The sequence below is a fragment of the Lemur catta genome, chromosome 1 (assembly GCF_020740605.2).
Source record: "Lemur catta isolate mLemCat1 chromosome 1, mLemCat1.pri, whole genome shotgun sequence".
NCBI lineage: Eukaryota > Metazoa > Chordata > Mammalia > Primates > Lemuridae > Lemur > Lemur catta.
This window is the reverse complement of record NC_059128.1, coordinates 36285073-36406968: the sequence shown is the minus strand read 5'-3', so window position 1 is coordinate 36406968 and position 121896 is coordinate 36285073. Positions and strand designations below refer to the sequence as shown.

The following is a 121896-nucleotide window of genomic DNA, read 5'->3' as shown; positions in this document are numbered from 1 at the left end:
ATTACTTTTACAGTGATAGTTAATTGGTAGTAGTTATGTAAAATTTAGCTACACTCTTCAAGTAAGGATAACTACAAAGTGGTATTAGTGCCTTTTGAGTGAGCACACAATTTTCCTAAACTATTTTCCAAGAGAGATAATAATTAAGCATATTTATCTAATAAAAATTAAATAAAATTTAGATTATAAAATACTTATATAATTTAGATAATACAAAATATATTTAGGTGAAAGATCTCTACAAAGAGAACTACAAATCACTGAGGAAGGAAATTGCAGATGATGTAAACAAATGGAAAAACATGCTCATGGATCAGCAGAATCAACATTGTTAAAATGTCCATACTACCCAAGGTGATTTACAGATTCAATGCAATCCCCATCAAAATACCAAAGTCATTTTTAGGAGATCTGGAAAAAATAATTCTACATTTTGTTTGGAACCAGAAAAGAGCCTAAATAGCTAAAGCAACCTTAAGCAAAAGGAACAAATCTAGAGGCATCAGTTTACCAGATTTTAAGCTATACTATAAGGCTATCCCCAAAACAGCATGGTACTGACATAAAAATAGAGACATAGACCAGTGGAACAGAACAGAGAACACAGATATAAAACCATCCACATATTGCCATCCGATCTTTGACAAAGTAGACAGCAATATACACCGGGGAAAAGAATCCCTATTCAATAAATGGTGCTGGGAAAACTGGATAACTACATGTAGAAGATTGAAACAGGATCCACATCTCTCACCACTTATAAAAATTAGTTCAAGATGGATAAAAAATTTAAATTTAAGTCATGAAACCGTAAGAATTCTAGAAGAAAATATTGGAAAAACTCTTCTGGATATCGGCCTAGGCAAAGAATTTATGAAGATACCAACGGCAGTCACAGCAACAACAAAAATAAATAAATGGGATTAAGTTAAAAAGCTTCTGCACAGCCAAGGAATCAACCAACAGGCAAAAAGACAACATACAGAATGGGAGAAAACATTCGCATGCTATACATCTGATAAAGGGCTAATAACCAGAATCTACAAAGAACTCAAACAAATCAGCAAGAAAAAAAATCAAACCGCCCCATTAAAAAGTGGGCAAAAGACATGAATAGAAGCTTTTCAAAAGAAGATAGACTAATGCTCAACCTCACTAATAATCAGAGAAATGCAAATCAAAACCACGAGATATCACCTAACCCCAGTAAGAATGGCTTTTATCAAAAAGTCCCAAAACAATAGATGATGGCATGGATGCAAACAGAAAGGAAAACTTATACACTGTTGGTATACAACAAACAGTCCAACTTCTGTGGAAAGCAGTATGGAGATTCCTCAAAGAACTAAAAGTAGACCTACCATTGGATCCAGCAATCCCCCTACTGGGTATTTACCCAAAGGAAAAAAAAAGTCATTTTATCAAAAAGACACTGGCACTAGAATGTTTACCGCAGCACAGTTCACAGTCACAAAGATGTGGAGTCAACCCAAGTGCCTATCCATTCATGAGTGGATTAATCAAATGTGGCATATGTACACCATGGAGTACTACTCAGCCACAAAAAAATGAATTAATACTTTTTGCAACAATCTGGATGGAACTGGAGACCATCCTCCTAAGTGAAGTATGGCAAGAATGGAAAAACAAACACAACATATACTCACTATCATACTGTTACTAACCAGTCAGCACTTGTGCACAGATGGAAGTAAAACTCAATGGAAATCATGCAGGTGACAGTGGGGAGGAGGAAATGGGTGAAATCATACCTATTGGGTACAATGTACACTGTCTGGGTGACTCAAGCACTACAAAAGCAATCAATGTGACCGAAACATTCGTACCCCTGTAATATTCTGAAATACTATGTGTATATATATATATATATAGTAATGGATTTATTTTAAAATGTCCACTTGAAAAATCACAAATTTATAAATTCAGAAAGGAGGCTTTCTTATAAAGGGTTCCAGCCTACAAGGTGGCTGTCCTGACCAGCTGGGAAGTGTAGCCTGTCACAGAAACAGGCACTTTGAAGGAGGGGTTGGGGCAGGAGCTTTTATCCTGAAAGGGTTGACCAAGTAAACATGTTCAGCAGGTTACATGAGCTATGAATATGCATGCATTATAAGCAAACTTGCGGGTTATATGTAACCCATGTTTACTCTGGGGTGGAGACTTAACATTTAAATGTATTACAATTAGGCCCTATATGTCAAAAGGGGGTGAAGCAGGGACACAATGGCACTCAAGTGTGCAGGCTCTGTAAACCAGCTGGAACCAGTCTATAGTCAGTGGTCTCCTATCAGGTGAAATTTATTGAAATCAGTCTCTTTTCCAATCAAAGCTATAGTTGTTATGGCTTGTGGAACAAGGGGGTTAGTCAGTCAGCTATGGGTGAGCTATAATTTGCTTTAATATTGCCAGTGCTTGTTTAGCTGCTAGAGAAAAAGAAAAACCTTGTGACATTTAGAACATAGTTTATTCTTTAAGTATAGGATAGGTGACTTAACCCTTGCCTGGAATGGCCTTAGGTCTTGTTTACAAATCGATATCTTATTGCCATAAAGAGCATATTCTGTCAGTCTATGATCTCTATTTTAACATCAATGCTGGTCAGTTGTATCTAAACTGCAAAAGGGAGGGGATATAATGTGGAGTGTTTGACCTCACCTCTCATCATGGTCAGGAACTCGGGTTTCTCTTGGGTCCTCTTGGCCAAGGAGGGGGGGGTTCTGTTCAGTTGGTTGGGGGGGGAGGGTTAGGATTTTGTTTTTAGTTCTGAAGTTAATGTTTAATTTGGTAATCTTCAACTTACAGGACAGTAGGGCAAAGTATAAGTGTTCAACAGTAAAGTAAATGGATGCTAAAATTTTATTAAATCATACAAATTATATTTCACCACATAAAATGCTAGTGGTGAGATGGAGAAAACATTTCCAATTAAGTGTTTGAAGTAATTTGTGTTTTATCTTCTGAAAAGGCTTCATCTGTCCTCTGTCGTTTAAGAGGTGGATCTTCATGATTCTCTGTAACAAATCCAGAAAACCTATTTTAGGTAAGAAATTTAGCAGTTGAAAATATTTTTAAAAAAACAAGCAGTATAGCCATTTTTAAGATTTTTAATTTAGTTAAACATGAAATAATATTCCTATAGGTTTATTATTTTAATGAAATAGGCTTCTGTTAGACTGAACAGTATATCATATTAAAATTTGTAAAATTGGGAGAAACTAGTCACAATTGAATGGAAAGAGGTCTTGAACATAAATAATTAAATAATATAAAATATATATGTAGCCCAAAGAAAGCTACATGAAAGTTATTATAGTTTACATTTCATTCCCCAGAAATTGCTCACCTAGATTCATGGTCTGGTTCTTGTAGAGTATAGCAGCAGGAATCTGAAAAGTGATGCAAAGCATCTCCTTGTTAGGGGCCACATTTCTCACTAGGTGAACTGAACTGCATGCCTCCAAGGAAATGCCTAACACAGCTCCAGCTCGTTGCCGAACATCCTCAGCAGGATCAGCGTCTTTGGAAAAGCTGTAACAGTGGACTGTGGGAAGGAGCTCACTGCTGCATGGCTGCCCTTCTAAAAGTGATTTGAAAGCACTAAGAAACTCTATAGCCTTTGCTGGCAAGTTCATGACAATGTGCGCAGAGAGTTTTCTTTCTTTTGACAGTCCCAGCTGCTGCATTAACTCTTCTTTGACTGGTCCTTGCAGGAATTCTTTCCCATCCAAGTTGAAAACTTTCACCTTTTGGTCTACTTTATTTAATTTACAATTGTGCAACAACCATCTATGGGATTCAGGATTGAGATCATTGGCAAAGACAGTACAGTTTTTCTTTGCTGCTGGAATGGCAAAGGGCCCAACCCCTGCAAAAACATCAAATAGGACATCTCCAGGTTTCAGAATTTCTGTGATACGGCTATGTTCTGTAGAGAGACGAGGATTCCAATAGACTTTTGAAAAATCAAATTCATAGGTGTAGTTGTTTTCTCGAACCTGAAAAAGTATTATACTTTTGGTTAATCTCCTTGGCCCTAAATGCCAGCCATTAATATTGGATAGGTGTGTGTATGCACAAGCAAACACATACACATTTAAATTGACTACTGTAAGAGCAAGTAAGTGCATTCAAAGGCATTTTAATTAGACAACTGGTTTTTATGCTAATCCTGGGGCCAGTTAATACCTTGCAGAAGACTTTTCATGAGAAAAATCATCTCTTCAAAGCCAAATGGCTCTCAATTTCAATCCTAAAGAGCCATAGTTTCCAAACCACATAAGAAATTTTTCCGATAGGCCAATTAACTGGCTTAATTATACTCTCTTATGTCACTAGATAGGGAAGAAAAGGCCTATAATTTGAAACAACACACCACACATATCTTCATGGTGGGTAGCTAAGTTGCAGATAGCACTTCCACACACCAGACAAGCTTCCCTCTTTATTTAGTTTTCAGTTTGTAAAAGAGAGGCATGATAGATATAGCATTGAATTTTGAGGTATTTTACTATGTTTTTAGATAGTTACTTGGACTTCACAAATTTCATATCTGTAAGTTAGAGCCAATGTATATGATGAATCATTCTCATATTTTCTTTCCTTTCCCAAATTTGAATTTTCATGGGTAAACTAAATATATACAGTGAAGATAAGACTTGAACAAAATCATGACTTTGTACCGTTTCTTCTGTCTATCATAGACATTTTAGAAAACAGAAAATAAAACTAAAATTGCAGTCATAGGTTATAACCTCAGCCATCATCTTACATCCCTTAATTTATGAGTGAAGAATCAAAGGCCAGAAAGTTCCTAAGTTCTCTAAATCTCACAGAGATATATCTTCCATCTCTGCTTTCCTGGACCTTAATTCCAAATTTGTACATTTTTTTCCCCCTCCCAACCACATCAGATGCTTCTGGCCATATTATTAAGGTTCCAGAGCTGGAAATGTTTCTACAAGTTTCTGCCAACTATAATTCTTTCCAGGTATAACCTACAAGGTTTAAGTATGTCTTGAGAACTATTTTATACACACTGTTCTAAAATTTTCTTTTTTGTCATTTAAATTGGCAATGGACAATTTATTTTAACAAATATGGAGCTAAAAAATCTTTAATGATGGAATATTCCATTGTATCATTATACCAGAATTTAACCAATTCTTTTGGAAAGTCTTTCTTTATCTATCAAAGTTATCCCATCAGTAGTATATGTGAGTGCTCACATTCTCATATACTCATCAATACTGGTTGTGATAAATATCTTTAATCTTTATCTTCTATTTGGATTCTAAACATTAATCTTGATATATACCTTATTTGGAGATAATAAAATATACCTTGGTAATCATGTTCTCCTCTCCAGACAATACTTCCATTTGGAAATTTCGGTATGTATTGTCAATAGTACTGATTTTATTTACTACTGAGGTGATTCCTGGATTTTTGTCAATCATAACTTGGCCTAAAAGAAAAGATGAAAATTAATAATAAATCCTGCCTATGGATTGCAAAATCAAGGCTAAAACTACAAATATGAAACAAACGAACTGCATTTTCTTTAGGGTATAAATAAAAACTGTACCTTGCGTGTGTAATGTGTCGTGAAATTCTAAAACTTAAACAGATTATTAAAGTTAATGTCTGATAGACGCCAATACTCACAAAAAATGTATGCGTACATTTTTAAAGAAAAAATTTTGAGGAGTTTGGGTCTACCTAATATTTTTGCATTTTTTTCTAAATCTTTTCAAATGTCCCAATACAACAAGTAAACAAAAAGGTAGACCACAGGAGATTGAGAAAGAAAGTAAAAACAAAGACCCTGGCAACAAATGGTCTCAGAAAACAGCAAAACATCTGGTCATCTCCACTGGCCTCAAACCAAATGTCTGTTTTACTGTGGATTTGAAACAAATGCCTCCACTTTGGAAATTTATGCTGGCAAAACAATGTTTCCAAATAAAAGAAAAATAGATTCTTTAGAGTCTTGTCTAAATAAAATGTTCATTTACTTAAATTGTTCTTTTTGTCAAATATTTATCACAGCAGAAGGGCTACAAAGATAATAAAATATATCAGAAGTGGCATATTGATCTTTTAATCAGTCTATTTTTTGTTAGCACTTAAAAAATTTTATAAAAATCTATATGCTATTCACTACATAAGGAAAGATAACTTGATTTGTGAGTTAGTAAAAGTACTTGCTCATACAAATATGCTGAAATACAACCAGAATTTGTTCAAATTCTCTCTGATAATTAGATACCTAATTTTGAATATGGTAATATCAATAAACTCTAATCAATCATTGCTCTTATCCTGTTCTGTTTCATTTATCTGAACTCAATTTTTAAGGTACAGAAGTTAGTTTGAAATAACGAATGAAATTAAAAATTTTTTAAAAGCTACTCTGAAGGTCTATAGTAAAGTCTTTAAAATTAGTATTGTATGAAAATGTTTTACTTTTTTAACCTATGAGCGCCCCTTTATGAAAGAGTGGTTATAAAATAGGAATGCCAAAGGAATGTTTGGGTTAGGGTAGGCAGTAATTCACAGGAAAGCCTAGACTTGACATTTGCACCCAGTCACAATTGTAAGAATCTGTTTAAGTATTATTATGTCACCATTATCAGTCCCTTTCATCAATAAAAACAGAGGAAATGCATAACAGCACAGTTCTAAAATCCTACCCATGAAAAATACTGAGCATTACATTTAAAGCTGAAAATAATTACCAGAAGTTCTGAAAATTATATTTAAAAAAACAATCTGGAGAATTTAGGCTAGGAGTGCTAAAAAACAAAGTATGGTGCCTGACACATAGAAGAGGATCAGTTGGTTGAATCAATGGAAGCATATAAACCATGTCTTGCATTTTTGACTATAAAACATTCAAATTTATGAAAGCTAGTATTGAACATAGTCCTCAAAGCCTAATAAGTCTTGTGCACCAAAAAGAATTCTGTTCAATGTAGCTGCCAAAGCAAATAACTCAAGTTTAATTTACACTTATGTATTGGTGTACACAAAAGCCTGGACCAATATTTACAGCTTGCTATGACTCTGAAGAGGGTTTTCCAAAATGGCCCTTAAAAGAGGGTATGTAGCTCAAGATCCAGCTTAAAGTTACAATGATAATGTCCTGCGGCTGTAATTTGGCATTTTAAAAAATAATTTTAAAAACTAAAATTAGAATTTGTGAATTCTTTTCCAGTACATGAATAAAAACAAAGGAAATGCATAACAGCACAATTCTAAAATCCTACCCACACAAAATACCATGACACACCTACCAATTAAATGCTTGAAAGGTAGCTGATGGTCTCGGAGGTTCAAGTGTGCAATATGTCCAACTCTGCTAAACCCTGAAGTCACATCTTGACCTTCAGGAAGCACAGCTTTCAAGATTTCTTCTGACTTAAAGTTTTCATAAGTTAGTTCCAAATTATATTTAGATATCTGTGGTTTGACATTAAGCTGTGTTAAAATACTGAGTTCTGCTTTCTCAAAAGAATCATGAGTAAACATTTTATAGGGATCCAACATAATTAGTCTACTTTCTTCATCAGCTGGATCTTCAATCACACGTTTTATGCCTGGGCGCTGCAGTGCTGCCCTTTTAAGGGATCGCATCAATTTATTGACTTTTTCTTTTTTCACTTTAAGCACTGGAATGGTGACTGTCTTCTTAAAAGCTGTTCTATCAAGCTTTGTCATGCCTCGAACATCAGAGGGTGGTGAAAACAATTCAGAGTCTCTCTCATTTGTTTCTATTTCTGGCATGGTTGAGAATCTATTTCGTTGACCCAATAAGGAAATACCAGGTGCTTTCCTAAGCTTCTGCGTCAGCGATGTCCAAGCTAGTGGAATCAAAGATTCTGATTCAGTTATGTTAGAGCTTTCCACTTTCAGAAGTCTTCTTGAGAATTCAAATGGCCTCCATAAGATCCTAGAAAAAGTATTCATTTAAGAAATACCATAAAGGTACAAACTAATTCTCATATTCTCAAAGTTTTTGAGAATAAAAATCTAAATTCTACTATTTCAAATAACCTGCTAAATGCTGATAAAACTTTTAGTGGTGTGTGGAAAGTATACTATCTTTTCCAGAATAGGATGTCTTTTATTAGTGGCAGATAATAAATTTGCACCTTCGACTCACCTGCTGCCAGGACACAGCTTAGTGATCCATCTATCGGCGTTCCCGTACTCAATGAACCTCTCCACCCACAATTTTCTACAGAATACATTTGGGATTGGAAGACTGAAATTTGAGTTAAAGGGTCATCTCTAAATGAAATGGTCATTTACATGACATAACCAATGGAAATGCTTATCAGGTATTGTGTCAGATGCTGCGCCAAATGTTTTATACACATTATCAATCTTTGTAGGTGTGAAGTATAGCGTCCTCACTTTTAAATGAGTAAACTAAAACTCAGAAGTAGGTTACCTCACCCAAAGTTTCGTTGCTGGTAAGTGGCTGAGCATGGTCTGACTAACTTCTGTGCTTGTGTTCTTAATATACTGCTATGTCGTTAGTCTTCCATGTTTACTGCCACAGGGCCTGCCCTTAATTAGAGGCTTCCATATTTTGAGGACGTCAGCTTTGCTGAGTGTTATATGCACAGTATTAGTTATTCACTTTATCCTCTAAAATACCAACGAAGTAATTGTAAGGGAAAAGGGCTCTGCTCCAGAATCCTGTAAAGCAACAAAGTTGTTAACCTCACAGGGTTCCAAATGGGTCCAGCAGTTAACCACCTGGGTGACTCTGAGTAGATTACTTAATGTGAGTCTCGGTTTCCCATCTGTAAAATGCAGCTAAAGGATCTAACTCGGACCTAAGCTCGACACCTGGGCGGAAGGGTGGCCCCGCGGCGTTTCCGTGCCCAGGCGGCACGAGGCGGGGAGCAGCCCGGGGGGGACTGGTACCGCCCCTGGACCATCAGCCCCTCCGAATCGCCAAGGGCACCGCGGCCGCCACCTCAGCACTGCACCATCCCAATTCCTGGCGTCGCTCCGCATCTGGTTCGGCGACCAGAGTCCTCACCTCATGCTCCGGCACCGCTCCGAAACCAGCCGCGGGAAGATGGGCCGCCCTTCGATGACATCATCACGGCTCGCCGCACAGAGGGCGAGCGTCAGATCAAGTCGACGCCCTCGTTTCCTCCCCGCCTCGGTGAGGTGCCGCAACACGGAAGGGCCGAGCTGACGGCTCCGCCTCTGGCGCGACTAACGACGGGATCGCAGGGCCGGGGTAAAGGCTCTCAGATGGGCCTGACAGTTAGCAAAGGAGCAGCATGGAGACCTCCCAGGGGAGCATCAACGCTGAGCGGGGCTGGTACGTCTCTGCGCAGCCGCCCGAGGAGGAGGCGGCGGAAGAGTTGAGTCCGTTGCTAAGCAACGTAAGTGGGCTGCGGGTTTTTCCCTCGCGCTGACGCCTTCGGCTTCCCTCACGTGCCTGCTGAATAACTGGGAAAGAAGGAGTGGGGCACTGGTAGAGGGGAGAAGCTGAAGCCCGGCCCCTGGGGGTTGGGGCCCAAAGGCAGCAACGAAGAGTCAGATGAGACCGGCGGGGTTATGAATGTGACGGCAGCCTAACATATTCTAGAACTGCGGTCGCCAGCCCCTCGGCCGCAGCCCGGTACCGGTCCGCTGCCTGTTACGAATCAGGCGGGCACCCCCGCCCGTCGAAAATTGTCTTCCGTGAAACTTCGAAACTGGCTGCACGGGCGAGTGAGTGGAGCTTCATCATCTGTATTTACAGCTGCTCCCCATCGCTCTCATCACCGCCTGAGCTCCGTCCGCCTCCCCCCGCCCCGGTCTGTGGAAAAGTTGTCTTCCATGAAACCGGCCCCTGGTGCCAAAAAGGTTGGGGACCGCCGCTCTAGAAAAAAAAGCTGAAGTAAAGTTGCAGGCTCCAGTGGAAGACATGTAGCGCTGAGTGGAGGCTGGGCACCTGGCAGGATGAGCACCCCAGGGTGGTGTGACTCTCTGCTGTTTATTAGTATCTTTGTCACCTTCCTGTTTCCTCTACCAGTCTTGTGACAACTTTGCAAGAGTCACAGGATTTTTGTTTTCTCAACTCAGCCATTGAGGGGGTTATAAACATCTTAATTCAGAACTCTATAGTGGTGGAGGAGTGGAGATGACGCGGTAATAAGTGCATACGGGCAGGCACTGTGGCTCATGCCTGTAATCCCAGCTCTTTGGGAGGCCCAGACAGGAGGATTGCTGGAGGCCAGGAGTTTGAGACCAGCCTTGTCAACATAGCGAGACCCCTTCTCTACAAAAAAATTCAAAAATCAGCCAGGCGTGGTAGTGCCAGCCTGTAGTCCCAGCTACTCAGGAGGGTAAGGCAGGAGGATCACTTGAGTTCCAGAGTTCAAGGCTGCAGTGAGCTATATGATCCAGACATTGCACTCCAGCCTGGGTGATAGAGTGAGTCCCTGTCTCAAAAAAAAAAAAGTGTTTAGCGTGTCCCTGACCCTAAAGCCTGTGTAGTGGATATTGTGCTTTTTAAGTCTAATTCTTGGACTGTAACAGTGTCTAGGACTTTATTCCAAAATGCTATGGGGGCAGAGGGTGTTTTCAGGGATATCCTCTCCAGAGCAATGTGAATTGCTTCTGTTTATTATACTGTCATTGCAAGGTATTCCTGACTATCCTTCCAGCTGGGTGGAATTAATTCATTAAGTAATAAATAGAGATTAGTTTTACAGTCCTAGTAATTGGACAGTTGTTGACCCTAGCCCCAAGCTGACTTAGGAATTTTCAGTAATCACATGAGCAGAGGCCATATCCCTCCTCTACGGCCCCACCCCATTCCTGTCCTATCTTCATCTCTTGGCAGACTCAAGGTTAGTCCTGGCTCTTCCTGAAGCCTTCCTGGCCTCTGTACTGGTGGAGATGATTTTCCTAGGAAACTCAAGGTTCCTGGAGCTGCACTAGTGGGAGGTGGGAAGGAAAGGAAAGGAAAGTCGGGCTGGTTAAGCACCTAGTGTGTCACACAAAACTTGGTGGTTTGCAGATTTTTTCATAACATTTGAATTCCACCATCCAAACATTTAACACTACTAAATTTGTGTGCTTACAGGAACTTCACAGACAGGGATCCTCAGGTGTTTCATTTGGTTTCTCAGTGTTTAATTTGATGAATGCCATCATGGGAAGTGGCATCCTTGGCTTAGCTTATGTTATGGCTAATACCGGTATCCTTGGATTTAGGTGAGTTTCATATTTTACTATCACTTTTTTTTCTTCATTTTGATAGTACACCAAGAAGCAAAGAGATAGGTTCCAGAAGCTGCTATTATACTGTTTCCAGTTAAATTATTCCTTAAGTTTTTACTATTTTTCTCACTACTGTTGTTGCTAGTCTGTAGCTTGGAGGAATACTATATAGTTTGTTTTTTTATCCAAAAGTGTGGATAGTTTTTAAAAATGGGGACTTGATCCACACTCTTATAACCTTAAAAAGTGGCTTATTCACAGCCAGGTGTGGTGGCTTATGCTTATAATCCCAGCTACTTGGGAGGCTGAGGCAGGAGGATCACTTGAGCCCAGGAATTGGAGGCTGCAGTGAGCTATGATTGCACCACTGCACTCCAGCCTAGGTCACAGAGCGAGTTGAGGATCTCTTAAAAAAGTAAAAGTGGCTTATTCATTGTGTCAAGCTTATCAGCCATGCAGATTACTTATAAATAGCAATTTTATAAGTGCAAATAAAGCACATAATCATTTCATTCTTCTCCATCTTCTCCCCTCCTTCTATTGTTAAGTAGTCTTATTTCACTTTCGGAGGTCAGGCATGTGTTCTGTGCCTATTTTTCATCTTTCAAGACTCAGCTCATAAGGTAGTTTTGCCTGAATAGAAGACAGTCTTGGCTTTTCTGTGCCCCCATAATACTTTGTGTATTCATTCTGTTATTATAGTGTGTTATGATTTGTTTGCAAGTTAATCTCCCCACTAAACTGTGAAATCCTTTAGAACTGGACCTTATCCTTAACATCTAGCACCATGACTAATAGAATGAATAAACAAATTTGTTTTGTTAGTAGAAGCAGACCTGTTTTACTAAGAAATTTAAAATATGGGGCCGGGCACGGTGGCTCACGCCTGTAATCCTAGCACTCTGGGAGGCTGAAGCGGGTGGATTGCTTGAGCTCAGGAGTTCGAGACCAGCCTGAGCAAGAGCGAGACCCCGTCTCTACTAAAAATAGAAAGAAATTATCTGGCCAACTAAAAAATATATATATATATATATGTGTGTGTATATATATATATATATATATATAAATTAGCCGGGCATGGTGGCACATGCCTGTAGTCCCGGCTACTCAGGAGGCTGAGGCAGTAGGATCGCTTAAGCCCAGGAGTTTGAGGTTGCTGTGAACTAGGCTGACGCCACGGCACTCACTCTAGCCCGGGCAACAAAGTGAGACTCTGTCTCAAAAAAAAAAAAAAAAAAAAAAAAAAATTAAAATATGTACAGTCTCATTTAGATCTATTTCCTACTTTTATTACAAATTTTTTGATAAGCACACCAACTTTTAAGTAACCTAACTTGCTTTTATTGTATGTATTCACAAACTTTCATTATTTTTGAAACTTAAAAACTATATGTGACACTTCAAGCAAGACATAGAGCACTTACTTTTTGTTTCTTTTTGAAAAATCATGTTTTATACACCAGGGTCTTACATACAGATGTATACCACTGAATGTGTGTGCACTGAATCATATCAACTGCCCCTTTTGGTAATGAGAAATTGCTACTTTGTGTGGTCTCTGATGTCAGTTTAATGAAGTATACTCTTACCTCTCAATTTTTCTAATTAACAAGTATTAACTGGACCACAGAGATAGAATTTCTTCAACTATTGGGGCAATCCACTGGGGCCAGCTCTATAGCTAGAAACTTGTGTTGCCAGTACTTTCCTGAGGATAGGCTGGAAATTATGCATGTTGTTTCTTTTCGCACTGTTGGTGAGAAGACTCCAATCATTATATTGTTTGCACATTTTTCAAATTGTGTCATTACAAGTGTGTTAACTGTATTGTTTTGGTTTGGTTTGGAGATTGTGTGTTTAATAGATACTAGGTAATACAGCCTTAATATTAGAAGTGAAATTATGGTAAGGAGGTCCACATCACTGGAAGGGGAAGGAGGAAGGGAAGGGAAAAGGAGAAGACAGATTTCATAACTGAAACTTCTGTTTAGACTTAAAATAGGAAAAAACAGTCGTCAAAGAGAAATCTTACAAGATCGTTAAATGGCTGAACCAGCAGTCAGCAGACAAGAATACAAAATGAGGAAGTTTTGTTGCATTTTAAATAAAGTTTGTTTCTTTTTGATTTCTTTTTTGATTTTAAAAACAGTACATTTTCATTTAAATAAAATTTGATAAATACTAAAAAGTAGAAAAGTGTTGATATCTTTGTAATTTCTTTCATGGCCATAGTTCAACTACTCAGAGACAATCCCCATGAACATGTGACTGTGAAGAAATTTGTTTTGTTATGAGACACCATAAAACAGAGAAACTTTTTGGGAGGTTTGACTGTGTGTTCTTTTATATTTTAGTTTCTTGCTGCTAATAGTTGCTCTCCTGGCTTCTTACTCGGTCCATCTTCTGCTCAGTATGTGTATTCAGACAGGTGAGTAAAAATATGCTGTTTCATTTGATGAAGCAGTCCCTTGAGTTTGTATCTACATGAAGGATTGGCTGTCTCAAACCTAGTTTCCAATGGTCATATGTTGTTATTAGGTAGGGTGATTGAAATGGAGAATTTCAGAAGGCTGGAATATACAAACCCAATCGCATGGGGGAATATCCAAGGACAGCATGGCAGGAGGAAACTAGCATTCTTCCCTGCTTTCCTCCTCAACACAACATAATTTTCTGGATTAGAGAAGATTAGGGGAGCACCTAAAAGGCATTCAGAGGATCCAAACCTTATGCTTATGAGGAGGCAGTAGACAGATGTTTATTCTGATCATGTTTCTCCTGGGGTGAGCATTTCCTCAAGGAGAACACCTTCCCAGATCTACTGCTGCCTTCCCTGCCCTAGTCTGTCTGCTAGACAGAGGTGGAGATGGCAAAATTAGGATTGTAGAAGGCAAGGTGGCAAAGCTTTGGATTTATTTAGATACATTTTGTATTTTTACTTGCAAGTGTAGGATAAGGTAGTTTTTTCTAAGTGGCAGAAGTATGTGCAATTAATATAATATATATATATTTGTGTTTTTTCCTTTTGGAATTTCATTATTCAATTTAGTCATGTATTGAATAAGTTCTTTTAGGTTGCAATAAATAAAAGTATATGAATTGTAGAACTGCTTTTATAAGGTTTTCCTTTTGTCATTATGAACAGTCTATGTCTGTCAATCCTGGTCTTTTTATCTGTATAGTTTCTTTTATTTTCGGATTAGGTCAGTTTTGATGCCAAAATTATGTCTTTAGTTCCTACATGGGTGAGTTCATTTTGCTCTGTCTGATCTTATGGTTTTCAGATTTTAAGAAGCAGAATAGATACACAAAATAGATAAAAATGGCATTCTTGGCTGAAACGGATCAAGAAGCCCAAAGATATTTCTGAAACTTTTAAGACTCTTCAGAATATAGTTCTAAAGCCACTGCTCTAGTTTGATTTCCTAAAACCTGTCTGTGTGTCAGATCTCTTTGTACACACAGATTTTTAAACATCGGGGATCCTTATTCCAAAAACCTGAGGGCAGGACTCAAGAATATGTTTTTTTCAAGTCCTGTGGGTGATTCTTATGCAAAACTGGTTTAGGATCCATAGTTCATAGCTATAACTTGCAGCAGTGGTTTGGCCAGGCCCAGTGTATGCCTCTTCTCTCAAGGGGCTTGGGTGAACATGCAGACAGATAAAAATACTAGGAAACAATGCAAATATTAATGCCAAAGTAACAAGTTGTTCGTAACAGCATCCCAAATTCAGGAATAATAGCTTTAGATAAATGTATTTATAAATCTTACTGAAACTTGATTGGAATTTTAATTATATATTTTGAAATTTTGCTTCTTTGTATGAAAAAATCATTTTTATTTAATTATAGTTTATCTAATATCTTAATAGATTCTTTTAATGAATTCTATTAAAAGATTAACACTTTGTCAATTATGTGGCAACTATGTCTTCTAAACTTCATTTTAGTTTTAATAACACTAAAATATTTTATTAATTTTAATTATTTGAGAATAGTATTCTATTCATGGAAATTTCTAAGTAATGCTAATTTTTTTCCTTACTTTCAGTTCATATATATTTAAGATTCTCACACTGCCTTTTGTTCTTCTATAACTCTGGGGCATATAAAGTGAAAACATATGTTTCTCTTTCTTTTTTCTTTTCCTTTGATTTTTTTTTTTTTTTAGCTTACTTGTGTCCATGAGCTAACTTCTTCATGGTTCTTCATACACACTGATGCACCTGTCTTCCGTTGATTGAATTCCTTCAGTCAATGTAAAATTCTCTGTGGAGGTAGGCTTTTCCTTTTTTTAATACATGCATTCATATATAAAAGACTAGAGAATAACATATAGCTAATTTTCCCCCCAGTTTGTTGAACTGTCATAAAGGAGTATTATGCTCAGATTCAGTTCATTGGTCAGAGAAAGAGCTGTCATAAGTTTTTACGAAATAATTTCTTCATTCATTTGCCTGGAGGTAAAAGATGAAGAAAAATTTTTAACTTTTAAAAGTAAAGTGAAATTTTTCTATTTTAGATTTTATATAGGATTTGGGGTCTATCAGGACTTTTCATGGGAACTGAGGTGACATATAAAGTACCTTATTCTCTCTAGCCTTAGTTTGTCATCGGTAAAATGGCAATGATAATACTTCCCTCATGGGATTATTGTGAGAATGAAGTAAAATCATATATATTAGATGCCAAGTCTTTGCTAAATGGTAACTCTTATTATGAATGCTCACTGGGACAAAAGTCCCTAAGGATTGCAAGATGTTGTACACACTGTTCTGTCAGAAACAATTGGCTCATTGCCATACTTTGGGAATACTTCTTATGCTCTGGACAAGACTCACAACTCCCATCCACTGGCCTCCACATCACTATCAGCTGGTGGGAATGAGAATTCTAAAGCTCTGTATGCATCTGGCCAAACCACTGCTTGCTAGTCACTGATCCCCACTACTCACTGCATTGTCATCATATCTGCCTTGAGACTACTTGGATTAATGACATTATGCCATTTACCTCAATTTATGTCAATCACTTCATGAATCTTAGGTTATCCTTCATTTCCCAGACTCATCCCATATGGCTGTCATCTGTTTCCTGACCCTATCTTCCACTGTTCTCCTACTCTTGAAACCCTTCCACTGTCTTCTCTGGAACTCACGGTCAATCATCAGCAAAACCCACATGTCCTTAATTCTTTTCTAAACGTTTCCTTCACTTTCTTTCTCTAAGGAAACCTAAGCCTTCTCTGAGTGTCTTGCTTCCCTGTAGTTCTCTCAAGTGGCCACTCTTTGTCTTTCATGTCTCTCATACTAAGTCTAAAGATGGGATAGGTGCCCTCTTTGTACCTCATTTCCACTTCTCAACTGTCTCCCTCTCCCTAAACCTCCCAACTTTGAATTTCATAAGTATGTACCATCTATTTCTCTCCTTGCTATTATCATGTATAGACTCCTAGACCATTTCCTGTCATTTTATGAATTTTAGCTCCTACTTTCCTCTTAATTTCTTTAGTGTTACCCCTGGCATAATTCTGGATGATTTCAATATCCATGTAGCTAATCCTTTTAGTACTTTCAGTTCCAGAACCTCTTCTTCTCTAGTGATCATACTCTCCACCTACCTCAGCTACTTATTTCCATAGCCCCACTATTGATCTTGTCATTACCAAAGTTCTGGCCCGTCCAAAATCTCATTTTCAAGTATCCTGCCCTTCAACCACCATCGTCTTCTGTCTTCCTAACCACCACCCTCTCAAGTGTTCCAACTCTCACAGTTCTTCAGTCTCACCAAGACTTCAGTTCATTGATCCTCATACCTTTGCACTGTCTGCCACACTCTTGTTCTCGTTTCCTTCTTTATTCAGTTGAGGTGTAGTACTATGTTATTACTCCCTTGCCTATCTCTTGTGTCATCATACTTCCCTGGCAAAATTCTAACCATAGTTAAATATAACTCTGCCTACTTCACATATGCAATCATGCTTTTGAATGTTCCTGAAGAAAAACACAACCATGCAGACTGATATCACTATAATTCAATGTCTAATGGACCTATGATGCTGTCACACAATCCTACTCTACTTCTTTAGTTCATTCACTTATTCACTTCATTTAGCTCTTTCTTCCATCTGCTATCTAGGAGATGACTTTTTTATCATCTCCTTTCTTTCAAACCTTCAACACATTTTTCTTGATTTCACTCTTCACTGATATCTTCACTTTCTGTTTCACCGAGGAAATAGAAGCAATCATAAAAGAACTTTACAAGCTCTTGCCAACTCTTCTACCTATCCATCTTATCTGTGCTCATAAACTCTGTTACTTGGGATGAACTCTTTGTGTTTAGAGCTAAGGCCGGCCCCTTTACCTGTGCTATGATCCCATCTGCTCTCACCTACATCAGTCTAGCCATTGTCCCCTCTTTCTTGTTTATTGTCGTCTTTCTTCCTTTCTACTATTTTCCTTCCTATCACTGTACAAGTAGTCTGTAATTTGTTTCATCTTAAAAGTGTCTCTTTGAGTCCACATCCCTTCAATATGCTTTCTGTCTTCATAGTAAACTTAAAAGAGTTGTCTCCTCCTAGGGTTGAACCCATTCCAGTCAGGCTTTCCCAATCATTCTTCTGTAATTATTATACCAATGACTTCCATATTGCTAAATCCAGTGGTCAGTTCTCAGTCTTCTTCTTACTTGACAAGTCAGCAGTATGTGACACAGATGATAACTCCTTCCTCTGTGAAACACTTTATTCACACTCTCCTGGTTTTCTTCCTATTTCATTGAACACTCCTACTCTTTTTTTTTTTTTGAGACAGTCTCACTCTGTTGCCCAGGCTAGAGTTCCATGCCATCAGCCTAGCTCATAGCAACCTCAAACTCCTGGGTTCAAGCAATCCTCCTGCCTCAGCCTCCCAAGTAGCTAGGACTACAGGCGTGCGCCACTACACCCAGCTAATTTTTTCTATTTTTAGTTGTCCGGCTAATTTCTTTCTATTTTTAGTAGAGACAGGGTCTCACTGTTGCTGAGGTGGTCTCAAACTCCTGACCTCAAGTGATCCTCCTGCCTCAGCCTCCCAGGGTGCTGGCATTACAGGCATAAGCCACCACGCCTGGCCGAACACTCCTACTCTTTTCTTCTGCTGAATTCTCTTCATTTCCTTAGCTGATAAACATTGGAGTACCTCTGGGACTATTCTTCTGATCTCGTTTACATTCCCTTTTGGGCGCATGATGACTCTAAAATATATATCCCTAGCCTGGAACCCCTGAACTTCAGTCTCATATCCAATTGCTTCTATGACATCACTTGGATGTCTAATATATATCTCAGATTTCTCAAACTCTCCATCTTTATACTGCCAGTCTATACTTTCTCCTCTTTCCATCTATTAATAAGTAAATGGTAATATCTTCCTTCTAGTTGCTTAGACCAAAGATCTTGGAATTATTCTGGATTCCTCTTTTTTCTCCTCCATTCTCCATGTCCAATCCATGATACCTTGTTCCCTTCCCTTCAAAAAATCAGTAATCTGATTCCTTCTCACTCAGCTGCTACTGCCTACCTTTAAGCTACCATCAGTAGTAATATGTTACCTTTTTGTTTCCTTACTTCCACCTGTGTTCACTACACTATATTCTTAACAAAACAAACATAATGATCCTGTTATTATAAGTTAGATCATAGCATTTCTTTGCTCAAAATCCTCCAGTGGCTTCCTAGTTCACTCAAAGTAAAAGTTAAAATTCTTACAAAGTCCAACATAGTATGCTTCTGCTTTTATCTCCCTGATTTATCTTCCAGTACTCTCTGCTTCACTGTCTATTTTCATTTTATTTTATGTAATGTTTACTTATATAGCATTTACTTTATGCCAGATATCGTTCTAAGTACTTCACAAATATTTACAAATATTCATTTAATTGTTATAACAGTACTGTTATATAAATACCATTATTATTCCCATTTTTAAAATGAGGAAACTGCAGCACAGAGAGGTTAAAGTGACTTGTTCAGAGTCACCCAATTAGGAAGTGGAGGAACCAGGATCCAGACCCACACGGTCTGGCTCTAGAGTGGTGTTTACTATTCCTCAGACACACTGGGTAGTGTCTTGCCTCCATACCTTTGTACTTACCATGCTCTCTGCTTGGATATTTCTTCCCCCAAATTTCCACATGGCTTGCTCCTCACCTTCAAGCCTTTGACAAATCTTACCTTCTCCATGGGGTCTTTTTGGATAACTTCATTTAAAATTATAGCTAGTTCCATCCCAAACACTCTCTACCCTTTTCTCAGCTTTATTTTTTCCATGTAGTACTTATAAATTAAATATTCAATAAATGACTACTAGCATTATCACTATCATTGGTCATTCTCAGTTGTAGCATTAGGAAATACATTTGACTGTGAGTAATTGGGATCCAGAAAATAATGACTTAAGGTAAAAATTTATTTTTCTTTAATGGAGAAGCTATCTATAGTTATGCGGTTCAAGGCTGCTATGGTTGACCTACAGTGCCATCAAGTATGCAGACATCTATCTTTCTGTTCCACCATTCTTGTATGCATCTTAACATCTTTGAGGTCCAGGACGACTTCTAGATTGCAAACCATCACATCCACATTTTGGATAACAGAAAGAGAAAGGGATGCCCCCACTTAAGACTCCCTCTTCTTGTTGCCAGAACTTAGAATGCCACGTGGCCATACTAAATTGCAAGGAGGCTTGGAAAATGTAGTTTTTATTAAAAGTGGCAATGGGTCCAACTAAAAGGGTTCAGTTACTCAGGTAGAAGGCAGAGACAACCAGTAGTCTCTGCCCCACTAGTATTCTATCTTTGTCCATCCTTATAGCATATTGTCTCTGAATAACATTATAAACTTTTATAGATTAACTAACAAGTATGGGCTGATGATTTCAATTCAAGCTCCCAATGCACGTGTCAGCTGCAATAGAACTTTTCCACTTAGATGTTCCAGAGGCATTGTAAGCTTAACATGTTTAATATTAAATTGATCTTTCATGTGTGATACCTCAGATGTACTCCTCTTCCTGTACCCTACCTCAATGAATGATACCACCTAATTTATATCTTCTTTACCTCATTCAGTCACCCAATTACTAATCAATTTTATAAATATTTCTCAGATTTGTCTAATTCTCCTTTTTTCTTGTTACTGTGTAGATTAGGCCATAACCCCTCTTTAGGATTACAGTGGAGTTGAATCATAACATGCATTTAAATTCGTATAATTTTAATTCATGTAATTCAAAAGAGGAGGGAGAAGACAATGGTTTAAACAGTGCTGGATAATCCTGCTTGCGTTCCACTCAGTGAACATATCTTCATCTGAGGACTGAGTGTGAGATACAAATACAATAATGCTGTTCCCATGTTAGTCATGTTTTTTTTTTTAAGATGACATTTATTGAGCTGTGTGCTCAGTGCTGTTTTAAGGGATTTGCATGTATTAATCTCACAGTAACTATATGAGGTAGCTATTATTACATCCACTTTAGATATCAGAAAACTGAGGCACTGAGAGATTAAATAGCTTGCTCAAAGTAGCACAGCTAGTTAGTTAAAAGAGCTAATATTTGAACTAGGCAGCTTAACTCTAGTGTCTACTTTCCATATACACCGTGCTACCATTTCCCTACCATTATAGAAACCTGGAAGTTTATTCTCTGAAGAAGATAAATGAAAAGGACTCTGCATTCATAGATATTAGATATAGTCATGAGCAGGATCATCTTACTGATAACAGGGAGATTAAGTGAAAGTCTATGAACTGAAGGAGAATCCCAGTTAGTAGGAGTTCTGAGAAAGCTGGCACCAAGGCTTCTACTCAAGGGACCGGAGAAGTACTTTCTACAGAATGTCTCCTACCCAAGAGAAAAAACCTATAGCTACAAGAGGGCCCTCCAAGAAAGAGCTGAGTTCCTTCTGTTCGATCATTATATAATTAAGCCTACCACTTAATAGGCCTCATCTATGCATAAAGAGCTTCTGTTTAGCCTTTTAGTGCCTCACACTTATGTCAAGAGATAGATAGCCAGTATCACCAGACATTTCAGGAAAACCTTTAACTTGAGAGATATATACTAAAACAACTCTACACACAAACAAAAGCTAATAATGAGATACCGCTACACATCTGTTAGAATGGTAAAAATCCAAAACACTGACAGTACCAAACGTTGGCAAAGATGTGGGATGGCAGAAACTCTCATTCACTGCAGTTGTGAATGCGAAATGGTACAGCCACTTTGGATTACAGTTTGGCAGGTTTTTTTTTTTTTTTTTTTTTTACAAAACTAAAGTAGTCTTTTTTTTTTTTTTTCCCAACTAAAGTACTCTTACCATATAATACAGCAGTAGTGTTCCTTAGTGTTTACCCAAGTAAGTTCAAGACTTACATCTATACAAAAAACCTGCACAGAGATATTTATATCAGCTTTATTCATAATTGCCAAAATTTGGAAGCAACCAAAATGTTCTTCAAAAGACAAATAAATGTGATATATTTGTATAATGAAATAGTATTTAGCACTAAAAAGAAATGAACCATCAAGCCATGAAAAGGCATGAAGGAATCTTAAATGCATATTACCAAGTGAAAGAAACTATATAATCTAGAAAGTCTTCTTCTGGGTATACTCAAAGGAAATGAAATCAGTACCTTGTAGAGATATCTATGCTCCCATGTACATTGCAGAATTATTCACAATAGCCAGGATACAGAAACAACCTACATGTCTTTGAGTAGATGAATGAATAAAGAAATTGTGGTATATGTGTATAATGTCATATTATTCAGCCTTAAAGAAGAAGGAGATCCTGCCATTTTCAACAACATAGATGGACCTGGAGAACATTATGCTAAGTGAAATAAGCCAGACAAAGAAAGAAAAATACTGTGAGATTTCACTTACATGTGGAATCTAAAAAAGTCAAATGTATAGAAACAGTATGACAGGGGTTATGGTTAGGAAGATGTTGATCAGAGGTATAAAGTTGCAGTTATATTGGATGAATAAGTTTACAGATATAAGGTACAGCACGATGACTATAGTTAATATTATATTTTTTACTGGAAATTTGCCAAGAAAGTAGTTTTCAGGTGCTCTTGCCATAAAGAAGAGAGAGAAAGAGAGAGAAAAGAAGGAAAAGGAAAGGAAACATAACTGAGAGATTGGATATGTTAATTTGCTTGACTGTAGTAATCATATCACTATGTATATCAAAACATCATGTTGTGTGCATTAAACATATACAATAATAAAATGAAGAAACCAATCTGAAAAGGCTACATACTGTATGATTCTAAGTGTATGACATTCTGGAAAAGGCAAAACTATGGAGAAAGTAAAAAGATCACTGGGTTGCCAGGGATTAGCAGGGAGGAAGGGATGAATAGGCAGAACAAAGAGGATTTTTAGAGTAATGAAGTGACTGATACTATAATGGTGAATATATGTCATTATACATTTGTCAAAACCCATAGGATGTGTAGCACCAAAAGTAAACTCTAATGTAAACTATGAACTTTGTGTGATAATGACATTTCAATGTTGGTTTATCAGTTGTAACAAATGTACCACTCTTGTGTGGGATGTCGATAGTTGGGGAAGCTGTCTGTGTGGAGGCAGAAGGTATATGGGAATTCTCTGTACTTCCTGCTCAATTTTGCTGTGAACCTAAAATTGCACTAAAATCTGTTAAAGAAAACACAAATAAGGAAAGAAAGAAACAAACTCAGAGGAGAAGAGGAAACAGATAATGCAGGGACAAGAGGAAAACTTTTAAAAAATTACTATATTTAATAACTTCAGAGAATGAAAAGAAGATATTGTATCCTTGTGAAACAAGAAAAAGAAATTATAAAAAGGACATGTTCAGAAAACACAAGAGCCTTGGAAGTAAAAATAAAATTAATTTAGCAGTTGGGTTGGAAAAGTTAAGGAAATTTCCTAGGGAGGAAAAAAGACAAAGAGCTGGAAAATGGGAGAGAAAAGATAAGAAAATTAGAGGATCAGTCCAGGAAGTCCAACATGCAAATAATAGGAATTCTACAAAGAGAAAAAAGATAAATGGGATGGTAGAAAATTATCAACAGAATAATACAAAAAACAATGATGTAACTTAAGGAAATTAGTTTCCAGATTAAAAGGGTTCCTTGTAATATCCAATGTAATACTTTTAAAATAATTCTTACCAAGACACATGTGAATGATCAGAAACCCAGTTATAAGGAGAATATCCCAAAAACTTACGAGAGAAGAAACAAACAAAAGCATTTTCATACAATGAGTCAAGAACCATAATTGCAAAGGTCTTCCCAGAAATAATACTGTAAATTAGAAGACTGTAAAAGAATGCCTTCAAAATTCTTGGGGAAAATGATTTCAATATCGAATTCTATACTCAGCCAAACTATCATTTAAGTGGGAAGTTTGACCAATGACATTTTCATAAATGCAAGATCTCAAAAAATTATCTCCTATGCACCCTTACTTAGTGAGCAATGGAGGATATCCTTTACCAAAGTTAGATAGTAACAAAAAAACAGAATCTAGCATAGGAGAAAGTGAAGGGGATTACCAGGATATCAACTGAGCAGCCGATGCACCACCTTCAGGTTGGAGTAGTTCTTTTCACAAAGGTATAGCCCATTCTCCAGGTCATGTTTGCCCTCAGGATCCTGTTCAGGATGGAAGCCCTTTTCTTATTCCTCTGCCTGAAGGGAGCACCTTTCTCATTTAGTCTAGTCTAATTTGCACTGACAGTACCTAAGTAGATTAGCAGTCAGGGCTAGCTGTTACAAAAGTCTAAGAATAAAATACAGATTGAGGCCAGGCGTGGTGGCTCATGCCTGTAATCCTAGCACTCTGGGAGGCCGAGGCGGGTGGATCTCTCGAGGTCAGGAGTTCGAGACCAGCCTGCATAAGAGCGAGACCCCATCTCTACTAAAAATAGAAAGAAATTATCTGGCCAACTAAAAATATATATAGAAAAAATTAGCCGGGCATGGTGGCGCATGCCTATAGTCCCAGCTACTCGGGAGGCTGAGGCAGTAGGATTGCTTGAGCCCAGGAGTTTGAGGTTGCTGTGAGCTAGGCTGACACCACGGCACTCACTCTAGCCGGGCAACAGAGCGAGACTCTGTCTCAAAAAAAAAAAAATACAGATTGAACCAAGGTAGTAGCAAGGTGAACAGAATAAAGAAACAGGTTAAGAAATGGGGGTTGGGGGAGAGTTACACTTGAGAGGAGCTGATATCCAAGTAAATGTGAAGAGTAAAGGAGGAGATGTCTGGTATATCTTTCAGATTTCTGCCTTGGCCCACTGGCTTAATGATAGTGTCATTAATGGAGATAAGAACACAGTAGGACGAGGTGGTTCAAAATAAAAAGAGTTCAGTTTTGGATATGTGGACTTTGAAGGAAATGTAGGTGGAAAGGTCTTAGAACTAAAGTGGAGGATAGGGATTCATTCATTCAATAGTCTTTTATCTATTAGTGATACAGAGATAAATAGGAACCAGTTACTTCCTTGAAAATAGTCATAGTCTAATAGGAGAGACAAATACATAAGCAAATAATTTATAATGTAGTGTGATAAATGTAACAATTTAAATATATGCAAGGTATAGTGATAACTCAGAGACGGGAGTGATTAGTCCTGTCTAAGTTGGAGGGTGAGGGTTAGCAAGTATTCCTAGAGAACTGAGCTAAAAAGGAATTTGACTAGCAGATAAGGCAAGAGAGAATATTCTAGCATGTGCGAAGATTCAGAGACATATATTGCATATTTAAGGTACCAAAAATAGTTCACTGTTACTAGTATGCAAGGTACAAAGGAGAAAATTAAACTGGAGAGTTAATCTTAGATCCTAAAGAATTTGGGGATTTTGCTGAGGCAGTGAGAAGCCACTGAGGCTGTTGAAAGGGTCAATGTTGATACTGGAATTCACCACTTTTTGCTTCCAAAGAGAATTTTGGTGCTTCCTAGACCTCTGAAGATAGCCTCTTTCTCTGAGAAAGAGAACATAGTCCCCTATATTCCTCTTTCTAAAGAAGGTTGCATTCTTTCATGAAGATTTTAATTTCTAGTAACGATAAATAAAGGAGTGAAATGTCCCTTTTTTGTTCCACATTTTTTAATTAAAGGCAAAGTTTTTAAGTAAAAATCTTCTTTAGCAGTGATTCTCGATACCTTCTTTTATAAAAAATATTTTCTAAATGCTCCCTTTGCTATCTGAAATGAAACTCCCATAGATATTGTAACCTACCTGTAGATAGGCTGAATAATGCCCCCCTAAAAGATAGCCACGTCCTAATCCCTGGAACCTGTGGACATTACCTTATATGGCAAAAAAGGACTTTGCAGATGTGACTGAGTTAAGGATGTTGAGATGGGGGAATTATCCTGGTGGGCTCTGAATTCAGTCACATATATCATGGGGAAGATCATGGACAGAAGAGGAAAAAGGCAATGTGACCACTGAGGCAGAGATTGGAGTGATATGAACAGAAACCAAGGCATGCCAGCAGCTACCAGAAGCTGGAAGAGACAAGGAATGGCTTCTCTCTAAAGCCTTCAGAAGCATAACCCTGCTGACACCTTGATTTTTTTTAATTATTTAAAATTTTTTATTGATACATAATAATTGTGCATATTCATGGAGTATATGTTATATTTTGATACAAGCATACAGCATACAATGATCAAATCAGGGCAATTGGGACACCTTGATTTTGACCCCATGAAACTGATTATGGACTTCTGGCCTCCAGAACTGTGAGAAAGTAAATTTCTGTTGTTTTAAGCCTCCAAGTTTGTGATAATTTGTTACAGAAGCCATAGGAAACTAATATACTACTTATATATAATATAATACTATAACTGTAAAATAAAGGAAAAACAAAGTAAATGCTCTTGGTGATGTGATTTTCCATTTAGGAAATAGTTTTTGGCAAAGTTCCAAACAAAACAACTTACAGTCTTTCCTGCATTTACATGGTAATTGTATTCCTAGAAAATTTAATGTATATTCAAGCTATTAACCATCGTTTTCATAGCTTCTGCCATGTGCTTGACACACAGAGGGTATTTAATAAAAGCTGGATCCACAGTAAGGATTAGATGGATATATTCGATCTATAGAGGGATTAGAAAATTAACATCTAAGGCAAAAATTATGTATAGGTAAAATTATCTTTAAAAATTCCTTATATAGTTTATAAAATAGAGTATTCAATATCATTTATCAATAAAGACCTGATAGTCTCTCCCCATCCCCTCACCCCCAAGCATTGGTTTGAGTATCATATGAAGGCTCTGGATTGCTTTAGGGTTATGATGAATTCCATTCAGCACTGTGAGATGCTCTCACCATGAGAGGCACACAAGAACTGAAATTGATTGAAAGACAATAGATTCATATTCACCATTTCAAAGCTCACTGTGAACATTTGCTTACTGTTTAGAATGGTAATCAGCTGTCTAAACTATATTTTCTTTCATCTTTTTCTTCTTTTGATTAGTGAACATAAATTAATAGACCCACAGTTAATTAAGTGGGCTGATTACGTAGCTCCATCTTCAATGGATTAGTGTCCTTGTTTCATTCTTTTTACTAATAAATATCTTGTTTTCCATCCCCTGGGGCATTTGGCAGTGTCTGGAGACATTTCTGCTTTTCACACCTGGGGATGGGGGAAGCAGAGTGAGGTGAGGTGTTATTGGTAAAGGACAGGGATGCTGCTAAGCATCTTACAATACATAGGACGGCCCCCCACAGCGAGGAATGATCTGGGCCAGTAAGTAGCGGCATAGTTGAAAAACCTTGGGCTAGATCATGTGTGTGTGCTCTACTCCTAGTGATTCTTTCATAGTGTTTGCATTAACACTAGAGTAAGTGCTTCCTTGAGCATAAGCTGAATTTTTTGTTGTTGGGCTACAGGAAAGGATGGTTGTGAGTCTCCGCAGGGTTAAACATATTTTTAAATTAACATTCCCTTTTTATTTTTATCAAAAGTAATATATGGTCACATGTGTATATGCATATGCACACTTATGTAGGACATGGAGCAGTTCCCCACCCATTCTTCCCTACTTCTATTCCACTTTCCAGAGCTAGCTACATTTAAAGAGTTTTTTGTTTTTAATTCTTTAGGTAATTGTGTTTCTACGTCTAAATAGTAGTCTTCTGTTATTTATTGATTTAAGAGATTATCTTTTGACTCTTCATTGCAAAAGGTGAAGATTTAACTCAACACTAATCCTTCCCCTTCCCCTTTCTAACTGTCATTAGTTTGTGTTCAATTGTTCTTTCATGGATTATTGTGTAACTCTAAATAATACATTTAAACCTTTATTTTAGCCAGTATCTTTTGACTCTCTGCCCTATTATATGATACCAGTGCTCCTATCTTTTCTTTCACCTACTCTCTCCCTATTTTCCATAGTCTGTCTGCTTTACCCTGACATTGTCAAGGTTGACAATATTTACTTTCTGTTTTTTAATCATATTTAAGTTGTTTGTATTTGTATCTATAGGTTGAGTCTAAAAGTTGAAAACTAATGAATAACTTTTATAGGACATGACTATGTAAATTTTGTTCACTGGAGAGCTAAGTAGTATACCGAGATGCCAGATCCCCCTGAATGCATGCAATATCACAGTCTCTGTGCCACCTGATAGACTGTTCCCAGTATTCTAGCATTCTGTTTTCTTTTACTGCATGGATATACTCTAAATCATGCCACATTCACTTGGTACACTGACATTTAAACACATATTAAGGAAGATCAGAAGTGGCAATGAAATTGCATACTGAATGTTCAAAAAAATGAAAGACTTGAATGGGCACTATTAGTAAGAAAAAAGGCTGGAGGAAAATGATAGAAAACACAAGAAAGACAAGAATTTCAAAATAATAAGGGTATGTTGCAAAGGGCCAACTTTCTGAGAGTTGAACTGTGTTTCAATAACTCATGGCTCTCAATCCAAATCCAAAGATAATATTGCTGCTGCTGAAACTTGGGCTTCGTACTGTCACCAGAGTTTATTAATTGTCCTGTTTCATTGAGGGAAAAATGCAAAGCAGACAGAACACTGGAGTAACTAGCTGGAAATATTCCACTATTTCATGGGAAGCAGTTTTCCAAATGATTCCTGTAGAGGCCAAACTCTTGATCTAGCCAAAATAGCACTAAAGTGTGCCTTGATGGTACATTAAAGAAGAAATTTCCCTCAACTTACTTGATTAAGATTTATAAGCCTTTCTATCCCCTCAAAACGTAGCATTGATTTCTTCAATATCGAAAAATAATTTCCTAAAATAAATTGTTAATGATTACTTGCTGTGCCAAGTACTGTTTGTATGAATTCCTGTAAAAGACTGAATTAATTTCATAATTTCATAATTAATGTTATTCCTGTTCTGTAGGAATATGCTATTAATGTGACTAGTCATCACCACATCTTATTTTTGTATCTCTCAAAACAACTTTCACAAGATGTTGATCTTAGGAAAGAGCCGAAAAGAATATCCCCTGTTAGCAGACCAAGCAATACTTCAACATTAAACACCAGAGAAAATTAAAATTACATCTTAAATAAAACCTATCAGATATTTGGTAGAGGAAATGGAACTATTCAAGTAATGTGGTTTTAAAAAATGAAGTTCCAGTTGGCACAGTGGCCCATGTCTGTAATCCCAACATTCTGGGAGGCCAAGGTGGGAGGATCACTTGAGGTCAGGAGTTCAAGACCAGCCTGGGCAGCATAGTGAGAGACCCATTCTATACTAAAAATTTTAAAAATTAGCCAGGCGTGGTGGCACGTGCTTGTAGTCCCAGCTACTCAGGAGGCTGAGGTGGGAGGATTGCTTAGCCCAGGAGTTTGAGGCTGCAGTGACTTTTGATTGGGCCACTGCACGTTAGCCAGAGCAAGATCCATTCTCTATAAAACAAAACAAAAATAAAATTCCACTACTTCCGTTATAGTCATTGTAGAATATTTGAAACCTCTCCCCCTAAAAAAGAAGCAAGAAAATGAAGACTAAACAATCATTATTACCATTTGTGTATAATTCATCCCACTCTTTTAATGTGTTTTTTTCCCTTAAAATAATATTGGCATTTTTCATGTTATAAACATAGTTTTTAATGATTACATATTATTCTATCAGGTATACATACTATAATTTATGTAACCATTTTCCCATTGTTGAACATTTAGATTAGTTTTATTTTACCAGTGTAAACAATCCCATGATGAATACCTTTGCATATAATGATTTCTCTTGATTTTAGTTTTATTTCCTAAGACAAGCTCCCAGGTGTCAAATGTTTTAAATATTTTAAAGGTTCATTGTTTAAATTGGATTTGAACAGTCAGTACCACTTTTTACTGTTACCAGGATTTTAAGAAATGGCCCAAATGACAGAACAGAACTTTAAAAGTATTCCACTAGTGTGGTTTTGGTTTATATGTCAGGATGTTCCAGAAAACCATTAAAAAATAAGTATGTAGAGATAAAGCATTTGGCTGACTGTGTACACATTTTATTTTAGTAAAGCATCAATGTTAATCCAAAAGCCATTATTCATATTCATGTCGTCTCAGGCATGGAAAAGTGCTTCTAATTTTTGCAACATAAAAGAAGTCTGATGACAGTGACAGAACTGAATGACTAGCCAGACATGCTGACTGGAAAGCTAGAATTAGGACTTGAGCACTGTACTCAGTCTCCATTTTAAGAGTCTAATACTTTTTTCATTCTCAACTCTGACATTTGTTATATGTAGAGATATTTTCATAAAACTAAAAAATAATAAACCCAGAGAGCAAATTTGAGATTCCTAAAATGTATTCCATTATTGTCAGCGTTGCAATTAAAATTGTCTTCATTAAGCTGTTAGTTTGATATTTTCTGGAACAGTAAAGATTGTATTTTAATTTTTTAAAGTAAGAATAAATGTTTAATTTATTTAAATTTAGATAACTGAAATATCAATTCTTTTTGGAATCTTTCAGTCTTATGATTTTTGCTCATAGTAAATGTATTTGCTTTTCATGTTCACTAAATATACAATCTATACTTAATTTCATGTTGTTTTAAAATAAAACAAACCCCAGTTGAACTTTGTGATAAGTATTGTGTTGACAATTTGCTCACTGACTGATGCAAAATATGTCATTTGAAAAACAGGTATTTGATACATTCCCATATGTAACACTGAAAAGCCTCCTTGCTTTAAATTCTTGGAAGGAAAGTTTTTCTTAAGAAAGAATGGACACATTTAACTATAATATAAAAGGGATGCTAAAAACCGGTGGTGATATTTCTTTAATCTCATGCCTCAGGGTGACAGATCAGAGATCCTCTGGAGACTTGATTCCCATACTATGTAACAAAATTACCTTCTAAATGCTAAATTAGAGAGAAGCTAATATTTAGACAATTTTCAGCTTTAATATATATACCAAGGCTTTGGGATGTTAAATGTAAGGAATTGTGTCCATATACATTATCAATTAAGTCTAAGAATGTTTTTAAAAAAGTAAAGATTTATTGATTAAGATCATTATTTTTGTGATGGTATTTACTTTAGAATATATGTATTTGAAAAAAGAATTTCAGCATTTCACATTGGAGGAAAAAATTCCTGTTCTTAGTTTTGTAACTCTGCTTCTTAATTATATGCTCTAAAGTATATTCAAAATCTACCCCTGTAAAATTATTGTTGAAGTCTTTTATTATTAAAGCATAAAAATTCCTACTCATAATCAAGTAATGTCTCCCAAGTTCAAAGCTAAATTGTCCGCATGCACTATATTTAGCAGTATGTAAAAACATTTTCTAAAAGAGCCATGTCATTCAAAAAGTTTCCAAATTCTTTGATGAACTCGGATAATAAAGTTAAAACTTCCATTCTTAATTAGCAAAACTCCTTATTTTTTCAGCATTCTACTTATATTTTTCTGACTTTGTAGTTATAATATGTGAAGACCATACATGGTTTTAAGAATGCTTATTTTTATATACCTAGAGGTCTTTGGTTCTGAAAGTACAGAGGAGTTTTTTGTTAATGTAGTGGCAGATGAAAGAAAACCCATGTATATCTTGAGAGGATATATTAAAACTGGCTTTGAGAAATGGTGAGCTATATCTTTAATACACATAGGAGATATGTATTGCTGTACCAAGCCTTAGTATCTACTATTCTGCCTCTCTTTAGTGTAAACACAAGGTAAAGCACTTTTCGAACTATAGGGTTATACCAGTAGTGACATCACCACTAGTTAAAACATGAAGCTATATGGTCTAAGGACATAGATTTGGTTCTTTTATGAGCCATTTAATTTTCATCTTTTCTGTGACCACACTTCTTAAACATGTGGCATGAGAATGTAATTTAAGACTGTTTTATGATGAAAAAAGAAACTTTATACCCTACTAATTATGAGATAAAGAGTATCGTTTCTTTCATGAACACAATCATCATCCTAGGTACCTGGAAAAGTGAATGTCTCTGAAAGTATGATACAACTTTTATACTTTATCTAACTTTATTTATATATCCAGTTTTTAGAAACCATTGCCAATGAAAATTTACATTTGGACAGTGTCGTATACAAGTGCTATATAGTGAGAAGTGCGGTTGTTCTTGAGTAGTTATTCCATTTGAATTAATGCAGCCTGGGTGGTTGTCAGACAACCTTAAAAGCTCTACCTATTCTAAGAGGACCCTATCCTTATAGACCATACGTCTTTAAAAGTTTTCCCAAAAAATGGTTACGTCTACTTTAAACTTAGTCTGACCATCCAATAGCTATAAACCAGGTAGATCTAAACTGCTAATCATTTACAAAATTGATATTGAGATTGTTTGAGCTACTTTCAGTATTTCAGAATGCCTAAGAGAAATCGCGAATTTACCCATTGATCAGCTTATACAGATTAACTTAAATACAGAGAGATGTCAGATAGATAGATGGTTGTTAGTTGGTGACCAAAATTACATTAATTTTGTGTGTTCACATTAGTTACCATATGTTGGTCGAAAATTTTGCTTATTAAAGAGGGAAATAATTATTAATATGTACAGCTTGACAGATAAAATCTTTCAGAACATGAGATACATTAGTGAAACATAATAAAAGAAATCAGTGATTTTTTTTAAAAAGTAAAAACCATGACTACTGAAAAAAAGACATTGTATAATACAAAGACATCTGAAAATCATAGGCTTTATAGGTTATATTTTGGGGTGTAAGTTAACAATTTGATGAAGAAAATTATCAAAGACCTTTACATAAAATACCCAGTTAAATCTAGCCTTCTTTTTTACAATTGCCTTTATTCGAAGATGTTTGTTTCTTATAATTCTGTCTAGTCCTGAATGACTTGGCTCATAAGAATTATGCTGTGCTTAGTTTGTAGTAGTGGAATTAACCTTATTCCTTTTAAGGCGTGGAACATAAATAAAAGTGCAAATTGTAATTTCTCTTAACAGCTGTAACATCTTATGAAGATCTTGGACTCTTTGCATTTGGATTACCTGGAAAGGTAATTTTTTCTCCTTATTATGTCCAAAACCCAAAGTGGCATTTTTTGCTTTGGTTTCAAGTTAAAACAGACAAGCATGTATAGGAGAAAGACATGAAAGGAAGGTAAAGTGAGATGAGACAGAATGATGAGAGCAGGCAGAGAAAGAGAAGAAATCTCTCTATGCACCCTTCCTAAAAATACATCAATAAGTTCAACACTTAACTCTTCTAGTACATTTCACTCCAATGAAGGAGCTCAATGACTTGAAGAATTTTCAAAGAGTAACAATGGCCCATTTTAACTTTTCCATATTAATTTTGATTGTATTCTTTGAACAAATTCTCATTAAGACAAGAGAAGAAAGCAGTGTAGCATCAAGATTATAGCATGGCTATATACAAAACCAGTCATTAGAAGATCATATCACTTAAGAGTTGAACAGTACTGCAAGATTATTTAGCTATCCTCTCATTTATAGGTGAGGAAATTAAGTTAAGGACCAGAGAAATTAAGGGGCCTATTTATCAACAATTACATAAAATCAGTACTACATCCTAGGACTCCAGACTCTAAGTCTACTGCTTTTCCTGCTCAAAATAAGGCAAATAATAGCAACTTGTCTTGGGCCCTAGCATTCATTTGTGATAGGCATACTAAACTGTTTAAGAGATAGGGAAAAACACTGTCTTCTTCTATAGGTAATCAGGAGTTAAACATTATAATCAACGCTGTAGCTTTTTTTTTTTTAATTTCTGAAGAGCTACTATACTTCAAAACCCATATTAATTTTGGTTCCAAATAGGAATTTTTCCTTTTGTTTGTAAATCTGTTGCTTGTGTTTTTGTTTATTTTTTGATTGACAAATTAAAATTAATTTTATCATATACATGTTGTTTTGAAATGTGTGTACATTGTGGAATGGCTAAATTGAGCTAATTAACATTTGTACTACCTAAAATACTTATCATTTTTTTGGTTTGTTTTATTTTTAATCTAAAAAGATAATATGTTTGCAGATGGTTAAACTAACTTCTAAGAAGTGAATCTTGGAGGAAAAGATATAGCTATGTGATGGGGAAGAAAACCTGTATTTATATTGGAATTAATTTTGTTTTTAAAGTACAAAAGAGAATGTTTAAATCATATACTATGTAGCAGCATCACTTGGACTTTAATAACCTGAAACCTGAACAAAACACAATATGTTACTTGAGGGTAAAGGATTTTATTAATCAGCCTTGGTAATAATTTCTGTTTTCTAGAGATCAGAATGTTTAGTGTAATCAGTGGTCAATATCCTACATCTGTCACCAAGGACGAAGAAGAAAATGTATTCGTAGAAGAAAATTCTCGAAGTAATTTTGTATGATCTATAAACATGATCTATAAACACATCAACATCACTGTCATCTCACCTTAGTATTTCCTGCAGTCCTTGCATAGCAGCAAAGCCTAAAAGAGTATGGATTGTTGAGAGTCTCCTTTTCCCACAATGCTAGAGGAGTTGCATTACCATTTTTATATATGTACCCTGTTCGTAGTAGGCAGGTGCACTAGACAAAGCATACCTCTGAATGCGGAGGAGTGTTGTTATTTGTTTGTATATTTCCTCCCCACTTCCACAATTGGGTTGAAACTTTCCTATTTCCTTCTCTCTAGATATGATATAGATATTATACATGATAGGATAATATTGTTCTGAGAATGCAAAAAATATTTTTGAAGTGTTTTTAACTTTTTAAGGAAGATTTTAAAAGTGTCTATAAATTGATATATACTCATCAGACAAATATTTATCGATCAAACACTATGTGCCATGCACTGTGCTAGGCACTGAAGACATAAGTAATTAAGTAGGTATATAGGTAGGTAGGTAGATATTTTGGTTTTCTAGATAGTGAATAATTAAATTCAGCCAAAGAATGGAAAAATAATCATCAATAAGTTGATATTATTGCATTTTACAATATATTAATAGAAAAGATATCCAAATTTTATGTATAGCTGACACTAGATATCATTTGTACTGAAGATAGTATACACAAGTTCAAAATAGTCATTGTACAAATAACTGGCATTTTGAAACTAATTTTTAAATGGATTGAGACGCAAAGTTCCTTCTGGAAAACATTAGAGTGGCAACCACCACATCTCCAAAGACACCTTGCTAAATTTCCATATCATTAGCCCTCCTCTGCAAACCCCAACACCCGTAGGACCCAGTAACTTAGCTTGTTTCTGCTCTGTCATTGATGGAATTCCTAGTATAGATGGGCCTAAAGGATGATCTGTTCTCAATCCATGTAGGACTGAATGATGCTGGCTAGCTAATCAGCTCCAAACATACATTAAAAGTTCTGATACACTAAGATTTGAGTGATTGAAAGGCCCAAGTAGAAGCACAATGTTTTACCATTTCCTCTGAGCATATCTGACTGCCTTGAGTTTCCCAGGAATCTCATCAAAGATGTTAAGCTACCAAGCCTGCAGACTGAATTTTGTTTGACTCAAATCTTTTTTATTTTTAAATGGTTACCAACTAAGAGTCATGAAAATTTGAAAAAAATTCAATCTCTGACTTTCCTTGGAAAATCAGAAGATCTGCTTATATTAGATCCACATTCTCACATGCCATCAACTGGCGAGAGCTGAGTAGCAGCTGCCCCATTTTGAAAGGGAAGGAGTTTTCTAATATACTACAGTTCTTGCCACCTCCTGTTATCTTATGCTCAACTTATGTCATTTTTGAGTTGGAAATATTTTGCCTACATTTTCAGGATCTGAGAGTGTTTGGTCTTTATAATTTTCTGCTCTAGTCTTTATTAAACCCTGGGACTGAGATGCTCAAAGGCTGGGTGTATGCTAAGCTGATATACTCAGAAAACTATATCATTTCATTTTAGGCAATACAGCATTGGCACAGCACATCCCAACTTGTCTTGGTCTCCCTACTAAACCAGTGTAGTAAAACCAGTAAGAAAGAGAGAATAACACACCCACCCCATAGATTGAGTTTTAATTTTTTGTACTTTGATAATCACTAGCTTTTAATATTTTTAACTATTTAAAAATGACTGCCAAGAAAAATTTCAAAAATGTTCTTTATAGTAACCATGGAACTATAAAAGAAAGGTTTTTTTAATGTAATGATTATTAATTTTATATATTATGAATGACAATTTATTTCCAATTTCTGTTCACTCATGACTTATGCATCTATTTTTTAGTAACAGTTATTTGATATTAATAAAATACTAATCGTTATATTATTTCCCCTTTTATCTTCTGAATGTATTTGTTCTTTTATAGGTGGTGGTGGCAGCCACCATAATAATTCAGAATATTGGAGGTAAGGAATTGAAAGTGGACCTCTTATGCATAGATATGATGGAAATAATTTACTTCCTTTTGGTTTCTTGCCTTACTACAGGTCTAGCTGGGAACCTGAACCTCTGTAGACATAGGTATTTTTAGATATTTATTTATTTATTTATTGAGACAGAGTCTTGCTCTGTTGCCTGGGCTAGAGTGCTGTGGCATCAGCCTAGCTCATAGGAACCTCAAACTCCTGGGTTCAAGCAATCCTCTTTCTTCAGCCTCCTGAGTAGCTGGGACTACAGGTGTGCACCACCACACCTGGCTAATTTTTTCTTTCTTTCTTTCTCTCTTTCAGTTGCCCAGCTAATTTTTTCTATTTTTTAGTATAGACAGGGTCTCACTCTTGCTCAGGCTGGTCTCAAACTCCTGACCTCAAGCGATGCTCCCGCCTCAGTCTCCCAGAGTGCTAGGATTATAGGTGTGAGCCACTGCGCCTGGCCAATCTCAATACTAAGAACTATGTAGAAATAAAATTACTGTTGATTATAGACAGCTATTGACTAAATGTATTAAACATTTAAATCTAAAGTATGAGAATCACGTATGTATATGTTATGAAGAAGTTGCATAATGTTGAATAATATCTTTTATCATTGACTGGAGTGTTAAATAAATGCTATTAGATTAAAGGAAAATACACAGACAAAGTTAGTTCTTACACAGGGTATGATCTGAGGACATTTTCATCTTATTTTTTACATGTAACAGTTTAAAATAATTTAAAGATAACGTTTTAGTAAATTTCAATTCTGATACTCTAATTCCATCATTAATGGGTTTTTTGGTCAAGGAAAAATTAACATTCCATCAATGAATTGTGCTTGCCATTGTTTTGGAATCCTGAATATTCATGTTTTAATTCTTTTTCATGAAAAAAAAATTTATCAAATGAGTAGAATTATTTCTTGCATGCTATACCAAATAATTTTCTCCTAACTCACACTGCTTCACACTTGGCAATAGAAGTCAGGAAGACCAGTCTCTTCCTTTATGAATTTATATAATGTCATTGATTGTAAGATGTTTTAGAATAATTTTTTTATTTAGCAAATATGTATTGCTTAACTGTACCCTTAAAATGTTTCTGACTATGAATGTATATTTTGATATTTTCTATCCCTCATTATCTTCTCTGTATAGGTACTAAGAACTATCACATTTTATTTAGATTAGATTCAACAGTTTAATTGAATTAGTTTAACAGTTTATGTAGAATGTTCAGTTAAGGAATTTGGATCCAAATTTGTGACCCTGGCACAAATGTCTACTGTTGTATTTTCTGTATCTTTCACCTTGATTCCTTCCTTGTTCTCTAATCTTGTTTGTAACTATTATTAGACATGACTCTATTTTAGCACTTGCTATTATTAAATTTAAGTTATCTCTGTATATGCTCACCCACTGTATTGTAAGCTCCTTTAAGGCAAGGATTATGTCTCATTTCTCTTTGTACACTCCCAGCACCTTGCACAATACCTGGGCTTCATAAACCTTTGTTGAGCTGAGTGGAGCTGAAACGATTAGTATGATATATTTCCAAGTACTTTTAGTATTATAGATACATGTATCAAGAAGAGAAAAGGGGAATGCTAGACTGATCACTAGACTTCAAATATTTGAAAGGCTAAACATGAAATACGAAAAAGACTCTAGACTAATTCATTATTGTTCTAGAAGGCAGAACTGGTTCTAATGGAAAGACATCTACAGAGAAGCTGATTTGGAATACCTTTGTAACTAAGCTGTGTAATAATGAGGATGGCCTGCACACCTTTGGAAATGTTCCTTATCCCTGAAAACATTCAGAGCTGATTGGTCAATTATCAGAATGTTTTAGAAAGGATTCTTGCATTTTAGTGGATAAATCATGAGTTTTCTCAACTCTTTAAGTTTGTTGGTTTGCTTGTTTATTGTAGAACTTTTTTTTTTTTTTTTTTTTAGGAGAAGGAAAGAGAAGTTTATTACTTTGCTGGCAAAGGTGGAGGATGGAGACTCCTGTCTGAAATGCCATAGTCCTAATAATAAGCAGAAATACAGAGCTTTTAAAGGTTGGATTCTCAGCATCAGGCAATTGCTGTTCAGCTACAGTTGATTATTCTAATTGCCCCATCTCCGCTGAAGACAATTTGTGGAACTTTTTCAAAAAAGTGATTTAGGAACAGTCACAGCAAATTTCTATTTGTTTGTTTGTTTGTTTGTTTGTTTGTTTGTTTTAGACAGGGTCTTGCTCTGTCACCTGGGCTAGAGTGCAGTGGGCATCATCATAGTTAACTGTAACCTCCAACTCCTGGGCTCAAGTGCTTCTCCTGCCTCAACCCCTGGAGTACTTGGGACTATAGGTGTGCACCACTATACCAGCCTAATTTTTTTATTTTTTGTATAGACGAGGTCTCTCGCTCAGGCTAGTCCCAGAGGCCCTCCTGCCTCTGCCTTCCAGAATGCTAGGATTACAAGCATGAGCCACCACACCTAGCAGTCACAGTAATTTTTAATGTCCCTTAAATTCAGAAAAGCTGGTAATATTTATCTGGTTTTTAGAATGATGTTCTCATGATATTCTTGATGTTGGTTAAAAGTTTATTTATTGAGATCTCACTGTGTAATAACTGAATAAAGTATTTTTAGAGTTTTTTATTTTCTTTTTTCTTTGCTAGATATGCACAAGTCATTTCTTTATTTTAATAGAATTGGAAGCTTGCTCTTGTGAGCCTGGGAAACATTGTGAGACCCCATCTCTAGGAAAAAAATTTTTTTAATGAGCCTAACGTGGTGACACATGCCTGTAGTCAGTCCCAGCTACTCAGAAAGCTGAGGTGGGAGCATACCTAGAGTCCAGGAATTTGAGGCTACAATGAGCTATGATTGCACCACTGTACTCCAGCCTGGGCAACACAGTGGGACCCTGTCTCAAAAAAAAAAAATTTTTGTTCCATGGGTCTTTCAGCAAAGACCCAGTTTATTTCCTACATCTCCATATTCCATAAATCAAAGTAATTTGCTCATTCATTTATGTCCCTAGTACTTAGCACATAGGATGCATTCAGTAAGTAATACTTATTATAGGAGGAAAAGAAGGAATAAGAGAGGAAAGGAGAGAGGGAAAAGCTAGTGACCTGGCTTAGTACACGTTTAAGAGGAAGAAGGGAGTTGATTGATCAACCAGGGAGAGAAGATCACAGAAAATATAAATAAGCATATAGTTTCTTTAGGAAAGAATCCACTCTCAGAACTTCACAGAGAATATTTTTTCCCCCAGGATCAATCAGACACCAAGTATTAGTCACAGGGCACTAGTGTGATCTAACAAATTAATTGGAAAAATCTAGTCTTCAAATAATCTCTAAATCTTTTAATGGAAAAAAATACAACTCACTAAATTTAGCACTCTTATTCTAAGGTTCTAGAAATCTTTGCCTTTAGAAAATGGAGAGCCATATAGTAAATTACCACTTAAAAGCAATTCCTGATCTTTTCCCAACACTAATGAATTGGGGGACTGAAATAGGCCAGAGCCTGTGGTAGCCTTCTGCTGTCCATTTCCTCAGGAGCTGGAGTAGTATTTGCTGGAGTCATTGTTACTGGACTCAAAGTCAGAAAACAGACATCTGGAAGTTTTAATATTTAATGCTATTAACAGGCAAGAGAATTCTGGCTTAGAGAGTTTGAATTTGGTGAACTAGTAAAAGGATTAAGAACTGTAGTAGAAAATAAATATAGGTGGTTTTCACATAGTTCCTCTGATTTGCATTATGTGATTCTTTTCCTTAAAACTAAGGTAAATAGTTAGTTTCATGTTCATTTGAACTCTTGAGATAGACCATTCAGTAGGCTAGAATATCACTAGAAATCAAAACAGTAAACCTCACCTCAGATTCTTAATCAAGCCAGAGAAAGTCCTATTAATTCTTACAAGTACATGATAAAAACAAAGTCAATTGATATTATATCTGGTTTCATATTTTGTCCAGTTCAAAATGTGGAAAGATGAGCGGCTCCTAAGAGAATGTTAAAGTTTTGTTTTTCTCTTATAAATATGAAGGACTACTACGGTTAGCTTGTTCTTTCCTCAGTTCTTCAAAGCCCCAGTTCTTTAAAGGAGATTAAAGATTTAATCACTGTTACATATTGTGAAAGGAGAACCCTAAACATTAGTAGTCTTAGGTAAACCCCCTGAAATTGCTAGAATGACCCAGATTTTTCAGTCTTGTACAGAACCACAAGCCTTACTCTGGCAGCCTTTATTAATACCTCAATGTGGGAATCTAAGTTTAAAGAGAACCCCAGTAACCTTTTACGTACTCAGGTGGGAGTTTCTAAATCTCATAAACAGAAAGGTATAAATAAGATTAGTTTCAGTTGAGAACTGTAAAAACCTCAAATTCTCAGTACTTGAAAAATTCAAAATTTAATATTAGATAAGTTAGAAACTATTTGAATTTATTCTCTTCTTGTTCATTTATTGGTTTATTTGTTTATTGGTAGGATAGTGAAGTACTCAGTCTTTCCTTCCCATGCACTAGTTTGTATTCTCTTGGGAAACTGGGATTGGGCATGCTGTTAGAACGCCATCTGCTGATCAGTGTGTCTGTAGTGAAACTGCGGCTTTTTTGAGACTGAGCAGTATTGTCCAGAAATTCTAGAAAACACTTAGAAGTACAGGAAATTTGGAAGGAGAGTCTTTTTCACAAGTACCTCATTTGACAACATTTGCTGGTAATGTGTCATTTTTTTAAAGTTTTTAAAATAATGTTTTTCTTAATGATTTCTATTGAAATTTGATTATAAAATTATAACTTTTTCAGAATAGGAGGTATTCTGGTCACTTTTTATTCAAATTTAAGGTCTTGGTAAATGATAAAACAAAGACATATTTTGCTAGGGTTATAGAACATTTTCTCCCATATATTTTGATTTCCATTTATGTATGAATTAGGAAAATGACATTGTTTTCAAGGTTTTAAAAAAGGTCCTTTAAAAAAAAAAGAGACTGTATTGTGTACTATTTGAGTGGAGATAGAATTTCAATGGCATTTAGACATTTAGTGGGACCAACAAATTAATAAGACATGTTGAATAGAATAAACCAGTTACTATCTATGACTAAAAACACGTTTGAAATAAAATTGAATCTCTCTTAGATGGAAAGGCAAACTTATTATTTCATCCCAAATGCATCTGTTTGTTTAGGGATGACTGACTAATCCTTTAAGAAATTGCTAAACTTCCCCCAAGTGCTGAAACCCTAATTCTGTTTTTAAAATAGCTGCAAGTAATCCTGTCTTCATGTTTATATTAAATGTTTAACAGAAAGGATAATTATCTTTGTAAACTCATGATTTCTTATGCCCAAACTCGCAGGAAGGACTTGTCTTCTTCTTTAAGGTGTATGCTTAATTAATGAAAAATTGAGAAGCATTTTCAGAGTAGTGGGGAAAAAGTCCATAGGAATACAGGATTTGGGGGCAGAGGGATTGGTTTCTGTTTTTATTTTTTAGATTTCAGTGGAGTGTTAATAATTCAAATATGTGAGCATAGGAAACTTTATCTTCAGAATTATAATCATAGCTGTAAATGCAGTAGAATCATAGCAGAGATGCAGTAGAGTCATATCATGAAACTTAATAAGTTTTGGACTAATCACTTCACCAAACCAGCTACAAAACTGAAATGGAGTACCTTGAGAATATATCTCAAGGGGAACTGAGTGTTGCTAAAGCTTCTGGCTGATGTTCTTTGTTATAGAGATTCTTTATTTCCTTTGAACTCAACTGTTAACTCAGCATTCAGAAGCAGTGTGTTTAGGTGCTGATTAAAAAAAAAAAAAGTAATTCTGAAGAGTGGTCCTTTGGTAGACTTTCCTTATTTTTCTTTGCTTTGGTTAATTACTTCTTCGCTGTGCTCCTATACTTTCCTAAAGCATAATAGTTAATGGAACAAGTTTCTCAAGCCAGACTGGCTGTTTCCACCGTTATTGGCCTGGGCACATTACTTCTTTGTGCCTTCATTTCTTCTGTGAAATAAATAATATCTCCTTCACAGGTTTGTGTGAAAATTAAATGAGGAAATAATTTGCACATCACTTAGAATACTGCCAAGCATATAATAGGCATCCAAAAAAAAGTAAAAAGATGGGCTGTTCTCATGGATCTTCTCACAGAGTTTCTTCCCGTTTTCTCTGTTACTAACATCTCTCCTCTCAACCTCCCTGCCCCAAACTCTGTGTTTCTCCCTATGATTATATCAACCAGTATCAATACCTTGCTACTTCCTATTGCCTAATCAAATTGTACCCTTTTTAGTCATTTCTTTTGCTTTTTCCAAATGGTTTTTGAAGAATGCTTTTAACTTCTGTGTTTTGATTAGGTTGACAGATTTTTAATTTCCTTCTCAGGACGACAGATTTTTCCCCATAGTAAGCACTGTGGTTTTTTAGCTCTTAAAATACACACCAACATTCTCTAAGAAAGATGCAATATTTTACATGTTTTATTATATTTGTATCTTGTATGCTGAGTTCTATTAGCTATGTTTAAAATGAAGGAGAAAAGAATACCTATTTAGTTAATGTGCTGAAACTTAAATGATTCATAATGGCTGTATACCTGTCATCAAGGTATATCTTCTAACACTAATTTTGGCTTTGGTGGTGTGGAGACCAGAACCACTTAACTATAAGCATGGCTTTTGTGGATGCCCCTGTTACAGCTATTAATTTCAAGTACAACATGGTGTGTCTTGTATTAGGAGTCTATACTATGTATTGGTGTCAGCAAAAATCATTTACAAATTCTTGCTTATGACTGGTCTCTAAGATAAGTCTTTAAAGACTTTTTTATCCGTTAATAGAAGATATGAGACAAAAAGTGTGGCAGCCAGCTATTCGATCTACTAAAAATTTTGGTTAAAAACAATGAATGTATGAGCTTTCCTACTGATACTGTATCTTTAAAACCTTTATAGATCATTTTATTGAGCTGATTATTCTTTTTATGTGAATTTAATGAAGATATATTAATATTTCCTAAGTTGATGTATATTTTGTAATCTTTGTTTCTTCTCTGTATTATATATTCTATAATGTGTTAAGGTGCTAGTCCTTGCGTGAAAATTTACTTGTGCTTAAGAAAAAAACAGTTTCCACCATGAATAGAATAGTCTATTTCTTTGTTTTACTTGCTTCATCGGTGGGGTTTTTCCCCCATAGTAAGCATTGTGGTTTTGTAGCTCTTAAAATATACACCAACATTCTCTAAGAAAGAAGCAGTATTTTACATGTTTTATTATATTTGTACCTTGTATGCTGAGGTCTTTTTTGAGAGAGAAACACATGTTTGGTGAGTTCATATTTCTTAAAATATGCATGATTCTTCAGACTGGAATCTAATGAAATAGGACTCCCATTTGAAAACTAAAGAGTTAAGGCTATAACAGAGGATAAAAGTGATCAAATGATTAGCCAGGGGCTAGTAGAAATTCTGGAAAGAATGACAGATTGTATATTAGAAAGAAATGTGATCTCATATTCATTGTAGCTTTATACATCTAAAGATCCAAAAGAAATAATAGGAAATTACTGAAAGAAATGAATGTCTGAAACTTTAGAATTGCATGTGGTGTTGGATTAATCCAAGCAAGAAAGACTGATAGGCAGATAATAAATTACATTGTGTAGGAAGTCTACATTCCTTGTTTTCAAGGTACTTTTGTCTTTTTTTTTTCTCAAAGTATATTTAAGTAGTTCTAGGCCAGTTTCAGAAAATTCAATTTATGATTTTCATCATTGCACCATATGTGTGTAGTTCTTTGGAATAAATAAAATATTATAAGGACTCCAAATCCTTGAGTGGAAGAGGTTAATCTAAACCATCCTTCTGTTCTGTGCCAAATTGATAGCATTTTTCCCTATGAGAATATGAACAATATAGAACACATTTTCACATACAGTCAATTGTGATACCCCATAAGTAAGAGTTTGCAGAAATGTCTCAATGGGTTTTACTCAATAGCTATACGTATGCTGGAGAAAAAGAAATAGTCATAAACTAAAAAATATACATATGTATATTTTCATTACAGAGAAGTGATTATTTGACTTCTAAATTTTACTTTGTCATAAGTACATATTATTTAACTAAAAAAATTGAGAGTGTGTGTATGTTTGTGTGTGAGTACTACTGTCTATTTCCATACAGATTTACACACAAACTGGTATGTATCCTTTTTTCTCTAAAGTTAAGTGGTCACACAGCATTATAATTGTAGAGAAGTTCAGCTACTTTCAAATATTTTGATTGAGAAATACACATTCTTCTTAAACTGTTTGAGCTTTTTAATCAAATTTTGCCCAGATTTTTGCCATTCAGACTTAGCGTTCATTTGTGTTCTTAGTTTTTGTAGGTCCAAGGAGAAAGTGAAATGTTTCCTGAAATATAAATAAGTAATAAAATTAATATGCACACAGAGTGTGCATATTCTTCATGGACATTTTCTTGTTGGCTCTTTTTTTTTTTTAATATACTTAATCTTCTAGGGGAAAGAGATTCTTATTCTGTTAAACTAAAATTTTGACTCCAAATCATCTGGGTTTCTCTATATTCAAGCATTTAAGGTTAAACTCAAGTATTTATATATAAATGAGTTCCATATTCTGTAGCCATATTAAAACTTTTCCTAGTATTTGATGGAAGGTTTATAGAATTTCTTTTATGTATGTCTGTATATATGTATTTAGAGACAGGGTCTTGCTCTGTCACCTTGCTCTCCACCTGCACTGGAGTGCAGTGGTCCTATCATAGCTCACTGCAACTTCAAACTTCTGGGCTCACTTGATCCTCCTGCCTCAGCCTCCCAAGTAGCTAGGATGATAGGCACGTGCTACCATGCCTGGCTAATTGGATGTTTCTATTTTTTGTGGAGACAGGGTCTTGCTGTGTTGCCCACGCTAGTCTCTAACTCATGGCTTCAACATGATCTTCCTACCTCTGCTTACCATAGTGCTGCGATTACATTTGTGAATCATCTAGCCTGGCCTGAATTTATTTTTTTATAACTACATCAGAATTACGGCCAGGCGCTCACACCTGAAATCCCAGCACTTTAGGAGGCCAAGACAGGAGGGTCACTTGAGACCAGGTGTTTGAGACCAGCCTGGGTAACATAGTGAGACCTCCGTCTCTACAAAAAATTTTAAAAATAGAAAACTAGCCGGGCATGGTGGCATACTCCTGTAGTCCCAGCTACTTGGGAGGCTGAGGGAGGAAAATTGTTTGAGCCCAGGAGTTGGAGGTTGCAGTGAGCTGTGGTTGTGCCACTGCACTCCAGCCTGGGTGACAGAGCAGGACCCTGTCTCTTAAAAAAAAAAAAAAAGAAAAGAAAAAAAGAATCATTGTTAAATTGCTAAAAGCTAGTTATTTCTTGGATCCTGTCAGATAAAATGTGATAAATAATGCTAGCTTCAGGTTCTGACTGTATAATACAAATGAGCCCTGTTAATAAAATAGAATAAAAGGAATTTTATTCCTTTGATATGCTTAATAGTTTCCACAGAGTCTTTTCTAATCTTTTTTAGAGAATAATTTTAGATGTAATTCATTATACATTCTATTTTTGTCCTATAATTACATATATTCATAATGTGGGTAGCAGAGAGAGGAAGAGAGAGAGAATGAGACTTCTGTGGTGGGGGGAGGCATCTCTCTCTAGTAAAAAAGAACAAATAATCAAAGTCATAAGCCATACTTACTAAACTACTGTTTCTGTGTCAGTTTTTGCTAAACTAACCTCTAATGCCTTGGAGAGGGGTGATAACATATAAGGGAGTTTTTGCAAAACTTCAAACAATTTCATTTATAAATGGCCTGTAATCAAGACCCTTTCTCTTACCTAAATAGTTTGCTTAAATGTAAGCAAAGGATACTTAATGAACTTATCAAACATTCTTCTCTACAAAGTTACTTATCTGCATTCCTGGTATATATATCTTTGGGATAGTGCATTATGAGTTACTCTTCCATATTTTGTCATAGCTCTAATGGACATCTGTGTTCCTAGATAGATTATTCTTTAATTCTTTAAAAATTATAGAATTCTAATAGGAATCCCCTTCTTTTTGCAGCTATGTCATCTTATCTTTTCATTATTAAAACAGAGCTTCCTGCTGCTATTTCAGAATTTTTGACTGGAGACTATAGTGGGTAAGAAAAAAATATTTGACATTGTATCCATTCATTTATTAATTAAAAAAATATTTATTAAGCTCTACTGGCAAGTGAAACAAATATAGTCCTTGCCCTCAAGACACTTACAAATTAGGCAGGGGTGGAGAAGTAATAGAGTAGAAAACACTCAACAGATGTTTATTGATTACCCATATGTACAAAGTACTGTGCTGTGAACCATCAGAAGCACCAGATATAATCCTTGCATTCCTTGGGGGCGTGAGATGGGCTAACACAGGTCTAAGATAGCTCTTGGAGAAGAATAAAAGAGAAATTTCTAGGGATATGAAAGATTGGGCTGGGGGATGGGGAAAAGCTAATGGTACTGGAAGTAAAGTTCTTAAAGTAAAAGAGTAAATAATATTGCTGTCACTTCTCAACAAATCACAGTGATAAAGAATTTGGCAGTTACAACCATACTATGTGAGATTCTTATTATATAGTAAGGTTAAAAAAATTATTTGCAAGTGCATTTCCTATTTTTTAACAATATTATAAACAATTCTAAACCACACTATATCTCCATTCTCCTTTATTTAAAAAAGACTAGGTTCTGAAGATTTGATTCATCCCTTTTGTGGAGAAAAAAATTAATTGTGCTTTTTGTTTCACTATGTAGAACAAGAAATTTTTAGAAAAATGAACTTGAAAAGATAGGACAAATCCTTTTAATTGTCATCAAGTTATTTCACACAGTTTTCAAACCACAACACAAAACCCATCAGACTTTTAGGTTTAAATATTTGGTTGTTTTGCTTCAATAATTAAACTTGTTCTGGAATGCAGGGAAAGTTTTCAGAATTCAGTTTTTAGCTTTGACATCTTGGCTTCCATTAGAGAATTCTACTTGCACAAGTGCAAATACATATTTGTAAGGAATGTGTGGTATACTTTAGAATAGAAACCATCAAGCAAATGTGATTGAAAAAAGGTAGATAGAAGTTCTTAATGATTTCACATCATCAGAATATAATGTGCCTTTGTATGGTACTTTATAGTTTACAGGGTTTCCACATTCAGTATCACATCTGATGCTCACAACTACCTTGTTTTATCTACAGCTTTATCTTGTTACATTTTGATTTTATGCTCTTAGTTTGATAAACACATGCTATAAGAAATAACTACGTGAAACTCACTTTTGTATTTGTTGTGAAAATATTGAGGACAGCTTCTATTATTCAAATTCTGTGTGAAAAATATATTTTATAATTTGGGGCTAAGAACTCAAAGCAGTATGATGTGGAATAAAGAATGCTAGACTAAGACAAAGGAGACGTGTGTTCTATCCATTTCAGATTCAGTAACTGCAGGAATCTAATTTAAATTCTTTTGGCCATATGACTGAACTTTGAGCCATAGGTTTTTTTACGTGTTGTAATGGGATTACAAATATTGTCTTCTTAACAAATTTTTCGGGATGATCAAATAAGATACTCTATATACATATGCTTTTATAAGCTGATAGCCCAATGTAAATGTGGAGAATTGAGAAATTCCAGTAATAATGACTATATTAAAGGTGGTGTTTCCCTTTTTACTCTGACTGCCAGGAAGCTCAGAGTCAAATTTGAATGTATTGCATAAATTGTGTTAATCCCAATAATTGTCATGTATGTTTTCCTTTTTGTTGGTCCTGAATTTGGTGACATTTATTTACATTTTTTATTGTCATATGTCTTTGTGGAAAGAGGAGAGATATAAATACGTGTAAAACTTTGAAATAATTAAAGTAATATGTGGCACAACTGATAGTGAAACTTAGATCTTCTTTCTCTAAAAGAGATGCTTTACCACAGCTTCATTTTAAATCATTTGCCATTTACATTGTTCAGGTTTTTTTCTTTTTTGTAAACAAAAATTAAAATGAACTCCCATCTCATATTAGTAGAAAATTGATTAAAATGTTAATTTTACATATCAGAAATGAATTTTTTAAATTGTGTACTTCAAAATACTATGGCCAGTTTTTATCTTCTCAGTTATGATGTTTTAAAATTGCACCTTTTTAACAACCTCATCTTGTTTTAAATGTAATATGTATTCAACTTATTGTGGATTTCAGAGTTTTGAAAACAATTAATAAATGGCTAATTATATTGGTTAGAATGCAGATAAATCATTAGTCTTTAAAGTTTAATGATGTAAAATAACTAAGAAGCAAATGTTATGATAATTAACTTTACTATCTATATAGGGCAGTTTATTTCTAGATAGAGTTACATAGCAGTATTTCCTCTAAGAGATCAGTATATTGATATGCTTATTTTAGGGTTTGATTTACAACACATTTTAATTAAGATCTTTCAGGTGTGCTTATTTTCTGGATTATCTATGAGTTTGACATACCTTTGTGAAATATAAATCTTTATAAAAATATTACCAAAAAGAAACTGTGTTCATAATATTCTAATTTCAAAGATTTCTATTAGAAGTAAGAAGCTATAATGCTTATACTGAACTTTCATGATACATCTATGTTTTTCAAAGAATAACTTATATTTTTAAAATCTATAGCTGTTAAAAGTTGGAAGCTCTCTGTTAACATTTAATGATCTTGTCAGGGGAATATGATTGACACAATTAAGTTGTCTTGCATTTGAGTTACATAATTGATATGGGATGTGAGTAAGATCCTAATTCAGAACATATGATACTCTTGTTCCATTCCATTCGGGAATGAAATTAAAGCAACTTATAAATAAATCTGGTTTTCATTAAAATATGGAAAAAAACGTCTGCATGCCAAAGCATTTGCAATACAGCCAAGGATTTATACTCTATATTTCATACTTGGAACATTTTTATCATATAGGATTAAATCCACAGATCAAACAAGTTTTCTAGGAAGTATAAAACTTTTTACTCTAATTCTTTTGGCTTAAAGACAGTGTACGTTTAGATCACAGTAGGAAAACAGGAGTTCTGTTAGATAATTCTTTATTCTCCCCTTAGAAAAAAATTTAAAGTTAGTACATTCTTCTAAAATCTTCATTTATTTTATAAATTTACTTAATATGCACTTTTTGAGATTTCTTTTTACTGGTTTGTATTTCTCAGGCTGAGGTTTTCTTTTGTAAGTTTAATCATTTCTGTTCTTTGGAAAATATCCATTGCCAAACACAATTCATTTAGCTGTGACACACACATGAAAGCTAAACTAACTTTACATTACTGTGGTACCTTTATTGTTAATGAATGATAAAGAAAAGCACTACGTTTACATTAGGCTTTATTAAAATAATTAATAAGGGTAAAAAAGATTAATAATAACCAGTAGAAAATTGTATTTTATAATAAAATTCTTTTTATATTAAAAATTTTAAGTTCAGTCCTGTGAAAAGGAGAGCACAAAGCATGATCTTGAAATAAATGAGGCAGTATCTGAAAAATAGCATAAACTTAGAGTGACTATTGAAGAATATTTTCATCACTACAATCACTAAGATCATCACCATCCTTTTGCTGATTTTACAGACATACACAATGAAGCTGTTGAGCCAGATGATCTCTAAGATCTCTTCTAGCTCTAACATTCTGTGACTCTATGATTTTGAGTTACTGCTGGGAAAAGGTAAAGTTATATTCAGACCCACAGTTCAGTGCTTTGGTCAGTCATATGATTTCTATGGACATAAATGACTTGTGGTCTGAAAGGGGATAAAATAACAGTTGTTCAGGATTTCAAAAATTGTTCCTTTATTCTTATGCTAGAGAAGAGTCCTGGTCCTGGGAATTAACATGTTCCTTTTTGTATAACTCTACCTTCATGACATTTTTTTTTCCTTTTAAAGAGAGATTTTGGTTTATAATTATTTTTTATTTTCTTATGGTAAAGAACACTTAACATGAGAGCCACACTCAACAGATTTTCCAGTGTACAATATACTATTGTTATCTAACAGGGACAGCAGAACTAACAGATGGAATCTGCTTCGGTGCTCCTTTGGGCATTTTTTCTCCTGGCACTGCAACTGTCTGGACCTGATAGTGGGTCCCTGAAGGAAAAGTCATTTCAGACATAGAGCCCTGGGCTTTTTGCCAGCGTCAGAAATTTAGTTGCCAGGTGTTCCTCAATGAAAGATATTTTGAAATTCCTATTCTGATTGTTATTCAAGAGTGACTAGAAGATAAACATGTTAAGTATCATTTTGTATTTTTAATAAGTATACTCTTTTAGTACTTCCTGCATACGAAGAATTGCAGGACATTGAGCTTCAGGTCTCTTAGAGCTAGAAATACTTGTGTGCAAGTTATATAATAGTTTCTGGCACATGCATTTCCTAAGGGCACAAATTAGGGCAGGGGAGGGAAAAATGTGATTATGGTGCTATTTCTGTTGCTGCTCCTCTTGTTCCATTAAAGAGAAAGTTGTTAGCACGCAATAGTAATGATTAAAGATACATTGAAGAGGACTTCCTTATAAACCACAGTATAAAAGATATGCAGTGAATCATAAAGTCCATGTTAGAAGCTAAGGGTTGAATTGAAACCCATGTAGAAGAAAACTCTTTCTTAATTTAATATGGCAGTGGAAGATTTTGGCTATCTGGTAGATAGTGAAAGAGATTGCATTATTGCAAAGTGGGAATTTTAAGATCATCTACCAAATGGTTTGAAAAATTTATCATCCCTATTGGTCTTTGATGCTCCCAGGTCCCATTTTAGCATTAGTTTTACTTTGTTACTATTTTTCATGTATATGAGTATGTATTTGCTTCAGTGCAAAACTATGATAGCTACATTACAAAAAAATTTAGAAAAGAGAGCAAAGAATTACAATGTAATACCATCTCTAACCTAATCACTGTTCTCTTACTTCTTTTGAATTTTTCCCAAACATCTTTTTACAATATAGTTAATAATCATATATTTTAGATCATTATCATTTTCCATTTTACTAGATTGTCTTTTTTTAAAAAGCTATATAACACTCCTTTGAGTACACTATTATTGACCTAAATAATTTCTAATGTAGGGCATACAGAGTTTTCTCCCAGCTTTTTTCAGACGGTGCTTACCTACCAGCTTCTTAATATTATAATATTGTATTCAACAGTTTCATGTGTATAGAATTTTGTCTATTTTGGATTATTTTCTTAGAGTAGATTGCCACTGCATTTTTATTACTCTTGCTACATATTATCATTGTTTTTCCAGAAGATAGTACTAATTGACAAGATCACTAGCAATGTGTGAAGTCCAATTATGCCACATCCTTGAATATTATTTTTAATAATTTTGCTAGTTTAATGTCAACAGTGTCATTATTTCCTTCATTAGCACCAGTAATTGGACTTTTCTTCATGTGTATTCACTGGTTATATTTCTTTCATGAATTGTTTGTCCTTTATATACAAATCTTTTAAGGTCTTGAGGAATTAACTTTAACTTTTTAAAATTTTTACCCATGTATTTCACATTGAAAAAATTGAAACCACATTATGTGCAAACAAGGAAAAAATAAAAATTGCTCATATTGCTACCACATAGAAATACCTACTTGTGGTATTTTAAGTATATCGTTCTGGCTTTTTATGTGTATCAAGTTTTGTCTTTTATAATAAACAAATACAGAATGATACTGTTAACTTACCTTTTTCTGATTCAGTATTCTAATGTGTTTAATGCTTTTTTATTGGTACTACATGCTCTTTCCTAAAATTTGGAAAAATATAAGAAATATAAAGAAGAAAAATTACCCATCATTCTGCCACCCAGAGATAATGGCTATTGATATATTGTAGTTTCTTTCCATTTTTAATATATCTGTGTTTTTCCTCAAGATTATCATGCTATATACGCACACATGATGTTTACGGAATATTATACTGTTATTTCAAAATTATCATAGTCTGAGATGTTTGTTTTCAATTTTACTTTAAATGTTTTCAGTAACATCTTTTTACAAAAATCTTTGTTCTTGTTGTTTCTTTATTTTTAATAGTCTTTTTAAGTGTTAAAGGGTATAATTATTTGAAGGTCCTCTATATTTATTACCAAATTGCTTTACAGACATATAATTTATATAGTTTATACTCTTACTGTTTTTTGGGGGGGGGCACCTTATCACTCCTTACTAACATTGACTGTTATCTTATTTTTAAATATTTGTTAATTTGGTAGTTGAAAATGGAATCTCACCATTTTGGTACATTTTCTAAATGTAAATTCATTAATAAGAATAATAGGATCCCATAAGAACATTTTAACAAAAGGAAGTAGGCTTTTCCTAATGGGTAGTTATAATGGTTGTAAGTGTGTGTGTGTGTGTAAGAACAAACACTGGAGTCATGGGCCTAAAATAGTACTTTTTTCCTAATAGGTCTTGGTATCTTGATGGACAAACACTACTAATAATCATTTGTGTTGGTATTGTATTCCCTCTTGCACTTCTTCCCAAAATAGGTAAGTCTTTATAAAAGAACACATAGTTTGTTTAGAAAAAAGAAAGAGGGAGGCAGGGAGGGAGCAGGGAGGGAGCAGGGAGGAATGGGAGGGAGGCAGAGAGAAAGAGAAATATTAAGGGGCTTTTAAATTTCACAGTACCACATTTTTGGCAGAAGGTTGGTGGTTGTGAATAATTTTAAACTTGGCCTTATTTTAGGTTGTTCAGCCTTCAGTCCTGCCTAGTTAACCTATTACTTGGTTTGCAGTAGTATTTTGTCTGCCCCACTAAAATAAAATCTTTACAGCGGAACATTAAAGAGCAGCCTTTCCTTACAGTGTACCATTAGTGGTAAGCCAGTTCCAATTCTGCTGTACAGAGCTGCATAAATGATCTGTGACAGATAGTTGGAATGTTGTTATTCTGAGCCCTAAGCCCCAGATACCAAGCACCATAATAGAAAACATGCCCAAGATGTATAGCTTTAGTAGTACGTTAAAATCACTTTCCTTATAAATTGCTTTTTATTTTACTGTTATTTTACAGGCTTTCTTGGCTACACAAGTAGTTTATCATTTTTCTTTATGGTGTTCTTTGCTCTTGTGGTAAGTTTAAAGTATAATGTATTGCTTATCTCCTCACAAAAATTGGCCTCATTGTGTTAATGTCTTTTTTCTTTTAATTCTTTTGTGTGTTGGGAAGGGTATTCCATTTTATTTCACTGTATTATTAAAAGCACTTTTGTTCCACAAAATTATTTCCTTCATTGTATCTATTTTGAAGAGGCTTAGCTAAAGCAACATTTCAAATTCAGTATCTGATGTGGTTCACTAGAAAGCAGAGCACACCAATATTAAAACCGTAGGTATGTCAATTTATTTCTGTATGATATTGTGTGAAGAATCAGTCTAGTTCTAATCTGTAAAATACATTTAATACTAGTCATCTTAATTTTGAAACTGTGTTCCATTAATGAAACCAGAGCTTCTGGAACTTCACCATTGAGAAGATCCAATAAGAACTGGGGTGCCTGAATTCTCCAATCTTGTCTGGTTGATTCAGCATAAATAAGTTCTCATAAAAACACTACTTCAAATAAATATTTTTCTTCACATGTGGGACATATTTCTTCTTGTTTTTAAATTAGCTAATTTCTATTATAACGTAGAAAAATATCAGATAGTAAATTTAATTTATTTTGAAATTATAAAATAATTTAACATAAAGATAAAAGAGAATTTGAATTTATTTCCTTTTAATCCTTCTAAAACAGATCTTAACATCCTAAAGTTAGTATCTTTGTGTGAAATTTTTTAAAAAGCCCCTTTTTTCTTGGTATGGCAGTTTATTCCATAGTCAGTATCTAAATGTCAAAGCTTAAGTAGTATTAAACATTTTTAACTTGCCAAGAATATACATATCGAAATGGCCTTTTCATAAGCTTTATTGAACTCTTCCTTGTTACTAAGAAATGAATGAAAGAAAACTGCTATACATAAGAGCAAGACTGCACATCAGTCCTTAAGCCATATTATAGAGCCAGATTTCAAAGCTCTCAAAACAACCTAGTGTACATTTAACTTTGGCCAAACTATCTTCTGAGACATAGGGATAAAACAACTTTAAATTGTTTAACGAAAGTGTAAGTGACCCTGTTTTCAGTGTACATAAGTATTTATATGCTAATGAATGCCCTTAAAACTGAAAATATTTAATAGTATTTGAATTCAATCATTTGTTGAATTATCAACATTAAAATCATTCCTCCTCTTTTCCCAATTGTCTGATTTGTATCTTACAAATAAGTGAATTAAACATACACTTTGTAGGCTACATATTGAAGAGAGAAACAGTAAATATTTTCATTATAATTTGATTGTCAAGAGACATGTACATGGTTAGGAATGGCTTACGTATGCAAATGAATGTATGGATACTAAAGAGAATCAGTATAGATAACACTGAATTTTCCCTCACCAGATAATTGGCAATCCAAGCATTGCATAGGTAAGATTAATTTAGTTTTCATAACCAATAGCTTGAAGCAGGTGAAATGTATTGATATGCTGTGTCTACTGTAGTTTTTGTTTCTGTCATGGTAAAGACTGTTAAATTCAATACAGATTCCTATTGTAGCAGTCATATGGAAATAATACCCTTATTCTGCATTTATTGTAATGCCTTATAAACATCTGCTCAGATTTTGACCTATGACCACAATTTAAATTTAATCTGCAATGGAACAATGAAGAATACTTTGTACATTTTCTTAAATGCTCTTTTTAATTGGCATATTTATTTTAGATTCTCTAAGTGTTAGGTTTTGAAATACATAGTGGTTAGGAAAAGGAAACGTATATATATTAATCCAGATTTTTTTGAAGGATGCCAATTTTTCTATTGATTCTTTTTGTCAGAAGTGTTTGTAAATATGTATAATATTTATATTACATTTTTAAAATACCAGTCCAGAAAACTATTATTTTCTTAATTATACTTTTCAAATAATATAAATCAAAACCTATACTCTATTTTCCTAGATCCTTATTTTCATGAAAAATTTTAACATAAATATTTGCCCCCTCTAAAACATCTAAAATTTTTAAACATAAATTTTATTGGTGGCTTACAATGATGGTAACCAGATGGATTTACTTTTTTGGGTAAATTTTCCTTTTTTGGTGTATTTTAGAACACAAATGGATGGCCATTCTTTCTAAAAGTTCTAAAGTACAGATTAGTATTCTGAGCAATATTTCAATAAGTCAATAATCAAAATAAGGAATTATTTAAATGAATTTTAGTCAGAAACTTTCCTTCTGCTGAGCACTGTTGGACATTATAGAGTGTGGGAATTTAATCTCCTTTTCCCCTTTGTCTTTCTAACCCCCAGAGTTATCGTCTTACCGTGTTCTGTTTTCAACCTTAGCAATGACTCCCTGTTAATCTGACCTCTTTGCTGTTGGGTCTCTTTCCATTCCTATTCTATACTTCTGCTTTGTAGGACATCATCTCTATCCACCCCATACCACCATGCAGACTTGGGGTTAGGATGAATCTTTGTAGAGAAATAACAGCTGATAAAATAAATGAGCTAGCACATACAGAGCTTATCAAGGTACCTGGTACACAGCAAATAATTAATGGCTGTTCCTGCCAACACCATCACTGTTAGTAAGGGGGAAATGTGAGAAACTGAATTTGGAACAATTTCAGCATGGCAGAAATGAGAGACCAGTAACAGCCTTGATTCTCTAGCTTCACCCTGGCCCTCTCCTTGACCTTTTTTTGAAAACTTAGTAGAAAAAAAGATTATTGCTTTCGATTTTGTTCTTTCCTCTTGGTAAGTTGACTATTTAGTTTTATTTCCTATTGAAAACTTACCTAGTAATGTCAAAGCAACTTGCCCACTTTATCCTTATACAATAATTCTTTTTTTTTTTTGGTGAGATTTTTAATTAAGAGTGATTCTTCACTTATTAACTTAATCCTAAAAATACATGTTTTCTGGGTGTCAGGCAGATGGGGGGGAGGGGATGGGTATATACATACATAATGAATGCAATGCATACCATCTGGGGGATGGACACTCTTGAAGCTCTCACTGGGGGGGGCAGTGGGCAAGGGCAATATACGTAACCTAAACATTTGTACCCCCATAATATGCTGAAATAAAAAATATATATGTTTTCTTTAGATTTGTTCTATCACCATATAAAATTCTGATTGAATTAATTAAAAGTCTAAAACTGGGTAACTACCAAATAGGAATAAGAATAGCGTTTACTTATTGATCTCCTGCAAAAGACAAATACTTCCTTTATTCTCCCTTGCCACTTTGTATGCTGGGATTCAACCTGGAGCAAACATTTACGGAGTAATTATGTGCCCTAAAACAACGGCAACGATGGTAATGTTGACATAGCCACTACCATAGGTCTAGGAGCAGGATGGCCACAATTAAGAGTAAAGACCTGAAATGTTTTCATTAATTCTGGGAAACAGCATCCTTCTGGATTTCTTTTAATATTTTTTAAAATTTATGTATTTTTACCGCTGGAGTTCCCTAGCTATCTGCTCTTATGCTAGCCAGCTTTCCCTACATTTGACAAAAATAAAACAAATCTGTAAAAGTAAGTAAGGGCAGCACTTATATGTACATAAGAAGTCCTTGAGCTCCTCCTTTGCATAAGGTCTACTTACTTCTGCCTGTGGCCCTTCCCCAAACTGCTATTAATGTTTCTCTATCCACCACTGACAACAGGTTCATAAATGACCATATTCTTATAAAATTGTCACTGAAAACATCATGTTCCCATTTGGAGTTCCACTGTTCTAAAAAATGCCTTGATGCTGTTGGTTTTGAAAGTTTAAGAGTACCCTTGGCCTTTAATGGGGGAGATCCCCACTAAACGTGTAGCATCCTGTGTCCCCACCACATGCACCCCTACCCTCCACCACAGGTGACCATGTTAAATGATGACCCCATTCTAACCAGGGAAAATCATATAAGCAAAGAATCTTCTGTTAGCATCTTATTTGGTATGGTATTAGATTAACTGAAATAATGCTGACCCATTATATATCAATTTCTTATTTGTATAAGAAATAATCTGCTGATTCTATTTATTTTTACAGATAATAATTAAAAAATGGTCCATTCCTTGTCCTCTGACATTAAATTACTTAAAGGAATGCTTCCAGGTAATAACTTTATTTCTTTTCAGTTTCTTCCTTTTTATTTTAAAATTTAAAAAGACTAATGATTCTTTTTTCCTAATAATGAAAGAGTAATGGCTATATTGCATTTTGGAAATTTGTTTTGAAATCTTTTGGCTTGAAAGTGTATTAATAATAAATTCATCATTTTTGTTGATATATTCTGAATTTTAATGGCTGTTGGTTTCTCTTTTTCCCCTCAATACTCTTAAACAGATTCCAAATGTTACAGATGATTGTAAACCAAAGCTCTTTCATTTCTCCAAAGAGGTGTGTAAGTTATTAACAGATACTTTTGGTTGATTTTTCACATTTCAAGTTTTAAGAGGTTTGTGTAACAGGGTCTCTTAGGTCTTTGTACCTGTAACTAATTAATTTTCATGAAAGTGCTAAGTATAGGATTGCCTACCAGAAGAATACTATTATTTAACACAGGGTGGCCCATTATGAAACAGCCACCTTTTTTTTTTTCTTGGCATGCCTTTAAATGGAGCCTGTTTTAAATGGGCCTCTGCCTAAAAGAACAGATTTACCGAATGTCTGGTCTGGCCAATAAGGTCCTCTGTGGATACAGACTTCCTGTTGCCCTCTGGACTTGTAAAGCTAAATAGCTAATTATATCAAAAACTCCTCCCCCGTGAGTAGAACCTTGGTCTGTAGCTAAACAGCCTCATCCTTGGACCAGCAATTGAGCACTCCCAATATGTCTTCTGGCCAACATTCCAAAGTTGAAATTTATGATGTTTGGAGCAGATACTAGAAGACGAAATCCCTTTACCTTCTCTAAGAGCCATAGGACACTGGAAATGCCTCCAAAAGCCCCTGAGCATCAGCAGATGACACAAGAACTGTGATCTGGATGGTCTCTGCTTTACCACACTAGAAGAGCTCAAAGTTTTCCCTGTTGTTGCAAGTCTCTTCATCTGTACTTTCTGATTCTGCTGAAATGCTGTTTTGTAGGTCCCAAGATGCTACTCTTCCACTCACTTCAGTAGTGTAGAATGTTAGTGTGGTTACTTCTTCATGCAGAATTTTCCTTTTTATCTCTAGGGTTTAAATGAGAAATATCTCTCTGGCCTCACAGGGGAGGTTACCACATCTCTTATATGGTAATGACCTCCATGTGCCTTAAAGATTTAGGTAGAATAATTGACAAGCCAGGAAATTGAGCAATATATGAAACAGAGATTTTGTGAATTAAACTCTCATTCCCCTAATCCAGCCTCAGGAAACACAACAGCCTCCTTCCTTCTGGGCTCCCTCAGATATTTTAGGAGTCTAGGCATTATGTCCCAAGATAGGGCTTCATCATCTGGAACTTCTTTTGTTGAAGAGCCTAAAGTTAGTTAAGGGGAAATTTTTTTAGAGCAGAAAAGATAAATCACCACCATCCATTTGGTAAAGATAGTATTTTCATTTAGGTGGTAACAGTTTTTGTAACTTCCTCTGGCTCTTGTTAAGTATTTTAATAATAAAAGAAAAGTAAACCTTATACTTGTGTATTCCATTTAATATCTTAAGAGTTTGTAAGTCTAAAATAAATGATGTTCATTCCCATTGAAAAATATCTTAATCAAAGATACTGCAATAATAAAATGTGACTAATATTTTCAGTATTACCTTGGAGGGAGTTGGTGACATTCCCTTGGGTTGAGTTGGTGAAAGCAAGTTTCAAAAGCATCAACTATTATTGCTACTTAGGGTAATAAGATGTATTTAAATTGTATATTCATTAGGAAAGACAGAATTGCAATAAGAATATTTCTAAAATGTTATTTTTATCTTACCTAAATATTATTTATCTTATCTAAATTTTTTTAATCTTACCTAAATAATGTAGAAGAAGCAGTGATTGTAGTAAAAGCAACAGGGTTTGGGAAGCTAGTCAAAAAATATTCTGGCTAGCACAGGCAAGCCAACTATCAAGCAAAACATTTGCTGGTGACCATAGGTGTTTCTCTCTTAAAAAAAAAATCTTATTTGATAAAGAGATGATTCATGAAAGATGAAATAAATTTAAATTTAATCAAATTGATTTTTTAAAGAACTGAGTTTGTTGTCAAATGATGGAGTGATTTCAATAGAGTAACATTTCATAATTTTGTCTTTTGAAACTTTTTTTCAGAGTGCTTATGCTATACCAACCATGGCTTTTTCATTTCTCTGCCATACCTCAATATTGCCCATTTACTGTGAACTTCAAAGGTACTATAGAATCCTAGAATATTTTAAATGCATTGTATGTCTTTTTACCTCTAAGGATTTCAGATTGAATGACACTTTCCTCTGTGAATCCTTTCCTCCCATGAGTGGATTCTAAGTGTTAGTTTAAAACAAAACAAAACAACCAGGAGGTAGTTCTGTCTATGTTGAAAATGTTTCCTAGAAGTGTAATCTTTGTGTACTAATGTCTTTTTTAAAATTTTTATTTGATACATTATATTTATACCTATTACAAATATATATATGGGGTACATGTGAAATTTTGTTACATGCATAGACTGTGTGATGATCAAGTCAGAGTATTTAGGGTATGGGTCACAGGAGTGTTTATCATTTATATGTGTTGGGTACATTTCAAGTCCTCTCTTCTAGCTAAGTTGAAATATATTATACATTATTGTTAACTGTAGTCACCCTACTCTGCTAATAAACATTAGAACTTATTTCTTCTATCTAACTATCTGATTGTACCCATTAACCAATCTCTCTTCATTCCCCTCCTTTCCCAACCACATACCCTTCCCAGTCTCTGGTATCTTATCATTCCACTTTCTACCTCCATGTTATCAACATTGTTAGCTCCCACATATGATTGAGAACATGCAATTTTTGTGGAATTCTAGTGTATAGCTATTGATGAACTATGTTTTAAATGATTGAGGAGTCCTCTTAACTAGCTTTGAGGACACTTATTTCAGATCACTGATTCTACTTTTGCCATTTTTATCTTTTAGCCCTTCAAAGAAAAAAATGCAGAATGTAACCAATACAGCAATTGCTTTAAGTTTTCTCATTTATTTTATCTCTGCACTTTTTGGGTACCTCACTTTTTATGGTGAGTATATTTTTAAATTATAGATAACAAAACAAATAGTTACATATATGACCTCACACCTGAGTATAGACTTTGTTTTTGTCTTTTATTGGTAAGTTAATTTGTTCAGCTGTCAGATTGCAGTGTAGTACTGTGGTGGCTCTTGGGACCTTAAATAATTGATTATCTTTCTCTTAGAAAGGTTGATCAAGTTTAAGATTAATGACTTCTTATGAAAATTTTCTTAAATACCTAAATAAAACTTCAGGCCTAGGGACATTGATGTGTTTCTACAAGAAAAAAAAATGCAATAATGATTTTGCTTTTCTTAAATCTTGAATTCAGTGTATTAGACCTCTAGTTCAGAAATTTGGAGATTGGAAGAGTTAGTCATCTTAATTGCAAAAGAACAAGTTGAAAAAGGAGAGAGTTTTACACTGGGCTATAGTCGTATACTTAGATGTCAGACATCTCTGCCTTCAGACTTAATTATCACAGGATTAAACAGCTGTGATGCACCATGACCTTTCTCTTTAATTTTTTAAAAGATTCTTTTAAATTTACAAAATAAAATTTTCTTTTGCTTATTTTAGAAAAATTGTCTCCTTGGTATGTTAATTTTTTTTCTCTTCTGATAACCTCAAGAAAAAGTAAAACTTAAAAGTCTAGAACAAGAAAAAACTTGTAAACTCTTGTTTAATTTACAGACATGCTTATTTAATTTGCAAGCAAACACATGATAATACAAGTTACACTCAATTTGTCAAATTCTGAATACACTTTTCAGTTTATGAACACTTTTATAACAACTTTCCAAGTAAATGGCTGTTATTACTTTGGTCATACTTAGCTGTTATGACTCTGATTTCATAGTTGATAGCCTTGTGCACATGTTTCAGGTTTTAGACATCCATAATGACTGACAATGGCACTTACCTCCCAGAGTTTTTCCAAGTCTAACAAGTTTTTGGGCAATGTTTACTTGTACACCCTTTCCTAAGCCTGATGGAAAGAGTGTGGGATTTGAAATTCAACAAATCTGGTTCAGATAACTCCTAACTAACTATATGACCTTGAAGAGAATACTTCACCTTGCAGTATTCTCATTTCCTAATTTGTAACATGGGAATAACTGCTTAGGGTTGTACTGGAGAGGAAATGAGTTGTATGTAAAATGCCTGTTACAGTATCTGGCACATAACCGCCCTCCACAAATGAGAGCTACTGCTATTGGTATGTTGCTATTATTATCATTATTATTGTAATTGTTGCATAATTTCAGGTGCTCTGTCAACAATGTACTTCTCTTCTTACTATCTTTAATAAAATTTAATTTCAATATGGTAACTCTTCAGTATATGCTATATTATATTAGAGTTTTCAGTTCATGAAAAAATTATAATTGCTCTATATAATCCTTCTTTTCTTGCTATTTCTATATTAGTTCAACAGTAATAAAGATCATCCATCAATCTAAATCTGTTCTTGCATTTTTATACTGTTGTAAGATGAGAGTGGTAGAGTGTAATAGAGCTCCGTGTACACCATCAGGAAAAGCATTATTTCCAACATAAGCGTGGTGCCCTGCTAGAGACACTACAAAGAAAGTTAAAACAGATTGTCAAGCTTTTCTGATCATTGTTAATAAAACAAAATTCTTGATGTACATAAGCTCTGTTTTTGTTTGTTGTGTTTGTTTTATACAGACTTTAACTCAATAAGACTTTTCTAAATCAGTAAGATACTATAGCAGGGTCTCTTTGGATTCAGAAAGATTTAGTATAGCAAAATAGCTGTATTTTTTAAAAATTAAAATTGTCACCTGGCACAAATACTATCATATTTAGGAATCTTTAACATTGAGAAAAAGCAAAGAAAAAAAAACTGACCCCTTCCTTCCTATAGATAAATAGAACTATCTGGAAGACACCTCAAATGGCCTACCAATATCTAAGATGTTGAGAAATAGTTTCATGAATCACTATTAGGTGCTTAGGAGCTGTATTATATTGTAAGAAAGTTTAGATTGAAAGGGATGTGGAGGAGGGATGGATGCTAATACATTTATTGAGTGTTTAAGTAAGTGTCAGATAATTTTATATACATTCCCTAGCTTAATCCTTGTAACAACTCTGCAAGGTTGGTATATATTCATTTAGATTGAGTAATTAGACCAGACACCTACAGCTAATGAATAGTGGAGTTGGGATTTGAATCCAGTTTTGTCTCTCTCCAAAGCCAATGCCTTTATTACTGTGCTGCCTCCTCAGAAATTATGCCACAGAACCCAGATTTCTTTCATTCCAAGTTTTTGTTAAAGTGAACTTTTGGAAAAATCTGGCTCACTTAAGCTCCAGGTGTCTGTCTGTCTGTCTGTCTATATATTATTGTTGCTTGGACACAAAGACTAAAGGTTTTCATCATATAAACGAAATGTTTCCTAGCCAGGAACTTGCCTGGTTATCAAGTAAAGCTGTTGTTATTGGCTCTAACTTCATCCTTTCTCTACCAATGCAAATTCTTCAGAGTACCCAAATTTTGTATAATGGAGAAATACACATCTAAGAAAAATCACATTGTAGGTAGGTGTATTATTTATAGGTATATAGATAGAATAAATGATATAAAAACAATTTCTTCTCCAAAGACAAGATGCAGATATTGATTTGCTCTTCACAGTGACTCATTTTGGGGTTCTTAATCATAACCAAGAAAAACCTTTTATGATATCTTTCTATCAGGATAACAGAAGCTCTGTCTTATAGAATGAAATTGCTAATTGAGCCTGAGATCTTATCAGAAAGGCGAGCCTTGAGTTAATCTTTTCAATTCATTTTATAAATGAGCAACTAAAGCTCAGAGAGGTGAAGTGACCTGCCACAGAATTAAAGGCAGGTTTCCTGAATGCTAATCCAGTGTTCTTTCTGCTACTTTGGGTTAATCTTTCTAAACTTAATACCCTGTTTGACAATGTGTATTAGATAAGACAGCCTCCTGACTTCAGTGGCATAGATAACTTGCAGAGATCACCATCAGGTCCTTTCTGAGATTTGTAGAGATTTGCCTGAATCCAGAGAAGCATGTTGTCCTCTATCCCTTACATGTGTTAGGACTCAGCTAAGAACACAAAATGACTGGCTCAGAAGAAAGGTTTTCATCCTGGAAAAGTGGGAAGTGAACATGTGACTAATATTTTGAATAATAAATGTAGTTCTTCAAGCTTCAGGAGCTATTTGGGATCCTTTTATCCAAAGCTCTCAAGGCTTGGTTAATTTCTAAATTTTGTTAGATTAAAGGGACCTGTAAGTATGTACCTAGATTAATAATATTGGCTCTGATTACAGATGTTAAAGCATTGGATGGTGAGAAAGAGAAAGGTGTTCCTCTGGTGAGCCAGGCCAATGCCCAAATGTTGCATAGTAACCAGACCATTTTAAAAGTCTATGAGGTTGTTAAGTAAGAAGTGTTAATAGCTCATTTTATGATTCAGAAAATGGAAATAAAATAGTTTGCCCTATTTCTCCAAAGACTCACAAGTATCTCACAGATTTGGAAATGGAATCCAGATTTCTTGGCTCTTCTTAGTCTCTTATTTAGTCCATTAGTCCCACATTGTGTAAAGTATGTCTTTGATATTTTAGACAATTCATGTCACTTCCATTTTTATCACTATTCTAGTTCAGATTCTCATTACCTCTCAGTGATTATGACAGTAGCCTGTTATCCCTGTTTTAGGCCTTTCTTTTCTAATGTGTACTCCTGCTTAATTCAGATCATAGTACACCATTCATTATAAGTCATTATTGCATCTCTATGGCCTACCAGATTGAGTCCAAATCCTATGCAGAGCTGTATTACTGGGTCTTAAATGCATTTCCAGCCCTGTACTTCAGCCACTGTAGTACTTAGGGGACTATTCATTTCCTCCGATGCACACTCCCTTTGCCTTTCAAGGCTTTTGCTTGTGATACTTATCCTAAAGAACCTCTTCCTTTACATCTTTGAATGTAAACACACATATATTGACTCACTTAATGCTCTTAGTAACCCTATAGTTCAATATATTATTGTCCCCATTTTAAATATACAGGAACTGAGAGACTCAGTGGTTAGGTTGCTAGTAAATAGTGGGATTTGAATGTAGCTCTGCGTGGTTGCAGTTTAGAATCTTCATAGCTCTTTGTTTAGAACTTCTTTTGCCACTTAGGTATGTGTATGTGTGTATGCTTTCTATTATATGTTTGTATTCATCTTACCTCCCCTTTAAAATTTAAGATGCTTGAGAACAGAAGTATGCTTGATTTATTTTTTATTTCCCTCAAAGCATCCTTTCTAAACCATACATTCTCAAATTAAAAAGCATAAGTCTATTTTAAGTACAAACTGATCACCAGACACTGATATGCAGTGTTCTTGAACACCCTCACTTTCCATACTGGTCTGGGTGAGAATGGAAGAACACCACGGAGCAAAACCTGGTGTCTGACTCCTGTCACTGACTACTACACTGGCTTGCTAAGTAACCATTTCTCCAGGACTTCATTCTCATTTTTATGAAAGATAAATCCATAGATGAAGTGTTGATGAAGCAGTTAACATGCACAAAATTGTAAGATCCTAGAAAATGTGGTGTTGAGGAAAAAGCTTTGGCACTAAAAAAAAAAAAAAAAAAAGACGTATGGCTCTGCCAGCTCTGCCCCTTCGTGTTATGTGGTCTTAGGCAAGTCATTTAATATTTTTGAGTGTACCTACCTATTTCATGTTATCATAGGGACCAAATTCAACAATACATGTGAAAGTACTTTACAAACAACATAAATATTCAAAACCCTCAGATGATGGAAAAGTTCTGAAGAGATACTTGTACATGTCCATTCATTGTCATAATTTTAGAAATTCTGCCTGCCCTGGCTTCTAATTTTACTAAAAGAAAAAAAAAAGGATAGTAGGTTTCAAAAAGATGTTTAACTAGTAACTCTGTGTTTCATAGGATAGGAAAAAGGCCAAAGATGGGTTTGGTAATGGCAATTGAAAATCTGTTAAGGTCCATTAGTGCAAAGGAAAATCATTTTGCTGCTATTAACATCTTAATAGTTTATAACGTGATCCTTATTATTATTTTTTTATTTACAGAGAAAGTGGAGTCAGAATTACTACAAGGTTATAGTAAATACTTACCACATGATACTGTTGTCATGACTGTGAAGTTGTGTATCCTATTTGCTGTGCTTTTGACAGTCCCTCTAATCCACTTCCCCGTAAGTACTCTTAAAGGTTTTTGTTGCTTAGTATAGCTGTATCCTAATAGGGCAACACTAATTCTTTGCAGAATAGAACATTTGAATCACATCTAGTCTTGTATATCTTATTCATTTGTCAAGTAATTGATCAAAGACCTTGTACTTGCATATGGCCCCATGAAAGCACAAAAATAACAGTGAACCACTGAGCTAATTTATGCTTTTTGAGATTTAGTTTAGATTTATGCCCTCCCACAGTATTGTTTCCAATTTAGAAACTATGGTTCTTCTTAAGTTTGGGTTTTTTTCCCCCACTTTAATTCTGTATTCTGTTTTCAAAAGAATGTGTGTGAAGAGGGAAAAGTCAAGTCAGCAAAAATAAGCTCCTTCTGGTATATTGTAAATTTCTTTTCACATAGACATTCTAGTTAATCAAAATATTGTATGTACTCTAGAATTATAATTTAAGGAGCAGAACAGATTTGCATTCTTCATCTGGTTGCTATATATAAGAATCTTAAGACTTTCTAAGAAAATAGAAACAAAGGCTTTGGGTATAAATGCTTCTGCTTGGATGTCTTGAATCTTTAAACAGTGAATTTTTTAAGAACTGAGACTTAAAAGATTTTTTGCCTCCTCCCTGTGCAGACTACAGTGCCAAGACTACAATGGGGGCTGGATAAACTTTTGTGGGATGTGACTGCCTGCTGCCCCCTTAGCGAAGGGAAGTGTAACAAACTATTTTTCATATTTACATGCTATGAAACATAATATAAAATAGTAAATGGTTTTTCTTTCCCATGGCATGATTTCTTTTTTTCCCTTCAGAAATTTTTATTCATATTCAATCACATGTTCTACAATATAAGCAGCAAAACAGAGTTATTTTTCTGTCTTCTCTAGCCCAAGATAACGGTGTGTCTTCATGGATAGGGTGAAAGGCAGGGGGGCCATTATATGTTGCAGTTTGCCTCTCCTGCAACTGGAAGTGCCTCTGGGGAAGCCGATTTGATTTGGGGTGGTTGCACTGCTAATACTGTGTGTTGAAGCAACTGGAGTTCTCTGCTGAGAAACAGTGCTCCTTCTGAGTCTTGAAGTTAGTTTACAAAAAAGACTAGTGGAGCCTCGGCTTCGAGTCTGGGACAATGGTGTGGATTCAGGAGACAGGCTGAGTGAGACAGGCAGGCCATAATATGTGGCAGTTTGCTGCTCCTGTGGCTGGCCATGGAAAGTGCTAAGATTGGCAGTGCCTCTCGGGAAGTGGATTTGATCCAAGGTGGTTGCACTGCTAATACTGTGTGTTGAAGCAACTTGAGTTCTCTGATCAGGGTATAAGGGGTCTGTCCGGAAAGTATCCAGCCATGTAATATGAAAAATAGAGATATTTATTGAAGAAGATACAAGAAACATTGTACATAGGACAATGTGCACTCCAAAATAGACACCTTGGGACCTCACACAGTTCTCCCAGCGTCTCTCAGCCTAACCTGTACACGTTCAGCATTCTCAGGTGTTCTGCTTGTTGCAGGCCTTCCAGAACGTGGATCACTTTCAACAGATTCTCAACCATCTTTGAAGCATTTGTGCCACACTTTTATTTTTGCTGCACTCATTGCATCATCCCTGAAAGTCTTCTGAATCATCTGAACAGTTTCCATGGAGGAATGTTCAAGCTTAATGCAAAATTTGATGCAGATTCATTGCTCTACTTGCTCAGTCATTTTGAATGCCACGGCCACACAGTACACGTGCTCACTCAGTGGTGTCTGGCACCCCACTGGATAGTACAGTGAAGTCGTCATTGTTCACGCATGTACATTCCAGTCCACTCTTCTTGGCTGCCAGGTTGCATCAGTATTGCGCAAACCAATATTTTCCTGACAGACTTTATAGTGCTGTTTTCTTTGCCATTCTGAATCACCGCATGTCTATCATCTGTAGTTCTCTCACTGCAAATGTACGTATTTCACTGTGTCATTCCTCCAGATGCTGCGTTACTTTTTGGAAGGGCAGCATGTGGATAAAAGTGGCAGGAACGGAAAGTCCTGAAGGCAGAGACCGAGGTCCTTCTCTTCTCTGGGAAACTAGGGGCAGTGAAGCTATTTTTCCATTTAGGAATATCTGCCTTATTGGGATTACTTGCATTCCCAAGCATGGGACTGGCTCGAGCAATTTTCCCTCCCTCCGACAGCAATGTCACTTGATTTCCAGGAGGGAATTCCACCTTCTTTGGGGTCACTGTCTGCAGTGCTGGTCTGACTCCTTGTTGGATATGTCACAACTGAAGGAACAGCTGGTCCAGCATGGTCACTGTAACGTCTCTGCTTCTGGCTTGAAGAAACAGTTCTCTGAAGTTCGCACTGGGGAGACTGGCCACTGCTGATGTTGAGATCACTGCTCAGCCTAACCTTAGTAAGTGAAAGACTGCTGCTTCATCTTCCTTGTGCCCTGCATTGAGCCACCTGTCCTTCGTGATTTGCTCTAGAGTGCCTCGTTTAATTGGATTTAGCACCAGGAAAGGTTTGAGAAGTTTTCTACCACAGACATGTAGAAAGGGTTTGTGTATTTCCCTCTTAATATGCTCGCTCCCAATTCTTTCAGGTTTTGCCCAAAAAAGGGAAGTGAGCCAGTGACAAGCATATACAGGATCACTCCGAGACTCCACACATCACCCTTAGTATTTCTTGCCCTGGAAGAGCTTGGGGCCTGAGCATGGAGGACTGCCACAAAATGTTTCTAGTTTACTACCAAAAGTAAATTCATTGCTTAAGCCAAAATCTGTTATTTTGATGTTCATAATAGATTTTCAGCCTTGAACTTTCTGTGTAGGATCCATTTTTGATGGCAGTATTGGACTGCAGACATGATCTGTCTAAATTTAGCTCTTAATTCTTCCTTGCCCCATTCTTCCACGTTCAACCAAACAGTCAAATACTTCGCCTCTACTTCCATATTCCATGATTATGTAGAGTGTTTTTTCAGTTTCAATGACTTCAAATAACTTCACTACATTTGGATGATTTAAAAGCTTCATTATTCTTACTTCTCTGAAGAGCCTTTGTAGTAGACTTGTTGGATTCAATTGAGTTTTATCAATTATTTTTATGACCACCTCTCTGCCTGTAAGGATATGTCTTGCTAGTTTCACTTTATCGAAACTCCCCTTGCCGATTGTTTTCAACAGTGTGTAGTTTCCAATGCCAGGTTCTTCATCTTGCACAGGAAGCTATAGAGTTTCCACACCAACCTCCAAAGTGGCCTGTGTGAGAGGTAACTTCTTCATGCCCATTTCCATGTGATGTGTGCCCAAAGTCACCAAGTCAGTGTCCTCCGGGATGACTTCTGGATCCTGGCCTTCCTCAAAGCACTTCAGTTTATCAAGGCCACGCAACACCCTCAGCTTGGCCACCGCCTCCAGGTTACCGCCCAGATCCTGGGCCACAACTGCATGCTCCTGCTCTGAGTCAGCGACCTCTCCTGGGCAGCACTGGTGTCAGCGGCTTCTTCCGCCACAAGTCTCCGTGCCCGCACAGCCAACCACGCCACAGGCCCCTAAAGATGCCCACATAGAAAGTGTGTGTGTTTAACTCTGGAAGCTGATACTCTGGAAAGTTCCAGCCACGAGTGCTGGGAACTGGGTCCTGCCTGCCGCAGACCCCAGTGCACATTGGGCTACCCGGGCTGCCTTCAGCCATGTTTGCCTCCCATGATTTCTTCTTCTATTTTAAATCATTTGTTTTTCTATCTGTTGGATATAATGAAAATAATTTTCTGAGATTTTATCGTAGTGTGTTATTATTGGCAAAAAATATATATATTCAAACTAAAAAAATTGCATGTGAAAATTTTTTTGTAGAATTAAAGCAAAATAATTAGTGTGAAGCTCAAACAGAAAGGTTTGTGTATAAACACTTAGTTTTGTGTATAAATACTTTGTAATAATAATTTATGCTATATTTTTGAAATCTAAATGGTTTAGGAGGCAAGAATATCATGGTTACTGTACATGTGCTTCTCTATGCAAATATTTTGACTTTGACACTTCCTTTTTGCTAAATCCGTTTCTTTTTCTGTAATACAGGCCAGAAAAGCTTTAATGATGATATTTTTTTCCAATTTTGCATTCTCCTGGATTCGCCATTCTTTGATCACTCTAGCACTCAATGTTGTCATTGTTTTACTTGCAATATATGTTCCTGACATTAGAAATATATTTGGTGTAGTTGGTAAGTTTTCTATTTCAAAAAATCCTTGTAACAAAATGGATAAAATTGTGACCCAGCCTCACACCTGAATCCAGTAACATTCTCTTTTTTTTCCCTCCAACTTAAAGGTGCCAGTACATCAACGTGTTTGATTTTTATATTCCCAGGACTATTTTATCTTAAACTTAGCAGAGAAGATTTTCTCTCATGGAAAAAGCTTGGGGTATGTTGTTTTGTTTGTTTCTTTTAAGACCTCTATTTTGGCCGGGCGCGGTGGCTCACGCCTGTAATCCTAGCTCTGGGAGGCCGAGGCGGGTGGATCGCTCGAGGTCAGGAGTTCGAGACCAGCCTGAGCAAGAGTGAGACCCCGTCTCTACTAAAAATAGAAAGAAATTATCTGGCCAACTAAAAATATATATACAAAAAAATTAGCCGGGCATGGTGGCTCATGCCTGTAGTCCCAGCTACTCGGGAGGCTGAGGCAGTAGGATCGCTTAAGCCCAGGAGTCTGAGGTTGCTGTGAGCTAGGCTGATGCCACGGCACTCACTCTAGCCCGGGCAACAAAGTGAGACTCTGTCTCAAAAAAAAAAAAAAAAAAAAGACCTCTATTTTAAGAAATAACTTGTCATTTTATATTATTAATATTTTATGTTAAGAAAGTCAATATAGTTTAAAATGTAAAATTATTGGGGATGGTGGAGGTTTAAAAAATACTCTGATTGTTCTTTATCTTTTTTCTTATTTCCACAGGCATTCATTTTGTTCATTTTTGGAATTTTGATTGGGAATTTTAGTTTAGCACTCATCATTTTTGATTGGATTAACAAATGAAAGAAATATTTTTCTACTTCTTATGAAGAATAATTTACCTCCATATGCAAGAAGGGATTATTCTGAAAGACACTTGGATGAAAAATAACACTTTTATAAAAATCATTAACAGAAAAGCAGAACAAAACTACAGTGGGAGTATAGCAGTTTTAATCAAAATAAGAAAAATAACTCAAAATGCTCTTAAATGTATTGGGTCAATTTGGGGTTTTTTTTAAATTAATAGACTTTATTTTTTAGGGTAGTTTATGTTTACAGGAATATTGAGCAGAAAGTGCAGAGAATTCACATATACCTCCTTACTCCGAAACACACACAGTTTCCACTATTGTTAACATCTTGCATTAGTGTGGCATATTTGTTACATTTGATTAGTAAATATTGATGAATTATTATAAATAACTAAAATTGATAGTTTACATTAGGGTTCATTCTTAGCAACCACTATCAACCACTGATCTTTTTATTGTCTCCATGGTTTTGCCTTTTCCAGAATGTCATATGGTTGGGATCATGTAGTATGTATCCTTTTCAGCCTGGCTTCTTTCGTTTATCAATATGCAATTAAGTTTCTTCCATGTCTTTTTGTGACTTGATAGCTCATTTCTTTTTAGCACTGAATAATATTCCATTGTATGGATATACCGCAGTTTCTTTTTCCATTCACCTGTTGAAAGACCTCTTGGCTGCTTCCAAGTGTTGGTAATTACAAATAAAGTTCTGGAAACATTTGTGTGCAAGTTTTTATGTAGACATAAGTTTTCAGCTTATTTGATAAATACCAAGGAGCACAATTTCTGCATTGTATGATAAGAATACGTTTAGTTTTATAAGAAACTGCCAAACTGCCTTCTAATGTAGCTGTAACCTTTTGCATTCCCACTAGCAGTGAATGGGAGTTCCTGTTGTCTCACGTCCTCACCAGCATTTGGTGTTGTCAGTGTTTTGGATTTTCACCATTCTAATAGATGTGTACTGGTTATCACAGTGTTGTTTTAATTGGCAGTTCCCTAATAAACATCTTTTCATATGCTTATCTGCCATGTGTTTGTTTTCTTTAGTGAGGTATCTGTTCAATTCTTTTGCCTGTTTTTTTTTTAAGGACATGAGATCTTGCTATGATACTATGTTACCCGGGCTAGATTTGGACTCCTGGGCTTGCTTCAGCCTGTGGAGTAGCTGGGACTACAGGCACAAGCTACTGCACCCAGCTGCCCATTTTAAAAGTTGGATTTTTTTCTCATTGTTGAGTTTTAAGCATTCTTTGTATATTTTTGATATCTGTCTTTTATGAGAGGTGTGTTTTGCAAAGATTTTTCCTTCCTAGACTGTGGCTTTCCTTTTCATTCCTTTAACAGTGATTTTTGCAGAAGTTCTTAATTTTCTTAAATACCTTGGGTCAATCTTTTGTTTGTTTATTTTTTAAGAAATTAGTGCATTAAGTTTATATACAAAGTTGAATCTTAGCTTGTGTGTTAATGTTGTCAGCATCAATCACTAATAACAAAACTGTGAGATTATTCCACTTGGTATTTTGCCCTGCCTCTAAATCCTACCTAAAAACTTAAATGATTTTCCTCTGCTGTTCATTGTAAGGTAAAACCTTATTTTATTTATTTATTTATATATTTTTTTGAGACAGAGTCTTGCTCTGTTGCCCAGGCTAGAGTGCTGTGGCATCAGTCTAGCTCACAGCAACCTACAGCTCCTGGGCTCAAGCAATCCTCCTGCCTCGGCCTCCCGAGTAGCTGGGACTACAGGCATGTGCCACCATGCTCAGCTAATTTTTTCTATATTTTAGTTGTCCAGCTAATTTCTTTCTATTTTTAGTAGAGACAGGGTCTTGCTTTTGCTCAGGCTGGTCTCAAACTCCTGACCTCAAGTGATCCTCCTGCCTCAGCCTCCCAGCCACTGCGCTTGGCCAAGATAGAACTTTATAGTCTCATAAAACTGACTGGCTGTGGACTTGAAAGTTCTGTTAGCTTTCTCAGTTTGCCACTAAAACATGTGACATTCTACTTGTTGTACTTGACAGAGACAAATATTGATCATTTATATATATTTTTTCTTCTTTTTTTCATTCTTTTCTTTTTTTATACCCAATATGATCTGCAGGAATATATCTGTTTTGTTTGGAGGTTGTAAATCATTGTACACTTCCCACTCACATGGCTTATTTCTGGTTAGAAACCAGAAATTTGGGCTCTCCTCCCATGATTATTCTATATAAAGGTTATGTTGTTAGCAGCCTACCAGAGCCAAGGTGTATCAGTAAAAATGTAATCCTATCTTGGTGCACATGTAAAGTAGGAAATTGCATGCAAAGTACCAATTTTCATGTATGGAAACACACATTTTTGCAGGTGCCCCCTTGCTTCTCACTTCGGAAACAGGCTGAAAAATTGACAACTTGAAATTCTCTTTTGAGAAGATCAAAGAGATACTTCTTTGGCAACTTGAGAACAGCATGGTGTAACGGGAAAAGTCCAAGCTCTTGGGTTAGAAAGACTTGTATTCAAATCTCAGTGAAAGGCACGCTACTTAACCTCTCTACACCTCCACTTTCACATCTGTAAAATGGAATTAATACCTATTATACAAGGTTATGTTGAGAGGATGAAATAACTTTGTATAAATTAGGTACAGACCAAAACAGACCCTTTTAATAGATTAGATGTTTATCCCCTTTCTTCTATCCCTTATCTGGAGCAGTAAAAGAAATTTGCTTTCCACCAAGGATATGGAAATATATCTTGAATTTCTTCATCTTCCATCTTGCACAACTGTTATCTTCAGAGTCTCTCTCAAGCCTTCACTCACAGGGGAACTGGCCCCAAGTGTAGTGTTTTAGTGCTTCCCACAGTTCGACCTCAGCTGTACTCTCCTACTAATGCCTTCCTGAAACTAGGCCTTTAGCATGGTCCCAGGGGCACAGCCAGACATGGCCTCCCATAGGGCTTCAGGTCAGCCAGAGTCAACCAATCAGATAGGCTACTACTTGTACCCTCTTTTTCTGTTTATGAAATTATGGATCTAAATACAAATAGGTTTTCAGCTGCTTAAATAAATCTAACTCCAGTAATACCAAAATAACCCTAAATCTGCAACAGATGCAAGGATGACCCCTGGGGCAAATGTTAAGTGTGATGACAGCTGGGCATCAATTAATACATTTGTCACCTGCTCCCATGAGAGGATTATAGGAGATTTGGCAAAGAGACAAGTAACCTATTGAACACTCTGCACAAAACTTAGTTAATATTGAGAAAAATTATTTGTGGAGGTATTCCTTTTTATTTTGCTTTAATGTTCTGTCTTATCTAGTTACCTGTTTGGAGTCACAACTTTCTCTGTGAGCTCTGAGGAAGTTAATAAGAGGGCTGGTGAGAGCAGCGCCCCTTTCACCGAGATTACGAAAAAACTTTGTTAAAGTACCCCTTGGAATTTTTCCTGGGAAATACGGGCCTTCTCATTATGGGCTTAATGTTCATAATTTATTAGGTAGTAACTATTTAAAATAAAACTAAAGCACAAAATGTACACTTTTCTAACATTTGGAGACTTGTTTGCTAAATTAAAAGACGAAGTACCAAGACTATAAATTACTTTTGTATGTTGAGGGTGAATGTTTAAATTGTACTTTTTTTTAATTTTTTTTAACAGAATGTTTACTCTTGAGCTTAGCATTTAAATGGTTAAAACAAGCCTTTGAAGTTAACACTCCATTAAGATGAATAGGGGTAATTCACACCTCTGCTGGTGCTATATTATTTCAGTCTAGCTGCGGAGAAAACAAGACAGCATTAGGTTGATTTACTGTGTGAAGGCCCTTTAAACACCCAGGGTCTGGAAATCTTTGTTGTTTGTGTGGGGTTTTTTTTCTCTTTCCATCTAGGAGTAGGATCTGAAATTCTACACGAACGTATAGAAATGAGGTCTTGAAAGTACCGTATTCTCTGCTATCTGGCAATTCCCTATCTGGCATTGGATGGGTGGCAAGTTACCAGATCAACCCAACCTCTCTGGGCTGTGTTTGCTCCTGTACTTTAATGTTTCTTCCTACCACAGCATTTTAAAACTTCATCTTAGTATGCTGATAAATTCACCAACAGCAAAGCAGAAACAAACTATCCATTTTCAGGTGAACTTTATATACACCTTTAAATGGGTTATGAGCTAATCATTGGCCTTCAAGTGCCACGTTTTCATCTTTGCAAAATGCCTACATATAAATCAGCTACCTTTAAGAACCTTTTTTCTTCTCCATATTCCTAGGGTAGTAAAGTTAGCAGAGATCAGTTGGAAAAGATTCATTTCTTTCTCAATGCGTCCTTTGTACCAGTACTATATTGTATTGGAAGCGTGTCTTCCGCCCACTGGTGGGAGTACGACAGCAATTTGACCCTAAAAGGATTCATTTTAAAGCATAGGAATAAGGTTATCTTAACACAAATGAAATGATAAACATTGTATGAGATGTTATGAATTTGGAAGCTCTCTTTTTAAGGTAAACAGATTTTTCTCTTCTTTCTTTGCCCTGCATGTTTGCAGGATCAGGTTACTGGATAATCTGTGGGTAGCTGGGTGTGGAGAGTATTTCCGCTCTGGGCTGTCTGTAGTGCTGACATTGCCAGTACAGTATATTGAGATAGAAAATAGATGCTAGAAACAAAGGAATTCAAACTGAATTAATTTAACCTGTTTTTCCTCTTGGCCTGTTGACAGTTCTCTGCAGCTGTGTTAGAATTAGCCCCCTATGTTAAACATACTTCCTGCAAATTTTCCTTCCTGGATTTTAGGTGTCATAATTTTTGACCTTAGAACTTCTCAGGCCTTTTATAGTACTGAGAAATTTGTTTTTCTAATTTAAAAATCACAATTTATTCATCCTTCTACTGGTAATCCACCTTTAGTTTTTCCATAAAGACATAGAAAAAAAGGAAAACAAAAATTTCTTCATTGCAAACAAGATCTTTTCTGTTTCTCACCCTTCCTAAACAATCTGATAAGTGATTTTACTATCATGATGATATCTTTTTCTAATTTGCCAGGCTGTCAATCAAGACAAGCAATTATGAGGAACAGGAAGGCTCATCTTGGCTGATGGCTGAATAGACAGGTGGGAGTGAAAGGTTTATTCACCTATGGGACAGACTAAATGGGTAGAGAACGATGTAGAAATTGCTCTTTAAATTTTGTGTTGCCATTTAGCTTTTCACATTTAAATACTTTATTTCTCTGACTCAGCTGTAATTAACTCAAAGACAAGAACCATGTCATATACATTCTAGCATCTTTCACTGGAACTAACACATAGGTTCATATAATTGGTTCTCAGTAAATATTTGTTAAATCTTACTTCACTGTGTGTTTAGAGTCTCCTTATGGCTCTGATCAATGCTATATGAGAACTGTCCACTTTGCATGTGTGCTATTGCCAGAAGAGGAAGGGAATAGTGCATGATATTTAAGAAAGATGCTATCTTAGTCTGTGTTGTGCTGCTATAACAGAATTCCACAGACTGGATAATTTATAATGAACAGAAATCTGTTGACTTACAGTTCTGGAGGCTGGGAAGCCCAATATCAAGGCGCCAGCAGATCTGGTGTCTGGTGAGGACCCTGTCTCAACTCCAAAGATGGTTCCTTGAATGCTGCATCCTCTGGAGGGGAGGAACACTGTTCCTCACGTGGCAGAAGAACGAAGAGAGACAACCTACTCCCGAAAGCTTTTTTATTAAGATATTAAACCCACCCATGAGGGTGGAGCCCCCATGGCCTAATCACCTCTTAAAGGCCCCACCTCCCAATACCATTACTTTGGCAATTAAATTTCAACATGAGTTTGGGAAAAAACAAACATTTAACCATAGCAGATGCCATCCATTGCTATTCTTCCAGGATCCTGTAGTATCATTGACTCAGAATGGTCAACCAATCCTTGGTTCTATTATCAGATTTAGTTAGTTTGAATAATTCAGTATAAAGGATACAGCTGACACCAAGCAAGTGCCCAGTGCCCTTCATATCCTATAACTTAGTAGATGACACATTTTTCTGCTATTTACTATAAATTAAGCAAAAAAGCTCTATGCCATGAGTTTTTCCCCAGTGTTTTATTATGAAAAATTTCAACCATGAAATCACAGCCACCACTGCCTATACCTGAGCATCCCACCAGCGGCCTGAGGATCATCCTACCCCTGCCTATCAGAGCCATTTGACAAAATATTGGATGAAAACTTTCTAAGTCTAGCAAGAGACCTAGACATCTAGATACAGGAGGCCCAAAGATCCTCAGAATGCAAAAAGATCTTGTCCACAGCACATTATAGTCAAAACAAAAGAATACTAGAAACAGCAAGAGAAAAGTGTCTGTTCACCTATAAACAAAATCCCATCAGACTAACAGTGGATTTCTCAGCAAAAACCTGACCAGGAGACAATAGGATGACATATTCAAAGTGCTGAAAGAAAAAAACCTGTCACCCAAGGATACTATATCCAGCAAAATTATTCTTCATAAATGAAAGAGAAACAAAGTCTGTCCTAGATAAGCAAATGCTGTGGGAATTGACCAACACTAAACTAGCCCTGTAAGAAATGTTTAAGGGAGTGCTAAACTTAGAAGCAAAAGGACATTTACCACTATGAAAACACACAAACGTATAAAACTCATTGGTAAACAAATGAGGAAGAGAAAGGACTCAAGTGGTACCACTACAGTATACCACCAAACCACAGTGACAAAGAAAAGAGAAAAAAAAATATGCAAAACAACCAGGAAATAATTCGATTAACAATATGACAGTAACAAAACCTCATATATTAATAATAACCTGAATATAAATAAAGTCACCACTTAAAAGATATAGATTGGCTGGGCATGGTGGCTCAGGCCTGTAATACCAGCAATTTGGAAAACCAAAGTGGAAGGATTGCTTGAGGCCCAGAGTTCAAGACCAGCCTGGGCAGCATAGTGAGACCCCATCTTTATAAAAAATTAGCCAGGCATGGTGATGCATGCCTGTAGTCCTACCTACTTGAGAGGCTAAAGCAGGAGGATCATTTGAGCTCAGGAGTTCGAGGCTGCAGTGAGCTATGATCACACCACTGCACTTCAGCCTGGGCAATACAGCAAGACCCTATCTCAAAAAAAAAAAAAGATATAGATTGGTAGAATGGGTAAAGAAACATATACTGGCTACAGGAAACACACTTTACCTGCAAAGACACATAGACTCAAAGGGATGGAAAAAGATATTCCACACAAATTGAACCAAATGCAAGCAGGAATAGCTATACATGTATCAGATAAGCAAGCTCAAGGAACTAGGAAAGCAAGAACAAACCCAAAATTAACAGACAGAAGGAAATAATAAAGATCAGGGCAGAACTAAACAAAATAGAGAATAAAAAAATTACAAAAATCAACAAAATGAAAAGTTGGTTCTTTGAATAGATAAAATTGATAAACCTCTAGCTGGACTAACCAAGAAAAGAAAAAAACCAAATAAACAAAATCAGAAATTTAAAAGGAGACATTACATCTGATACCACAGAAATGCAAAAGATCATCAGAGACTACTATGAACAACTATACACTAACAAACTGGAAAATCAAGAGAAAGTGGATAGATTCCTGGACGCATACAACCTACCAAGATTGAATCAGGATGAAATTAAAAACCCGAACAGACCAATGATGAGTAGAGAGACTGAATCAATAATAAAAAGTCTCCTAACAAAGAAAAGCCTAGGACTGGTTGGGTTCACAACTGAATTCTACCAAACATATAAAGAAGAAATAATACCAATCCTCCTGAAGCTATTGCAAAAAACTGAAGAGGAGGGAACTCTCCCTAACTCATTCCACAAGGCCAGCATTACCTTGGTATCAAAACAAGAAAAGGACACAACAAAAAAAGAAAATTAAATATCCCTAACGAACATAGATGCAAAAACCCTCAACAAAATACCAGCAAACCAAATCCAACAGTACATCAAAAAGATAATAAAGCATGACCAAGTGGGATTTATACCTGGGATGCAAGGATGCTTCAACATACACAAATCAAAAAATGTGATACATCACAGCAACAGAATGAAGGATAAAAATCATATGATCATCTCAATAGATGCAGAAAAATCATCTGATAAAATTCAACATCGCTTCATGATAAAAACTCTCAACAAACTAGGAATAGAAGGAACTTATCTCAAAATAATAAAGGCTATATATGACAAACCCACAGCTAACATCATACTGAATAGGGAAAAGCTGAAAGCCTTTCTTTTAAGATCTGGAACAAGACAAGGATGCCTGCTTTTCACCCTCCTATTCAACATAGTACTGGAAATGCTAGGCAGAGCAATGAGGCAAAAGAAATAAAAGACATCTAAATTAGAAAAGAAGAAGTCAAATTTTCCCTCTTTGCCAATGATATGACCTCATATCTAGAAAAATCCAGACACCACCAAAAAACTCCTAGATTTGATAAATAAATTCAGTAAAGTTGTAGGGTACAAAATCAATATACAAAAACCAATAGCATTTTTATACATGAATAATGAGCTAGTTAAGAAAGAAATCAAGAAGGCAGTCCCATTTACAACAGCTACAAAAAATAAGAACAAAGAAAGAAAATCCCTCAGAATAAATCTAACCAAGGAAGTGAAAGATCTCTAGGAGGAAAACTACAAAACACTGATGAAAGAAATTGAAGAGGATATAAACAAATGGAAAGACAAACCATGCTCATGGATTGGAAGAATTACTATCATTAAAATGACCATATAGTCCAAAGCAATCTATAGATTCAATGCAATCCCTATCAAAATGCCAATGCAATTTTTCATAGAATTAGAAAAAAGCAATTCTAAAATTCACATGGAACCAAAAAAGAGCCCAAATAGCCAAAACAATCCTGTGCAAAAAGAACAAAGCTGGAGGCATCACACTACCTGACTTCAAAATATATTACAAGGCTATAGTAAGCAAAATAGCATGGTATTGGTATAAAAACAGATACATGGAATAGAGAGTCCAGAAATAAATCTATATATACACAGTCAACTGATTTTTGACAAAGGCTCCAAGAATATACACTGGGGTTAGAACATCCCCTTCAATAAATGGTTCTGGGAAAGTTTGGTGTTCACATATGGAAGAATGAAATTGGACTCTTAGCTCTCCCCACATACAAAAATCAACACAAGATAGATTTAAGACCTAAACATAAGACCTAGAACTATAAAACTACTAGAAAATAACTTAGGGAAAACACTTCAAGACATTAGGCAAATATTTCATGGCTAGGATCTCAAAAGCACAGACAACTATAATAACTAGATATAACAGAAATAAACAAATGGGACAATATTAAACTAAAAGCTTCTGCACAGCATAGGAAACAATCAACAGAGTGAAGCTACAACCTGCTGAGTAGGAGAAATTATTTGGAAACGTTCACCGAAAAAAAGGACTAATATCCAGAATATATAAGGACCTAAAACAACTCAACAATTTTTTTTTAAATCCCATTAAAAAGTGCACTAAGGACATAGACATTTCTCAAAAGAAGACATAGAAACATACAAATGGCCAACAGATATATGAAAAAATGTTCAACATAACTAAGTATCAGGGAAATGCAAATCAAAATTACAATGAGATATCTTACCCCAGTTAGAATGGTTATTATTAAAAAGGCAAAAAATAACAGTTTCTGGCATAGATGCAGAGAAAAGGAAACTCTTACACACTTTTGATGGGAAGGTAAATTAATGCAACCACTATGGAAAACAATATGGAGATTCCTCAAAAAACTAAAAGTAGACCTACCATATGATCTAGCAATCCCACTTCTGTGTATTTATCCAATTAAAAAAAATCTGTATATCAAATGGATACCTGCACTCACATGTTTATGGAAGCACTATTCATAATGGCAGAGATATGGAATTAACTTACATGTCAATCGATGGACAAATGGATAAAGAAAATGTGGTATGTATCACAATGGACTACTATTAGGCAATAAAAAAGAATGAATTCATGTCATTTGCAGCAACATGGATGGAACTGGAGGTTATTATGTGAAGTTAAATAAACCAGGCACAGGAAAACAGATGCTGCTTGTTCTCAAACATATGTGGGAGCTAAAAACATTGATGTCATGGAGATAGAGAATAGAAGGATAGATACCAGAGGCTGAGAAGGGTGTGTGAGTGGGAAATGAGGGGAGGGAAGAGAGGTAGATTAGTGAGTACAAATATACAGTTAGAACAAATAAGCCCAATATTTGATAACAGAGTAGGGTGACCATAGTTAGCAACAATGTATATTTCAAAGTATCATTTCTACCAACACATAGAAATGATAAATACTCAAGGTGATGGATACCCCAAATATCCTGACTAGATCATTTCACATTCTATGCATGTAACAAATATTCACATGTATACCATAAATATATAAAATATTTTATATCAATAAAAAAATAAAATGTAGGCTCCCAGGCTTCCCTCCCTTCCCCCCAAAAGTTAAACTCTAATTTCCCATTAGAAAATCTGATTTCCTATTAGAGTAATAGGATTATTACTCTAATTTCCTATTAGAGTAATAGGATTATTACTGTAATCCCTATGTTGTTCAAGGGTCAACTGTTTATACAAATATTCATATTTGCTGAGTGATTTGCAAAGTAAGTTGCAAGTTACTGATAGTCTATGGAACAGTAAGTAAAGTTGAAAATTATTTTTTGTAAATGTCATCATGTATCTTAGCTCCATAGCAAAATACCATAGATTGGGTGGCTTAAACAACAGAAATTTACTTTCTCACAGTTCTAGAGGCTGGGAAGTCCAAGATCAAGGCGCTGACTGGATTGATTTGGTTCTCCTCCTGACTTGCAGATGGCTACCTTCTTGCTGTGTCCTCACATGGTGGAGAGAGCAACCTCTCTCTTTCTCCTTTTTCTTAAAGCCACTAATCCCATCATGAAGGCCCCAACCTCATGACTTAATCTAACCCTAGTTACATCCCAAAGGCCCCATCTCCAAATACCATCACAGTGAGGGTTAGGACTTCAACATGAATGTAGGGGTGAGGGGAGACACAGTTCAGTCCACAGTATTTTCTGTGAACAAATGTATTTTAAATGTTTCATAACCTTTTTTTAACCAAATTATATCCCTTTCTTCAAAAGGATAAGAAATTTGATGGCATCTTTTACTTAATTGCCAGACAACTGTATACATGGAAGAACAGAGTTTAAGAAGGGAGAAGCAGCTGGCATCAGAACTTCTCTTAGTAAGGAAAATACCTTTAATGTCTTTGCTTAGGAAAATATCTTGATAAGCTATTTGTGTGTGAAAGGTGAGATCCTATATGGTGGCCCAACAATGTGATTATATGAAATGCCTGTAAATTGTAAACTTTAAAGTAGTTAATTTTATGTTATTGAATTTCACCTTTATTAATAAAAAAGGTGTGACCCTAAGAAAATGGGTTGGCAGGAGAAAAGGAAGTGAGATAGAGAGCTAAGGCACTCTGCATGAAAAAGAACATGGATTTGGGAGTTGGAGAAACGGAGAGAGAAAGGGGCAGACAGTCCTACGCCAGTGGTGGCGGTCTGGAGTCTGGGGAAAATTGGCTGAAGGGCATTTTAAGAAAAGAAATGTCTAATATTCAATTTCAGTTTGCCCACCTCTGTCTCCTGAAACCAATAAAGTCAGCTATGCACAAAAGTACCTCTTATGAACAAAGTTGTGTGTGTAAACCCTTCTCTAGAGCCACATGGGACAGAACAAGAACAGCATTGTGCTAGCCAGATAATCCAGAAACCTCAAAACAAGTGGACTACAAAGTCAGAAATGACCAAGAAAAAAATGTAAGCCACCTGCCTCCTCCCAGAGTCATTGGGGACATCAGGTAGGTTGTGGGATTATCCTCATACGAGGGATGTAACTGAACTAACAGCCTGACTCTCAAAGTGCAGGCAACTTTAGTTGACATCTCACTGGCGATATATTGTCATTTCATTGATTTAAGAGTTCATGCTTAATTAATCACTGGTACTTGTAAGGAAATGTCTCTTCTTAAAGACAAAAAGACCAAACCTCCACAGAGGTAGATCTTGGGAGTTGAGGACAACTCTCTATACCTTTATGACGTTTGCCATAAGGGTCATCTTCCTAGGTTCTCTATAACCAAGTCTGGTAGTTCCAAAACCAGGCTCCCAGAACTTGCCTTATATCAAGCCGGTTTTTGGTGTATTTGGGATCAGAACCACTTGACCCTGTTGTCTACTTGAATGGTGGCAGTAGGAATCAAAGGGAGTGGGGCCCCTAGGGAAGGGCATTCTCATGGGAAAGAGTGAAGACCATTTTTACAGTTCCCTAGTTCTCTTACCCAGTTCTCCACTCTGTTAAATCTGAGAGAGTTTGGTATTTTAAATGAACGGAAGGTCGTCAATCTCATAAAATGACAACGATGAGCTAACACTTCTATGTATGGGCCAGGCACTACATCAAACGCGTTATCTCATGTAATCTAAGGTAGGTACAGATATATTCCCCATTTAATAGATTAGAAATTAATATTTAGAGAGGTTATGAGGTTAAGTGACACATCTAGACTATACACTTAAATTTTGACTATAAAGTGTTAATAATTAAATATATACAGCTGTTGGGAGGGTTTTTTCCCACAAAAAGTTCTACTCATAGTTGGTATGTAGTCAATATTGACTGTGTTGAAGTATGCTTTATCAATTTAAAATATGGCACCTGTTCTGCCACATCATCCAGACAGCATTTGGGCCTGCTTTGTGTCCTCTTGAGTCATGGTTCATTGTCATAGCATTCTTGTTTCTCCTTTGTTAAGTATTTCAGAGGAAATTCTGGACAAAGGAAAGATATATGGGCTTTTAAGTACAGCAGGAATGTGTTCCAATATTTGTCAACTAGACTGAGAGAAAACTTGGATTGCTTGCAAAACAGTATCAGAAATCCATTTCTGTATTCTATTACTCTCCACAAATACAATTTTTAAAAATCCAAATATAGCTTAGACCATCAGTAGTCTAATTCAGCATTTCCTAGACTTGAGATAGCTTTTGGATCTTTGGAACTAAAAGATGAATTTTGGGACATTGCCAACTTTTTATTTTACGAATTGAGGATGTTAAAAACTTGCCATCTATCATCACCTTTAATATAAAAAATTAAGGAAGGTTATAATATAATAAAATATAGTACTTTAAGTTCAAAGACTGGATTTGTGGAAAACTTGCTACATAACTCTTATATTTTTCATCAAGGACCAATGAAAACTTTCTCATAAACCAATACTTGGAAACTACCAGTCTAAATAACCAGTCCATATTCAAAATTCAGTGAAGATTTCTTCACTTCTAATGCTCATTGACTTCAATTATCTTACATTTGGAAGGAAGTATATATAAAAACAGATTAATGACTTAGTTGGCTTTTCTCCCAATAATTGCTGATCCTAACCTTTAGAAGAGAAAAATATCTAAATAATTAATTCCTGGTTTACAAATTAACAAAATTTTTGTCAACATTTCAGGATTTAGAAAAAAACATTGACAGAGCATTTCTGTTGCAAAACTTCATAAGTTTATATGATATATCTAAAGTTAATCAGTAATGATTATACCATGATAATATTTACATTTCATGGGGAAGCAAAATACTTGGAAACTCTCCACATATCTGTCTAAAGATTTGTCATTTATTTGCATTCAAATAAATTCTTTGCTTTCATTCATCAAGAATGGTTCTCAACTTACTAGCTAACCAGACTAAATAAATAGAGTTGCATTCATTCATTTTACTGTCAATGTAAAAAGGACTTTTACAAATTTATTTTCAATCAAATCCCCCAAAAGATGTCTGATCACTACAACACTCAGTTACTTAAATATTTCACAATGTTGCCACTTCCATAGTAAAACAGAAAGTAACTTGCTTTCAGTAAATCAGAGAGCCGTACTCTAGCAACCTGGAACTTTATTCTGGTAAGATAAAATTCTTGAACTCTATTTCCAGCTCCATTTGTAAACAGATAATTTTCCCTGTCATAGAGGTATATGGCATTGTTAGGTATATATAGTATTAATATTTGTTCTTCAGTTGGTAAACTTCTCCTGGAACTTATTATATAATCCAATGGAGGCAATTTGTGTCCAATAACTAGGATGGTCCTTCATATCCTGAAGGACAGACCTTGGCCTTTGCGTATCCCATGTGTACACTAGTGGGTGCTTGTTGAAAGAATGAATATCTAGGTGAGTAATACAAACATTAAAAACTCTGCTAGACAAGTTCATAGGAGTGAGAGCTCACTGCCTTCTGGGTGAGTGGGGAAGATTTTGTAGAAGAAGTAACAGCTGAAGTAAAATTGAAGGATAGCCAAAGTAGAAATGAGAAACAAAGGAAGGCACTCTTACTTGGAAAGAAAATACTAATAATACATACAGGGAAATACAAGATACATTTTGGAAATGACAAGTAAAAATTTTGCCAGGAGCAAATAGCAATTTGAGAAATAAAGCTGTAAGGTGAGATCCTGATTGTAGAGAATGCTGGAGGCCAGCTGAGTTTGGACTGTATGCCAAGTAGAGGGTAGGTCTTGGTTGAAGGCGTTTGAGCAAAGTTTATTAAAAAATGGTGGTAGCAAAAGATTAATCACCTCTCTGCTTTGTACTAACGCCATCACTATCTCCCAGAAGCTAGGAAGGAACACTTTCAGCCTTCAAGAGCTGGTTATCTAAAAACCCACATATTCACACTTGAGTTGTTAAGTCTCAGCTCCAGGGGCATGAAGAACTTTTTCTAGAGTTTTAGGAAATCCCTCATGTACTCAGATCCTATTAAGACCTCTGGTGTTTTAGAGGACTTCTCATGAGTTTCTACCTCCATACTTTCTGCCTCCATACTTTTGCATAAGCCATTCCTGCTGTTTTCTCTTTCCCCTCTAAATCCCTTCCTCTCCCTGAAAACCTAATTCAACACGCACCTCTTCGGGAAGGACTTCCCAGACTGTGGTTTCATGTAGCTCTGTTTACTCCATTACTCAGGAAACCCACCCCCCAACATCTTGATACTACATTTAATTTCTCTAAATGATAAAGTATACAAATTCTTGTATATTCACGTGCCTAACCACCCAGTCACAGCCTTTAGGAGAGATGCTATGTCTGTCAGTGCCTTTATGCTCCCTCCCAAGACCTGCCTCCCATCCTCACTGCACCTGCCCAGCTCACAGCCTTCACGGCACAATGCAGTGGTCATGGTGAGTGTTGATGGTTTAAGAGCATGCCCTGAACAACAAAGGATTTCTTTCAAACTGAAATCCTATGGGATCCATGGAATGTGGATTTTCACCTCTCCTTGGCTCCAGCTCCTTTCGCTGGCATGTGTAGAGCTTCTAGAGCAGTCCTTAGCACAAGGAATCACTTCGTCTGCCTTGTTCCTAGCCTCACTTTCTCCAGTTTCTGTGGGCCTGTTCACATAGTCAAGCTGTTAATAACCTAGAATTGCACACCATGAAAAGTAAGCATTAAAAAGCAATAACGACAACAAAAACCCCTGAATTTTATGCAGGCTCAATTTTTAAGAACTGTTTCTTCCTAACTCACTTTTATTCTCCTTCATCTACTCTCTTATACCTATGACTAACGATGGTATGGACACCCCACCCATTATACACACCTAATTTCATCTCTCCAAATTTTATTTAGTGTTCTTCTAGAGCTTGTGTGTTATGTGACCTGTTGTAGGGAGAGGGAATCTGTGATGCCAGATGGACAAAGTCATACCTTTATCTCCAAGTCCCAGCCTGGTAAAAATCATAGCACTTGAGGATTTGGAGCTGACCCTCTTCCTTAAAATTTGGGCCTTCCAAAAATATATTTTAGGCTGCCTGTACCTGCATGCCATAGGTTTTTATACCAACTACTGCTTCAGATGAAGCTTCAGAGTCCTACCCTCATGGATGCAAATCAAAACAGAGCTCAGAATCAGGTATGGGAAGCAAGTCCGAGTGGTTGATTTGCATGGGGAGCTTTTGTCTCTGAGTGAAGGCAGCCAAATTCCCTGGGCTCCCCAGCCCTCCGGAAATATGTTCTACAGGGCCTGGGGGCCCAGGCCCACCGGGTGGGCGTGATTTGAATGTTCACTGCCACAGCTGCTGCACTGGGCCCTGGTCGCTGCCGTCGGTTTCACTCCATTTTACTGCCTCAGAATCCCCTGTGCATGTTAGTGGTTAACACAGCAGCCAGGAGACGCCAGACAGCTCTCGGCACCTGGTTCAAATTTAAAGCTCATTTACACATGATGTCACACACCCATTGTCAGCACGAGGGAGGTCAGGATGGTTCATTTTGGGAAGGTTCGCATTGTTGAGTCTTTACAACACTCACCGCTATTAATGCCTTAACCATCTGACTTGGATTTCGGTTTTCTGGCATGAGGTAATCCCAGGCACTAGATTTATATGCTGAATGGGAAGCCAGCAATGGTGGCTAATCATGCTGGTTTGCAGATCTGCACCTCTGGAGCCTTGGGATGGAATTAGAGGGCCACATGGCAAGTAGCAAATCATGGGGGTTTTGTGCAGGAGGGGAATTATCCAGACCTGGAAGCAGGGGCCATGCAGGGGGTGTTGTCTGAGCCAGGAGTCTTGACTGAAGGATGGAAACAAAAGTTGGACAAGGTCTGGGCCCAGAGACCATAGGAATTACCCTAGTTTGGGGTCCTTTTGCTCATCACCCATAGAAATCCCAAACCCATCTTCCCAGGCCCAATGTGAGTCTCTTGTGTTCCATGAAGCTTTCCTGACCACCCAGCCCCCAATACTTTCTCTCCTGAATCCCTACATACTTTTGACAATAAAGTAAGCAGACTAACAGTTACTAAGTACTTAATTTGTTCTACCAGCTCATTTATACCCTCGCAGCAATCCTATGTGGAAGATAGGACATTATTATTTCCCTTTTGCAGATGATGAAACAGATTCAGAGAGGTTAAATAATGGGTCCAGTGTCACAGCTGCTAAGAGGCAGGATGGAATATGGATTCCAAAGGCCAGATTCTAACCACTGGAATAGTCTCTGTAGTACACAGTAGTACTACAATTTCCGTGGTACTTAGCAGTGATAATATGGGAAAGAGAGCCTGTGCCCTAGGGGAGTGCCATAGGGGAGTACATAGTAGTGCTGTCTAGTGCCTCACGTTTATGTATTGTCTCTAGCACCTGGCTGTCAATAAACTCTGGATCCCCTGCCCTCCAAGCACAGTGCCCCCCAAAGTATGCCTCGATGGATGGGTGGGTGGATATCAGCCCCTCTTCTACCCTTGCCTGTGCTGTTTTCCTACCTAAAACCTATGGAAAAGTTTGAGATCTTTGGATGACCACGTCTATTCACCTGCCATTTTTCTCTGTCACATGGCTAAAAACTGGGCTGCCTATTACAGCTCCAGTAAGAGTCTCCTTACCTCACAGGAAGTTCAGAGAATGTCCTTTAGTCCTGCTAACTGTTTCGACTGTTTTTGAATTTGGATCAAGACATATTGCCATGGTGAGCCCCCTCAGATGGGCTTTCTTGTTCTATGGGTCTCTGTTTCAGCCAAATAGGTATTGTAATACAGTACTGCTGTGGGTAACACTGGGTACCACGGGAGCACCCTGGAGGGGCACCTGACCTTGGCGTGAAAGTCCAGAAAAGGGTTCTAGGAGTGTGTATGCCTCCTGAAGGATGAGTAAGAGTTAGCCAGCAGAGAGGAGCATGAAGGGCCCTCTAGGCAGAGGGTGCAGCATGGACAGAGGCCTAGAGGCATGATTGCACGTACTGTGAACACACACTGGACTCAGTGACTAGGAAGGGCCCTGATGGGGGTGGAAACGCAGCTCAGACCTGACCCTTCCCTGCTGTTCATTTGAGCAATGTGGCAGATGCTCCTGATCCCAGCCCTAGGGAAGCCATTTCTGGAGACTGTTTTGTTAGGACACATCTCCTCAGAATGACTCTATAGACACAGTGTTTTCTCAATGTCCTCTCACCTTTGAACATTTCTGGAAAAATTGAAAAGCCAGGCAATGAGGTGCCCCTCTCACAAATCACAGTCACTCCAGAGCAGAATTTACTGTTTGGTTTTCAGGCCACACTGACTGTCTTGAGCTTGCCCCTCTACCCTTCCTTCCCTGCTCCAAGCCTGGGAGGCTTTCCATTGGATTCAGCCAGAGAGAGGTACCAGTGGGAGCTCAGAGGGGAGGAAAGTGAGGCCAGGGTGTTTACTGTCCCCGCTTCATCCCTGCCAGGCTGCTGTGGGATGACTGCACCTCTCTGCCAATGCTCAGCTCCTGGCAGGTGGCCCTCTCCATGCAGCCATCCTCATCAGGCTCTGGGTTCCTGTAACCTCCCATTCCTCCTGCCCCTCAGTCATAGGGTGGGAACAGCCTGCTCATTATTACTAGCTGTTGCGGGCTGTATTGTGTTCCTACCCACAAATTCATTCCCAGTACCTCAGAATGCAACTGTATGTGGAGATATGGTCTTTAAGGAGGTGATTAAATTAAAATGAGACTGTTAAACTGGTCCCTAATCCAATGTGACTGATGTCCTTTTAAGAAGAGGAAGAGACACCAGGGAGGTAGGCACACAGAGGAAAGACCATGTGAGAACACAGTGAGAAGGCAGCCATCTGCAAATCAGGCAGAAAGGCCTCAGGAGAAACCAAACCTGTCCACACCTTGATCTTGGACTTCTAGCCTCCCGAACCGTGAGCAAATAATTATCTGTTGTGTAAGCCACCCATTCTGTGGTATTTTGTTGTGGCAGCCCTAGCAACTAATATAACTAGCCCAGAGGGTACTTCACTATCCCTTGGTGATTTCCTTAAAGCTTGCTTATTACTTTGTGTAAGTCCTTTTATTAAACTTTCCTTTTGGAGTGTGGGGCACAGCAGCTCACACCTGTAATCCCAGCAACTGGAGAGGCTGAGGCAGGAAGATCGCTTAAGCCTAGGAGTTTAAGGTTACAGTGAACTATGATCACGCCATTGCACTCCAGCCTGGGTGACAGAGTGAGACCCTGTCTCTTGAAGAAAACCCAAAAAACAAACTAAAAATACCCTTTCCTTTGAGGATGTCATCTGTTTCTTTTTGGAACTCTATTATACAAGCTTAAACTCCAACAAGAAAGCTTAGTGATAAAGGCAAGAAAATACATCATAGAGGCGGCTCTCACCCTAAAAGTCCCCCTGCCCCTGCCTCATGAGAACCCACCTAGGTACTCCAGCGCTACTCCAAGGTATTTCCTCTCCTTAGGAGCTTAGCGACTTTGGACTAGTTGTTCCCTATGAGCTTCAATTTTCCTATCTGTAAAGCACAGATAACAAAAGCTGCCTCTTTGAGGTATTTTGAGGTGATATGTTTGATGCAAATGTGAATTAACTGAGAGAACTCAACAAGAAACAAAGAGTTCTTCTGTAGCAAATATCTGTAAGCAATTTCATTGATAAATACGCACCAAGCATTGAAATCTTTGAAGGTGAGAGAATGGGGATGTCTACTATGGAAGACAGCCCTGAATGTAGTATGGGGGAGGCCCTGCTATTTGCTCAGCAACTTCCTACATCCTCCTCTCCAACTCCAAGAATCCTTGCAAACCACAGTGCAGCAGAGAAAGGGACCCCTTGCATCAACCTACTTTAATGTTTTCATTTACTCTTCATAAGAGATAAGTAAATAAATCAACTTTTACTTCACACTTATCTGCCATACAGGCCCCATTACGTACAACAGGTGAATGTGTGCATCTCTTTGCCTTGTTCCTCCTTTTTGTTTGGGCGTGAAGTCAAATGAACCAGCTGGAGACCAGAGCAGCTTAGATGCCTAACAGGTACACAGTATGCAGTAGAAATAAACTTGTCTTCTGGCTCCTGGTTTCTGTTTCCAATAAGTGAGGCTTCTCAACCATGTTATCTTCACCTGCCCAAGCTAAAACACAATCTTCACTGGTCCCATAGCTGCAAAGAGGGAGATCCTGACAAATGTAGATGCTGCTAGGATGGGTATAGGTCCCAGCCTCCCAGATTGCAACTGTGAGGGGATAGTCAGGCACTGGAGACTGAGACAGGGCCTGGAAAACGAAGGGGCCCAGCTGGCTTCTCATGCTTTCTTTGCCCTCTCTGCAAGCTGGAATCTCTACTGGCCCTTCCCAGAGTGCGCCAGGAGACCCAGGCTTCTTCTCAGTTGGACTCTGGCTCTTCACAAAGGAGAGCTTTCCCTTGGGAGGATGATACCTCCAGGGTGATAGGAGCACTTTTTTGTTAGCACATTATTATTTCTATCCAATTCTACACTTCTAAGGCATTCTCATGGGTGTGCAAAGCATATTGAGGAATGAAATGGCCTATGGGTTAGCCAGCTGAAAACATAATAAAATCTCAGGATATAAAAATCTAGAAAGACTGTCATTGCCACTCTTAAAAAAAAAAAACAAAAGAAAAAAAGAAAGAAAAAAAAACCCAGACATCTTCAGACAATCTACAAGCTTACTATTTTTTTTGGACCCATCAGAGAGCTAAGGTCATAGGGCAGCCAATTAACATGAGATGTAAGGATCCATGGGGGCCTATGGAGAAGCATGGGACACGAGCCCTTGCTTATCTGGGGCAGATGGAGGCCAACAGAAGAATTCAGCTGGAGTACTTAAAGAATTGGTGGAGAATCAGTGTGGGCTGGTGAGAGTGTGTGTGTAGCCCCTGGGGACTACCTATATAGAGGGAGTTTGAACCTTTTTGGAGACTTGTCTCCATGGACCCCACTGGGCACTGGATCCCACCAGAAAAGACTGGCCAAAGTGCTGAGGAAGAATCCCTCCACAGTGCAGGTCTGGGAAAAGAGAAAACAGCCACAGCAGAAGGGCATGAACCCTACCCAGATTCCTCTCCTCATCCCTTTTCTACAGGAGAAAGGGCAAAACAGTGCTGTCCTTAGACCACTGACAAAACTTAGGGAAGAAAGGAAACAGGAGAAAAACCCCACACCTCTATCCTGATGAAGTGGCAGGAATACAGAAAAAAACTAAGATTTTATTGCCAGTAGACACATTCAACAAGAAATGTTAAAGAAGTTCTTGAGGCAGGAGAAATGTGATACAAGATAGAAATGAATATCTAAAGCTATGATACAAACATATGAAGAACACTAGAAATTGAATAAATGGAGGGAAACTACATTTAAAAATTTCTAATTATACTAAAAGATAAATGACTGTCAAAGGTAAAAAGAGTAGCAATGTATCATGTGTGGGCATGATATGTAAAAGTAAAATGTATCATAACAATTGTACAAAGGTCAGGAGGGAGAAATTGTGAATAAACTATTATAAGATCATTATATTATGAATGAAGCAGTATATTATTTGAAGGTAGACTCTGATCAATTAAAACTATGTGTTGTAAACCCTAGGGCATGAGACCTAAACAACATGATCAACCAACTTGACCTAATTGACATTATTTAACATTCTAACCAATAACAGAATACATATTTTTTTCAAATATACTTGGAAAATTCACCAAAAAACATATTTTGAGCCATAAAACAAATGATGGCAAGTTTTAAAGATTTAAAATCATACAAATATGATCTTGGACCATAATGAAATTAAAGTAACAATTAGTAACAGAAAAATACCTGAAAAATCTCCAAATATTTGGATATTAAACAACACACTTTTAAGTAACCCATGAGTCAAAGAGAAAGTCTCAAAAGAAAACTTAAAAATCCATAATCTAAGTTTCCTCCCAGAGGAAACCCTAGAAAAAGAAGAAATTAAACTCAGAGCAAATAGAAAAATTAATCTCAAAGCAAAGTAAATAAATAAATAAAAATAAGAGTAGAAATAAATGAAATTGAAAAATAGAAAAACAATAAAGTCAGTGAAACCAAAAGTTATTTCTTTGAAAAGATCAGTAAAATTGATAGCCCATTAGCCAGACTGACCAAGGAAAAATAGAGGAGACACAAATTACCAGTATTAGGGGTGAAAAAGGGAAATTACTACAGATCTCATAGACAATGAAAAGGTAATAAGGGATTGCTATGCACAATTCTATGATCATACATTTGAAAACACAGATAAAATGAACCAATTTTTTAAAAGACTCAAATTACCAAAACTCACTCAAGAAGAAATACATAATTGTAGTAATTACATAAATATTAAAGAAATTGAATTATACTTAAAAACCTCTGAAATATTCAACACTTAAAAAAACAACTTAAGAAAAGGCCCAGATGGTCTCATATGAAAATTCTACCAAACACGTAAAGAAGAAATATCACCAATCATATGTAATATGTTCTATAACATAGAAGAGGGGAAAACATATCTCCGTGCATTTTATGAGGCCAGTATTACACTGATATCAAAATCAAACAATTTTTAAAACTATAGCCCAATATCCCTCATGAATATTAATGCAGAAATCTTCAACAAAATATTAGAAATATATAAAAAGAATAATACAATATGAACAAATTGGGTTATGCTGGGAAAGCAAGGCTGGTTCGATATTTTTTTTTAAATCAATGTATATTCCATCATATTAATAGCCTAAAGAAAAAAAACTACTTAAGTATATCAATTTATGCAGAAAAGCATTTGACAAAAGTCAACATCCATTCATGATAAAAACTCTCAGCAAAGTAGGAGATGGGAATTTCCTCAAATTGATAAAGGGCATCTACAAAACAAACAAACACACAAACAAACAAAAAACACCACAACTAATAAGACTGAATGTTTTCTTTTCTTTTTTTGAGACAGAGTCTCACTCTGTTGCCAGGGCTAGAGTGCCATGGACTCAGCCTAGCTCATAGCAACCTCAAACTCCTGGGTTCAAGTGATACTCCTGTTCATCCTCCTGAGTAGCTAGGACTACAATCACACACCATGACACCAGGCTAATTTTTCTCTATTTTTAGTAGAGAGCTCTTACTCAGACTGATCTCAAACTCCTGAGTTCAAGCAATCTTCCCGCCTCAGCCTACCAGAGTGCTAGGATTACAGGCGTGAGCCCCCGAACCTGGCCTATCTTTACTCCTAATATTGGGAGCAAAACAAGAATATCCTCTCACACCACTGCTATTCAACATTTTCCTGAAAGTGTTAGCCTATGCAATAAGACAATAAAAAGAAATAAATAGCATACAGATGGGAAATGAAAAAATGAAACAGTTGCTGTCATTGACTACAGGATTGCTTAAGTAAAACAAAATCTCAAAGAATCACAAAAAAACCCATGTATAATGAATATATGAGTTCTTAATCATGGTACGTTATGAATATCCTTCTCTGTGTGTGTGTGGGTGTGTGTATTTATGGAGTGACCATTGTTGCTTTTTGACTATCCAGCATCCAAACACTATTTCTATTTGAGAAGAATCCCAAAATAATGGAAAGCAGAGTCTTGTTTCCCAGCAAGCTTAAGGGAGCAGATAGATATTTTTTCTTCCTGAGTCACGGCAGGCAAAGTTCAGGTGTAAGCATGTGACTGAAGCTTGGCCAATCAGATGCTCCCATCCTGGGCTCAAATTTCAAGGAAGTATTTGGAGGGTCATTTGGAGATTTCTTATGAGGACAGCAGAATCAATTGTCCCTTAGTACTGAGGTTTGTGTCCAAGAGCGGTGGGACTGTGTGTGCATATGTGTGAATGTATATATTTAAAACTGGGATTGTACTATTTACATTGTTCTGTTGCTTTATTTACTTAACCATATATATTGTCAGCATTTTTCCATGTGTGTAATGTTGCTCTGTTTTGTCATTTTTAATGATTACCTGGCATTAACTTATAGGGATTTATTGTAGTCTATTTAACCAATCTCCCACGACTGGACATTTAGGTTGCTTCTAGCATTTGCTTGTCATAAAACAACACTGCTATGAATATCTGTACATATAAGTCTTCTGGAACTTGACTAATTATTCCCTTAAAGTCCTTGATGTAGAATTGCTGTATCAAAGGGTAGGCACATTTTTAAGACTTTTGATTCATACTGCCAAATTTTTCAACCTCTGTCCTAAAAAGTTGTGCCAATTTATACTACCATCAATTATATACCTATATGACCATCACTTGTATACCTGTGAGTTCCATGTACACTAACAACATTGATTATATTCTTATTTTTTTCTTTGTGAAAATTTGGGGCTATTACTTTTGTTCAACAACTTGGCAAATGTTTATTAGTTGTTGGTAATTACTGCTTCTTAAGCGGCTGCTGTTGTCTTTTGTCCATAATTCTTTTGGGGGAAGGGTACACAGTTTTCTAATTAGTTTATAAGAGCTCCATTTGTATTAAGGCATCTATCTATCCACCTAACATCTATCAATCTGTATATCATATAGATTAAGGCATAATATTGCTATTTTCATCCCAATTTCTTTTGTTGTTTTTGCTGTTTCTTCCATTCTGGATTTTGTTTCCACTTGTATATACTCTAATAACAATCCTTAATAGCTTGCCTTTGGTTAATGCTTCAAAATAACTTTCCTATCCTAAACTAATAACAATATTTATGTATTTTTAAACTGGTACTCTTATTTTTTTGTTTTAACTAAAATAATCTATATACAACTAATTGTTTTAAGGTGCGAAGTAGCTAGCTAACTTATTTTCTCTAAAATTACTAAATTCTTAACTATGTTTGAGGCTGGGTGCGATGGCTCACACCAGTAATTCTAGCACTTTTGGAGGCCGAGGGATGATTGCTTGAGGCCAGGAATTCACGACCCCATCTCTATTAAAAATAGAAAAATTAGTTGGGCATGGTGATGCGTGCCTGTAGTCCCAGCTACTTGGGAGGTTGAGGCAGAAGGATCGCTCAAGCCCAGGAGTTTGAGGTTGCTGTGAGCTATGATGAAGCCACTGCACTCTACCCAGGAGACATGTCTCAAAAAAAAAGTTTAAATTTGTAAAATCTCTATACTTTTGAACTTTCCTTATTGTCTCATTGGATCTATGCTAGGGCTAAAGTTTTCAATTAGTTAAGCAGTTTTAAAAATTAAAAAGTTTAAATATCTGCTGAAAAGTCTGCAACCCTGTGGTCCAATGCTATTGCTTGTTTGTTACTTGGTGCTGGGGTGGTGGGGAGTCTTTGGTCTGGGTCTCAGGAGTAGGGCTTTCTCAGAAATCCTGCCCCTCCTCCTGTGGCAACCAAACTTTGCCTTGTGTCCTGTGCAGGAAAGAAGGTCTGCATCTGGGGCCCAGGACTGTTTCTTGCCCCTTCCGTGGGGATAGAGGGCGTTTTGTGTTTTTCCCTTCCTCCAGCTGCAGGAGGTCTTCACCTGTGCCCTGACTGCAGCAGGGTTGACTGTCCCTCTCCAGTGGTTTAGGGGAGAAGGGTGTGGATGTAGCCTTGTGGCTTTCTTTCAGCAGTGTCCCTCCTCTTCCCCAGGCATGCTCGGGGAGGGAGGCTTCTTTGGTCTCCTGCCCTGCTTTCAATCCTTTCTCAATCAATGGGTGGAGGCCAATGGAAAAGAGCCTGCAAGTGGGTCTGAATTCCTCTTGTATCTGCAACTCCCAGAGGTGCTATACTCTCATGCTAGTCCACTTTTGGCCTTTAGTAATTTGTTAAAAATTTCAGCTGAATTCTTTTAATTTTTTTGTGTGGAGCCCAGTGTCTCTTCATCTCATACTTGCTTACATTCTGTCTGTCCTTGGAGAGGCTGTCTTTCCTTAGGTTTCAGGCTTTTGGGTCCCCTATGGCACTATTTTCAGCTTTCGCCATACTAGGCAGGAGTGGGACTCATGTGTTTTCATATCTAATCAAGCGTGTACCCTGCCCTAATCCTTCTTTTCAAAAATGTCTTGGCTAGTCTCACATATCTGTTCTCTTAAATACAATTTAAAATAATTTTCTCAAGCTCTTCATCTCCAAACCTCTCCAAAAAACATTCCTTTTGGATTGAAATGGTGTCAAAATATGTAACTGAATTTGGATTCCAGATGTTGACACTTCATCTCCAAGATCTGAATATAGCAGCCAGAGCAGGTTGTGATTGGAAGAACACCTCCAAGGCCAGCCTTGCCTCTAAATCCACCCGCTTTGCTCTGATGCCTTGAAATTCCAGCATTAGGGTGAAGAGAAATAGTTCTAGAGCCTTAGAAGGTTAAAATGTATGCAGTCTGCATTGGAAAGACTGGCATAATAACTAATTTACGACCATCACTCCACTTACACATTAAGGTCACAGGTCCAGACAAAGTTTCAAATGAACTGAGTGAGTGAAAGAGTGTGTAAGAAGGGAAAGAGGTTCTGTTAAGAACAGGGGAAATGACTGGACCTGGAACTGAGGGCATCTGGGTAGTTGACAATGAGGACTCTGAGTCTCCTGGGAAAGAAGAGAAGTGCAAAAGCCCCACAGCCACCAACTGGTTGTCACACTTCAATCTGACAGCCAGAGGAAAGCTGGAATCAGGCCAGATGAGTCTCCTCAGCACAGCTGGACGTGACTGTGTGTCAAAGACTGTCTAGAATGTGTGGAACAGGGAAAAACTCTCCAAAGGAACCAGCGATTATCACACCTATTGATTTGTACGCCCACGGCCCTCGAGGCTATCAATCTCTTAAAATCAAATGAAACAACCATCAAAAATCTCAGAAAGAATTTTCCAGTAGGGGAAATAGAGAAAGAAAAAAAAAATTCTGAGAAATAAAATAAACTTTTTTGATGTTTTCCACAGACTGCTTTAGAGAGAGAAAGAATGATGCAATTCAATAAAAGACGATGATCCTCAGTTGACCCGGGACATTTCACAGACCAGGAACGCACAAGGCGCAGACGTCCACATGCAGGCCTCGGTTTTGATTTTTTTAAATGCAACAATTTTTTTGTGAATTAATATTTAATTTTCAACCAATTCCGGCACCTCATTAAGGAGGGGCCTGTTCTTTGCCAAATTCTTCCAAGGAAACCTTTGGGGTTTGAGTGTAGGTGTCAGCAAACATTTCCCAGTGTGTTCTAATGGGGAAATATTTGTTTTGTAACACTCCTCCCTAACCAAAAATACAACTATGTGACATGTTTTATATGACCAAGGGGATTTGGACTAAGATTTCATATCCATAATGTACTAATATTGAGAAACACAGTTTTAGAAGTATTTTTCTTTGCCATGGACGGGGTACTGCATCCTAGAAGAATAGTGCTTCATGGATATGCCTCTTTAGCCCTGAGAAAAATAGTTTGGGAACACATATGTGTATCTGGTTTGGAATCTTGAACCCTGCAAAGCCTCTGAAAGAGGCAAATGGGTGTGTGAAGGAATTACTAGTTACTCCAAGTTTATTTCATAATGGCCTATAAAAATATACATACTCCATTTCTAAAGCTGCTATGCCTTTACTATAGTGATTTTTAAAAACAAGAAAGGCTTTTCACAAAGTCATTTTCTACTTTTGGTGGGATAACATTTAGAGCAAGGTGTAAAGGACCTTTGCCAGAATAATTACCATTTAAGGCAAAGATCTCCAAGATTTTACTTGGAGCTGAAGATCCTGGCTTAGCAGCCCTGGCTCCATGGAGAAACACCACACACATCCAGCAACCATTGGAAAGCTGGCTGCCCTGCTAGGTAACGCAGCAACATTAATATAAGTCATATGCTCTGAAGGGTGAAATGTGATTATCTGCTAAATGAAGGTTCTGTCAGGAGAAGCCAGGGGAATGGTAACAGCACATTGAATCAAAACCCATGAAAGGGCCCCAAATCTTTTTCATCATCTCCTTTTACGCATTTAGAGCATGTTCCTGTGGGCACCTCCATGGCATGGGTGCCAGGACTTAGTGTCCCTATCCCAAAGCCAAAGAGAATTTATGATCAGAGCCACTTACATGGCTGTCTTATCTGTAACACGTGACAATTCAGTCATTTGGAACCACTGGAGAGACAGAAATGTGTTAGGGCTGAAAGCAAAACTTGGGTTAATGTTTATAAAAGAGAACAGCCAGTCTATGCATTAATTAGTGTCCTGCTGGTAGTTCTGTTAGGAGGGATTATCATTCATCACTTAAAACAAGACCCTTTATTAGAAGGTAATTGTTTTTATATAATAGTGATGCCATGAAATGGTCAGAAGGGGATGATTTATACATACTAATGAAAATCAAATTCATCATCTAAGTAATACACAATAGGAAATATAGAAATGTACATTTAAACAAATTTTGTGTTGATTCAGAGTCCATTCAATATAGTATTTTGTTTGAAGTGTGATTGGCACAGGCATACTTATCTGCCACAAAGTCAGCATCATCTGTTTAGGAAACGACTGCCCTCCCCCCACAGCCTATTTTCTCTTAATAATTTTTTATGATTCCTTCATCCATCCCTAAACCCATCATAAGCTCCCAGGTATCATAGTTATCGCTGTGTAAGAAGTAGTACTTCTTTTTATCCTCCTAACCAATGTATAAACAGTAATATTTCCTTTTACTTACCTAAATTCACCTGATCTGTAAGGGAAAGAAATTTGGAACCACCTCTCCATGTTTATATTCTTTATATCATTCACAAGATATAAAGTTTTATAGCTTTATAGCTTTTTTTTTTCCCCCTTTCATTTTGTATCTTTCCAGGAAAAAAAAGAGACTTTTTTTTTTTGGCTGTATAGGAGCCATTCCATTTTCTTGACCATATTATTGCATTTCTCTGGACCTCCTCCAGCTCCATTTTGCCTTCCCAGCAAAAGCATGTTTTTAAAAAGCAGTTGTTTGGAAGAATAACATCAGTATGGTTTATTATTTTTCCTGCTTCATCAAACATCAGTTTTCTGTGCTAACAGATGTTAGTAAAGCCAAAAGTTAGTTAACTAAGTAAATATTTTAGTTTCAAAATAGAAGTGTTGTCACAGGCATAATGTACTAATTTGCTAATCCTTTTGGGACATACACACACACAACTAATTTTGTATACACCCACATAGCTTCAGAATATCCAAGGTGGTGATAGAATTACCTACCCATAGCAGCCAGTCAGTGATCAATCAATTGGTAAATTGTGAGTTTATTGGCACACACATACATATAAACACCCAATAAGACTGTAGAGTGTGCAGGTCAATTATAGATTCCCACAATTAAAAAGCTGGAGAAAGCTTCCAAACATCATTTAGACCAGCTCCATTTTCCTAAATTTGGCAACACCTGAAATGTCCAAATCACATTGTTGTCCTTCTTATAAACTCAAAATTCTTTTACTAGGCATTGACTAAGGCCAGCACAGTGTCAGATGCTAGAGGTCCAATGATCAGTGAGAGCCAGTTCCAGCTATGAAAGTAGGGAGACCCTTGGATTGCTGAGACCTTAGGCTATTGAGAGAATTAGCAGGATAATAACTGTAATCTGCTTACAAGAAGGCCAGACACATAATGAGTTTTGCATAAGTTTATTATTATTATTTCAAAGTTTCTACTTTTTAACTTTTATGTTTCATAATCAGAAGAAAAGGATATATTTAAAAATACCTAAGGAGAATGCAACGCTAGTACTGTGGGTGCCCAAGGGGAGGAACCATTGGGCCTGTCTGCGGGAGGTGGGACAGACATCAGAATGAAGTTTAATTTGGGCCTTGAAAGATGGAGAAGGTGTGGGAACAGCAAGTACTAACTAGACCTGTTCTTGCTTCGTCTTGAGGCAATTTCCTCTTATTCTGGAGAGATAGAGAACCCTGATAAGAGATGCCCTGATAACAACCCACCTTTTCTGAAGGGCGGTTAAGTCATCCGTGATAAAACTTCCCTTCCAGACTGTAATCTGTCCAGTTCCCCTTCTCTTTCCTTAGGGTATTTATTTTCATCTTTTTTTTTTCCTCTTTGGTGAAGCAGCAGATAGGAAGAGTTTTGGCAAAATGATAAAAGTAAATAAAACATGGCTTTGCCTGACTCCCCTCCCAGTTTGAAGTCTTTTTCTTGGGCTTTCAGTGGATTGGCTGTCCCTGTGCTCACTGAACTTGGGCTCCCACCTTTCAGTGAAAAAGGAACCTGCAAGCTCATTCTCACTGGACTGTTGTAGACTTACCATGCAGTGTCTGCATCCTAAACTGCAAGCTTTCTGAGAGTAGTTTTAATGCAGAGGCTCCTAGGCCAGTAAAATTTCTCCAAATTTTGGTAACCTCTGACAAAGTGCTAACTTTTTATTTTGCTGAGGGAGAACATTAAAAAGAAAATAAATTCCCATCTATTGTCACTGATACTTCCTAAAAGAAAGCATATTTCAATAACAACAACAAAATAATGGAAAGGGTAGAATGTCAGAATAAAGGATGGTTTTTAAAATGGAATATAATTGGTTTATGAAAAATCCACTGCCTTTATTTTGCTGCTGACCCATGATAGTCATTTGGAAAGTGTTAAATCAATGGATACCTACCTACTGGTGGCCAGTGAGACACCAGCGGGGATGGAGTGGGAACAGGCTGAGGAAGAGGAAACGAGGAGTCTCAGTGTTCCTTTTTGTTTCTGCCTGCTATTTCCACCAGTGGATCTCTACATCCCTCCATAGCTCAGCTCTATCAGCCTCCAGCATCTTGCTGTTATCAGAACTGGGCCTTGGTCTCTAGGATGGACTGCCCAGACCTTCAGAGTCAGAAATTGACCTATAAGGATCCCTTGTTAATTAAAATCATATCAAATCTCCTTAATTAGTCTTCCTCACTGTTTCAAATCATGAAGTCAAAACCCATGCTTGAGCACAGCCCATGCCTTAAAGAGCACATTAGTGCTGTTTAGGTTTAGAAACTTTGCACCAGGTGAGGTTAATGTGCTTAAAATATTAGACTCTCAAGCAAGTACTTTTCCAAAGGTAGCTGTCACCTTTGAGGTACCTGGCATGTTAAGCCAACTTGGAACACATCAAGTATCAATGAAGTTTCATAAATCACAGCAGCCATCCTAGCCCACAGTGGAAAGGGTCAAAGCGTTAGCATTAGAAAATGAAATATGCAAAACCCGCATTGCTATTTTTGGTCACGTTCTGCAGTGTGGTTCCTAGAATAAGTTGCCATTACACAGCAGGATTCAAGGAAACAGTGCTGACAGCCTCACTCCTCCTGCATTGCGATGCTCAGGGAGATCAGTCTGCTGCTGACTTGTGTCCCAAATGAGAAGTGCGTTCCAGGTAGAAGAACTGTGGCTCCTTACTGTTCACTGGATCTTGCTCAAGAGAAATGTACACAAGCATTTTTTTATAACTGCTCAACTCCCTTTCAAATGCACTTCAAATTTATTATTCTTGAAATTGAAAGGGCTGTAATCACTGATTATGGAAACATTGAGCAATTTCAAGGCAGGCCGGGGAGGAAACCTTTGTCATCAGACTCTCCTGCATGACACCCTGCTGTTGTCTGTATTTTCACATTTGTAAAATGAAGAAATACCACTTGTATTGCAGAATTATTTTGAAGATTGGAAAGAAAAAGCATACAGTGCCTGACACATAGTAGGCTCTCAATAAATAGTTCTGGTTGTTATTATCATGAATTTTTTTAGGGTGGGAAAGTAAGCTCTTTTAGCATTCCAGGGGTTCCTTCCCCCTCTGGGACTGGGTGGTAGGGGTGCAGGAGTAGAGGCTGCTGAGAGAATATGGTCTCTTTCAGTGTGCTCATTTCTAAAAGTATTTTCTCCTTTTGGCCTCATGGAGGGGAAAGACAAGTGTCATCCAAGGGTGGCTTGAGGATGTGGGCAAGCAAATGACTTTTCCTTGATTCTCAAAAGTCCAGGGCCCTTACCTGGCCCCATTCACAATGCCTGTGCTATCATAATAGTAATAGTTCACGTGCACATGTCTTCTTTCAGTTAGGTTGAAAAACTCCTCATAAGTGGGCTGCTTTGTGTCCCCCTGGCAAGACACCCAGCTAATGTTGGCTTGTTGCCTTTGAAAGCCAGGTTAGCACAAAGCAATCGGCTTAGTTGAAGTCAGGGACATCTAAAGGGGTTGAATGAATAACTCCCTTTTCTGTGACCATCCTTGCCTCTTGTTTACTCCATTGAAAGAGGGGTAGAAAGGTCAATTGCTGCTGTTCATCCTGACCAAGTTCAAAGACAGAGACACCAAAGAATTATCTGCTTCTATTTTTGAAGCTTTCCTCTGCTGCTGGTATTGCAGTTTGTAAACACTTGGTGCTCAATAAATGCCAGCAGACAGATGGAAGCGCTAGTGCCAACTAGCCAGCTTAAAAATACTAAATGCCCAGTGCCCAGAGCACTGGCCAATGGGGCAAAGCAGTAAAGCAGTTCTCCCAGCTTCTGACTCTTGGTGTGGCACACAAGCCGTTGGCTAGACTCAGACCTCCCACGTAGCACCTGTCAATCTCCTGTCCTCTATGAAAGAGCCTGTTTTTCTCCCTGCTGGGCCCCCCACTTCTCCAGGATTTTTCCAAGGCTGTCTGTCCCAGTCTTTCAGCTGCTGGAAGTGTTTGCTCAGGCCCAGAAACACTGGGAATGGAAAAACTAGTCAGCTCTAGATATGGCTACAAATTCTTCACCTTTCCGACAGCCTGGGGGGTTTTCTTCTCACCAGGACAAGTGAGTCTCATTCTCAGAATCTCTGAGGCCTGGCCAGCTGAGGTCCCTACTCTCTCCCACTGGCGTAGGCCAGCTCTGATGGTGTCCCCGCCCAAGGGGCAGACACCTGGGAGATTTCAAGGGGTCAGAGGAATTGGAACAGAATGAAAGGGAGGGTGAAGGCTTTTCTGCTGAAGCAGAAAGCACACTGGGTACAGGCCCATGTGCCCACATGTGCCCAGCCTGAATCGGGGCACTGAGTCCACCGTGCCCACTTTGCTTGTGTGTTAGTTCATGGCAGCTGCAGTTGCAAATCAGATCAAATCATGTAGTTTTTAATTCTGTGTAATAGTGCTATGAAAATGGACTTAACTGCTTTTCAGTATGGTCATTATGACTCTCTTAACTTCCCTTCCCCATGAAACCTAGCATGAGTCATGGCTGGAGAATCTCACTCCACCCCACTGCCCCCACTGTCCCAAGAAATAGAAAGGCTGGCTTCCCAGGGCTTCTCTTCCTGGCAATAAACCCCCATCCTCCCTGCAGGACTGTTATAACTGATCCAAGGTTAGAACATCAGGGAGCCCATAACCTGGCAGGGCGGGGGTTCTCCTTACCAGCTTGCTCCCCACGCAGGAGGGATGGCGGGTGTCTGCTGCAAATTTCCCATTGGGGGTGGGGGTGGGAAGAACAATGAAGCTGAGCAGACATAAAGCAGACCCAGTGAAATCCTCAGGCCCTGCCAGGATCCTCCCTTCCCAAACTTGAGCCTATTTGCTCCCAGGGTCAGTTGGGCTGTTTTGATTGCAAAGGATAAAGACTCACTTAGTCCCCTATATTAGTTTGCTAGGGCTACCGGAACAAAGCACCACAGACTGGGTGGCTTAAACAATAGAAATGTATTGTCTCACAGTTCTGGAGGCTGGACAGCCAAGATCAAGGTATCCACAGGGTTGGTTCCTTCTGAGGCTTCTCTCCTCAGCTTGCAGGTGCCCATCGCTCCCTGAGGCTTCACGTGATCCTCCCTCCTGCATGGCTATGTCCTAACCCCTTCTTCTTATAAGGACATTGGTCATATTGGAGCATTTAAACTTAATTATCTCTGTAAAGGCCTTATCTCCAAACACAGTCACATTCTGAGGTACGGTGCTTAGGACTTCAACATAACAATTTTTGGAGGGGGATAAAATTATTTAACAGCCTCCAGAGCAAAAGCCTGTTTTAAGGATACTTGTGGCCTGGAGCTGAGCTGGACCAACGTGGGGAGTCCCCAGACAGCTTTTCCTCTCTGTCTCTGTCTCCACATCATTCCTGTTCCCTTTGGGTGATGTCAGGTCTTTCTGTTATATGCACTCCTAATACCCCTTTGTCTCCCTCATAGACTTAACACCAGTGTGGATAATGTTGTGAAGTTATTTAATTAGTGTCCATTTCCCTGTTAGATGGAAGCCCTGGGACAGCAGGGTGAGTCACTGTCTTGTTCTTGGCTGCATCCCTAGGATGTACTCGGCCCAGCCATGGCACTTGATTCCATAGTTGTCGAATTGAAGGTCTCTCACTCTTGGTGTTTCTGTTCTCTTTTCCTCTCACTCATTACCAGCCAATCAATCCTATAGCAGCCTAGACCCAATTTGGCCACATTTCAGATAGTCGCATTCCATGTATCATACTTCATTTCACATAATTTGTCCCTGTGTCTTCAGAGACAAGGGCATTCCTTTCCTCTGGGTATATGGAGGGCACCCCTCAAAGGATAGTCTTATGATCTGCTTCAGGGGAGAAGGGTAGAAGAAGGTCTGAGAGTGACCTTCTTGCTTCTGCTGTTTCCTCAAATGCCAAGGTGCCATATTTTGGGGTATTGTGTCCTGAATCCCATCAGTACTATTAGTTACTTAATATTCTTCTTTAAAAATAATTCATGCTTTTACTTAGATAGATTTTAGAAGAAAACATTGTGACATGGATTTGGTATTCTGCTTATATTTTAAAATTGAAAGATGTTAAAACAAACGCATAACTACTAAAATATATCTTTGTGTAATAAAGTCATCTCCTGAACCACTTGTAGGCCACCTGTCCTGAACAGGTCCTGGAGAGAGACAGTCTACCTGGCTTAGCTCATTATCTCTTAGGTTACATTAAATAGGGTGCTCTCGGCTGCAAGTAATAGGAACCCCATTAATGCTGATGTAAATAATTAGAACATTTATCATCTCACTGGACTACAATATTGGGATAGTGTGGGTTTGAGGGCTGTTTGTTTTAGGGGCTCAATTATCTCAACAAAGACCCAAGTTCTTTCCACCTCTGTTCTGTGAGCCTCACTCAGGGCCGGGTTCATCTTCTGCGCAGTAGCAAGATGACAGCAGCAGCTATAGGTACCACACTGAAGAACAATGTCTCTATCAGTCTCTATTCCTACAAGACCCTAGCAGACTTCCCTATAAAGTCCATTGGCCAGAATTGAGTCACACACTCATTCCTGACCTGGAAGGAAAGATGAAACGACCATGAAGGTCCTCTGGGGTGAAAGGATGTTGGGGTGACAGCCACAATGCCCACCACACACATCAAGGGCCAGCCTATGGACAGATTGTCACCGAGGCAGGTGCCCACTGCTGGTCCCTTCAGTGGCTGCCCTCAGCCTCAAACCAGCCTAGGCCAAGAGCAGACAGACGAGGGGCTCAGACACAGCAGGTGCCATGACGGACACATCTGTGCTCTCCCTCAGGTGACAATTTCTATGGCCTTCAGGCTATGCCTGGCTTCAGGCTGAACCACTGGCTTCCAAAATGATGTGTCCTCCTCCCTGCTTCCCACACACTGGAGTTCACAGAGGACCTGAGCAAGCAGAACAGCCCCCGCCCCACCTCGCCCCGAATCTGGGAAGGGAGACTCTACCCTGAGTCTGCTTTTGATGGGGCTGGGCCAGACCCGCAGGGCTCATTTTCTCTGTCTCCTGCTAAATTCCCTGGCTGCCCCTCAGCTGTCAGGTTGCCAAGCCCTAAGCAGAGTGTCTTCTGGCTCCATCTGTAGCAGGAAACAGGCCTGACAATTGTTCTTCCAGAGCCGGGGATTTTTCAGTATGTATTTGCACTGGATCCCACCCACGCTTCATCTTCGAAACCCGGCTTGCATTCAGCTGATTTACGGAGCACGTACTACGAGCCTGGCTCTGTGCTCAGCACCACGGGCAGGGCAGCAGGGAGGGCAGAAGAAGCATCTGACTCGCTGTCTGCTTTGGGCCCCACGCTCTAGCACAGTGACAGCTGCACACCTGGAAAGTGAGCACACGGGCCAAGGTGGCTCTGGGAGGCTACAGGTCACATAAGCGGTCTGGACAAAAAAATATCATGTGGGTTCAGAGAAAGGCAAGGCAGACATGGGCAGTGTGTGCGCTGATTATTCTGTTGGCCGCCTACTTGCCCCTGTAGACTGTAGACTGCACCCACAGTCCCTCTGCCCCTCTGTCCCCACTTGGGCTGCCAGTGGCGCTGGTGGCAGGAGATGGCAGAAGAGAAGTGAGGCTGGAATTTATTTCCCCAGCTGCGCTTCTGGCCGCAGCTGGTTCCTCTGAAGCTATAGCCCTGCAGGGTGCAGGGGTGCTGATGGCTTCCCTCTGCTTCTGGGCCCCCCTGGTCCCTCATTGGCTTCCCTAAGCCTCCCCACTCTGGAGGCAGCCGGAGTTCTCTTGAGCCTGCAGGGCCGCTGGCTTGTAGGCCATGCTTAGGAAATACTTCTTAAAGGAGCAGAGCCTGGAGCCAGGCTCCTGTGGATAAGTTGAAGGTGGATAAGCAGCAATCAGAAAGGAGGGCTTTCCTGGGGAGCACAGCCCCAGCCATGGTGCCAGGGAGAGAGGGAGTGAATGTCAGCAGACATTGCCTGGGCAGGAGGGAAGGCCAGAAAAAAAGTCAAAGGCTTGTCATGGAAGTCCCTGACTGCCAGGCCTTGGCCTTGGCCTGCATCTCGGGGGTTAAATGGAGCTACTAGAAGATTTGAGCTAATATAACAGAAGTTTTGACTTTGTTAATAATAGCTTTGTTTTGGTCTTTGTTTCTACTTTTTCCTTGTTATCAATTTTATCATCATCATTAATAATAGCTGATATTTATTGAACACTTACTGTTATGGATTCAATTTCGTCCCCCCACAGTTATGTGTTGGAGCCCTAACCCCCAGTACCTCAGCATGACCTTAATTGGAGATACAGTCTTTAAATAGATAATTAAGGTTAAATGAGGTCATTAGGGTGGGCCTTATGTGAAGGGGAAATTTGGACACAGAGACATTCGTAGAGGAAAGAGGATGTGAAGGGACGGGGAGGAGATGCTGTCCATGCCAAGGAGAGGGGCATGGAGCAGACCCCACCCTCACAGCCCTCAGAAGTAACCAGCCCTGCCCACGCCTTGCTTTTGGACTTCTAGCCCCAGAGCTGTGAGACAATAAGTTTCTGCTGTTTAAGTCACCCAGTCTGTGGGTGTTGTGCTGTTGAAGTCACCCAGTCTGTCTGTTAGGAAACTAACAGGCTCATTCTGGATAGGGCTTGTGCAAAGCAGCGAGTTACCAGATTCACCCTCCCTGCAGCCCCACTTGGCAGGCGACACCTCTGGCCTATCTCAGGCGCTTTCGTTCTGCCCGTAGCACTTAGTGTTCTGATGCTTTTCCTTGGCTATTAACGTGTTCATTTACTGAGCACTCAATGTGCCAAGCACTATTCTAGGGTCTGGGGAGACAAAATGGACAAAAATCCGTGCTGTCCCTAAGCTGATGTTTGGTGGTCTGTATTTGATTCCTGTCTGCCTCCACCGTGAGGCGGGGGCTGTCTGTGATCCTCACCACAGTTGGGCATGCGTAGACCCTGACATTTTGGTTTTAATCACATTTAAATATGATTAGCTTAAACCCCCTTGGACCTACCTGGAGGCCAGCGGTGGCCTCCCATGGGTGTGGGCAGCTGCCTTCCCAGGGGATGGTTGGTCCAAGGCCCTCTGGCCATGGTCTGAGGAGCAGGCTTGCTGGCATGTGGGGAGGAGGACAGGTGCTCTCACCACCCTGCTGGCCTGATCCCTAGCACTGATACGTGCTTTCAGCTGCCCTCTCTGCTGGGGCAGGAAGGAAAGCGAAAGAAAGTAACAGCTTCCTGGAGGCCCAAGTTTGGGGACATAGAACGCAGGTTGTAGATGCTGAGAGGATCCTTCCACCTCATTTTCTGGGAATTCTTGCAAACATTATTTCCCCATGTTGTCCTCTCTGTTCCTCTCAAAGTCCTGAGACCCTCACCACCAGCCCTGCTTCCTCAGCCTCATCTACTCTCATCCATGACCCAGCCGCACATCTCTAATGCGGGCCTTGTGCCTTCTTTTGGGTCATGTGGCCATTAGCACAGTCATTTTGACAATGTCATTATACTTGAGTTACCCCAACCTCCGCTGGACATGGAATTTCTTAGTCCACAACAACCAGGGGTGAAGAAAGCCGAAGTGCTCATATAATTTAGTGGGGACACCAGCCTCAGGCCACCCCTTTTGAAAAGGGTGGATCCTGACCTGGCATGATGGTCTGCCTTCCACCTCCCTGCCCCATACCCATGTGCCAGACCCTGAAATTAGGGCAGCCAACCTTGCTGCTCAAGAGTCAAGTGCAAACCCTTAGGAAAATCCATGCTGGCTCCAGGTCTCTTTCTCAGTCATGGTCCCATCAAGACTGCACGTGGACAACAGTCATGTCCCTTCCAGCAAAGTTTCAAAGTTTGTGAATGATTCATACACTCATTTTTCTTAAACTGGAGTAGATTCCAGGCTATGCCATAATCACGCCCCTCACACTCACTTTAATTGCTATTTGCTTTCATGGACGGGAGAGAAAGGGGTAGAGGGCAGCCCGTGTGCTGGGAATTGTGCACAAGTGTGGGTTGGTCCATGAGAGTGTGTTGCCCACGTGAACATCAGACTGTGTGTTATGGCAGGAAAAGTTGGGAACCAAACCTCTTTTAGGTTGTTAAGAGATGGGCTTCTGGAAGATCCATTAACATAATGCTTTGGAACCCAGCTTGGAAAATTTGACACGTTGTCACTTTCATCTGCTAAGTAGCTTACAAACATCCTCCTTCCCATGCTCCCTCCAGCGTCTTCACTGCAGCCCGACCATCTGAATTTTCCAAGTGAGATCACAGACCCAGAGTGGGCTGGCTCCAAGCTCTGGGAGGGTGTCAAGGGCAGATGTGAGGTTTGGGTACAGGAACCATCAATCCTCCGAAAATTTCCCCATTTCACTTGATTTTTTTGCCATATAAAAAACCTGCCCATCACATGGCAGCTAATTCCCGAATTACTCAGAGCTCCAACATCGTGTGTAAAGGCAGGCACAGTAAGTCAGCTGCGCAAAAGACTGAGACACCGCCTGGCTGCAGGGGATGGATCTTTCCCTGATGCCTCTGGGTTTGTGGATGAGCTCAGGCCACTTTGCAAGAATAAAATTGGCCCCAGCAGGCAGGGACCAGAGCTGCTGGGACCAAAACCTCTCTGATGTTTTAGAATGTGTTCTATGACATGCAAAGCCCAGCTCAAAGGGTGATGCTCTTTCCTAGGAAACCTCAGCAACTCCCTTCTAATTCTCTTCCCTCTTACTTTTGCTGCAATGTCTCAGAGTAAAATCTTAGCCCTGCCTACCTCCCACCCATGAAGCAGGAACTTTCTGGAGAGCACATACCAGAGTCCATTTGCCCAGGCCCTCAGCCGCCTGGGCTCTGGCCCACATGCCTGTGCCAGGTAGCTGTGGAGTTGCCATCTCTATTTTATATGTGTCTCTGCAGCCTGTCGTGTGAGAGGTGTGATGAATGCCCTGGACTCCCCGGGAAGGAGGGGGGCTAAGGGATGAACAGAGGTGGGAAAGAAAGGCCAGTTTGTAAATAAACAAGGGCAGAGTCGGGAGACCCAGGGCCTCGCTCCTGCTGTGGCTTTCCGGGCTTCTGACGAGGGGAGCTCCTGAGGCTCCCTCTGGAGCAGGCTGGGGGAGGCAGTTATTGTTTTTGGATTTCACTAAGATGAACTCCAGATGATTTTCCAAGGGCTGATTTCACAGCACATTTGCCCCATCTGAGCAATCACTCTCTGCAACAGTTGGATTTCCATTTGGCGTTTATTTCGTGTGCCCGGAATCAGGACTGTCTGCCTCCTTGGGGTTGAATCGGTTTATTTTCTTTGGGGTTTGGCCAAACCCTTTCCATTGGCCTTGGTTCCATCCAGGCATTTCTATTTGCATGTGGGCAAGACTAGACCAGGTTCACAGAGGTTTCCAGAGCACAATGACAATGCCCACTCCTTGTAGAATATAAAATGGGGGGAGAGAATCCACCGAATTCTTTTAATTTCACAGAGACAGATATTTAGCTATAATGGAGGACAACAAAAGGCAGAATGATACTCAACTTAGGTAACCCTGTCTTCTCTGCCAGGGCACTTCCTGAGTGGCCAGACTGGGCCTCTGGAGGGTACATGATGGGCGGTGGCCATCGCAAGGAGGAACAGGTTGACAGGCAGTCTTGTGTGCAGTGGAGAGAACCCAGGATATATGGGAAGTGGGGCTGAGGGGCTGTGTCACCCCATTGTGCTGCTTTGGGGACAGAGTGCCTGAGACAGAGAATCAGTAGACTTTACATTGATAAGTTTTGTGTCATTGTCCAATGAGTTGCACCACAGTCTCATGGTGTTTTATTTTTATTTTCTCAATACTTACACTTTCATAGGACAAATAAAACCAGCCCAGGATGTCACTCTGTAGGCCATTTTGTTACTTAAGGAAAGAAATCTGTGCCTGGCCTTTGTGCACAGGTCACATTTAAACTCAGTGTCAGCAGTGTGTTTTCTGTGATGTGTGCTGATGTTTTATTGTGTCCCTGTCCTCAAGCATTTCCTCCCCAAGGCTGAGTGTTCTTCACCAGGGCTGCTGCCGCTCACCAGGCTCAGCCTGAGGGTTCTTCCTGCTCCACACGGCTGGCCCTGGCCAGCTCAGCCCCACAGTGACTGTCCCTTTCTCTGCCTGTGACCCCACTCATGTGACCTCACTAATGTGGCTGAGGGACCACGTGCTCTGGTTCCTTAGTGCCCTCCTCAGCACTTGGCACGGGGACAGAGCCAAGGAGGGCGCCTGTCATTCACTGGCTGAGTGAACACACTCCTTTGTGATAGCTCATCGTTCCCGCTGCTTCCTCTGGCCCCTCTGCAGCCACCTCTGCTGCCCTTGTCTTCACTTCTGCAAGGGTATTCAAGAACTGAGGTTGATGCCCCGGCCTCTGCATCCACCCTTTCAGAAGAATGAGTCCAGCCTCTGAAGTCAGACCTGAACGCCAGGCCTGCCTCTGCCACATATTACCTGTGTGTCCCTAAACATGTTTCTTAACCTCTCTGAGCCTCAGCTGTAAAAATGGGGACTGGGTTAGTGCTTCTGTGTGTCTTAAGCTGTGTATGAAAGGATCTGATATTCTTAAAGTCTCAAAATGTTAGGGAAGTGTGGACGGAAGGAGTCACTCCCACTGGGCTTTGTTTATTTTACAGTTCACAAGAGTTAGGGACCGCTCACTGAAAGTTTTTTCTTAGAGGCCTGGTATTTCATCAAATCTAAGAGGAACCTGCCTCCAAACTGGGTTCTAGAAGAAAAAGAGAAGAAAGGAAGCTGAAGTTGGCCAGGCCCTTGGGTTCTGAAGCATTTACGCAGTTCCATTTGCTGTAGCTCTATGTGTCCCTGGCCCCTGGGGACCAGTGTTAATCACTCAGAGTAAGATGATCGTTCCCTGGCAGCACCCTTCGTTGTGGTGGGAGATGGCCTTATGAGCCTGCACTGCTGCCTTCAAGCATCTTGGCTTTTTTCCTGTTCTCAGGCCTTTTAGTAAACATAGCTTGATCTTCCTCTAAACGCCACTCCTCTGTTTGCCGGTGCCTTTCTTCTGATTCAGTGCTCAAAATTCTAACTGGAGAACCCCAGGGAGAAGATCGTAGGCATTTGAGGAACAAGTTGGCAAGCTTAGAACCTTCTTCACTGCTCAGGTCTCCCTGCTGCCTCTCACTCACTACCTTGAGATCCTCGGTTGCAAAAAGCAACTGAAGGTCTGGAAAGAGATCATTGTCTCAGAGGACTTGTGTAGAAAACTCGTGTTTAGAATACAAAAAGAATCCATGTACCAAAGGCCTTGGTTGTTGTCTCCCGCGAAAACACAACTGTTGAGTGATGGTCCGAGGCCAATGAAAGGGCTGAGAGGGTGTTATGAAATCTAAATGCCAAATTCTTACATGAAAACAATGCCCAATTCTGTAAACTTTCATTGCTATGGACTACTGAGGGTAGTCCATATACTTGAAGCCTACCAAGAATTATTAAGCATTACTAAACTTTAAAAAAAAGCATTGTTTTATATTATAAAACATAATATGCAATGTAAATTTTTATATTAAATCATAAAACATATGTACAAAATGAGAAATAGATATTATGTAATAGAAATAATATGGTATAAAATCATATATATGTGTTTATAATATTTTTATAAAGTAATTAAGAAATTCTTATCTGTTCCTCTAATATTCTTTAGTATCACTGAGTTTTGTTTTATTTTTCTTCTGGAAGGAGAGAACAGAGAGAGGGAGATGGCTGTGGGGACTTCTGCCAAGCCTAAATTGGCCACAGTCAAAAAGTTTGATGGCATCATGCAGAGAAATGAGCCTGCAAATAATTTTTCTCAAATTCCTCTCTTCTTTATGAAAGATGGTTTGAGAATTAATGGCTGGGTAGAAAAGCATTTTCAGACCCCCACATAGGCAATGGTAGAAAAGCTCCAAGTGTGATATTGTGAATATATATTATCATCTAAAATAAAAATATTTGCCTTGTCCACCCTGAGAAGTGCAACGGGCATATGGGTCAATTGTCTTTTCTCCTCTATTTACTATGTGCAGAATTTCCCTTCAACAAAAGAAGAGAGAAAAGAAAACTAACCCAACATTGTAGGCTTCTGCTCTATTATAAGGAGAGGAAAGATACTCAAAGACAAAAAATCAGCATGAAATGATATTTTACTTGCAAGCTTTAAGAAGATGTGTATGAACAGGGAAGATCAAAGGAAGGCAGAGAAAGCAGGAGTCAGTGGTTGATTATGTCCCTCTAACTGTAATTGTGCCTCAATTTGCAGGGAAATAGGTTCCCCTTCATGGACCCTATACTGTGATCTGCAGAACTCTGGGCTCCAGTCCAGATTGGAATGTGTCCAGGGTGTCTTCAACCTCCCTCTTGGGGGTTTTCATGTGATCTTTTGTGTGTCAGTGAGTGGGCAGGGCCTTGGCACTCAGTGCTGGCCTCAGTTACACTAAGAGTTGGTGCCCACATGGGATCTGGGCGTACCGGCTTTTCATCAACCCAGCAGCTGACACTCACATAAAAGCACAAAGACTCTGCATGCCACATGGATTGGGAGTGCTTTGTGTTTTCATTTATTGGTTGTTTAAAAAATTATAAAATCTGTGTTTATTATACAATAATTAGAAATTCTAAGCCTTATAAACAGGAAAATAAATATAATTATCATATAGTCATCATAATCCCACTACAGGGGGTAACCACCTTTAAAGTCCCGGCACGGTTCTTTCAGTCCTGTGTGCGTATACGCATACACACATTTATACCTCCTGCAGGTATCAGTCAGGATTTCCCAGCCTCTCACCCTTCAGGAGGCTCAACCCAGCTCCATGCCCTCCAGAAGTCCCAAATCCTCCCCAGTGTTTCTGGAAATACCAGAGAATCTTAAGTCTTTAGGATCACCCTTGTCTCCAAGCATCTATTTCTACAGCTAATTCTGCATTTCACGAACTTAGATGAATAGTGAATCTTTTCCTGGATTTCAGCCTTAAATATCCACTCACATAAAGCATTTATGATGTAGTAGACTTCACTGAAAGTTTAGGAGGGGACAAAGTTGGGGTTTAGCTCACGGCCAGAGTAGCAACCTTCAGATGGAACATCAGGCACCTTTGTGCCCTGCAGGCAGCCCACCACGTGGAATGTCCGTGGCTTCTTCACTCTGGGAGGGCTCAGACTCGCCCCTCCAGGCCCCCTGCTCCTCTTCTTCCTCTACCTCCCCACCCTCACCCCTGAAAACATCTCTTCTGTTGCTTTGCACACCTATCAACAAGGTCTTCCTTCTAATGCAAATAAGTGGCTTATAGAAGAATTTGTTTAAACCAGGGCATTTCTTCTTATAGCAATGGTTACAATAATAAAAGTCTTGAGATCATATTCTATATTCATTCTTTATGCTGCCTTTTTAACTTGAGCATTACATTTTTAGCACTTTTCCCATATCATTAAATATTTAGCAGCACAGGATTTCATCAAATAGATGCACCATTATTCATTTCACTATTGCGCTATTTTTGGACATTCTTTGCTTTGGGGAAATTTATAAAGCAGAAATTATTAGCTCAAGGAGTGTGAATATTTTTAAGGTCCAATACTAATTGCCAAATTATCCTCCAGAAAGGTTATGTCAATTTGCACACTCCCCAGCTGTAAATGAGAGTGTCGAGTGGCTTTATTCTTTAAATGATTTGCTAATTTGACATTGGCTGTGGAAGAGACTATTTCAGGGCAGTGAAGTATCTGGTCAGAGTCACAGCAGCCGAGAGCCTCAGGGGCTGTGAGGGAGCTTTTGGCCTTGGTGGACTCCGGGGCCCTGGGGCAGCGGACAAACCTCTCGGGACCTCTAAGTGCTGCGGCACCACCCAGGCAAGGACGCTGGCTCACGTGGTCAAAGCAAGCCCTTCCCCCATGCCCTTGTAACTGTCTCTGGGGTGGCTCTCATCCCGCCTCTGCCACCAGGAAGGGCACATCAGGTAGGCTGCCCTCAGCAACTCCCCCCAGCTATTCCTCACCAGATCGGGCTGGCTGTGGGCAAACGGGCCTTCTCCCCAGCTCCATAGGGAACTAGGTTCTAGGCCCACCCAAACTCATTTCTGTCTCTCTCCCGGGAGTTTGGAAGGGGTCCAGGGCCTCAGTCTCCTCATCATCCTGTCCCTCCACTATAGTATCTATGGGTCTGCTTTCCCCCTTCCTTGAGGTGACAGGACCTCACACCAATAGAGCACCACCCCTCAAGAAAGGAAAGTCCTTTCTTGAAATGACAGATGACTGGGGAACCAGAGACTTCTGTCCCCCTTCGCTCTCTTAGGACATTGGTGAGTTCTGCTTTTCTCACTCTGTGAGCAAAGCACACGTGTGCACTACCAGCCATCTGGACTATTTTTAACCAAACTAAAAATACCGCCTTACCTCAGAGGAGTGTGCTGAAGGAGCTTGTTTAGGGTATCGAATGGACCTTCACAAATACAAACTGCTTCAGCATTACCTGCTCTCACATCCTTCCTCCCCTGGGAACCCAGCAAAGGATGGCGGGGTGACTGGGAGCAAGGGACTGTCAGGTTTGGTGATTCTCCATCTGAGTTTTCCTCTCCTCCAGACTCTAGGTAGCTCCAGGACATGGCCTGGCACATAGGAGGCCCCCCACAAGAGTTGGGGCAGGTGGGGACACAGCAAAAGGAGAGTTTCCCACCCGGGACTATACAGATGATGGAGGTCAGGTGCCTGGATGTTAAGATTTCCGACATGCCTGCTTAGGTAGGAGAAACCCAGGCATATGCACACACGTGTCCACTCTGTTTTCCTCTCCTTTCCACCCTATGTCCTTCTGCAGTGTCCCTGGCCTCGTTCCCTCCTTGGGACATCTGCTTCCCCAGCGTAAGCCTCTGGGGCACTGAACTGCTGCAGAATGGAAGATCAAGTGCTCTCCTGTTCCAGGTCAGACACTTTGGATTTAACCTTGAGGCAGAGGCTCAGCTGCCCTGACAACCCGCAGCTCATTTCTACAGCAACACCTCCCGCAAAGGTAGCCCAGCACGTCCTTGGCCACCGGCTTCCTGCGGCGATAAAAATAGCTGAGGCCCCGCAGCTGCTGAATGATGAATTCTGGAAGGAGATGATTGATTCTCACAGCTGAGCCCCGGGGTCAGCGGGCGTTGTGCAAGTAGAGACGCTGGGTTGAAGGATGGGGTTCTGCTATAGATAGAGCTGTTGACAGAGCGATCCTGGGCTTCTTCCCACCTGAGGGGAATACAAACTGAGCTAATTAAAAGAAACTGCAAAGGGCTGTTGGAAATGATGCAGACGCGTGCACTCTGCTTTCAGGCCATGCTTGACCTTTTTGGTATGTGCGGTCATTTCCCCTCCTTCATTCTGGCACAACATTCAAAGTGGGGAGACAGTATTCATTTCTAGGGAAGGCAATGGGGTGGTAAAGCGAGAGGAGTGCTTGCTTCCCCTAAAACAATGGTGAGGAGTTGTCAGGGCTTATGAAACACCACAGGGACACCGATGTCAGGCAGCTCCTGGTGGCCTGGAATTCATATCTGCTCCCAGCTTGGGCTGGAGGAGTGTTCCTCGCCTCGCCAGGGGACTAGCTTGGTGACCTACCAGGGCTGCTCTCTGATTAATCACAGTGATCTAAGGTTAACTATGCACATGAAGCTCCTGACCAGTGACATGAGCTTTTAAGCCACATCATAAAGCTGTTGCACTATGCACAAGTAAACAGCTGGACCTGTGAAGCTGCACAGCTGGACTAGATCTGGACAATTCAGAGATATCCCCGTATGTGTTTACTTTACAGTGCATGTTTTCTAGGCGATCTATCCCCCAGTGTTCTATAAAGTAGTAATAATAATAATTTTTCAGAGAAAGAAAAGTCACTGGAGAATGGAGAACATAAGAGGCAAATGAGAAAGGATATGTTTTCAGATCAGATTATTAAAAAGATGATGAGTTGATGAAGTGGCCAGACACAGAAAAGATAATCCAGATGGCTGTTGCTCTCAAGGAGAAGGCACTGCCTCGTAACCAGAGCAGAGGGAAGGGGTGAGGGACACCTACTGGTTTTCATGAAAGAGACAAAAGGAAGCCTCTGCAGAAAGTCTGATTAGGACCACAGGCTTGGAAGCAAAGCAGACCCTACCTTTGTCTCTGCTGGAATCCCGTGAGATTCATGCACTCAATTCCTCCCCTCCTCTCTCAGTGCCTTTGGGGATTTAGCATGTGTGACTGAATCCACTTTCCTGATTGTCGAGTTCATGCAGCAGCTATCTGGATTCCTAGTTATGTGAAATTTAGGCTAAATTCAAAGGAGGGTAATGATGATGAAAGGTCTAGAAACTAACCCAGACCAACTTTGTGGGTTAAGGTGCTAATATTGTAATTAGTCTAGAAAATTATCCCAGAAGAAGATAACCCTACAGGTTGTCTTCAGGTCTGTCCCTAATATTTGTGGGAGACAAATGGAGACCCCTTCTCTTCTTAACCCCTACCCTGTCACCCACTGAGAGAAGCCTTGCACACATGTATGTGTGTGGACAACCCAGGCTGTGCGTCCAAGCTCCATCTCCAAACCCCACCAAAAAACTGCTCCTTGGCCACTGCTTGGGACAGAGGTGTGTGCATCAGAAATATGAGCCACCTGTGGGAGGACAGACCTGGGAAGAGGCCACAGGCTGGGGTCACTGGGCAGGGAATTTCCCGGCTGGTTACCTGGAGCAAGGTATAGATTGAAGGCGGCATCACTGGGTCCAGGTAGGCACATTCCCTGGTGCCACAGACTTGTCTCGCTTATGGAAAGTGGTGTGACCAGGGAAGGGCCAGAATGTGGTCCCTAGCATGTGGGGCCCAGGGCAGGGACCCCAATTGCCAGGGTCTAAGTCTGGTACTGAGTATGTCAAATCTGAGCTGTCCAAACTGGATGCCAAATCTACTCCTCCTCTATTTCCTTCATGCCTCCAGAATCTTCCTTCTCTTTCAGCCCTTGGCTGCTGCCCATGGGCAGTTCTCACTTGTGCCAGGACTGAGTGCTTGGCCTCCTGGGTCGAACTCCTCTCCTCCAGCCTCCACACTGCCAGCCCAGCAGTCTTTCCCCAGGGCACATACGACCGTACCACTCTCTGTCCTACTTAAAACTCTTCAGGGGCTCCCTGTGCCAACAGGATCATATCCAAGCTCCTGAGCTCTGCCCACAAATCCCTCCACAGTTCAACCACTGCCCCCGTCCTCCGACTCTTGAACCTTGTCAAATATTCTTCCAGTTAATGCAACATACTGTTTCCAGCCTCTTTGTCAGTGCCGCTCCCTCTCCCTAAAGGGCCTTTTCTATCCTTTCTGCAAGGTCGATGTGTACTCACTTTCTCCAAGGTGGAAACCTTTCCAATGCCCCCTACTCTCCCTCTCCTCTGCAGGTAAAATTGATCACATTATCTGTAAACCGATCTGACACTACATCATAGTACTTAAAATATTTTCTAGCATTTATTTGTTTACAAGTCTGTCTTTTTCTAACCAGATGCAATCTCTCTGAAGGCAGGGGCTATATTGTTCTTCTTGGCATCCCTGTGTCTGACACAGAAACGTGTGGTGAACTGAAACAGAAAGTGTGCGTATGATCAATGCTTGTCCCTCAGATTGAATCATATGTTGATGAGCGTATATTACTGGATTTGTTTTTACCAGGTATTAATATTATATATGGCAACAATTTCTAAACAATAGGCAGAAAATGATCTTGAGTTTCAGGCATGCAGGCACTATGTGGATGAGTCCATAAAAGGTACTTGGTCTTGCTGAGAACCCTTGGCATCGCCGGCAGCTGGGAAGGCACTCAGACCTGCAGCAGTTCCAGGGCTGTGGGCTTGTGTCTCAGGGCCAGGGTTATCTCAGGATGAAAGTCGGGTCAGTTCCTCTGGCCACTTGGCTCTGCATCCTCTTCTCCAACAGGAGGAGCCAGCAGGGACTTCTTGTTCACCTTTGGAAGGGAGGGAAATGGGAGAGGGCAGACAGGTATGACATCTACTCAGGTGGTCAGGGACCAAGTGCACATCTCAGCTACTCATGATTTACTGAATGGGCGAGTGCCAAAGAGGCACACATGAGCAAAATGCAGCCCTGCCCTCCAAGGGCTCGCACTCAGCTTAGAAGGTAGGGAAGTAAATGAATGGGGAAAATATAAAGCACATCTGCCAACATAGAGTGAAAATACCAAATGATCGGAGCAGCGTGATTGTGGACCACACCCCACTTCTTCCCACCACCTGCTGACCCCCCCATGTGCTCTGATCCTGCCCACCCTGCATGTGGAGTCTCCGTCCCTCTTGCACTGGTCTTCTCTCTGCACACACTGTCCGTCCTGCCCGGAACGTTCTTTCCTCAGTACTGTGCACAGCTGGTTCCTTTTTCTCTTCCAGCTTCCACTGAAATGTCGCTTCCTCAAAGAGGTCTTCTTCTGTCACCCCATTTATAGTCGCTTCTGTGATTTAATCCTCACTAGTTGCTCTCAGCTTCTCATTTATTTCCTTCAAAGCACTTATCTAACATGGCCGTCTTATTTATTTATACTTATTATCTCTCTAATCCACAAGCTCCATCAGGGCAGAGATGGCATCCCTCTGGTTTTCTCCTGTATTGACAGCATCTGGCACATAGTAGGGGCTTAATAATCACTCATTAAACAAATGAAGGAAAGAAGGGCCCTTGCTGGTCTCTGGCAGGTGGTGGTGAGAGGTGGGGAGAAGCCACAGAAGGTTTTCCAGAATAAGGACGTTCGAGTAGGGCCTTGTGGCACTGTCAAGTATCTGGCAGATGGAAGTGTTGCAGCATGTGAGAAGGGATGTGACTGACGGGGTGAAGGTGGTGACAGGGAGACATGCGGCCTGGATGGGGAGGAAGAGGGGGACAACTGCTATCCCTTTTTTGTGTATGGCCCCCTCTTCTTGGTGGATGGGACAACGAGGCAAACCATTAAAAGTCCACTTTGACACGTAGTCCTCAGATGTGCCCATCTGGGCTGGACAAATTCAGCACAAGCTGAACAATTAGACCTCAAAGCGCTACCTGAGGAATCTGACAAGGACGGCAAGGACACTCATGTGCCCTCAGATGATCCCGAAACCCAGGAAAAATACTCCAGCAAGCCCAAGCCATCTGATCATGGGACACACCTCCTGACTGTCTCTAACTGCTCACAATGAGCTGGCCAAGGACATTCCAGCTATGCCAGGCCACTGGGCCAAACTCCCAGGGTAGCAAGCCACCACTGCTCTCTCCCCCATCACACCCAAGGGAAAACACACAGAATGGGCCTGTGTCCATGGCCTGGCAGACACCTGCCCCCTAGCCCTCTGGGACAGTGTCAGCTGCCAGCGTAACAACCAGCACCTTTGCACTGGGCCAGTGGGCAGGGCTGCTGCTGGCAGAGCCCTGGTGGCTTACGGCACCGGGGCTCACCATCAGGGTGATTCCAGGTAGAACCTCCAACTTCACCCGGCAAGCTCTCCCTTCCAGTGATTTATGATACCAGAGGGAGCCAGTTGTTTTTTTCCCTTCCCCTGTCTCCCTCCTCCTCCCAGGACAAATGGGTTTCGCATCACTCGTCTGCAATGACAAAGACAAAGAGGTTCCACTTGTCCCTCTGCCCCCTGCACCTGCTGTCAGGGGATTATGGCTATTGGTCAGCAGCCACATTCATTTTGCTGGCACCTTCAGTTCTTTGTGTGGTGCCCGGGCCACAGCACCAGCCACGCTGCTCTTGCTGTGGCTTTGCTGATTGCCAGGATATACAGCCCACCTGCAACAGACCTGGCTCAAAACTACAAGGTCACATTTTTCCTTCCTTCCTCCCTTGCCTCCTTCCTTCCTTCCTTCCTTCCTTCCTTCCTTCCTTCCTTCCTTCCTTCCTTCCTTCCTTCCTTCCTTCCTTCCTTCCTTCCTTCCCCCTTTCCTTCCCCAAACCTATAAATCTTAGCTCAATTTCTTGGCATGAGAATCCAGGGGGTTGGGCTTCCTTCTATAGGAATAGGATAGTCCTGAAGCAGCTGGTACCCTGAACCCACTTTGTTTATGTTGTACAATGAACAGGTCTTGAGCTTTTTCAAAGTTATCTCTTTGCTCCCAGAGATCAAAAGGGAAACAAGAAGATGGCCGTGTGCCTCTCTGTTGTTCTCAGGTGCCCTTGCATTGCTGTTGGGCTACATCAGGGCAGTGGTGTCCTCAGGGTCTGGGAGGTGGCAGAGGCACAGCCAAGACAGAGCGGGAGGGAGGCTGGGAAGCGCCACCTAACCTCGCCAGCTTTGGAAGCCCGAGTTCCTTGGCAAACAATCTGAGAACCTTCACTCACTTAAACCCCCAGGAAGTGCTTGGGCATTTACCAGGTAGAGACTGGCTCCTATGGAAAATCACAGACAAAATGCAGCAACTAATCACTCAGGCCACTTCCCCATTGCCATGCATGGGGGAGGTGGAAGAAGAGTGAGCGATCTGGCACCAAGCCGGCTCTCCCCCCACCCCACCCCCAGCAACCCCTCTGAGTTCTG

The 121896-nt window shown here is 38.4% G+C and overlaps 2 protein-coding genes across 6 annotated transcripts; one reads left to right on the top strand and one right to left on the bottom strand.

Annotated features, from left to right (window-relative positions):
• Positions 1–2846: 2846 nt before the first annotated feature.
• On the bottom strand, positions 2847–8972 carry TRMT5 (tRNA methyltransferase 5). The gene is made up of 5 exons (XM_045566146.1): positions 8881–8972; positions 7317–7972; positions 5361–5485; positions 3365–4016; positions 2847–3032 (listed from the first exon to the last, which is right to left on the bottom strand). The coding sequence occupies exons 1-5, from the start codon at positions 8970–8972 to the stop codon at positions 2947–2949; spliced, it is 1611 nt and encodes a 536-aa protein (XP_045422102.1). The 3' UTR covers positions 2847–2946.
• On the top strand, positions 2988–71882 carry SLC38A6 (solute carrier family 38 member 6). 5 transcript variants are annotated; one of them, XM_045566126.1, is made up of 16 exons: positions 2988–3061; positions 11123–11253; positions 13614–13687; positions 32796–32848; positions 36140–36179; positions 46323–46401; positions 52751–52833; positions 53360–53418; positions 57452–57517; positions 57749–57802; positions 59658–59737; positions 60490–60590; positions 65703–65827; positions 69891–70035; positions 70143–70237; positions 70766–71882. In XM_045566126.1, the coding sequence occupies exons 2-16, from the start codon at positions 11180–11182 to the stop codon at positions 70844–70846; spliced, it is 1209 nt and encodes a 402-aa protein (XP_045422082.1). In that variant the 5' UTR covers positions 2988–3061; positions 11123–11179; the 3' UTR covers positions 70847–71882. The 5 variants fall into 5 exon arrangements, 4 of the variants coding, with proteins under 4 accessions (XP_045422082.1, XP_045422077.1, XP_045422096.1 ...); XM_045566121.1 differs by lacking the exon at positions 2988–3061 and adding an exon at positions 9162–9431; XR_006738611.1 differs by lacking the exons at positions 2988–3061; positions 70143–70237; positions 70766–71882 and adding exons at positions 9185–9431; positions 68021–68221 and having other exon boundaries at positions 69891–69961.
• The last annotated feature ends 50014 nt before the right edge of the window (positions 71883–121896 follow it).

What these genes read in the sequence shown, in the direction of transcription:
- TRMT5 (XM_045566146.1), bottom strand. Translation starts at nt 8,972, where the DNA reads ATGGTCCAGGGGCGGTACCAGTCCCCCCCGGGCTGCTCCCCGCCTCGT. An exon ending in AGGAGAACATGATTACCAAG is followed by an intron (nt 4,017 to 5,360) that starts GTATATTTTATT and finishes ATACTTTTTCAG; the next exon opens with GTTCGAGAAAACAACTACAC. An exon ending in GAACCAGACCATGAATCTAG is followed by an intron (nt 3,033 to 3,364) that starts GTGAGCAATTTC and finishes GATTTGTTACAG; the next exon opens with AGAATCATGAAGATCCACCT.
- SLC38A6 (XM_045566121.1), top strand. Translation starts at nt 9,327, where the DNA reads ATGGAGACCTCCCAGGGGAGCATCAACGCTGAGCGGGGCTGGTACGTC. An exon ending in TGGTGTTCTTTGCTCTTGTG is followed by an intron (nt 53,419 to 57,451) that starts GTAAGTTTAAAG and finishes TTATTTTTACAG; the next exon opens with ATAATAATTAAAAAATGGTC. An exon ending in ATTTACTGTGAACTTCAAAG is followed by an intron (nt 59,738 to 60,489) that starts GTACTATAGAAT and finishes TTTATCTTTTAG; the next exon opens with CCCTTCAAAGAAAAAAATGC.